Source organism: Myxocyprinus asiaticus, chromosome 27 (genome assembly GCF_019703515.2).
Source record: "Myxocyprinus asiaticus isolate MX2 ecotype Aquarium Trade chromosome 27, UBuf_Myxa_2, whole genome shotgun sequence".
NCBI lineage: Eukaryota > Metazoa > Chordata > Actinopteri > Cypriniformes > Catostomidae > Myxocyprinus > Myxocyprinus asiaticus.
Genome location: NC_059370.1, coordinates 4357895 through 4479790, shown reverse-complemented (window position 1 = coordinate 4479790; position 121896 = coordinate 4357895). Strand labels below are relative to the sequence as shown.

At 39.0% G+C, this 121896-nt stretch overlaps 2 protein-coding genes and 69 non-coding genes across 71 annotated transcripts; 70 read left to right on the top strand and 1 right to left on the bottom strand.

Annotated features, from left to right (window-relative positions):
- Nucleotides 1–9234: 9234 nt before the first annotated feature.
- LOC127417536 (zinc-binding protein A33-like) lies at nt 9235–17591 on the top strand. Its single transcript, XM_051657532.1, has 6 exons — nt 9235–9636; nt 10949–11044; nt 11254–11484; nt 15432–15454; nt 15537–15658; nt 16700–17591. Exons 1-6 carry the CDS (start codon nt 9235–9237, stop codon nt 17233–17235), a joined length of 1410 nt encoding a protein of 469 aa, XP_051513492.1. The 3' UTR covers nt 17236–17591.
- Nucleotides 17592–22492: 4901 nt separating this feature from the next.
- LOC127418436 (U4 spliceosomal RNA) lies at nt 22493–22633 on the top strand. Its single transcript, XR_007893447.1, has one exon. It is a non-coding gene; the product is annotated as a U4 spliceosomal RNA (small nuclear RNA).
- A 278-nt stretch (nt 22634–22911) lies between these two features.
- On the top strand, nt 22912–23046 carry LOC127418481 (U4 spliceosomal RNA). The gene has a single exon (XR_007893491.1). It is a non-coding gene; the product is annotated as a U4 spliceosomal RNA (small nuclear RNA).
- Nucleotides 23047–23482: 436 nt separating this feature from the next.
- LOC127418435 (U4 spliceosomal RNA) lies at nt 23483–23623 on the top strand. The gene has a single exon (XR_007893446.1). It is a non-coding gene; the product is annotated as a U4 spliceosomal RNA (small nuclear RNA).
- Nucleotides 23624–23900: 277 nt separating this feature from the next.
- Nucleotides 23901–24035, top strand: LOC127418480 (U4 spliceosomal RNA). The gene has a single exon (XR_007893490.1). It is a non-coding gene; the product is annotated as a U4 spliceosomal RNA (small nuclear RNA).
- Nucleotides 24036–24471: 436 nt separating this feature from the next.
- Nucleotides 24472–24612, top strand: LOC127418434 (U4 spliceosomal RNA). Its single transcript, XR_007893445.1, has one exon. It is a non-coding gene; the product is annotated as a U4 spliceosomal RNA (small nuclear RNA).
- Nucleotides 24613–24890: 278 nt separating this feature from the next.
- Nucleotides 24891–25025, top strand: LOC127418479 (U4 spliceosomal RNA). The gene has a single exon (XR_007893489.1). It is a non-coding gene; the product is annotated as a U4 spliceosomal RNA (small nuclear RNA).
- A 1227-nt stretch (nt 25026–26252) lies between these two features.
- Nucleotides 26253–26393, top strand: LOC127418437 (U4 spliceosomal RNA). Its single transcript, XR_007893448.1, has one exon. It is a non-coding gene; the product is annotated as a U4 spliceosomal RNA (small nuclear RNA).
- An 848-nt stretch (nt 26394–27241) lies between these two features.
- On the top strand, nt 27242–27382 carry LOC127418445 (U4 spliceosomal RNA). Its single transcript, XR_007893456.1, has one exon. It is a non-coding gene; the product is annotated as a U4 spliceosomal RNA (small nuclear RNA).
- Nucleotides 27383–27659: 277 nt separating this feature from the next.
- Nucleotides 27660–27794, top strand: LOC127418478 (U4 spliceosomal RNA). Its single transcript, XR_007893488.1, has one exon. It is a non-coding gene; the product is annotated as a U4 spliceosomal RNA (small nuclear RNA).
- Nucleotides 27795–28230: 436 nt separating this feature from the next.
- On the top strand, nt 28231–28371 carry LOC127418433 (U4 spliceosomal RNA). The gene has a single exon (XR_007893444.1). It is a non-coding gene; the product is annotated as a U4 spliceosomal RNA (small nuclear RNA).
- Nucleotides 28372–29219: 848 nt separating this feature from the next.
- On the top strand, nt 29220–29360 carry LOC127418432 (U4 spliceosomal RNA). Its single transcript, XR_007893443.1, has one exon. It is a non-coding gene; the product is annotated as a U4 spliceosomal RNA (small nuclear RNA).
- A 278-nt stretch (nt 29361–29638) lies between these two features.
- LOC127418477 (U4 spliceosomal RNA) lies at nt 29639–29773 on the top strand. Its single transcript, XR_007893487.1, has one exon. It is a non-coding gene; the product is annotated as a U4 spliceosomal RNA (small nuclear RNA).
- A 436-nt stretch (nt 29774–30209) lies between these two features.
- On the top strand, nt 30210–30350 carry LOC127418431 (U4 spliceosomal RNA). Its single transcript, XR_007893442.1, has one exon. It is a non-coding gene; the product is annotated as a U4 spliceosomal RNA (small nuclear RNA).
- A 277-nt stretch (nt 30351–30627) lies between these two features.
- On the top strand, nt 30628–30762 carry LOC127418483 (U4 spliceosomal RNA). The gene has a single exon (XR_007893493.1). It is a non-coding gene; the product is annotated as a U4 spliceosomal RNA (small nuclear RNA).
- Nucleotides 30763–31198: 436 nt separating this feature from the next.
- LOC127418430 (U4 spliceosomal RNA) lies at nt 31199–31339 on the top strand. Its single transcript, XR_007893441.1, has one exon. It is a non-coding gene; the product is annotated as a U4 spliceosomal RNA (small nuclear RNA).
- Nucleotides 31340–31616: 277 nt separating this feature from the next.
- Nucleotides 31617–31751, top strand: LOC127418476 (U4 spliceosomal RNA). Its single transcript, XR_007893486.1, has one exon. It is a non-coding gene; the product is annotated as a U4 spliceosomal RNA (small nuclear RNA).
- A 436-nt stretch (nt 31752–32187) lies between these two features.
- Nucleotides 32188–32328, top strand: LOC127418446 (U4 spliceosomal RNA). The gene has a single exon (XR_007893457.1). It is a non-coding gene; the product is annotated as a U4 spliceosomal RNA (small nuclear RNA).
- A 277-nt stretch (nt 32329–32605) lies between these two features.
- Nucleotides 32606–32740, top strand: LOC127418475 (U4 spliceosomal RNA). The gene has a single exon (XR_007893485.1). It is a non-coding gene; the product is annotated as a U4 spliceosomal RNA (small nuclear RNA).
- A 436-nt stretch (nt 32741–33176) lies between these two features.
- On the top strand, nt 33177–33317 carry LOC127418418 (U4 spliceosomal RNA). The gene has a single exon (XR_007893429.1). It is a non-coding gene; the product is annotated as a U4 spliceosomal RNA (small nuclear RNA).
- An 848-nt stretch (nt 33318–34165) lies between these two features.
- On the top strand, nt 34166–34306 carry LOC127418429 (U4 spliceosomal RNA). Its single transcript, XR_007893440.1, has one exon. It is a non-coding gene; the product is annotated as a U4 spliceosomal RNA (small nuclear RNA).
- A 277-nt stretch (nt 34307–34583) lies between these two features.
- LOC127418474 (U4 spliceosomal RNA) lies at nt 34584–34718 on the top strand. The gene has a single exon (XR_007893484.1). It is a non-coding gene; the product is annotated as a U4 spliceosomal RNA (small nuclear RNA).
- Nucleotides 34719–35154: 436 nt separating this feature from the next.
- Nucleotides 35155–35295, top strand: LOC127418451 (U4 spliceosomal RNA). The gene has a single exon (XR_007893461.1). It is a non-coding gene; the product is annotated as a U4 spliceosomal RNA (small nuclear RNA).
- A 277-nt stretch (nt 35296–35572) lies between these two features.
- Nucleotides 35573–35707, top strand: LOC127418473 (U4 spliceosomal RNA). Its single transcript, XR_007893483.1, has one exon. It is a non-coding gene; the product is annotated as a U4 spliceosomal RNA (small nuclear RNA).
- A 436-nt stretch (nt 35708–36143) lies between these two features.
- Nucleotides 36144–36284, top strand: LOC127418440 (U4 spliceosomal RNA). The gene has a single exon (XR_007893451.1). It is a non-coding gene; the product is annotated as a U4 spliceosomal RNA (small nuclear RNA).
- Nucleotides 36285–36561: 277 nt separating this feature from the next.
- Nucleotides 36562–36696, top strand: LOC127418472 (U4 spliceosomal RNA). The gene has a single exon (XR_007893482.1). It is a non-coding gene; the product is annotated as a U4 spliceosomal RNA (small nuclear RNA).
- A 436-nt stretch (nt 36697–37132) lies between these two features.
- LOC127418417 (U4 spliceosomal RNA) lies at nt 37133–37273 on the top strand. The gene has a single exon (XR_007893428.1). It is a non-coding gene; the product is annotated as a U4 spliceosomal RNA (small nuclear RNA).
- An 846-nt stretch (nt 37274–38119) lies between these two features.
- LOC127418416 (U4 spliceosomal RNA) lies at nt 38120–38260 on the top strand. The gene has a single exon (XR_007893427.1). It is a non-coding gene; the product is annotated as a U4 spliceosomal RNA (small nuclear RNA).
- A 277-nt stretch (nt 38261–38537) lies between these two features.
- LOC127418482 (U4 spliceosomal RNA) lies at nt 38538–38672 on the top strand. The gene has a single exon (XR_007893492.1). It is a non-coding gene; the product is annotated as a U4 spliceosomal RNA (small nuclear RNA).
- Nucleotides 38673–39108: 436 nt separating this feature from the next.
- Nucleotides 39109–39249, top strand: LOC127418428 (U4 spliceosomal RNA). The gene has a single exon (XR_007893439.1). It is a non-coding gene; the product is annotated as a U4 spliceosomal RNA (small nuclear RNA).
- Nucleotides 39250–39526: 277 nt separating this feature from the next.
- Nucleotides 39527–39661, top strand: LOC127418471 (U4 spliceosomal RNA). The gene has a single exon (XR_007893481.1). It is a non-coding gene; the product is annotated as a U4 spliceosomal RNA (small nuclear RNA).
- Nucleotides 39662–40097: 436 nt separating this feature from the next.
- On the top strand, nt 40098–40238 carry LOC127418427 (U4 spliceosomal RNA). Its single transcript, XR_007893438.1, has one exon. It is a non-coding gene; the product is annotated as a U4 spliceosomal RNA (small nuclear RNA).
- A 277-nt stretch (nt 40239–40515) lies between these two features.
- LOC127418470 (U4 spliceosomal RNA) lies at nt 40516–40650 on the top strand. The gene has a single exon (XR_007893480.1). It is a non-coding gene; the product is annotated as a U4 spliceosomal RNA (small nuclear RNA).
- Nucleotides 40651–41086: 436 nt separating this feature from the next.
- On the top strand, nt 41087–41227 carry LOC127418426 (U4 spliceosomal RNA). The gene has a single exon (XR_007893437.1). It is a non-coding gene; the product is annotated as a U4 spliceosomal RNA (small nuclear RNA).
- A 277-nt stretch (nt 41228–41504) lies between these two features.
- LOC127418469 (U4 spliceosomal RNA) lies at nt 41505–41639 on the top strand. The gene has a single exon (XR_007893479.1). It is a non-coding gene; the product is annotated as a U4 spliceosomal RNA (small nuclear RNA).
- A 436-nt stretch (nt 41640–42075) lies between these two features.
- LOC127418425 (U4 spliceosomal RNA) lies at nt 42076–42216 on the top strand. The gene has a single exon (XR_007893436.1). It is a non-coding gene; the product is annotated as a U4 spliceosomal RNA (small nuclear RNA).
- An 848-nt stretch (nt 42217–43064) lies between these two features.
- LOC127418424 (U4 spliceosomal RNA) lies at nt 43065–43205 on the top strand. Its single transcript, XR_007893435.1, has one exon. It is a non-coding gene; the product is annotated as a U4 spliceosomal RNA (small nuclear RNA).
- Nucleotides 43206–43482: 277 nt separating this feature from the next.
- Nucleotides 43483–43617, top strand: LOC127418468 (U4 spliceosomal RNA). Its single transcript, XR_007893478.1, has one exon. It is a non-coding gene; the product is annotated as a U4 spliceosomal RNA (small nuclear RNA).
- A 436-nt stretch (nt 43618–44053) lies between these two features.
- On the top strand, nt 44054–44194 carry LOC127418423 (U4 spliceosomal RNA). Its single transcript, XR_007893434.1, has one exon. It is a non-coding gene; the product is annotated as a U4 spliceosomal RNA (small nuclear RNA).
- Nucleotides 44195–44470: 276 nt separating this feature from the next.
- LOC127418467 (U4 spliceosomal RNA) lies at nt 44471–44605 on the top strand. Its single transcript, XR_007893477.1, has one exon. It is a non-coding gene; the product is annotated as a U4 spliceosomal RNA (small nuclear RNA).
- A 436-nt stretch (nt 44606–45041) lies between these two features.
- Nucleotides 45042–45182, top strand: LOC127418422 (U4 spliceosomal RNA). Its single transcript, XR_007893433.1, has one exon. It is a non-coding gene; the product is annotated as a U4 spliceosomal RNA (small nuclear RNA).
- Nucleotides 45183–45459: 277 nt separating this feature from the next.
- LOC127418466 (U4 spliceosomal RNA) lies at nt 45460–45594 on the top strand. Its single transcript, XR_007893476.1, has one exon. It is a non-coding gene; the product is annotated as a U4 spliceosomal RNA (small nuclear RNA).
- A 436-nt stretch (nt 45595–46030) lies between these two features.
- LOC127418421 (U4 spliceosomal RNA) lies at nt 46031–46171 on the top strand. Its single transcript, XR_007893432.1, has one exon. It is a non-coding gene; the product is annotated as a U4 spliceosomal RNA (small nuclear RNA).
- Nucleotides 46172–46448: 277 nt separating this feature from the next.
- On the top strand, nt 46449–46583 carry LOC127418465 (U4 spliceosomal RNA). The gene has a single exon (XR_007893475.1). It is a non-coding gene; the product is annotated as a U4 spliceosomal RNA (small nuclear RNA).
- A 436-nt stretch (nt 46584–47019) lies between these two features.
- Nucleotides 47020–47160, top strand: LOC127418443 (U4 spliceosomal RNA). Its single transcript, XR_007893454.1, has one exon. It is a non-coding gene; the product is annotated as a U4 spliceosomal RNA (small nuclear RNA).
- An 848-nt stretch (nt 47161–48008) lies between these two features.
- Nucleotides 48009–48149, top strand: LOC127418415 (U4 spliceosomal RNA). Its single transcript, XR_007893426.1, has one exon. It is a non-coding gene; the product is annotated as a U4 spliceosomal RNA (small nuclear RNA).
- A 277-nt stretch (nt 48150–48426) lies between these two features.
- On the top strand, nt 48427–48561 carry LOC127418455 (U4 spliceosomal RNA). The gene has a single exon (XR_007893465.1). It is a non-coding gene; the product is annotated as a U4 spliceosomal RNA (small nuclear RNA).
- Nucleotides 48562–48997: 436 nt separating this feature from the next.
- Nucleotides 48998–49138, top strand: LOC127418420 (U4 spliceosomal RNA). The gene has a single exon (XR_007893431.1). It is a non-coding gene; the product is annotated as a U4 spliceosomal RNA (small nuclear RNA).
- Nucleotides 49139–49414: 276 nt separating this feature from the next.
- On the top strand, nt 49415–49549 carry LOC127418464 (U4 spliceosomal RNA). The gene has a single exon (XR_007893474.1). It is a non-coding gene; the product is annotated as a U4 spliceosomal RNA (small nuclear RNA).
- A 436-nt stretch (nt 49550–49985) lies between these two features.
- On the top strand, nt 49986–50126 carry LOC127418442 (U4 spliceosomal RNA). The gene has a single exon (XR_007893453.1). It is a non-coding gene; the product is annotated as a U4 spliceosomal RNA (small nuclear RNA).
- A 277-nt stretch (nt 50127–50403) lies between these two features.
- On the top strand, nt 50404–50538 carry LOC127418463 (U4 spliceosomal RNA). Its single transcript, XR_007893473.1, has one exon. It is a non-coding gene; the product is annotated as a U4 spliceosomal RNA (small nuclear RNA).
- A 436-nt stretch (nt 50539–50974) lies between these two features.
- On the top strand, nt 50975–51115 carry LOC127418419 (U4 spliceosomal RNA). Its single transcript, XR_007893430.1, has one exon. It is a non-coding gene; the product is annotated as a U4 spliceosomal RNA (small nuclear RNA).
- Nucleotides 51116–51392: 277 nt separating this feature from the next.
- Nucleotides 51393–51527, top strand: LOC127418462 (U4 spliceosomal RNA). The gene has a single exon (XR_007893472.1). It is a non-coding gene; the product is annotated as a U4 spliceosomal RNA (small nuclear RNA).
- Nucleotides 51528–51963: 436 nt separating this feature from the next.
- On the top strand, nt 51964–52104 carry LOC127418441 (U4 spliceosomal RNA). Its single transcript, XR_007893452.1, has one exon. It is a non-coding gene; the product is annotated as a U4 spliceosomal RNA (small nuclear RNA).
- Nucleotides 52105–52951: 847 nt separating this feature from the next.
- On the top strand, nt 52952–53092 carry LOC127418414 (U4 spliceosomal RNA). The gene has a single exon (XR_007893425.1). It is a non-coding gene; the product is annotated as a U4 spliceosomal RNA (small nuclear RNA).
- A 277-nt stretch (nt 53093–53369) lies between these two features.
- Nucleotides 53370–53504, top strand: LOC127418454 (U4 spliceosomal RNA). Its single transcript, XR_007893464.1, has one exon. It is a non-coding gene; the product is annotated as a U4 spliceosomal RNA (small nuclear RNA).
- Nucleotides 53505–53940: 436 nt separating this feature from the next.
- LOC127418444 (U4 spliceosomal RNA) lies at nt 53941–54081 on the top strand. Its single transcript, XR_007893455.1, has one exon. It is a non-coding gene; the product is annotated as a U4 spliceosomal RNA (small nuclear RNA).
- Nucleotides 54082–54358: 277 nt separating this feature from the next.
- On the top strand, nt 54359–54493 carry LOC127418461 (U4 spliceosomal RNA). The gene has a single exon (XR_007893471.1). It is a non-coding gene; the product is annotated as a U4 spliceosomal RNA (small nuclear RNA).
- A 436-nt stretch (nt 54494–54929) lies between these two features.
- Nucleotides 54930–55070, top strand: LOC127418448 (U4 spliceosomal RNA). The gene has a single exon (XR_007893458.1). It is a non-coding gene; the product is annotated as a U4 spliceosomal RNA (small nuclear RNA).
- Nucleotides 55071–55347: 277 nt separating this feature from the next.
- LOC127418460 (U4 spliceosomal RNA) lies at nt 55348–55482 on the top strand. Its single transcript, XR_007893470.1, has one exon. It is a non-coding gene; the product is annotated as a U4 spliceosomal RNA (small nuclear RNA).
- Nucleotides 55483–55918: 436 nt separating this feature from the next.
- Nucleotides 55919–56059, top strand: LOC127418439 (U4 spliceosomal RNA). Its single transcript, XR_007893450.1, has one exon. It is a non-coding gene; the product is annotated as a U4 spliceosomal RNA (small nuclear RNA).
- A 277-nt stretch (nt 56060–56336) lies between these two features.
- LOC127418459 (U4 spliceosomal RNA) lies at nt 56337–56471 on the top strand. Its single transcript, XR_007893469.1, has one exon. It is a non-coding gene; the product is annotated as a U4 spliceosomal RNA (small nuclear RNA).
- A 436-nt stretch (nt 56472–56907) lies between these two features.
- Nucleotides 56908–57048, top strand: LOC127418449 (U4 spliceosomal RNA). Its single transcript, XR_007893459.1, has one exon. It is a non-coding gene; the product is annotated as a U4 spliceosomal RNA (small nuclear RNA).
- A 277-nt stretch (nt 57049–57325) lies between these two features.
- On the top strand, nt 57326–57460 carry LOC127418458 (U4 spliceosomal RNA). The gene has a single exon (XR_007893468.1). It is a non-coding gene; the product is annotated as a U4 spliceosomal RNA (small nuclear RNA).
- A 436-nt stretch (nt 57461–57896) lies between these two features.
- Nucleotides 57897–58037, top strand: LOC127418450 (U4 spliceosomal RNA). Its single transcript, XR_007893460.1, has one exon. It is a non-coding gene; the product is annotated as a U4 spliceosomal RNA (small nuclear RNA).
- Nucleotides 58038–58884: 847 nt separating this feature from the next.
- LOC127418453 (U4 spliceosomal RNA) lies at nt 58885–59026 on the top strand. Its single transcript, XR_007893463.1, has one exon. It is a non-coding gene; the product is annotated as a U4 spliceosomal RNA (small nuclear RNA).
- Nucleotides 59027–59303: 277 nt separating this feature from the next.
- LOC127418457 (U4 spliceosomal RNA) lies at nt 59304–59438 on the top strand. The gene has a single exon (XR_007893467.1). It is a non-coding gene; the product is annotated as a U4 spliceosomal RNA (small nuclear RNA).
- Nucleotides 59439–59873: 435 nt separating this feature from the next.
- Nucleotides 59874–60014, top strand: LOC127418452 (U4 spliceosomal RNA). The gene has a single exon (XR_007893462.1). It is a non-coding gene; the product is annotated as a U4 spliceosomal RNA (small nuclear RNA).
- Nucleotides 60015–60291: 277 nt separating this feature from the next.
- On the top strand, nt 60292–60426 carry LOC127418456 (U4 spliceosomal RNA). The gene has a single exon (XR_007893466.1). It is a non-coding gene; the product is annotated as a U4 spliceosomal RNA (small nuclear RNA).
- Nucleotides 60427–60862: 436 nt separating this feature from the next.
- On the top strand, nt 60863–61003 carry LOC127418438 (U4 spliceosomal RNA). The gene has a single exon (XR_007893449.1). It is a non-coding gene; the product is annotated as a U4 spliceosomal RNA (small nuclear RNA).
- A 44470-nt stretch (nt 61004–105473) lies between these two features.
- im:7150988 (Golgi-associated plant pathogenesis-related protein 1) lies at nt 105474–106625 on the bottom strand (the record flags this gene model as incomplete). Its single annotated transcript, XM_051657531.1, has 3 exons — nt 105474–105631; nt 105775–105852; nt 106412–106625. Coding segments are annotated over 3 exons (450 nt in total), but the record flags the coding sequence as incomplete, so codon positions are not given.
- Between the last annotated feature and the right edge of the window lie 15271 nt (nt 106626–121896).

Below are 121896 nucleotides of genomic sequence, written 5' to 3'. Positions count from 1 at the left end.
TCTGTTGATTTTTGATAATTGATAATTTTCTTTGATGACTGTTGAATTTGAATGATCAATAAGCTAGTGTTAATTTTAATTAATGTTTCATCAATGTTAAACATGAATGATTATCTTTGATAATTGTTGATTTAAAGGATTAAAAAAAGCTAACATTGATTCTCATCAATGTTCTATTGATTTTAATAATTAATAATTATCTTTGATAATTATTAATTATTGCTAATAACCAAACCCGCTCCTAAACATAGCACACTACATTTACTGGAGCCCCATATGAGGTTTTAATGAGTTAGATTCAATTAATTAATTTAAATATTAATAACTAAAGAAATAATTATTAATTATTTCTGATAGTAACACTGATCTAAACAACAAGTAAAGCCCTACAGTACATTAGAACTTATCATACTTGTCAAATAACTGGGAAGCCGAATAAAAAAATTAAGCCTGTCAGCCGTTTGAACACTTGATTATTGACTGTGTAGGTCCACTGCCTAGATCAAAGTCTGGCAGTACTTATTTGCTGACCGTTATGTGTACTTCAACACGGTACCCTGCAGTGTATCCACTTTGTACTATTATAGCAAAGTCCATAGTGAAGGCTTTAACCCAATTTACTTCCATTTTTGGCATTCCCAAGATCATATAGAGTGATCAGGGATCTAACTTTTCTTCTTACTTGTTTTCACAGGTGTTACGGCAGTTTTGGGTTAAACACAAAGCGAGCACCTATCATCCCCAAAGCCAAGGTGCTTTGTAACGTTTTCACCAGACACTTAAGTTTTTATCGCATGCTTACTGTACGGAGATGGATGGTGATTGGGAAGAGAGAATGCCTTGGCTGATGTTGGCAGCCCTAGAATCTGGTCAAGAGAGTAGAGGTTTTAGTCTGCATGATCTAGTGTTTGGACACACTGTTCGAGGACCGTTAGCAGTGTTGCGAGATAACTGGACTGAAACTGAGCCTCCTCAAAATTTTATAAATTACGTGAATGACTTTAGACTTTTTGAAGTGGGATTTTCAGACTTTATGAAGTGGGTAAGTTAGCAAAAGAAAAGCTGCTCACCTCTCAGTCAAAAATGAAGTCTCTTTTTGATCAGCGAGCTGAACAATGTCAGTTTTTCCCTGGCGATCTGGTTTTGGCACTTTTTCCAATAGACAGTTCCCCTTTTCAAGCCCAGTATTCTGACCCTTTTACTGTAGTGCAGCAGATTTCTGATCTGAATTATTTGATTGCTACTCCTAAGTGGAGAAAGTTAACTCAATTATGTCATATTAATCTGTTAAAGCCTTACTATTGCCATTCTTCTCAAATCAAATCAAATCAAATCACTTTTATTGTCACACAGCCATATACACAAGTGCAATGGTGTGTGAAATTCTTGGGTGCAGTTCCAATCAACATAGCAATCGTGACAGTGATGAGACATATACCAATTTACAATAACATCAAATTAACACAACACAATTTAAAGTCTAATATACACATAATTACACACAACACAGTATACAAATAATAACATACACTGTACAGTTTACAATACACACAATATAGATACACATTATTCAATAATAAAAAAAAAAGAAGTATATATAGTATATATAGAATGTACAGTAGGTTGTATTGTACTGTATTGACATTCAGACTGTCGGTTGATAGTAAGTTGTTAAGAGAGAATATAATATAATAATAATATAATTTATGACAGTCCGGTGTGAAATATAAGAGTAAGAGTAATAAAGTGCAGTGCTGATGTATTTTGATCGTGGGAGATCAAGAGCTCAAAAGTCTGATTGTTGGGGGTAAGAAGCTATCATGGAGTCGGCTGGTGCGGGTCCTGATGCTGCGATACCGCCTGCCTGATGGTAGCAGTGAGAACAGCACATGGCTCGGGTGGCTGGAGTCTCTGATGATCCTCCAAGCTTTTTTCACACACCGCCTGGTATATATGTCCTGGAGGGAGGGAAGCTCACCTCCGATGATGTGTCTGGCAGTTCGCACCACCCTTTACAGTGCTTTGCGGTTGTGGGCGGTGCTATTGCCATACCAGACGGAGATGCAGCCAGTCAGGATGCTCTCTACAGTGCAGGTGTAGAACCGTGTGAGGATGTGGCGGTTCATTCCAAACTTCCTCAGCCGTCTCAGGAAGAAGAGGCGCTGATGAGCCTTCTTCACAACGACTTCAGTGTGGATGGACCATGTGAGTTCCTCAGTGATGTGGACACCCAGGAACTTGAAGCTGCTGACTCTCTCAACAGGTGCTCCATTGATGGTGATGGGACTGTGTTCTCTGTCTTTTCTTCTGAAGTCTACCACAAGCTCCTTTGTCTTACTGACGTTGAGGGAGAGGTTGTGCTCCTGACATCAGTGTGTCAGAGTGTGCACCTCCTCTCTGTAGGCTGTTTGATCATTGTCAGTGATCAGACCTACCACCGTCGTGTCATCAGCAAACTTAATGATGGAATTGGAGCTATGTGTTGCCACACAGTCATGTGTGTACAAGGAATACAAGAGTGGGCTGAGAACACAGCCCTGTGGGGCTCCAGTGTTGAGGGTCAGTGATGAGGAGACGTTGCTGCCTATTCTAACCACCTGGCGTCCGCTTGACATGAAGTCCACGATCCAGCTGCACAGCGAGCTGTTTAAGCCCAGAGCCCGGAGTTTCTCATCAAGCTTGGAGGGCACTATGGTGTTGAATGCTGAGCTGTAGTCTACAAACAACATTCTCACATAAGTGTTCTTTTTTTCCAGGTGGGAATGAGCAGTGTGTATTGTAGATGCAATGGCATCATCAGTGGAGCGGTTGTTGCGGTAAGCAAACTGCAATGTGTCTAGAGAGAGAGGCAGCACAGAGCAGATGTAATCTCTGATTAGTCTCTCAAAGCATTTGCTGATGATGGGGGTCAGAGCAACAGGACGCCAGTCATTTAAGCAAGTGATTTTTGATTGCTTTGGAACAGGCACAGTGGTGGATGTTTTAAAGCATGTGGGGACTACAGACAAAGAAAGGGAAAGGTTGAAAATGTCCGTAAAAACACCAGCCAGCTGGTTCGCGCTCGCTCTGATGACGCGGCCCGGATTGCCGTCTGGGCCCGCGGCTTTGCGGATATTCACCCGTCGGTAGGATCGGGTTACATCCGCTACAGAGACGGAGAGTGAACTAACCTCTGTAGCTTCAGCCGCGAGAGCTCTCTCCGCGAGGGCGGTGTTATTTCCCTCAAAACGAGCATAAAAATTATTTAGCTCATCTGGGAGAGAGGCAGCGGTGTTCATGGCGGAGTTTTTATTCCCTTTAAAGTCCGTGATGATGTTAATTCCCTGCCACATGCTTCTAGAGTTGGTGGTGTTAAACTGTCCTTCAATCTTGTTCCTGTACTGGCATTTTGCTGTTCGGAGGGCATAACTGGCTTGTTTATGCTCCTCCGCGTTCCCGGAATTGAAAGTGGAGGTCCGCACATTAAGTGCTGCGCGAACATCGCTATATATCCAAGGCTTCTGGTTCGGGTAGATCCATATTGTTCTAGTCGGAACGACGTCCTACACGCACTTTCTGATGAAACACATTACGCTATCAGCGTAAAGCTCGATGTCGTCATCAGAGGCGGACCGGAACATCTCCCAGTCTGTGTGATCAAAACAGTCCTGTAGCATAGAGTCTGCTTTGTCCGACCAGCACTGGATTGTTCTGAGGGTGGGTGCTTCCTGTTTCAGTTTCTGCCTGTAAGCGGGCAGAAGCAGAATGGAAGAGTGGTCCGATTTACCAAATGGTGGGTGGGGGAGGAATTTGTAGCCATCCCGGAAGGGAGAGTAGCAATGGTCCAAAACCCGGTCCCCTCGTGTGTTAAAACTAATGTGCTGGTGGTATTTTGGTGCGACTGATTTGAAACTGGCTTTATTAAAGTCCCCGGTCACAATGAACGCGGCCTCAGGGTGCGCGGTTTCCTGCTCGCTTATACTCCCATACAGTTTCTTGATTGCCCGGTCTGTGTCGGCTTGTGGGGGAATGTACACAGCTGTGATAATGACTGCTGTGAATTCCCTCGGTAGCCAGAATGGTCGACACAGAAGCATGAGAAATTCCAGATCAGGAGAGCAGAAAGACTTGATAGAATGTACATTCCTCTGATCACACCAGGATTTGTTGATCATAAAACATACACCACCACCTCTGCTTTTACCTGAGAGGTTTTTCGATCTGTCCGTTCGGTGCACGGAGAACCCCACGGGTTCAATGGCTGAGTCTGGAATCTCCGCAGACATCCAAGTTTCCGTAAGGCAGATAATGCAGCAGTCCCTCGTCTCTCGTTGGAAAGAGATCCGCGCTTTCAGCTCGCAGAGTTTGTTATCCAGAGACTGAACATTTGCCAGTAGAATACTGGGTAGCGGGGGTCGATTTGCACGGCGTCTTACTCTGATGAGAACGCCAGCTCTGTTTCCCCTTTTCCTCCTGCGTTTTCGCGGCTGTGCTGCCCAGACAAAGGGCTCAGCTTGCGTGTTTGTAAACAGCGGGTCGGCATTGAGGAATTTGAAGTCCGGTTTACGGTGTGAAATTGCTGAACCAATGTCCAAAAGTGTTTGTCTGTCGTAGACAATAATGCAGACAACATTCAAGACAAAAAACATAAGAATTGTGAACAAAACACTACCATGTTGTATCGGAGCTTGCAACGCAGCAGCCATACATTAAATGTAATGTTCTTTTTGGAAAAAGTCTATTCCTCCCTATCTCTACTATACAGTATCATCCCATTCAGTAAGGGAAAAATTAGTCCTGCAAATATTGTGAATTTGCGCACAATATCCAGTGCTGGAGCCAGATATCTGTGCAGATAATCAAAGGCAAAAGAAGAACAAACTGGGTTGATGCTGTTCGTGAATAAGAGGGCTGATCGGCTGTATACACCGATCAGCCACAACATTAAAACCACCTGCCTAATATTGCCGGTTCTATCCCATTTAGCACACTAGGTGAGACCCTACAGTCCCCCCCCCCCCACCCTCCCATCTTAGATTTATGTATTAATTTTACACAAAAAAAGTACAAATTAATTTATAATTAAATACATCACAAATGGGTATAAACTGAATCTAGCAAAACATTAATAAAAACAATGTAGGGAAGAAACATGTCATGGCTTCTTAAGTAGGCATCATAAATGGGTATTACCATACTGAATATAGAAATAAACGTAATGTAAAGTGCACGAAAACCAAACCAAGTGCTCTAAGATGTAAAAAAAACAAAACAAAAAAAACAAAAAAACAAAGGAAGGAAGGAAGGAAAGAAAGAAAGAAAGAAAGAAAAAAGCAAAGGCGCACTGCCCTAAAGATCTATGCACATTGTACATTATGTTTCACAGCAGGGACATTTGTAGGCTTCCATCATTACTGGGGAGTCTGGGGCTCATCAAGTACACAATCTATTGTATCATGATGTTGTAAGCGGGTCTGGGGGCATGCTCCCCCAGGAGATTTTAGTAATTTTTTTTACATTTATTTATTTATAAAACAGCACCAAAGCATTAATTTCTGGTGATTTTAGGGGCAAAAGATGAAAAAGGATTTCTTTGTCACTAAATCCTAAACTAAAGTATGATTTAACTAAATCATCTACATCCATTTCTTGCATTGATGAAGCTGCTGGCTCTTTGTTCTATCATTGTGATAATGATGTGCTGATTTTGACTTCTTTCTCAAAATATTCTGACTTTATTCTCATTTTGACTTTATTCTCGAAATATTACTAATCTCGTAATGCTATGACTTTATTCTTGAAATTTTGACTTTTTTCTCAAAATTTTATGACTTTAATCTTGTCATTTTGACTTTATTCTCGAAAACGTAGATTTTTTTTTAAATTTTTAATTTTTATTTTTTACGTGGCACCAAAATGCCATCATTATGAAAGAGTGTGCTGAATAAACTGCTTTTGTGAGGAAACAGATCATCACTTAATGAATTGAACACGTCCGCTAATCTTCAACATGTTTACATTAAACAATCCTTTTGAACAAAATGTGTGGAGTTTACTAGGATAAAATTGCTGTTTTGTAAGAGAAGTCATGGCAATATTGTAACAGGAAGGTATTGGTTCATGGTTTTAATGAATCATTTGTATGGGATCCGCAAACAGTGACTTACTGTTGTAACACGCTAGTTGACCGTTACACTCTCTCCTATGGTAAAAACATGGGGGTTGTTATCTCTGTATAGATGATCTCTGAAACGGGCAAGGGATTGCGGGTAATATTAGCTACCGGAAATAGTAGACTATCCAGGAACTTTAGGGCACTAATTACCACACACAGTGATTTGGTACACTATAATATACTATATAATATACTATCTCAGATAGTATCTGTATCTGTATCTGTTTAGGGTGGATAGCGTGCGGACTGGCAGGCAGAGCGAATGCACATTTAAGCATCCTCTTCCTCCTTTAAACTTTGACCTTGAAACTTTTTGTATTTTAAAAATACAACTTTTTAACATTGATAACACCAATGACATGAAATCAAGAGACACTCATTCTTTTTAAATTATTTAAATTATGAATTACTTATTTTGTTTTGCCTTTTTGCACACTTGTTAGGCCTTGCAATAACGCTTGACCTGAGAAAACATAATAAAAACTGTGAATGTCATAGAAATGGGAACAATGTCTTTTTTTTTTACTATTTGAAATCTTTTTCATGACTGAAAAGTCAAGGGACAAGTACAAGTTTGTCACCATATTTTGATAATGACCCAGTTATTTCACACTAAATAACATCAAAGCTAAATGTAATATTTATTATAACGGGTTGTGACATTTGCAACCCGTTTTAAAAGTTAAAAGTTGATGATTGATTATGTTGTATAATTGTTGATAATAAATTATAAACAAAAATAGATTACACATTTTATACCAAGAAATCTAAAAATCCCATAATTTAATTGAACTAAAAATGATCTAAAAATCCCAAACAATTAAAGAAAGAAAGAAAGAAATACTATGATGCTCGCCAGAGCCTGACCTTATTGAGCTCATATGGCATATTTCCTATATGAGCTCAACAAGGTCAGGCTATGGCGAGCATCATAGTATTTCTCTTTCTCTCTTTCTTTCTTTCTGAGGACCTTCAGAGTAAAGAGAAGTCTTGGAAAATAATACAAGTATTCCAAAATATATCATCATACAAAGAGATTATGTGCCTTAAGAAGATGTGGAATAGATTCAACAGAAGTGTGGTTGAGACATGCCCAAGGCTGACATGCTTGCATAATAGAGGCCAGACTGGTTTTCATGAGAAAAACACAGTATGTTTGCTGTATGTATGACATAATTTTAAAAACATCTATGCAGGTTTCAAAACTGCTCACTGTGTGATAGACTTAACCTTCTGTCAAGATACTGCTATGCTGTAAATTTGCATATAAATACATTTGCATATACGCTCATACTATTTACCCCACCCCAACTGAACACAAACACACACACACAAACCAACACAACATGCAAATTACACTGCTGTATTATGAACTCTTGTCAAGTGGAGTAGATATATTGAAGTTTTCCACTAGGTAACCTTCACTTTTCATAGTTCACAATTTCACAGATCATAACTGTTTACCTGCAGGAAAAAGCCGAAACTGGGTCATTGGTACCAACTACTGAGTCATGCAAGTAAGTGTAGGAAAAGCCACCAAGAAAATCTTTCCATGGAATATATGCCTGTTGAGGCTTCGTTCAGGAGTGGGTTTGGTTATTAGCAATAATTGATAATTATCAAAGATAATTTGATAACTGACACCAAAGCTGGTTTAGCAATCATGGGAGAGATGGTAACTGTTAGTTTTATCACTCAGAGATGCAGTGAACGGCTCGTAATACGTCCGTCGCGGTCATTGATTCTTTAATGGATAAACTCAGTGTGTCGGTCTCACCCGCAATGGCGGAAGTGCATAAACAGCCCAACATGGTTGGACGACAACACAGCAAATCTCATTCGTGGTAACAGTAAGATACAGTAATACCCTGAGTATTATTAGCAGCAATGAGCGGACTTGGCGGTCCATAAACTGTACAAGTAATATCCTTGATACACAAACATAACACTCTATAATAATCTATCTCTGCCTAGACGTAAACCTCTTGAGTCAAGTGAGGACACGGGTAGAATATGTGTTCGTCCGTCGTTTGACTCCAACTCGGTTCCTCAAAGCTCGGGTGATGACGGGAGGCCGTTTCCTCGCTCTGTCAGCAGGCAGGTTGGTGGCAGATTCTCGGCGGGTTGGTGGAGAAATCAGCGAAGTCGACTCGGTTGAAGAAGGAAGAGAAATCTTCTTTCTTCACTTTTGCAGGATAAAGGGTGAGCAGCAGATTGCCCAGCGGTCTCCTTCGGATCCGTTAGCATGCTTGGTGGAACACGGAGAAATCTCGGCTCGTCCAGCGAGGTGGAGATTGTATGGCCAAAGTTCAGGTACGTACGTTACTTCCTTGGGCAGTGAGGCTACACCTGGGAGCAGCAGGGCTGCAGCTAGACTCGGCGAATACTGTCGCTGGCAGCAAGTCTTAGGAGGAATCTCCGGGGTTTTATACTCTCGGTGACATCATGGTTGAGGGACGCGTTCTGTCGTGCATTTCATCCAATAGGAGTTTAGAGTTTGATCCTTCAGAATTTCACACCTAGGTGTAAAGTGAGCAAGGCTTGATGGGATCTATAGTCTGTTTGGACTCCCTTTGTTTGTTATCAGGCTTCGAGTGTTCCTACAGGCCTCAGTCAGGCTTTATGACTGTGTGTAGGCCTGACTTTGTCACCTATCTGAGCACATGAGGCCCAACATGCCCATTTTTAACCTAAAAAAGCATTTTCAGCTTTTATCCTGAAACTTACCAAATAAACAAGGAAAACATTAATAATTTTTAAACATTACAAATCTTCTGTTCCTATTTCCAATGAAATCCATGGGTTGACTTATCAGGAACATAATGTATAAGGAAACAGATAAACTTGGAATTCTTGATGCTGGCCTTTTTGAGGAAAAACATAAAAAATGCTTATGCAAACACTTGCACTCACCTAAATGGATTTGTAATTCTTAGGAAACCCTATGCACTGGCATGCCTTTTTTTGTGACATCATCACCTCTCCCTCTGCCATGCTCAAAAGCGCATAAAAGCAAGTTTTTACAAGCCACTAGGGATAGAAAATAATTCTCGTAACAGTACACTGTAAACCATAAAATAATGGAGACTCAACCTTCTCACTTTGAGGAGAACCTTATCTGTCCTGTTTGCTACAATGTCTTCAGAGATCCGGTTCTCCTGCTGTGTTCCCATACCTTTTGTTTGGACTGTCTGGAGCAGTACTGGGAGCACACAGACTCACAGATATGCCCCATATGCCGGACAGAATTCTGCATGGGCAATCCTCCATACAACCTTGCCCTGAAGAACCTGTGTGAGATCTTCGTACAGGAGAGAAATAAGAAGGCATCTGCGGACGAGTTACTCTGCAGTCTCCATGGAGAGAAACTTAAGCTCTTTTGTCTGGAGGATAAGCATCTTGCATGCAAGATGTGTGTGAATGTGGATGTGCATGTCAATCACACATGCAGACCTCTAGATGAGGCAGCAGAGGGTCTCAAGGTAGATTTCTCATTATGCTGTGAAATGCAAGAATGTAATATGTTATTTTTTCAGTGTAGTTCTAAACTTTTCAAGAGAAAATAGCACATAGATTCAATACCTTCATTGTTCTTGATAATTCATAATCATAATTTACTGTAACTGTTACTATATAAACAAATATGCAATTTAAAACCTCACATACACAGAAGAAACCTGACATTTCTATCAGCAGTTATTATAGCTTATATATTACATCAGGTTATTATAGTTGAGATACAGTTAGAGGAGACTGGTGCTAGTTGTCACATTTTTTATTCATATTAATATTAATATTAAAATAATAATATAAATATAAATATATATTTCTTAGGTTTATTTTGAAAGTCAAAAAATAGTGAACATTTATATCTCACTGTAGACCTTGTTATACACGTTGCGGCAGTTTCCTGGTGAAATAAACACTAGAGGTGCTACAATAATGGCTTTTATTCCCTTTCACACTATTCATGAGTAAAACAGCAGATTATCAGTACATAAACACTTAATTTTTGCCCTGTTTCTCACACAGTGTTGTCTTATGACATCTAAACACTTTTACTATAGTGCATGACTTGTAAGGCGATACTTTTTAACTAGGGCTATCAATCGATTTAATTACATGATATGCTGAGTAATTTAAAGAATTAATTGTAATTAATCGCATATATGAATATTTACTGAGAAAATATATTTTTACTGTATATGAACACACATGTCTGTGGACATGCTTAATAGCATACATTTATTTAACTCGTTCATTTTTAAATAATGAATTGCATTGAATTAATACATTAAATCGACAGCCCTCATTTTAACGTTTGCATTACATAACTAACTACATTTACAAGCTTAGTCAAGTGCGATCAAATTGTGCTGTAGCTCAACTCATAGAGTGCTGCACTTATGATGCAAAGGACCGGGAAACGAGTCCTGAAGAGCACATGAGTCGACATGTGCTGCCCTTTTATTATGTACTTATATAGTATGTTTTCATATTTTGCTTATTTTTATCTATTTTATTTTTTGTTGTAATGATTGTACAGCACTTTGGTGCAACTGTTGTTCTTTTAAACTGTGCTATATAAACAAATTGACATCGACATTGACACGTGAGCTGAAAGTGCCATAGAAGCACAATAAAATGATGTGGTTGCCTAAGCAATGCATTTTTCATCTCACATTTATTTTTATGATACTGTCGATTAGGTTTGAGTTTAAGTTTTAACCTTAGAACTGCTGCGATATATGTATGTTTTCCAAAAACATTCTTGCTTTTCAACTTTCCTTTCAGGAGGTACTCAAAACACAACTGAAGTCTTTGATAGAGAAGCTCAAAGTCTTAAAAAATGAGAAATTCATCTGTAATCAAAGAGCAAAACACATCAAGGTAAAATAACAGTTGAAGTCAAATTCATCATGTTATGATACAGAATGTGCGTGCGTGTGTGTGTGTGTGTGTGTGTGTGTGTGTGTGTGTGTGTGTGTGTGTGTGTGTGTGTGTGTGTGTGTGTGTGTGTGTGTGTGTGTGCGTGAGTGTCTGTGCACATGTGTGTGAGTTAATCTTTTAACATGTTACAGAAACGTCATCTGTTACAGAATCAAGCCCAGCAAACAGAGGCATGTATTAAGGAGGAATTTGACCAGCTTCATCAGTTTTTACAAGATGAAAAGGTGGCCAGGTTAGCCACTCTGAGAGAGGAAGAGGAGCAGAAGAGGAAAATATTAGATGAGCAAATACTCAAAATTAACTGTGAACTCTCATCTCTCAAAGAAAGAATCAGAGCCACTGAGGAAGAGATACAGTCCAACAATATCTCATTCCTGTTGGTAAGTCTAGCTATTCATCATAATTTCTAAAAGAATGTGCATTACTTAGTGGTGTTTGTTAAGGCAATCATGAATATTGATTATTGCTATTGGGTTAGGGGATTTAAATGAACCTTATCTATCTATCTATCTATCTATCTATCTATCTATATATATATATATATATATATATATATATATATATACATACTGTATATATACTCATAAAAAAAAAGTAACAGTCAGTATCTGGTGTGGCCATCAGCTGCATTAAGCACTGCAGTGCATCTCCTCCTCATGGACTGCACCAGATTTGCCAGTTCTTGCTGTGAGATGTTACCCCACTCTTCCACCAAGACTCTTGCAAGTTCCCGGACATTTCTGGGGGGAATGGCCCTAGCCCTCACTCTCCGATCCAACAGGTCCCAGACGTGCTCAATGGGATTGAGATCCAGGCTCTTCGCTGGCCATGGCAGAACACTGACATTCCTGTCTTGCAAGAAATCATGCACAGAACGAGCAGTATGGCTGGTGGCATTTTCATGCTGGAGGGTCATATCAGGATGAGCCTGCAGGAAGGGTACCACATGAGGGATGAGGATGTCTTCCCTATAATGCACAGCGTTGAGATTGCCTGCAATGACAACAAGCTCAGTACAATGATGCTGTCACACACCGCCTCAGACCATGACGGATCCTCCACCTCCAAATCGATCCCGCTCCAGAGTACAGGCCTCGGTGTAACGCTCATTCCTTCGATGATAAACGCGAGTTCGACCATCACCCCCGGTGAGACAAAACCACGATTCGTCAGTGAAGAGCACTTTTTGCCAGTCCTGTCTGGTCCAGTGAAGGTGGGTTTGTGCCCATAGGCGACATTGTTGCCGGTGATGTTTGGTAAGGACCTGCCTTACAACAGGCCTACAAGCCCTCAGTCCAGCCCCTCTCAGCATATTGCGGACAGTCTGAATACTGATGGGGGGATTGTGTGATTGTGCGTTCCTGGTATAACTCAGGCAGTTGTTGTTGCCATCCTGTACCTGTCCCGCAGGTGTGATATTCTGATATACTGATCCTGTGCAGGTGTTTTTACACATGGTCTGCCACTGTGAGGACGATCAGCTGTCCTTCCTGTCTCCCTGTAGCGCTGTCTTAGGTGTCTTACAGTACAGACATTGCAATTTATTGCCCTGGCCACATCTGCAGACCTCATGCCTAAGGCACATTCACACAGATGAGCAGGGATCCTGGGCATTTTCTTTTGGTGTTTTTCAGAGTCAGTAGAAAGGTCTCTTTAGTGTCATAAGTTTATATAACTGTGACCTTAATTGCCTACCGTCTGTAAGCTGTTAGTGTCTTAACGACCGTTCCACAGGTGCATGTTCATTAATTGTTTATGGTTCATTGAACAAGCTTGGAAAACTTTGTTTAAACCCTTTACAATAAAGATCTGTAAAGTTATTTGGATTTTTACGAAATTATCTTTAAAATGCAGTGTCCTGAAAAAGTGACGTTTCTTTTTTTGCTGAGTTTATATATAAACTACCAGTCAAAAGTTTAGGGTCACTTGCCTGAAATGTTTCTCATGATCTTAAAAATCTGAAGGCGTATGCTTAAAAGTTTGAAATTAGTTTTGTAGACAAAAACATAATTGTGCCACCATATTAACTGATTTAATTACAAAACTAAAATTTTATAAAATAAATAAATAAAAAAAAGTTTATTAAGAGTAATTAAGAAAAGCAGCCACTAAGTGCCCAGCATATAGATGGGAACTCCTTCAATATTGTTTAAAAAGCATCCCATGGTGATACCTCAAGAAGTAAAAACTTTGAAGATGCTAAAATATAACACAGTTTTGATTTATTTTGGATTTTGTTAGTCACAACATAATTCCCATATTTCCATTTCTATTATTCCATAGTTGTGATGACTTTACTATTATGCTAAAAAGTGAAGAAGAAGAAAAAAAAAAAAAAAAAAAATATATATATATATATATATATATATATATATATATATATATACACACACACATTTATTGGAAAATAATTGATGCTGTGAGACTGTATGGAGGGGCTAAACTGAGGCCAAACTTTTATTTCCGTACTTATCTTTCCTAACACATTTATTGTAACTAACATTTTAACATGAAAAACAAAACTGTTAATAATATGCATTTATTTACATTAAAATAGTATGTAATTACTTAAAAAAAAAAAAAGTATTTAATTAAAGTTTTTAAGGTTTGGCTGTAAATGAAAAACATGACCTCACACCCTCAAATAACATAATAAAATGTTTAATAGAAAATAAAAACATACAATGTAGGGTTATTGTTTATGAAAAAAGAGGAAGAGTATTTAGATCTGCTTAAGCCTGTATCTTTGACAATATCAACCCTCATAAGAGCAGAACTATCTTTTTACACAAAATAGTGCAGCCTAAAACTGAAAAAGAGCATTATGTCTGTTTTTTTCCTTTTTCTTTATTATCCTCCCATTCAATGAGGGGACAATTAGCCTTATCTTTTCCTTACTCCTGCACACATGAATTTGAACACAGGAGCCAGATAATTGTGCTGATAATAAATAATCATAAGAAATGGTGAACAAACTGATTTGAGAATGTTCAGGATTGTGAATGCTGACACACATCTGTATACAACTAAACACTGTCAGGATTTATGCATAGGCAAGTTCAGTGACACTTTACATATTCATTTTACAAGCACTACAGAAAAGAATTTAGAATAAAATGCTAATTTCCCTGTGTATTTTCCTTGAAACTTCGGTTTTCGTCATTGAGTTATCTTTTGTGAAAAAAGGTTGTGCATATGAGCTGACATCACTTCTGTAACAGCTTTGACATTTTTTTAAAGTCTGTAGTTTTAACTGCACCCAGCAACTAAACATTTTGCATAAATACATTTGATTGCATAAGACTTGATAAAATGCGCTCACCCAAAAGTTGCTGGTTCATGTTTTGGAGAAGAGTGTAACTGAACTATGGCCAGACAAGCTCAAACATGCACGCTCCTTCGAAACCGGACCACGGATCGATTGATGACCGCCGATGCTGTTGCACGTGTTGAGTGTTGTTAAACTAACCGCTGAGTTTTGCGCAGAAAGGGCTCGGATGTTTTCCACTGCGATTTTATCAAAATCATTTTGAAGTTCAGATAAAAGTGATTGGCTGGCCTCAGTGAATCACTGACTTACATTTAATAAAGACATTACATCGTACCGGTGGTGAAATGCAAGAAAAATTGTCGGTAATCTGTAGACAACATTAGGCACTGTGTACCGCTGCATACCGCCCTACTTCAAGCACTATATATATATATATATATATATATATATATATATATATATATATATATATATATATACTACCGTTCAAAAGTTTTGAAACACTTGACTGAATTTTTTCTCATAATCTTAAATGTTTGAAATTAGTTTTGTAGACAAAAATATAATTGTGCCACCATATTAATTTATTTAATTATAAAACTAAAATTTAATTAAACGTTTTGGAAATTGAAGACTTGGACCAAATAATAAAGAAAAGCAGCCAATAAGTGTCCAGCATATAGATGGGAACTCCTTCAATACTGTTTAAAAAGCATCCCAGGGTGATACCTCAAGAAGTTGTTTGAGAAAATGTCAAGAGTACATGTCTGCAAATTCTAGACAAAGGGTGACTACTTTGAAGATGATAAAATATAACACAGTTTTGATTTATTTTGGATTTTGTTTAGTCACAACATAATTCCCATAGTTCCATTTATGTTATTCCATAGTTTTAATGACTTTACTATTATTCTAAAATGTGAAGAAAAAAAAAAAGTATATAATAAAGAATGAGTGTATGTATGTATGTATATGATTATTATTCTGATAATTCCGATTATTTTTGTTGTTATTTATAATGTCCTTTTGTTATTTCCATGAAAATCTGTTTCGAAGAACTACAAAGGCCAACTTGAAATGTAAGTGATAAGCCTTTTTTGTTCACTGTTTTGGTTGTGACCCAAAATGAAGTACAGTACTGACTCAGGGATGTTCCTACAGTACTAAGTGCACCAGTCCAGAATGTCCAGAGAAGCTTCCAGAAGTTCTGATTGATGTGGCAAAGCACCTAGGGAATCTGAAGTTCAACGTGTGGCAGAAAATGAGGGTTGTCACTCAATATAGTGAGTCACACGTGGTTGTCTTTATGTCTAGTAAACAATTTTTTGTTCAAACCAATTAATGCTTTGATCATCATTTTATTCAAAATATTATTCAGCAAATTCATTAAGTGCTATCCTTCTTCTAGACGATACATCGCTGACGTAACAAATCATTGCTATGCAACAAAAAGAACAATCTTCTATTGAGCACAACAGTGCCTGCCCACTTTTTTAGCTTGGTTCTATTTTTTCTCATTAATTTCTTCCATAGACTTTTCATAAAATATACGTAAAAGAGTTGTAAGCCATGAACCAAACCAACCAGCTCCGAGGTGAATCACAACATTACAAACTTTGATTAGATGCAAAAAAAATTACATGAAAATCATACAAAAAGACAAAGGATCTAATTAAATATAAAACAATATATTTTGATTTTAATGCAAAATACTCGGATATTTGCAAATATAAGTAACGTGACGACCTCGATTGCATCATTCATAATGCGTCATGGGAGTGGGCAGACGCTGCAGATCTCTTTTGGCACACTTTATTCACTGTGACTCTGAACGGTGAAATGTTTCTCTTTGTGATCATGGGTAGTGTAGTTCTCCAATAGGAATTCCGCTATTAAACACAATTTTGGTAAAAATTAAGTTGAAATAAGAAGGACTGATAGCTTCAATAAAAGCATCTACCATCGATTAACAACCTCTGAGCTCAAGGTAAGTCAGTCTTTAAAGATTGATAAATTACTGTTAAAAATGAATTCGCCTATGTAAATGTTTTTTATTTTATTGGATATTTACTTACGGAACCTGACAATTGGTGCTACAGCGATATGCTGCAAAGATGTTTGGCCTCATAGCTGTTACTATACTGTGTATATTAGCACAGCTGGAAAACTAATGAACACTAATTTTGAAGATTTATTCATTTTAATTGTACATTATAGATTTTTTTTTTTAATTATTATTTGTATTACCATTACAACAATTATGCCAAAAAAGAATTAAAATTGACAAATTAATTGAATTGTTTATTCTCTCTTTTCATCTATAGTTCCTGTCATCCTTGATCCAAACACTGCTCACCCATGTCTGCACCTCTCCAACAATCTGGCTGATGTGAGATTTGGTCAGTGGAGTCAACAGGCCCCAGGCTACCCAAAGAAATGTGACGGGTATACAAGTGTCCTAGGTTCTAAGGGATTCAGTGCAGGGACTCACTACTGGGACGTTGAGGTTGGGGACAACACCACCTGGGCCCTGGGAGTCATCTCAGAGTCTGTGATCAAGGCAAGAGACAATCTCCCCATTTCTGGTTTATGGCGCTTAGGTTATCACAACGGTAAATACGGACAAGGATTTTCAGGGGATGTTTTAACACCATTTGTGGTGAAAGAGAAAGTCCAGCGCATTAGAGTCTATCTGGACTTCAACAGAGGAGAATTGTCGTTTCTCAACCCTCTCAATGATACTCATCTCCATACCTTTAAACACACCTTCACTGAAAAAGTTTTTCCATACTTTTGTAATGTGTGTCCATGTCAAATGCTCAGGATCTTGCCGGTGCAAAACTCTATCACAGGAATGTAGTCTGAAGATAAAGGTGCATATTCGCATTAGCTAGCTGTGCCAAGCAAGCCCAACAGTACAGTTCCAGAAGTAAAATCCCATTAATTTTTGTCCACAGGGAAATTTATTTTGTCTAAACCTTGCAATACAGGCCTATCATGAGCTTCAAGCTGTTAACCAATAATATTCTCTAGAAGTCACAAGTCAATGTGATTTCTAGCTTTAGATGATTAGTGCATTTTGATGTTTTCTGTAGATTCTGGGTTCTGTTGTTTCACTCATAAATTATTTATGCATATAAGCATATACTTTTCCCCAATCATTGACACTTGCGGCCAAAAGTTTGAAATAATGTACAGATTTTGCTCTTATGGAGCAAGAAATTGGTACTTTTATTCACCAAAGTGGCATTCAACTGATAACAATGTATAGTCAGGACATTAATAATTTGAAACATTGCTATAACAATTTGAAAAAAAAAAAAAAGAAGAAAAAAGAAATCAGAACTTCCTAAACTACTTCTCATCAAAAAAAAAAAAAAAAAAAATCCTCCACGTGTAACAATGACAGCTTTGCAGATTCTTGGCATTCCAGCTGTCAGTTTGTCCAGATACTCAGGTGACATTTCACCCCACACTTCCTGTAGCACTTGTCGAGTCTTGTCGAGCACTTCTCACGCACTTTACAGTCTAGCTGATCCCACAAAAGCTCAATGGGGTTAAGATCCATAACACTCTTTTCCAATTATCTGTTGTCCAATGTCTGTTTCTTTGCCCACTATAACCTTTTCTTTTTGTTTTTCTGTTTCAAAAGTGGCTTTTTCATTGCAATTCTTCCCATAAGGCCTGCACCCCTGAGTCTTCTCTTTGCTGTTGTACATGAAACTGGTGTTGAGCGGGTAGAATTCAATGAAGCTGTCAGCTGAGCACATGTGAGGCGTCTATTTCTCAAACTAGAGACTCTGATGTACTTATCCTCTTGTTTAGTTGTACATCTGGGCCTTCCACATCTCTTTCTGTCCTTGTTAGATCCAGTTGTCCTTTGTCTTTGAAGACTGTAGTGTACACCTTTGTATGAAATCTTCAGTTTTTGGGCAATTTCAAGCATTGTATAGCCTTCATTTCTCAAAACAATGATTGACAAGTTTCTAGAGAAAGCTGTTTCTTTTTTTGCCATTTTTGACATAATATTGACCTTAAGACATGCCAGTCTGTTGCATACTGTGGCAACTCAAAACAAACACAAAGACAATGTTAAGCTTAATTTAACGAACCAAATAGATTTCAACTGTGTTTGATATAATGGCAAGTGATTTTCTAGTACCAAATGATCAATTTAGCATGATTACTCAAGGATAAGGTGTTGGAGTGATGGCTGCTGGAAATGGGGCCTGTCTAGATTTGATCAAATATGACTTTTTTCAAATAGTGATGGTGCTGTTTTTTACATCAGTAATGTCCTGACTATACTTTGTGATCAGTTGAATGCCACTTTGGTGAATTAAAGTACCAATTTCCTTCTGAAACAGCAAAATCTGTACATTATTCCAAACTTTTGTCCGCCAGTGTATGCATTCTCTATATCCTGTGTATTATATACACTCTCAATTCAAAATTCTTGGTATATTTCTTTTATGTTTACATTTTTGTGTATTGATACCATGGAATGTCTATTGGCAGCTGCAGTTTCCCTCATGAAAATAAAAGTATTTGATTACATTTTCTTGCATTTGTAGTCGGTGGGTTGAAATAATCACCAGAGGATACAAAAATATATTTTGGGGTTTTATTCTGACAGCTGTTAAACAGAAAAAAAAAAACAAAAACAAAAAAACAACGGTTGATTTGGCCGTATATATAAAAAAGAAATGAAATAAAAAAATAAAGTTCAAAAATAAAATACAGTAATGAAATATGGAACTAAAATAAGGCACAATTAAATACAGTAGAGGCTAATGTCAAAAGAAAATACAAACAGGGCATTAGCCTACCCACATGCCTTAACACATACTTAATACATGCTTATATCATTCACAGCATTTTATGCATTTAACACATACTTAAATCACCCAAAGCATCCCATGCATCCCCAACCAGGCTTCAAGGACATGTATCGCAGTTCAAACAATAAAATTCTCATTACACATGTTCACTTAAATGGAAAACATTTTTGGCTATCAATCATTAAATGAGAAATGATTAATACTAAATTTACTGTACATGCCCAGTCATCACATGTGCCAGTTTGGTCAAACTCCGCACATGCAATCCATATGCATCCTTCAAAAATGATCCATAACAAAACACTAAATTTTATACGACTCTTGTGAACACATATTTTATGCAATTTAACAACATTTTGTGAAGAATTTTATATTTACCCAAAAAATTATCAACAGATGAACAAAACCGGGAGCTCTCTTGCGCAATGCATGCTCTCACGTTTCTAACAGGAGATAATCAATTTATGATTAGAGTTAAATTACATGAAAATTCTCCACTTGGCCACACATAAAATGGAAGATAATTATAAAAAACGGACCTTGTTACTAAAATGAATAAAACTATTTTTAATGACATACAAATTAATACTTTACTAGAGGCAGTTCTCCAGAACTACTAAATGCATCTGGACTGTGCACCAGGACCGCCAGGAGCAAGGTTATTATAGTTTTGGGTTTTTAATTTAGTTTTAATTTTTATTTAATTTTCAATTACAAATTATTATTAAGTTAAAGAGCCCATATTATGCTAATTTACAGGTTCATAATTTTATTTTGGGGGTCTACTAGAATAGGGTTAGGGTAAGGGTTAGGGTTAATGCTTTAATGTTCAAAAAACACATAATTTTTCTCATACTGTACATTGCTGCTCCCCTTTCTTCATACTCCGGCTGAAACGCTCTTATTTAGCTACTGTCTCTTTAAAGCCTCCCTTTTCGAAAAGCCCAGTCTGCTCTGATTGGTCAGCTGGCCTAGTCTTTTGTGATTGGTCAACCGCATAGAGCATGTGTCGGAAATGTAACGGCCCTTACCATAACCGAGTTTCAGCTCCTGAGGCTTCCTGAGCAGCTCTGTAAACACTATTGTAACTATGGTAACAGTGGTGTCGGTTATTGCCGTACCAGCTCTAGCCCGAGTCTGATAATGAAAGTTTGGAAGAACAAGCTGATCGACCTGAACCACCTTCACAAGCACGACTTGAGCAGGACGTTTCACAATGGTAAGTTTTAATTTTGTAGCTTTCTTACAAGTACACTGTTGATTATTTTGAACCTAACAAAGCTTCAAGTAAAAGACATGTAGTGCATCTAAGTTAGTCATCTTTTGCTGGAATGGGTGTAGCCAAACTTTGTTCGCCAGAGTTATGAACAGAGAACAGAGGCTTACTTCCGGTTAGTGAACAAGTTAGCCATGGACTACCTTGTGATTACATAATTATATAAGACTCTTGAGGTCGACCATTTTTTTACACAGTTTTAGGTAAAAGCCGGCCCACAGCTGAATAGTAAACCCTTACCAAAACAATAACAATACATAGCAAGTTAGCCGAGCACTACCGTGGATTGCAGATGTAAAATGACCATTTGTAAAAATAAATCCATCTCCACACTTGATCACTATTCATGATAGTAAAAAAATACAAACAATCTGCATAATTCTACACAACTGTAGGAAAAGTGGACCCGCAGATGATTAGCAAAACTATTTCAACACAATAACATTAGCTAGCAGGTTAGCAGAAGTCTACAGCAGTGCACTGGGTGTACACCGTAGCTACAAAACAAAACTCCGCATTTGAACTCTCGGTAGCACAAATTCACAAATAATCAAACATACTTACAGGTTGTGATCCTGAAGCGTCAGATTGTCCCAACAAAGTGGGAATTGAACCATCTTTCAGGAGTAACCGTCTTGAAAATCCGGCATTGGCTGTGGTTGTACTGCTGAGGAATAGTGGTAAAAATACATTTTAACCACTGATTCTTCAATTCGTCTGCCTTTGGAAGTCCAAACACAGAGGTTTTACTTTCGCAGTGAAGAAAACAACATCTTCTCGACATGGCGACAACACTAACCCAACTCATCCTTGCCTCAGCTATAACTACGTTTGTTTGAGGGCAGGCTAAAATAGTCCTTAGGCTCGCATTACGCAATGTGTTACATAGTGGCATAGATACTTTATGAAAGAAATGGCTGGACTACAAAAAGCCCATTTCGTGTAGTTCTTGAGCAGTGTTGTCTGTGAGAGAGAATAACTCCCTTTTGCGTGGGCTTTGTGCTTTGTAACTTTGCAGACCTTTTACATGCACAAAGAGCTATGTTACACATTAAAGGAAATGTAAAATCCCAAAAAGCTTAATAGGGCCTCTTTAAAAATTGCAAAACAGGCCCATTCTGTCAAACTAAAATCACTTAAATGCTTATTACATCACAATTACAACTTCTGACCTTGTCAGTACAAACTTCCCAAGAGGACTTGAACACAGTTTAGCCTAAACCACAGCATAACTGAAATAGTGTACCTTAGCAACCATCCAGAACACCTTAGTAACAACATACTGTATAGAATCCAGGGGCATAGATTCAGAGGGGATGAAAGAAGGTAACCCCCCCCAATAATCAAAACAAGCGAGTACAACCCCCGCATTATTCATACCACGATCAGTGGAAACATGTAAATGCTTCCTGCTGCAACTCCACAATGTTCAAGCAAAATCTACACCCTTGATAGCATCAATGTGCTAAAAGCAAAGCTCTTTAAATAGTTTATCAAATAAAGATGTCTTGATGCCATAATGATGGAATCATTGATTATTACAGTATGATCAATTATATGAGTACAGTAATCAATTATTTTAGAAAAAAGAAAAAGAAAATCACTGAAATTCACCAAAATCATATTTTCACATTCTAAAGGTTGTAGTAACTTACCAGAGGATAGACGGACTTACTAGAGGTGAGATTATTACAGTATAATCAATTATATGAGTACAGTATTCAATTATTTTAGAAAATGTGTTTTGACTCCACCCCTTTGTTGCCAAAATACCCATAAATCACTGCCCCCAGATTTGCTAAAGCAACAATGCACCTATGTTTTAAATTAACAGGAGAATAATGGAGAGACTATCCAGTACATATCTCTGAGCTGTTTAATAGACACATAGTGCAGCCAGCAGTGCTTGAAGGTGGATTGCATGGAAGTTTAAGGCTTGATACCACCCTGCTGTTTCATGTCCAGATATGTGGAGATGAGAGGTCAAGACCTTCATTGTTATTCTTTCGCAGAGGCAATATCGTAGCCTATGAGGTTTGTCTGAGGCGTGATCATTGCTGGTTGAAAACTTTACCCAATACCCCGCTAGGATGACTTGAAATACAGTCAGCCTTGGCAATTTTTGTTAGTCTCTTTAGAGACTTCCTATCTTGTTGTGAAAGAAATGAGTGATAGTCTTGTTACGGAAAGATTGTAGACTGAGTGCTTTTTTTGGAAAAAAGAAAGTCCTGCTGGAATTGGTCCCACCTCAGAATACGCTTCCAATGTCCTTTTGTTTTTTGTTATAAAATCCTACCACTAGGGGTCTTGTTGAGATTAAGTGTTTAGACTCCACCCATTTGTTGCCAGAATATCCATAAATCTCTGCCCATAGATTTGCTTACAAAACAATACACATATTTCTTTCATTTTATAAATATTTATTTCGTAGAGGCAATATCGCAGCCCATGAGCTTTTCCGAGGCGTGATTATTGCTGCTTGAAAACGTACTCTGCCGAGATTTGTTCAAATACAGTCGGCCTTGGCCATTTCTTTTGATTATCTCTTTGGAGGCTTCCTGTCTTGTTTTGGAAAGGTTTTTGACAGAATGCTTTAAAGAAGAGAGCACAGCTGGGATTGAACCCCCTCCCAATACGTTTGCAGTGTCGTTCCATTGTTCATTATCAGATCCTAGCACTAGGGGGCTTATTGAGTTGGTCCTGTCTGCAAGCATGTTCTCTGAGATGAAGTGTTTTGACTCCACCCCTTTGTTGCCAAAATACCCATAATTCACTGCCCCCAGAATTGCTAAAGCAACAATGCACCTATGTTTTAAATTAACAGGAGAATAATGGAGAAACTATCCAGTACATATCTCTGAGCTGTTTAATAGACACATAGTGCAGCCAGCAGTGCTTGAAGGTGGATTGCATGGAAGTTTAAGGCTTGATACCACCCTGCTGTTTCATGTCCAGATATGTGGAGATGAGAGGTCAAGACCTTCATTGTTATTCTTTCGCAGAGGCAATATCGTAGCCTATGAGGTTTGTCTGAGGCGTGATCATTGCTGGTTGAAAACTTTACCCAATACCCCGCTAGGATGACTTGAAATACAGTCAGCCTTGGCAATTTTTGTTAGTCTCTTTAGAGACTTCCTATCTTGTTGTGAAAGAAATGAGTGATAGTCTTGTTACGGAAAGATTGTAGACTGAGTGCTTTTTTGGAAAAAAGATAGTCCTGCTGGAATTGGTCCCACCTCAGAATACACTTCCAATGTCCTTTTGTTTTTTGTTATAAAATCCTACCACTAGGGGTCTTGTTGAGATTAAGTGTTTAGACTCCACCCATTTGTTGCCAGAATATCCATAAATCTCTGCCCATAGATTTGCTTACAAAACAATACACATATTTCTTTCATTTTATAAATATTTATTTCGTAGAGGCAATATCGCAGCCCATGAGCTTTTCCGAGGCGTGATTATTGCTGCTTGAAAACGTACTCTGCCGAGATTTGTTCAAATACAGTCGGCCTTGGCCATTTCTTTTGATTATCTCTTTGGAGGCTTCCTGTCTTGTTTTGGAAAGGTTTTTGACAGAATGCTTTAAAGAAGAGAGCACAGCTGGGATTGAACCCCCTCCCAATACGTTTGCAGTGTCGTTCCATTGTTCATTATCAGATCCTAGCACTAGGGGGCTTATTGAGTTGGTCCTGTCTGCAAGCATGTTCTCTGAGATGAAGTGTTTTGACTCCACCCCTTTGTTGCCAAAATACCCATAATTCACTGCCCCCAGAATTGCTAAAGCAAAAATGCACCTATGTTTTAAATTAACAGGAGAATAATGGAGAAACTATCCAGTACATATCTCTGAGCTGTTTAATAGACACATAGTGCAGCCAGCAGTGCTTGAAGGTGGATTGCATGGAAGTTTAAGGCTTGATACCACCCTGCTGTTTCATGTCCAGATATGTGGAGATGAGAGGTCAAGACCTTCATTGTTATTCTTTCGCAGAGGCAATATCGTAGCCTATGAGGTTTGTCTGAGGCGTGATCATTGCTGGTTGAAAACTTTACCCAATACCCCGCTAGGATGACTTGAAATACAGTCAGCCTTGGCAATTTTTGTTAGTCTCTTTAGAGACTTCCTATCTTGTTGTGAAAGAAATGAGTGATAGTCTTGTTACGGAAAGATTGTAGACTGAGTGCTTTTTTTGGAAAAAAGAAAGTCCTGCTGGAATTGGTCCCACCTCAGAATACGCTTCCAATGTCCTTTTGTTTTTTCTTATAAAGTCCTACCACTAGGGGTCTTGTTGAGATTAAGTGTTTAGACTCCACCCATTTGTTGCCAGAATATCCATAAATCTCTGCCCATAGATTTGCTTACAAAACAATACACATATTTCTTTCATTTTATAAATATTTATTTCGTAGAGGCAATATCGCAGCCCATGAGCTTTTCCGAGGCGTGATTATTGCTGCTTGAAAACGTACTCTGCCGAGATTTGTTCAAATACAGTCGGCCTTGGCCATTTCTTTTGATTATCTCTTTGGAGGCTTCCTGTCTTGTTTTGGAAAGGTTTTTGACAGAATGCTTTAAAGAAGAGAGCACAGCTGGGATTGAACCCCCTCCCAATACGTTTGCAGTGTCGTTCCATTGTTCATTATCAGATCCTAGCACTAGGGGGCTTATTGAGTTGGTCCTGTCTGCAAGCATGTTCTCTGAGATGAAGTGTTTTGACTCCACCCCTTTGTTGCCAAAATACCCATAATTCACTGCCCCCAGAATTGCTAAAGCAACAATGCACCTATGTTTTAAATTAACAGGAGAATGATGGAGAAACTATCCAGTACATATCTCTGAGCTGTTTAATAGACACATAGTGCAGCCAGCAGTGCTTGAAGGTGGATTGCATTTGACTCCACCCCTTTGTTGCTTCCTATCTTGTTGTGAAAGAAATGAGTGATAGTCTTGTTACAGAAAGATTGTAGACTGAGTGCTTTTTTGGAAAAAAGAAAGTCCTGCTGGAATTGGTCCCACCTCAGGATACGCTTCCAATGTCCTTTTGTTTTTTGTTATAAAATCCTACCACTAGGGGTCTTGTTGAGATTAAGTGTTTAGACTCCACCCATTTGTTGCCAGAATATCCATAAATCTCTGCCCATAGATTTGCTTACAAAACAATACACATATTTCTTTCATTTTATAAATATTTATTTCGTAGAGGCAATATCGCAGCCCATGAGCTTTTCCGAGGCGTGATTATTGCTGCATGAAAACATACTCTGCCGAGATTTGTTCAAATACAGTCGGCCTTGGCCATTTCTTTTGATTATCTCTTTGGAGGCTTCCTGTCTTGTTTTGGAAAGGTTTTTGACAGAATGCTTTAAAGAAGAGAGCACAGCTGGGATTGAACCCCCTCCCAATACGTTTGCAGTGTCGTTCCATTGTTCATTATCAGATCCTAGCACTAGGGGGCTTATTGAGTTGGTCCTGTCTGCAAGCATGTTCTCTGAGATGAAGTGTTTTGACTCCACCCCTTTGTTGCCAAAATACCCATAATTCACTGCCCTCAGATTTGCTAAAGCAACAATGCACCTATGTTTTAAATTAACAGGAGAATAATGGAGAAACTATCCAGTACATATCTCTGAGCTGTTTAATAGACACATAGTGCAGCCAGAAGTGCTTGAAGGTGGATTGCATGGAAGTTTAAGGCTTGATACCACCCTGCTGTTTCATGTCCAGATATGTGGAGATGAGAGGTCAAGACCTTCATTGTTATTCTATCGCAGAGGCAATATCGTAGCCTATGAGGTTTGTCTGAGGCGTGATCATTGCTGGTTGAAAACTTTACCCAATACCCCGCTAGGATGACTTGAAATACAGTCAGCCTTGGCAATTTTTGTTAGTCTCTTTAGAGACTTCCTATCTTGTTGTGAAAGAAATGAGTGATAGTCTTGTTACGGAAAGATTGTAGACTGAGTGCTTTTTTGGAAAAAAGAAAGTCCTGCTGGAATTGGTCCCACCTCAGAATACGCTTCCAATGTCCTTTTGTTTTTTGTTATAAAATCCTACCACTAGGGGTCTTGTTGAGATTAAGTGTTTAGACTCCACCCATTTGTTGCCAGAATATCCATAAATCTCTGCCCATAGATTTGCTTACAAAACAATACACATATTTCTTTCATTTTATAAATATTTATTTCATAGAGGCAATATCGCAGCCCATGAGCTTTTCCGAGGCGTGATTATTGCTGCTTGAAAACGTACTCTGCCGAGATTTGTTCAAATACAGTCGGCCTTGGCCATTTCTTTTGATTATCTCTTTGGAGGCTTCCTGTCTTGTTTTGGAAAGGTTTTTGACAGAATGCTTTAAAGAAGAGAGCACAGCTGGGATTGAACCCCCTCCCAATACGTTTGCAGTGTCGTTCCATTGTTCATTATCAGATCCTAGCACTAGGGGGCTTATTGAGTTGGTCCTGTCTGCAAGCATGTTCTCTGAGATGAAGTGTTTTGACTCCACCCCTTTGTTGCCAAAATACCCATAATTCACTGCCCCCAGATTTGCTAAAGCAACAATGCACCTATGTTTTAAATTAACAGGAGAATAATGGAGAGACTATCCAGTACATATCTCTGAGCTGTTTAATAGACACATAGTGCAGCCAGCAGTGCTTGAAGGTGGATTGCATGGAAGTTTAAGGCTTGATACCACCCTACTGTTTCATGTCCAGATATGTGGAGATGAGAGGTCAAGACCTTCATTGTTATTCTTTCGCAGAGGCAATATCGTAGCCTATGAGGTTTGTCTGAGGCGTGATCATTGCTGGTTGAAAACTTTACCCAATACCCCGCTAGGATGACTTGAAATACAGTCAGCCTTGGCGATTTTTGTTAGTCTCTTTAGAGACTTCCTATCTTGTTGTGAAAGAAATGAGTGATAGTCTTGTTACGGAAAGATTGTAGACTGAGTGCTTTTTTGGAAAGAAGAAAGTCCTGCTGGAACTGGTCCCACCTCAGGATACGCTTCCAATGTCCTTTTGTTTTTTGTTATAAAATCCTACCACTAGGGGTCTTGTTGAGATTAAGTTTTTAGACTCCACCCATTTGTTGCCAGAATATCCATAAATCTCTGCCCATAGATTTGCTTACAAAACAATACACATGTTTCTTTCATTTTATAAATATTTATTTCGTAGAGGCAATATCGCAGCCCATGAGCTTTTCCGAGGCGTGATTATTGCTGCTTGAAAACGTACTCTGCCGAGATTTGTTCAAATACAGTCGGCCTTGGCCATTTCTTTTGATTATCTCTTTGGAGGCTTCCTGTCTTGTTTTGGAAAGGTTTTTGACAGAATGCTTTAAAGAAGAGAGCACAGCTGGGATTGAACCCCCTCCCAATACGTTTGCAGTGTCGTTCCATTGTTCATTATCAGATCCTAGCATTAGGGGGCTTATTGAGTTGGTCCTGTCTGCAAGCATGTTCTCTGAGATGAAGTGTTTTGACTCCACCCCTTTGTTGCCAAAATACCCATAATTCACTGCCCCCAGATTTGCTAAAGCAACAATGCACCTATGTTTTAAATTAACAGGAGAATAATGGAGAAACTATCCAGTACATATCTCTGAGCTGTTTAATAGACACATAGTGCAGCCAGAAGTGCTTGAAGGTGGATTGCATGGAAGTTTAAGGCTTGATACCACCCTGCTGTTTCATGTCCAGATATGTGGAGATGAGAGGTCAAGACCTTCATTGTTATTCTTTCGCAGAGGCAATATCGTAGCCTATGAGGTTTGTCTGAGGCGTGATCATTGCTGGTTGAAAACTTTACCCAATACCCCGCTAGGATGACTTGAAATACAGTCAGCCTTGGCAATTTTTGTTAGTCTCTTTAGAGACTTCCTATCTTGTTGTGAAAGAAATGAGTGATAGTCTTGTTACGGAAAGATTGTAGACTGAGTGCTTTTTTGGAAAAAAGAAAGTCCTGCTGGAATTGGTCCCACCTCAGAATACGCTTCCAATGTCCTTTTGTTTTTTGTTATAAAATCCTACCACTAGGGGTCTTGTTGAGATTAAGTGTTTAGACTCCACCCATTTGTTGCCAGAATATCCATAAATCTCTGCCCATAGATTTGCTTACAAAACAATACACATATTTCTTTCATTTTATAAATATTTATTTCGTAGAGGCAATATCGCAGCCCATGAGCTTTTCCGAGGCATGATTATTGCTGCTTGAAAACGTACTCTGCCGAGATTTGTTCAAATACAGTCGGCCTTGGCCATTTCTTTTGATTATCTCTTTGGAGGCTTCCTGTCTTGTTTTGGAAAGGTTTTTGACAGAATGCTTTAAAGAAGAGAGCACAGCTGGGATTGAACCCCCTCCCAATACGTTTGCAGTGTCGTTCCATTGTTCATTATCAGATCCTAGCACTAGGGGGCTTATTGAGTTGGTCCTGTCTGCAAGCATGTTCTCTGAGATGAAGTGTTTTGACTCCACCCCTTTGTTGCCAAAATACCCATAATTCACTGCCCCCAGAATTGCTAAAGCAACAATGCACCTATGTTTTAAATTAACAGGAGAATAATGGAGAGACTATCCAGTACATATCTCTGAGCTGTTTAATAGACACATAGTGCAGCCAGCAGTGCTTGAAGGTGGATTGCATGGAAGTTTAAGGCTTGATACCACCCTGCTGTTTCATGTCCAGATATGTGGAGATGAGAGGTCAAGACCTTCATTGTTATTCTTTCGCAGAGGCAATATCGTAGCCTATGAGGTTTGTCTGAGGCGTGATCATTGCTGGTTGAAAACTTTACCCAATACCCCGCTAGGATGACTTGAAATACAGTCAGCCTTGGCAATTTTTGTTAGTCTCTTTAGAGACTTTCTATCTTGTTGTGAAAGAAATGAGTGATAGTCTTGTTACGGAAAGATTGTAGACTGAGTGCTTTTTTTGGAAAAAAGAAAGTCCTGCTGGAATTGGTCCCACCTCAGGATACGCTTCCAATGTCCTTTTGTTTTTTGTTATAAAATCCTACCACTAGGGGTCTTGTTGAGATTAAGTGTTTAGACTCCACCCATTTGTTGCCAGAATATCCATAAATCTCTGCCCATAGATTTGCTTACAAAACAATACACATATTTCTTTCATTTTATAAATATTTATTTCGTAGAGGCAATATCGCAGCCCATGAGCTTTTCCGAGGCGTGATTATTGCTGCTTGAAAACGTACTCTGCCGAGATTTGTTCAAATACAGTCGGCCTTGGCCATTTCTTTTGATTATCTCTTTGGAGGCTTCCTGTCTTGTTTTGGAAAGGTTTTTGACAGAATGCTTTAAAGAAGAGAGCACAGCTGGGATTGAACCCCCTCCCAATACGTTTGCAGTGTCGTTCCATTGTTCATTATCAGATCCTAGCACTAGGGGGCTTATTGAGTTGGTCCTGTCTGCAAGCATGTTCTCTGAGATGAAGTGTTTTGACTCCACCCCTTTGTTGCCAAAATACCCATAATTCACTGCCCCCAGAATTGCTAAAGCAACAATGCACCTATGTTTTAAATTAACAGGAGAATAATGGAGAAACTATCCAGTACATATCTCTGAGCTGTTTAATAGACACATAGTGCAGCCAGCAGTGCTTGAAGGTGGATTGCATGGAAGTTTAAGGCTTGATACCACCCTGCTGTTTCATGTCCAGATATGTGGAGATGAGAGGTCAAGACCTTCATTGTTATTCTTTCGCAGAGGCAATATCGTAGCCTATGAGGTTTGTCTGAGGCGTGATCATTGCTGGTTGAAAACTTTACCCAATACCCCGCTAGGATGACTTGAAATACAGTCAGCCTTGGCAATTTTTGTTAGTCTCTTTAGAGACTTCCTATCTTGTTGTGAAAGAAATGAGTGATAGTCTTGTTACGGAAAGATTGTAGACTGAGTGCTTTTTTGGAGAAAAGAAAGTCCTGCTGGAATTGGTCCCACCTCAGAATACGCTTCCAATGTCCTTTTGTTTTTTGTTATAAAATCCTACCACTAGGGGTCTTGTTGAGATTAAGTGTTTAGACTCCACCCATTTGTTGCCAGAATATCCATAAATCTCTGCCCATAGATTTGCTTACAAAACAATACACATATTTCTTTCATTTTATAAATATTTATTTCGTAGAGGCAATATCGCAGCCCATGAGCTTTTCCGAGGCGTGATTATTGCTGCTTGAAAACGTACTCTGCCGAGATTTGTTCAAATACAGTCGGCCTTGGCCATTTCTTTTGATTATCTCTTTGGAGGCTTCCTGTCTTGTTTTGGAAAGGTTTTTGACAGAATGCTTTATATAAGAGAGCACAGCTGGGATTGAACCCCCTCCCAATACGTTTGCAGTGTCGTTCCATTGTTCATTATCAGATCCTAGCACTAGGGGGCTTATTGAGTTGGTCCTGTCTGCAAGCATGTTCTCTGAGATGAAGTGTTTTGACTCCACCCCTTTGTTGCCAAAATACCCATAATTCACTGCCCCCAGATTTGCTAAAGCAACAATGCACCTATGTTTTAAATTAACAGGAGAATAATGGAGAAACTATCCAGTACATATCTCTGAGCTGTTTAATAGACACATAGTGCAGCCAGCAGTGCTTGAAGGTGGATTGCATGGAAGTTTAAGGCTTGATACCACCCTGCTGTTTCATGTCCAGATATGTGGAGATGAGAGGTCAAGACCTTCATTGTTATTCTTTCGCAGAGGCAATATCGTAGCCTATGAGGTTTGTCTGAGGCGTGATCATTGCTGGTTGAAAACTTTACCCAATACCCCGCTAGGATGACTTGAAATACAGTCAGCCTTGGCAATTTTTGTTAGTCTCTTTAGAGACTTCCTATCTTGTTGTGAAAGAAATGAGTGATAGTCTTGTTACGGAAAGATTGTAGACTGAGTGCTTTTTTGGAGAAAAGAAAGTCCTGCTGGAATTGGTCCCACCTCAGAATACGCTTCCAATGTCCTTTTGTTTTTTCTTATAAAATCCTACCACTAGGGGTCTTGTTGAGATTAAGTGTTTAGACTCCACCCATTTGTTGCCAGAATATCCATAAATCTCTGCCCATAGATTTGCTTACAAAACAATACACATATTTCTTTCATTTTATAAATATTTATTTCGTAGAGGCAATATCGCAGCCCATGAGCTTTTCCGAGGCGTGATTATTGCTGCTTGAAAACGTACTCTGCCGAGATTTGTTCAAATACAGTCGGCCTTGGCCATTTCTTTTGATTATCTCTTTGGAGGCTTCCTGTCTTGTTTTGGAAAGGTTTTTGACAGAATGCTTTAAAGAAGAGAGCACAGCTGGGATTGAACCCCCTCCCAATACGTTTGCAGTGTTGTTCCATTGTTCATTATCAGATCCTAGCACTAGGGGGCTTATTGAGTTGGTCCTGTCTGCAAGCATGTTCTCTGAGATGAAGTGTTTTGACTCCACCCCTTTGTTGCCAAAATACCCATAATTCACTGCCCCCAGATTTGCTAAAGCAACAATGCACCTATGTTTTAAATTAACAGGAGAATAATGGAGAAACTATCCAGTACATATCTCTGAGCTGTTTAATAGACACATAGTGCAGCCAGCAGTGCTTGAAGGTGGATTGCATGGAAGTTTAAGGCTTGATACCACCCTGCTGTTTCATGTCCAGATATGTGGAGATGAGAGGTCAAGACCTTCATTGTTATTCTTTCGCAGAGACAATATCGTAGCCTATGAGGTTTGTCTGAGGCGTGATCATTGCTGGTTGAAAACTTTACCCAATACCCCGCTAGGATGACATGAAATACAGTCAGCCTTGGCAATTTTTGTTAGTCTCTTTAGAGACTTCCTATCTTGTTGTGAAAGAAATGAGTGATAGTCTTGTTACGGAAAGATTGTAGACTGAGTGCTTTTTTGGAAAAAAGAAAGTCCTGCTGGAATTGGTCCCACCTCAGGATACGCTTCCAATGTCCTTTTGTTTTTTGTTATAAAATCCTACCACTAGGGGTCTTGTTGAGATTGAGTGTTTAGACTCCACCCATTTGTTGCCAGAATATCCATAAATCTCTGCCCATAGATTTGCTTACAAAACAATACACATATTTCTTTCATTTTATAAATATTTATTTCGTAGAGGCAATATCGCAGCCCATGAGCTTTTCCGAGGCGTGATTATTGCTGCTTGAAAACGTACTCTGCCGAGATTTGTTCAAATACAGTCGGCCTTGGCCATTTCTTTTGATTATCTCTTTGGAGGCTTCCTGTCTTGTTTTGGAAAGGTTTTTGACAGAATGCTTTAAAGAAGAGAGCACAGCTGGGATTGAACCCCCTCCCAATACGTTTGCAGTGTCGTTCCATTGTTCATTATCAGATCCTAGCACTAGGGGGCTTATTGAGTTGGTCCTGTCTGCAAGCATGTTCTCTGAGATGAAGTGTTTTGACTCCACCCCTTTGTTGCCAAAATACCCATAATTCACTGCCCCCAGATTTGCTAAAGCAACAATGCACCTATGTTTTAAATTAACAGGAGAATAATGGAGAAACTATCCAGTACATATCTCTGAGCTGTTTAATAGACACATAGTGCAGCCAGAAGTGCTTGAAGGTGGATTGCATGGAAGTTTAAGGCTTGATACCACCCTGCTGTTTCATGTCCAGATATGTGGAGATGAGAGGTCAAGACCTTCATTGTTATTCTTTCGCAGAGGCAATATCGTAGCCTGTGAGGTTTGTCTGAGGCGTGATCATTGCTGGTTGAAAACTTTACCCAATACCCCGCTAGGATGACTTGAAATACAGTCAGCCTTGGCAATTTTTGTTAGTCTCTTTAGAGACTTCCTATCTTGTTGTGAAAGAAATGAGTGATAGTCTTGTTATGGACAGATTGTGGACTGAGTGCTTTTTTGGAAAAAAGAAAGTCCTGCTGGAATTGGTCCCACCTCAGGATACGCTTCCAATGTCCTTTTGTTTTTTCTTATAAAATCCTACCACTAGGGGTCTTGTTGAGATTAAATGTTTAGACTCCACCCATTTGTTGCCAGAATATCCATAAATCTCTGCCCATAGATTTGCTTACAAAACAATACACATATTTCTTTCATTTTATAAATATTTATTTCGTAGAGGCAATATCGCAGCCCATGAGCTTTTCCGAGGCATGATTATTGCTGCTTGAAAACGTACTCTGCCGAGATTTGTTCAAATACAGTCGGCCTTGGCCATTTCTTTTGATTATCTCTTTGGAGGCTTCCTGTCTTGTTTTGGAAAGGTTTTTGACAGAATGCTTTATATAAGAGAGCACAGCTGGGATTGAACCCCCTCCCAATACGTTTGCAGTGTCGTTCCATTGTTCATTATCAGATCCTAGCACTAGGGGGCTTATTGAGTTGGTCCTGTCTGCAAGCATGTTCTCTGAGATGAAGTGTTTTGACTCCACCCCTTTGTTGCCAAAATACCCATAATTCACTGCCCCCAGATTTGCTAAAGCAACAATGCACCTATGTTTTAAATTAACAGGAGAATAATGGAGAAACTATCCAGTACATATCTCTGAGCTGTTTAATAGACACATAGTGCAGCCAGCAGTGCTTGAAGGTGGATTGCATGGAAGTTTAAGGCTTGATACCACCCTGCTGTTTCATGTCCAGATATGTGGAGATGAGAGGTCAAGACCTTCATTGTTATTCTTTCGCAGAGGCAATATCGTAGCCTATGAGGTTTGTCTGAGGCGTGATCATTGCTGGTTGAAAACTTTACCCAATACCCCGCTAGGATGACTTGAAATACAGTCAGCCTTGGCAATTTTTGTTAGTCTCTTTAGAGACTTCCTATCTTGTTGTGAAAGAAATGAGTGATAGTCTTGTTACGGAAAGATTGTAGACTGAGTGCTTTTTTGGAGAAAAGAAAGTCCTGCTGGAATTGGTCCCACCTCAGAATACGTTTCCAATGTCCTTTTGTTTTTTCTTATAAAATCCTACCACTAGGGGTCTTGTTGAGATTAAGTGTTTAGACTCCACCCATTTGTTGCCAGAATTTCCATAAATCTCTGCCCATAGATTTGCTTACAAAACAATACACATATTTCTTTCATTTTATAAATATTTATTTCGTAGAGGCAATATCGCAGCCCATGAGCTTTTCCGAGGCGTGATTATTGCTGCTTGAAAACGTACTCTGCCGAGATTTGTTCAAATACAGTCGGCCTTGGCCATTTCTTTTGATTATCTCTTTGGAGGCTTCCTGTCTTGTTTTGGAAAGGTTTTTGACAGAATGCTTTAAAGAAGAGAGCACAGCTGGGATTGAACCCCCTCCCAATACGTTTGCAGTGTCGTTCCATTGTTCATTATCAGATCCTAGCACTAGGGGGCTTATTGAGTTGGTCCTGTCTGCAAGCATGTTCTCTGAGATGAAGTGTTTTGACTCCACCCCTTTGTTGCCAAAATACCCATAATTCACTGCCCCCAGATTTGCTAAAGCAACAATGCACCTATGTTTTAAATTAACAGGAGAATAATGGAGAAACTATCCAGTACATATCTCTGAGCTGTTTAATAGACACATAGTGCAGCCAGCAGTGCTTGAAGGTGGATTGCATGGAAGTTTAAGGCTTGATACCACCCTGCTGTTTCATGTCCAGATATGTGGAGATGAGAGGTCAAGACCTTCATTGTTATTCTTTCGCAGAGACAATATCGTAGCCTATGAGGTTTGTCTGAGGCGTGATCATTGCTGGTTGAAAACTTTACCCAATACCCCGGTAGGATGACTTGAAATACAGTCAGCCTTGGCAATTTTTGTTAGTCTCTTTAGAGACTTCCTATCTTGTTGTGAAAGAAATGAGTGATAGTCTTGTTACGGAAAGATTGTAGACTGAGTGCTTTTTTGGAAAAAAGAAAGTCCTGCTGGAATTGGTCCCACCTCAGGATACGCTTCCAATGTCCTTTTGTTTTTTGTTATAAAATCCTACCACTAGGGGTCTTGTTGAGATTGAGTGTTTAGACTCCACCCATTTGTTGCCAGAATATCCATAAATCTCTGCCCATAGATTTGCTTACAAAACAATACACATATTTCTTTCATTTTATAAATATTTATTTCGTAGAGGCAATATCGCAGCCCATGAGCTTTTCCGAGGCGTGATTATTGCTGCTTGAAAACGTACTCTGCCGAGATTTGTTCAAATACAGTCGGCCTTGGCCATTTCTTTTGATTATCTCTTTGGAGGCTTCCTGTCTTGTTTTGGAAAGGTTTTTGACAGAATGCTTTAAATAAGAGAGCACAGCTGGGATTGAACCCCCTCCCAATACGTTTGCAGTGTCGTTCCATTGTTCATTATCAGATCCTAGCACTAGGGGGCTTATTGAGTTGGTCCTGTCTGCAAGCATGTTCTCTGAGATGAAGTGTTTTGACTCCACCCCTTTGTTGCCAAAATACCCATAATTCACTGCCCCCAGATTTGCTAAAGCAACAATGCACCTATGTTTTAAATTAACAGGAGAATAATGGAGAAACTATCCAGTACATATCTCTGAGCTGTTTAATAGACACATAGTGCAGCCAGCAGTGCTTGAAGGTGGATTGCATGGAAGTTTAAGGCTTGATACCACCCTGCTGTTTCATGTCCAGATATGTGGAGATGAGAGGTCAAGACCTTCATTGTTATTCTTTCGCAGAGGCAATATCGTAGCCTATGAGGTTTGTCTGAGGCGTGATCATTGCTGGTTGAAAACTTTACCCAATACCCTGCTAGGATGACTTGAAATACAGTCAGCCTTGGCAATTTTTGTTAGTCTCTTTAGAGACTTCCTATCTTGTTGTGAAAGAAATGAGTGATAGTCTTGTTACGGAAAGATTGTAGACTGAGTGCTTTTTTGGAAAAAAGAAAGTCCTGCTGGAATTGGTCCCACCTCAGGATACGCTTCCAATGTCCTTTTGTTTTTTGTTATAAAATCCTACCACTAGGGGTCTTGTTGAGATTGAGTGTTTAGACTCCACCCATTTGTTGCCAGAATATCCATAAATCTCTGCCCATAGATTTGCTTACAAAACAATACACATATTTCTTTCATTTTATAAATATTTATTTCGTAGAGGCAATATCGCAGCCCATGAGCTTTTCCGAGGCGTGATTATTGCTGCTTGAAAACGTACTCTGCCGAGATTTGTTCAAATACAGTCGGCCTTGGCCATTTCTTTTGATTATCTCTTTGGAGGCTTCCTGTCTTGTTTTGGAAAGGTTTTTGACAGAATGCTTTAAAGAAGAGAGCACAGCTGGGATTGAACCCCCTCCCAATACGTTTGCAGTGTCGTTCCATTGTTCATTATCAGATCCTAGCACTAGGGGGCTTATTGAGTTGGTCCTGTCTGCAAGCATGTTCTCTGAGATGAAGTGTTTTGACTCCACCCCTTTGTTGCCAAAATACCCATAATTCACTGCCCCCAGATTTGCTAAAGCAACAATGCACCTATGTTTTAAATTAACAGGAGAATAAAGGAGAAACTATCCAGTACATATCTCTGAGCTGTTTAATAGACACATAGTGCAGCCAGAAGTGCTTGAAGGTGGATTGCATGGAAGTTTAAGGCTTGATACCACCCTGCTGTTTCATGTCCAGATATGTGGAGATGAGAGGTCAAGACCTTCATTGTTATTCTTTCGCAGAGGCAATATCGTAGCCTGTGAGGTTTGTCTGAGGCGTGATCATTGCTGGTTGAAAACTTTACCCAATACCCCGCTAGGATGACTTGAAATACAGTCAGCCTTGGCAATTTTTGTTAGTCTCTTTAGAGACTTCCTATCTTGTTGTGAAAGAAATGAGTGATAGTCTTGTTATGGAAAGATTGTGGACTGAGTGCTTTTTTGGAAAAAAGAAAGTCCTGCTGGAATTGGTCCCACCTCAGGATACGCTTCCAATGTCCTTTTGTTTTTTCTTATAAAATCCTACCACTAGGGGTCTTGTTGAGATTAAATGTTTAGACTCCACCCATTTGTTGCCAGAATATCCATAAATCTCTGCCCATAGATTTGCTTACAAAACAATACACATTTCTTTCATTTTATAAATATTTATTTCGTAGAGGCAATATCGCAGCCCATGAGCTTTTCCGAGGCATGATTATTGCTGCTTGAAAACGTACTCTGCCGAGATTTGTTCAAATACAGTCGGCCTTGGCCATTTCTTTTGATTATCTCTTTGGAGGCTTCCTGTCTTGTTTTGGAAAGGTTTTTGACAGAATGCTTTAAAGAAGAGAGCACAGCTGGGATTGAACCCCCTCCCAATACGTTTGCAGTGTCGTTCCATTGTTCATTATCAGATCCTAGCACTAGGGGGCTTATTGAGTTGGTCCTGTCTGCAAGCATGTTCTCTGAGATGAAGTGTTTTGACTCCACCCCTTTGTTGCCAAAATACCCATAATTCACTGCCCCCAGATTTGCTAAAGCAACAATGAACCTATGTTTTAAATTAACAGGAGAATAAAGGAGAAACTATCCAGTACATATCTCTGAGCTGTTTAATAGACACATAGTGCAGCCAGAAGTGCTTGAAGGTGGATTGCATGGAAGTTTAAGGCTTGATACCACCCTGCTGTTTCATGTCCAGATATGTGGAGATGAGAGGTCAAGACCTTCATTGTTATTCTTTCGCAGAGGCAATATCGTAGCCTGTGAGGTTTGTCTGAGGCGTGATCATTGCTGGTTGAAAACTTTACCCAATACCCCGCTAGGATGACTTGAAATACAGTCAGCCTTGGCAATTTTTGTTAGTCTCTTTAGAGACTTCCTATCTTGTTGTGAAAGAAATGAGTGATAGTCTTGTTATGGACAGATTGTGGACTGAGTGCTTTTTTGGAAAAAAGAAAGTCCTGCTGGAATTGGTCCCACCTCAGAATACGTTTCCAATGTCCTTTTGTTTTTTCTTATAAAATCCTACCACTAGGGGTCTTGTTGAGATTAAGTGTTTAGACTCCACCCATTTGTTGCCAGAATTTCCATAAATCTCTGCCCATAGATTTGCTTACAAAACAATACACATATTTCTTTCATTTTATAAATATTTATTTCGTAGAGGCAATATCGCAGCCCATGAGCTTTTCCGAGGCGTGATTATTGCTGCTTGAAAACGTACTCTGCCGAGATTTGTTCAAATACAGTCGGCCTTGGCCATTTCTTTTGATTATCTCTTTGGAGGCTTCCTGTCTTGTTTTGGAAAGGTTTTTGACAGAATGCTTTATATAAGAGAGCACAGCTGGGATTGAACCCCCTCCCAATACGTTTGCAGTGTCGTTCCATTGTTCATTATCAGATCCTAGCACTAGGGGGCTTATTGAGTTGGTCCTGTCTGCAAGCATGTTCTCTGAGATGAAGTGTTTTGACTCCACCCCTTTGTTGCCAAAATACCCATAATTCACTGCCCCCAGATTTGCTAAAGCAACAATGCACCTATGTTTTAAATTAACAGGAGAATAATGGAGAAACTATCCAGTACATATCTCTGAGCTGTTTAATAGACACATAGTGCAGCCAGCAGTGCTTGAAGGTGGATTGCATGGAAGTTTAAGGCTTGATACCACCCTGCTGTTTCATGTCCAGATATGTGGAGATGAGAGGTCAAGACCTTCATTGTTATTCTTTCGCAGAGGCAATATCGTAGCCTATGAGGTTTGTCTGAGGCGTGATCATTGCTGGTTGAAAACTTTACCCAATACCCCGCTAGGATGACTTGAAATACAGTCAGCCTTGGCAATTTTTGTTAGTCTCTTTAGAGACTTCCTATCTTGTTGTGAAAGAAATGAGTGATAGTCTTGTTACGGAAAGGTTGTAGACTGAGTGCTTTTTTGGAAAAAAGAAAGTCCTGCTGGAATTGGTCCCACCTCAGGATACGCTTCCAATGTCCTTTTGTTTTTTCTTATAAAATCCTACCACTAGGGGTCTTGTTGAGATTAAGTGTTTAGACTCCACCCATTTGTTGCCAGAATTTCCATAAATCTCTGCCCATAGATTTGCTTACAAAACAATACACATATTTCTTTCATTTTATAAATATTTATTTCGTAGAGGCAATATCGCAGCCCATGAGCTTTTCCGAGGCGTGATTATTGCTGCTTGAAAACGTACTCTGCCGAGATTTGTTCAAATACAGTCGGCCTTGGCCATTTCTTTTGATTATCTCTTTGGAGGCTTCCTGTCTTGTTTTGGAAAGGTTTTTGACAGAATGCTTTAAAGAAGAGAGCACAGCTGGGATTGAACCCCCTCCCAATACGTTTGCAGTGTCGTTCCATTGTTCATTATCAGATCCTAGCACTAGGGGGCTTATTGAGTTGGTCCTGTCTGCAAGCATGTTCTCTGAGATGAAGTGTTTTGACTCCACCCCTTTGTTGCCAAAATACCCATAATTCACTGCCCCCAGATTTGCTAAAGCAACAATGCACCTATGTTTTAAATTAACAGGAGAATAATGGAGAAACTATCCAGTACATATCTCTGAGCTGTTTAATAGACACATAGTGCAGCCAGCAGTGCTTGAAGGTGGATTGCATGGAAGTTTAAGGCTTGATACCACCCTGCTGTTTCATGTCCAGATATGTGGAGATGAGAGGTCAAGATCTTCATTGTTATTCTTTCGCAGAGGCAATATCGTAGCCTATGAGGTTTGTCTGAGGCGTGATCATTGCTGGTTGAAAACTTTACCCAATACCCCGCTAGGATGACTTGAAATACAGTCAGCCTTGGCAATTTTTGTTAGTCTCTTTAGAGACTTCCTATCTTGTTGTGAAAGAAATGAGTGATAGTCTTGTTACGGAAAGATTGTAGACTGAGTGCTTTTTTGGAGAAAAGAAAGTCCTGCTGGAATTGGTCCCACCTCAGAATACGTTTCCAATGTCCTTTTGTTTTTTCTTATAAAATCCTACCACTAGGGGTCTTGTTGAGATTAAGTGTTTAGACTCCACCCATTTGTTGCCAGAATTTCCATAAATCTCTGCCCATAGATTTGCTTACAAAACAATACACATATTTCTTTCATTTTATAAATATTTATTTCGTAGAGGCAATATCGCAGCCCATGAGCTTTTCCGAGGCGTGATTATTGCTGCTTGAAAACGTACTCTGCCGAGATTTGTTCAAATACAGTCGGCCTTGGCCATTTCTTTTGATTATCTCTTTGGAGGCTTCCTGTCTTGTTTTGGAAAGGTTTTTGACAGAATGCTTTAAAGAAGAGAGCACAGCTGGGATTGAACCCCCTCCCAATACGTTTGCAGTGTCGTTCCATTGTTCATTATCAGATCCTAGCACTAGGGGGCTTATTGAGTTGGTCCTGTCTGCAAGCATGTTCTCTGAGATGAAGTGTTTTGACTCCACCCCTTTGTTGCCAAAATACCCATAATTCACTGCCCCCAGATTTGCTAAAGCAACAATGCACCTATGTTTTAAATTAACAGGAGAATAATGGAGAAACTATCCAGTACATATCTCTGAGCTGTTTAATAGACACATAGTGCAGCCAGCAGTGCTTGAAGGTGGATTGCATGGAAGTTTAAGGCTTGATACCACCCTGCTGTTTCATGTCCAGATATGTGGAGATGAGAGGTCAAGACCTTCATTGTTATTCTTTCGCAGAGGCAATATCGTAGCCTATGAGGTTTGTCTGAGGCGTGATCATTGCTGGTTGAAAACTTTACCCAATACCCCGCTAGGATGACTTGAAATACAGTCAGCCTTGGCAATTTTTGTTAGTCTCTTTAGAGACTTCCTATCTTGTTGTGAAAGAAATGAGTGATAGTCTTGTTACGGAAAGATTGTAGACTGAGTGCTTTTTTGGAAAAAAGAAAGTCCTGCTGGAATTGGTCCCACCTCAGGATACGCTTCCAATGTCCTTTTGTTTTTTGTTATAAAATCCTACCACTAGGGGTCTTGTTGAGATTGAGTGTTTAGACTCCACCCATTTGTTGCCAGAATATCCATAAATCTCTGCCCATAGATTTGCTTACAAAACAATACACATATTTCTTTCATTTTATAAATATTTATTTCGTAGAGGCAATATCGCAGCCCATGAGCTTTTCCGAGGCGTGATTATTGCTGCTTGAAAACGTACTCTGCCGAGATTTGTTCAAATACAGTCGGCCTTGGCCATTTCTTTTGATTATCTCTTTGGAGGCTTCCTGTCTTGTTTTGGAAAGGTTTTTGACAGAATGCTTTAAATAAGAGAGCACAGCTGGGATTGAACCCCCTCCCAATACGTTTGCAGTGTCGTTCCATTGTTCATTATCAGATCCTAGCACTAGGGGGCTTATTGAGTTGGTCCTGTCTGCAAGCATGTTCTCTGAGATGAAGTGTTTTGACTCCACCCCTTTGTTGCCAAAATACCCATAATTCACTGCCCCCAGATTTGCTAAAGCAACAATGCACCTATGTTTTAAATTAACAGGAGAATAATGGAGAAACTATCCAGTACATATCTCTGAGCTGTTTAATAGACACATAGTGCAGCCAGCAGTGCTTGAAGGTGGATTGCATGGAAGTTTAAGGCTTGATACCACCCTGCTGTTTCATGTCCAGATATGTGGAGATGAGAGGTCAAGACCTTCATTGTTATTCTTTCGCAGAGGCAATATCGTAGCCTATGAGGTTTGTCTGAGGCGTGATCATTGCTGGTTGAAAACTTTACCCAATACCCCGCTAGGATGACTTGAAATACAGTCAGCCTTGGCAATTTTTGTTAGTCTCTTTAGAGACTTCCTATCTTGTTGTGAAAGAAATGAGTGATAGTCTTGTTACGGAAAGATTGTAGACTGAGTGCTTTTTTGGAAAAAAGAAAGTCCTGCTGGAATTGGTCCCACCTCAGGATACGCTTCCAATGTCCTTTTGTTTTTTGTTATAAAATCCTACCACTAGGGGTCTTGTTGAGATTGAGTGTTTAGACTCCACCCATTTGTTGCCAGAATATCCATAAATCTCTGCCCATAGATTTGCTTACAAAACAATACACATATTTCTTTCATTTTATAAATATTTATTTCGTAGAGGCAATATCGCAGCCCATGAGCTTTTCCGAGGCATGATTATTGCTGCTTGAAAACGTACTCTGCCGAGATTTGTTCAAATACAGTCGGCCTTGGCCATTTCTTTTGATTATCTCTTTGGAGGCTTCCTGTCTTGTTTTGGAAAGGTTTTTGACAGAATGCTTTAAAGAAGAGAGCACAGCTGGGATTGAACCCCCTCCCAATACGTTTGCAGTGTCGTTCCATTGTTCATTATCAGATCCTAGCACTAGGGGGCTTATTGAGTTGGTCCTGTCTGCAAGCATGTTCTCTGAGATGAAGTGTTTTGACTCCACCCCTTTGTTGCCAAAATACCCATAATTCACTGCCCCCAGATTTGCTAAAGCAACAATGCACCTATGTTTTAAATTAACAGGAGAATAATGGAGAAACTATCCAGTACATATCTCTGAGCTGTTTAATAGACACATAGTGCAGCCAGCAGTGCTTGAAGGTGGATTGCATGGAAGTTTAAGGCTTGATACCACCCTGCTGTTTCATGTCCAGATATGTGGAGATGAGAGGTCAAGATCTTCATTGTTATTCTTTCGCAGAGGCAATATCGTAGCCTATGAGGTTTGTCTGAGGCGTGATCATTGCTGGTTGAAAACTTTACCCAATACCCCGCTAGGATGACTTGAAATACAGTCAGCCTTGGCAATTTTTGTTAGTCTCTTTAGAGACTTCCTATCTTGTTGTGAAAGAAATGAGTGATAGTCTTGTTACGGAAAGATTGTAGACTGAGTGCTTTTTTGGAGAAAAGAAAGTCCTGCTGGAATTGGTCCCACCTCAGAATACGTTTCCAATGTCCTTTTGTTTTTTCTTATAAAATCCTACCACTAGGGGTCTTGTTGAGATTAAGTGTTTAGACTCCACCCATTTGTTGCCAGAATTTCCATAAATCTCTGCCCATAGATTTGCTTACAAAACAATACACATATTTCTTTCATTTTATAAATATTTATTTCGTAGAGGCAATATCGCAGCCCATGAGCTTTTCCGAGGCGTGATTATTGCTGCTTGAAAACGTACTCTGCCGAGATTTGTTCAAATACAGTCGGCCTTGGCCATTTCTTTTGATTATCTCTTTGGAGGCTTCCTGTCTTGTTTTGGAAAGGTTTTTGACAGAATGCTTTAAAGAAGAGAGCACAGCTGGGATTGAACCCCCTCCCAATACGTTTGCAGTGTCGTTCCATTGTTCATTATCAGATCCTAGCACTAGGGGGCTTATTGAGTTGGTCCTGTCTGCAAGCATGTTCTCTGAGATGAAGTGTTTTGACTCCACCCCTTTGTTGCCAAAATACCCATAATTCACTGCCCCCAGATTTGCTAAAGCAACAATGCACCTATGTTTTAAATTAACAGGAGAATAATGGAGAAACTATCCAGTACATATCTCTGAGCTGTTTAATAGACACATAGTGCAGCCAGCAGTGCTTGAAGGTGGATTGCATGGAAGTTTAAGGCTTGATACCACCCTGCTGTTTCATGTCCAGATATGTGGAGATGAGAGGTCAAGACCTTCATTGTTATTCTTTCGCAGAGGCAATATCGTAGCCTATGAGGTTTGTCTGAGGCGTGATCATTGCTGGTTGAAAACTTTACCCAATACCCCGCTAGGATGACTTGAAATACAGTCAGCCTTGGCAATTTTTGTTAGTCTCTTTAGAGACTTCCTATCTTGTTGTGAAAGAAATGAGTGATAGTCTTGTTACGGAAAGATTGTAGACTGAGTGCTTTTTGGAGAAAAGAAAGTCCTGCTGGAATTGGTCCCACCTCAGAATACGTTTCCAATGTCCTTTTGTTTTTTCTTATAAAATCCTACCACTAGGGGTCTTGTTGAGATTAAGTGTTTAGACTCCACCCATTTGTTGCCAGAATTTCCATAAATCTCTGCCCATAGATTTGCTTACAAAACAATACACATATTTCTTTCATTTTATAAATATTTATTTCGTAGAGGCAATATCGCAGCCCATGAGCTTTTCCGAGGCGTGATTATTGCTGCTTGAAAACGTACTCTGCCGAGATTTGTTCAAATACAGTCGGCCTTGGCCATTTCTTTTGATTATCTCTTTGGAGGCTTCCTGTCTTGTTTTGGAAAGGTTTTTGACAGAATGCTTTAAAGAAGAGAGCACAGCTGGGATTGAACCCCCTCCCAATACGTTTGCAGTGTCGTTCCATTGTTCATTATCAGATCCTAGCACTAGGGGGCTTATTGAGTTGGTCCTGTCTGCAAGCATGTTCTCTGAGATGAAGTGTTTTGACTCCACCCCTTTGTTGCCAAAATACCCATAATTCACTGCCCCCAGATTTGCTAAAGCAACAATGCACCTATGTTTTAAATTAACAGGAGAATAATGGAGAAACTATCCAGTACATATCTCTGAGCTGTTTAATAGACACATAGTGCAGCCAGCAGTGCTTGAAGGTGGATTGCATGGAAGTTTAAGGCTTGATACCACCCTGCTGTTTCATGTCCAGATATGTGGAGATGAGAGGTCAAGACCTTCATTGTTATTCTTTCGCAGAGGCAATATCGTAGCCTATGAGGTTTGTCTGAGGCGTGATCATTGCTGGTTGAAAACTTTACCCAATACCCCGCTAGGATGACTTGAAATACAGTCAGCCTTGGCAATTTTTGTTAGTCTCTTTAGAGACTTCCTATCTTGTTGTGAAAGAAATGAGTGATAGTCTTGTTACGGAAAGATTGTAGACTGAGTGCTTTTTTGGAAAAAAGAAAGTCCTGCTGGAATTGGTCCCACCTCAGGATACGCTTCCAATGTCCTTTTGTTTTTTGTTATAAAATCCTACCACTAGGGGTCTTGTTGAGATTGAGTGTTTAGACTCCACCCATTTGTTGCCAGAATATCCATAAATCTCTGCCCATAGATTTGCTTACAAAACAATACACATATTTCTTTCATTTTATAAATATTTATTTCGTAGAGGCAATATCGCAGCCCATGAGCTTTTCCGAGGCGTGATTATTGCTGCTTGAAAACGTACTCTGCCGAGATTTGTTCAAATACAGTCGGCCTTGGCCATTTCTTTTGATTATCTCTTTGGAGGCTTCCTGTCTTGTTTTGGAAAGGTTTTTGACAGAATGCTTTAAATAAGAGAGCACAGCTGGGATTGAACCCCCTCCCAATACGTTTGCAGTGTCGTTCCATTGTTCATTATCAGATCCTAGCACTAGGGGGCTTATTGAGTTGGTCCTGTCTGCAAGCATGTTCTCTGAGATGAAGTGTTTTGACTCCACCCCTTTGTTGCCAAAATACCCATAATTCACTGCCCCCAGATTTGCTAAAGCAACAATGCACCTATGTTTTAAATTAACAGGAGAATAATGGAGAAACTATCCAGTACATATCTCTGAGCTGTTTAATAGACACATAGTGCAGCCAGCAGTGCTTGAAGGTGGATTGCATGGAAGTTTAAGGCTTGATACCACCCTGCTGTTTCATGTCCAGATATGTGGAGATGAGAGGTCAAGACCTTCATTGTTATTCTTTCGCAGAGGCAATATCGTAGCCTATGAGGTTTGTCTGAGGCGTGATCATTGCTGGTTGAAAACTTTACCCAATACCCCGCTAGGATGACTTGAAATACAGTCAGCCTTGGCAATTTTTGTTAGTCTCTTTAGAGACTTCCTATCTTGTTGTGAAAGAAATGAGTGATAGTCTTGTTACGGAAAGATTGTAGACTGAGTGCTTTTTTGGAAAAAAGAAAGTCCTGCTGGAATTGGTCCCACCTCAGGATACGCTTCCAATGTCCTTTTGTTTTTTGTTATAAAATCCTACCACTAGGGGTCTTGTTGAGATTGAGTGTTTAGACTCCACCCATTTGTTGCCAGAATATCCATAAATCTCTGCCCATAGATTTGCTTACAAAACAATACACATATTTCTTTCATTTTATAAATATTTATTTCGTAGAGGCAATATCGCAGCCCATGAGCTTTTCCGAGGCGTGATTATTGCTGCTTGAAAACGTACTCTGCCGAGATTTGTTCAAATACAGTCGGCCTTGGCCATTTCTTTTGATTATCTCTTTGGAGGCTTCCTGTCTTGTTTTGGAAAGGTTTTTGACAGAATGCTTTAAATAAGAGAGCACAGCTGGGATTGAACCCCCTCCCAATACGTTTGCAGTGTCGTTCCATTGTTCATTATCAGATCCTAGCACTAGGGGGCTTATTGAGTTGGTCCTGTCTGCAAGCATGTTCTCTGAGATGAAGTGTTTTGACTCCACCCCTTTGTTGCCAAAATACCCATAATTCACTGCCCCCAGATTTGCTAAAGCAACAATGCACCTATGTTTTAAATTAACAGGAGAATAATGGAGAAACTATCCAGTACATATCTCTGAGCTGTTTAATAGACACATAGTGCAGCCAGCAGTGCTTGAAGGTGGATTGCATGGAAGTTTAAGGCTTGATACCACCCTGCTGTTTCATGTCCAGATATGTGGAGATGAGAGGTCAAGACCTTCATTGTTATTCTTTCGCAGAGGCAATATTGTAGCCTATGAGGTTTGTCTGAGGCGTGATCATTGCTGGTTGAAAACTTTACCCAATACCCCGCTAGGATGACTTGAAATACAGTCAGCCTTGGCAATTTTTGTTAGTCTCTTTAGAGACTTCCTATCTTGTTGTGAAAGAAATGAGTGATAGTCTTGTTACGGAAAGATTGTAGACTGAGTGCTTTTTTGGAAAAAAGAAAGTCCTGCTGGAATTGGTCCCACCTCAGGATACGCTTCCAATGTCCTTTTGTTTTTTGTTATAAAATCCTACCACTAGGGGTCTTGTTGAGATTGAGTGTTTAGACTCCACCCATTTGTTGCCAGAATATCCATAAATCTCTGCCCATAGATTTGCTTACAAAACAATACACATATTTCTTTCATTTTATAAATATTTATTTCGTAGAGGCAATATCGCAGCCCATGAGCTTTTCCGAGGCATGATTATTGCTGCTTGAAAACGTACTCTGCCGAGATTTGTTCAAATACAGTCGGCCTTGGCCATTTCTTTTGATTATCTCTTTGGAGGCTTCCTGTCTTGTTTTGGAAAGGTTTTTGACAGAATGCTTTATATAAGAGAGCACAGCTGGGATTGAACCCCCTCCCAATACGTTTGCAGTGTCGTTCCATTGTTCATTATCAGATCCTAGCACTAGGGGGCTTATTGAGTTGGTCCTGTCTGCAAGCATGTTCTCTGAGATGAAGTGTTTTGACTCCACCCCTTTGTTGCCAAAATACCCATAATTCACTGCCCCCAGATTTGCTAAAGCAACAATGCACCTATGTTTTAAATTAACAGGAGAATAATGGAGAAACTATCCAGTACATATCTCTGAGCTGTTTAATAGACACATAGTGCAGCCAGCAGTGCTTGAAGGTGGATTGCATGGAAGTTTAAGGCTTGATACCACCCTGCTGTTTCATGTCCAGATATGTGGAGATGAGAGGTCAAGACCTTCATTGTTATTCTTTCGCAGAGGCAATATCGTAGCCTATGAGGTTTGTCTGAGGCGTGATCATTGCTGGTTGAAAACTTTACCCAATACCCCGCTAGGATGACTTGAAATACAGTCATCCTTGGCAATTTTTGTTAGTCTCTTTAGAGACTTCCTATCTTGTTGTGAAAGAAATGAGTGATAGTCTTGTTACGGAAAGATTGTAGACTGAGTGCTTTTTTGGAGAAAAGAAAGTCCTGCTGGAATTGGTCCCACCTCAGAATACGTTTCCAATGTCCTTTTGTTTTTTCTTATAAAATCCTACCACTAGGGGTCTTGTTGAGATTAAGTGTTTAGACTCCACCCATTTGTTGCCAGAATTTCCATAAATCTCTGCCCATAGATTTGCTTACAAAACAATACACATATTTCTTTCATTTTATAAATATTTATTTCGTAGAGGCAATATCGCAGCCCATGAGCTTTTCCGAGGCGTGATTATTGCTGCTTGAAAACATACTCTGCCGAGATTTGTTCAAATACAGTCGGCCTTGGCCATTTCTTTTGATTATCTCTTTGGAGGCTTCCTGTCTTGTTTTGGAAAGGTTTTTGACAGAATGCTTTAAAGAAGAGAGCACAGCTGGGATTGAACCCCCTCCCAATACGTTTGCAGTGTCGTTCCATTGTTCATTATCAGATCCTAGCACTAGGGGGCTTATTGAGTTGGTCCTGTCTGCAAGCATGTTCTCTGAGATGAAGTGTTTTGACTCCACCCCTTTGTTGCCAAAATACCCATAATTCACTGCCCCCAGATTTGCTAAAGCAACAATGCACCTATGTTTTAAATTAACAGGAGAATAATGGAGAAACTATCCAGTACATATCTCTGAGCTGTTTAATAGACACATAGTGCAGCCAGCAGTGCTTGAAGGTGGATTGCATGGAAGTTTAAGGCTTGATACCACCCTGCTGTTTCATGTCCAGATATGTGGAGATGAGAGGTCAAGACCTTCATTGTTATTCTTTCGCAGAGGCAATATCGTAGCCTATGAGGTTTGTCTGAGGCGTGATCATTGCTGGTTGAAAACTTTACCCAATACCCCGCTAGGATGACTTGAAATACAGTCAGCCTTGGCAATTTTTGTTAGTCTCTTTAGAGACTTCCTATCTTGTTGTGAAAGAAATGAGTGATAGTCTTGTTACGGAAAGATTGTAGACTGAGTGCTTTTTTGGAAAAAGAAAGTCCTGCTGGAATTGGTCCCACCTCAGGATACGCTTCCAATGTCCTTTTGTTTTTTGTTATAAAATCCTACCACTAGGGGTCTTGTTGAGATTGAGTGTTTAGACTCCACCCATTTGTTGCCAGAATATCCATAAATCTCTGCCCATAGATTTGCTTACAAAACAATACACATATTTCTTTCATTTTATAAATATTTATTTCGTAGAGGCAATATCGCAGCCCATGAGCTTTTCCGAGGCGTGATTATTGCTGCTTGAAAACGTACTCTGCCGAGATTTGTTCAAATACAGTCGGCCTTGGCCATTTCTTTTGATTATCTCTTTGGAGGCTTCCTGTCTTGTTTTGGAAAGGTTTTTGACAGAATGCTTTAAATAAGAGAGCACAGCTGGGATTGAACCCCCTCCCAATACGTTTGCAGTGTCGTTCCATTGTTCATTATCAGATCCTAGCACTAGGGGGCTTATTGAGTTGGTCCTGTCTGCAAGCATGTTCTCTGAGATGAAGTGTTTTGACTCCACCCCTTTGTTGCCAAAATACCCATAATTCACTGCCCCCAGATTTGCTAAAGCAACAATGCACCTATGTTTTAAATTAACAGGAGAATAATGGAGAAACTATCCAGTACATATCTCTGAGCTGTTTAATAGACACATAGTGCAGCCAGCAGTGCTTGAAGGTGGATTGCATGGAAGTTTAAGGCTTGATACCACCCTGCTGTTTCATGTCCAGATATGTGGAGATGAGAGGTCAAGACCTTCATTGTTATTCTTTCGCAGAGGCAATATTGTAGCCTATGAGGTTTGTCTGAGGCGTGATCATTGCTGGTTGAAAACTTTACCCAATACCCCGCTAGGATGACTTGAAATACAGTCAGCCTTGGCAATTTTTGTTAGTCTCTTTAGAGACTTCCTATCTTGTTGTGAAAGAAATGAGTGATAGTCTTGTTACGGAAAGATTGTAGACTGAGTGCTTTTTTGGAAAAAAGAAAGTCCTGCTGGAATTGGTCCCACCTCAGGATACGCTTCCAATGTCCTTTTGTTTTTTGTTATAAAATCCTACCACTAGGGGTCTTGTTGAGATTGAGTGTTTAGACTCCACCCATTTGTTGCCAGAATATCCATAAATCTCTGCCCATAGATTTGCTTACAAAACAATACACATATTTCTTTCATTTTATAAATATTTATTTCGTAGAGGCAATATCGCAGCCCATGAGCTTTTCCGAGGCGTGATTATTGCTGCTTGAAAACGTACTCTGCCGAGATTTGTTCAAATACAGTCGGCCTTGGCCATTTCTTTTGATTATCTCTTTGGAGGCTTCCTGTCTTGTTTTGGAAAGGTTTTTGACAGAATGCTTTAAAGAAGAGAGCACAGCTGGGATTGAACCCCCTCCCAATACGTTTGCAGTGTCGTTCCATTGTTCATTATCAGATCCTAGCACTAGGGGGCTTATTGAGTTGGTCCTGTCTGCAAGCATGTTCTCTGAGATGAAGTGTTTTGACTCCACCCCTTTGTTGCCAAAATACCCATAATTCACTGCCCCCAGATTTGCTAAAGCAACAATGCACCTATGTTTTAAATTAACAGGAGAATAATGGAGAAACTATCCAGTACATATCTCTGAGCTGTTTAATAGACACATAGTGCAGCCAGCAGTGCTTGAAGGTGGATTGCATGGAAGTTTAAGGCTTGATACCACCCTGCTGTTTCATGTCCAGATATGTGGAGATGAGAGGTCAAGACCTTCATTGTTATTCTTTCGCAGAGGCAATATCGTAGCCTATGAGGTTTGTCTGAGGCGTGATCATTGCTGGTTGAAAACTTTACCCAATACCCCGCTAGGATGACTTGAAATACAGTCAGCCTTGGCAATTTTTGTTAGTCTCTTTAGAGACTTCCTATCTTGTTGTGAAAGAAATGAGTGATAGTCTTGTTACGGAAAGATTGTAGACTGAGTGCTTTTTTGGAAAAAAGAAAGTCCTGCTGGAATTGGTCCCACCTCAGGATACGCTTCCAATGTCCTTTTGTTTTTTGTTATAAAATCCTACCACTAGGGGTCTTGTTGAGATTGAGTGTTTAGACTCCACCCATTTGTTGCCAGAATATCCATAAATCTCTGCCCATAGATTTGCTTACAAAACAATACACATATTTCTTTCATTTTATAAATATTTATTTCGTAGAGGCAATATCGCAGCCCATGAGCTTTTCCGAGGCGTGATTATTGCTGCTTGAAAACGTACTCTGCCGAGATTTGTTCAAATACAGTCGGCCTTGGCCATTTCTTTTGATTATCTCTTTGGAGGCTTCCTGTCTTGTTTTGGAAAGGTTTTTGACAGAATGCTTTAAATAAGAGAGCACAGCTGGGATTGAACCCCCTCCCAATACGTTTGCAGTGTCGTTCCATTGTTCATTATCAGATCCTAGCACTAGGGGGCTTATTGAGTTGGTCCTGTCTGCAAGCATGTTCTCTGAGATGAAGTGTTTTGACTCCACCCCTTTGTTGCCAAAATACCCATAATTCACTGCCCCCAGATTTGCTAAAGCAACAATGCACCTATGTTTTAAATTAACAGGAGAATAATGGAGAAACTATCCAGTACATATCTCTGAGCTGTTTAATAGACACATAGTGCAGCCAGCAGTGCTTGAAGGTGGATTGCATGGAAGTTTAAGGCTTGATACCACCCTGCTGTTTCATGTCCAGATATGTGGAGATGAGAGGTCAAGACCTTCATTGTTATTCTTTCGCAGAGGCAATATTGTAGCCTATGAGGTTTGTCTGAGGCGTGATCATTGCTGGTTGAAAACTTTACCCAATACCCCGCTAGGATGACTTGAAATACAGTCAGCCTTGGCAATTTTTGTTAGTCTCTTTAGAGACTTCCTATCTTGTTGTGAAAGAAATGAGTGATAGTCTTGTTACGGAAAGATTGTAGACTGAGTGCTTTTTGGAAAAAAGAAAGTCCTGCTGGAATTGGTCCCACCTCAGGATACGCTTCCAATGTCCTTTTGTTTTTTGTTATAAAATCCTACCACTAGGGGTCTTGTTGAGATTGAGTGTTTAGACTCCACCCATTTGTTGCCAGAATATCCATAAATCTCTGCCCATAGATTTGCTTACAAAACAATACACATATTTCTTTCATTTTATAAATATTTATTTCGTAGAGGCAATATCGCAGCCCATGAGCTTTTCCGAGGCATGATTATTGCTGCTTGAAAACGTACTCTGCCGAGATTTGTTCAAATACAGTCGGCCTTGGCCATTTCTTTTGATTATCTCTTTGGAGGCTTCCTGTCTTGTTTTGGAAAGGTTTTTGACAGAATGCTTTATATAAGAGAGCACAGCTGGGATTGAACCCCCTCCCAATACGTTTGCAGTGTCGTTCCATTGTTCATTATCAGATCCTAGCACTAGGGGGCTTATTGAGTTGGTCCTGTCTGCAAGCATGTTCTCTGAGATGAAGTGTTTTGACTCCACCCCTTTGTTGCCAAAATACCCATAATTCACTGCCCCCAGATTTGCTAAAGCAACAATGCACCTATGTTTTAAATTAACAGGAGAATAATGGAGAAACTATCCAGTACATATCTCTGAGCTGTTTAATAGACACATAGTGCAGCCAGCAGTGCTTGAAGGTGGATTGCATGGAAGTTTAAGGCTTGATACCACCCTGCTGTTTCATGTCCAGATATGTGGAGATGAGAGGTCAAGACCTTCATTGTTATTCTTTCGCAGAGGCAATATCGTAGCCTATGAGGTTTGTCTGAGGCGTGATCATTGCTGGTTGAAAACTTTACCCAATACCCCGCTAGGATGACTTGAAATACAGTCATCCTTGGCAATTTTTGTTAGTCTCTTTAGAGACTTCCTATCTTGTTGTGAAAGAAATGAGTGATAGTCTTGTTACGGAAAGATTGTAGACTGAGTGCTTTTTTGGAGAAAAGAAAGTCCTGCTGGAATTGGTCCCACCTCAGAATACGTTTCCAATGTCCTTTTGTTTTTTCTTATAAAATCCTACCACTAGGGGTCTTGTTGAGATTAAGTGTTTAGACTCCACCCATTTGTTGCCAGAATTTCCATAAATCTCTGCCCATAGATTTGCTTACAAAACAATACACATATTTCTTTCATTTTATAAATATTTATTTCGTAGAGGCAATATCGCAGCCCATGAGCTTTTCCGAGGCGTGATTATTGCTGCTTGAAAACATACTCTGCCGAGATTTGTTCAAATACAGTCGGCCTTGGCCATTTCTTTTGATTATCTCTTTGGAGGCTTCCTGTCTTGTTTTGGAAAGGTTTTTGACAGAATGCTTTAAAGAAGAGAGCACAGCTGGGATTGAACCCCCTCCCAATACGTTTGCAGTGTCGTTCCATTGTTCATTATCAGATCCTAGCACTAGGGGGCTTATTGAGTTGGTCCTGTCTGCAAGCATGTTCTCTGAGATGAAGTGTTTTGACTCCACCCCTTTGTTGCCAAAATACCCATAATTCACTGCCCCCAGATTTGCTAAAGCAACAATGCACCTATGTTTTAAATTAACAGGAGAATAATGGAGAAACTATCCAGTACATATCTCTGAGCTGTTTAATAGACACATAGTGCAGCCAGCAGTGCTTGAAGGTGGATTGCATGGAAGTTTAAGGCTTGATACCACCCTGCTGTTTCATGTCCAGATATGTGGAGATGAGAGGTCAAGACCTTCATTGTTATTCTTTCGCAGAGACAATATCGTAGCCTGTGAGGTTTGTCTGAGGCGTGATCATTGCTGGTTGAAAACTTTACCCAATACCCCGCTAGGATGACTTGAAATACAGTCAGCCTTGGCAATTTTTGTTAGTCTCTTTAGAGACTTCCTATCTTGTTGTGAAAGAAATGAGTGATAGTCTTGTTACGGAAAGATTGTAGACTGAGTGCTTTTTTGGAAAAAAGAAAGTCCTGCTGGAATTGGTCCCACCTCAGGATACGCTTCCAATGTCCTTTTGTTTTTTGTTATAAAATCCTACCACTAGGGGTCTTGTTGAGATTGAGTGTTTAGACTCCAGCCATTTGTTGAAAGAATATCCATAAATCTCTGCCCATAGATTTGCTTACAAAACAATACACATATTTCTTTCATTTTATAAATATTTATTTCGTAGAGGCAATATCGCAGCCCATGAGCTTTTCCGAGGCGTGATTATTGCTGCTTGAAAACGTACTCTGCCGAGATTTGTTCAAATACAGTCGGCCTTGGCCATTTCTTTTGATTATCTCTTTGGAGGCTTCCTGTCTTGTTTTGGAAAGGTTTTTGACAGAATGCTTTAAATAAGAGAGCACAGCTGGGATTGAACCCCCTCCCAATACGTTTGCAGTGTCGTTCCATTGTTCATTATCAGATCCTAGCACTAGGGGGCTTATTGAGTTGGTCCTGTCTGCAAGCATGTTCTCTGAGATGAAGTGTTTTGACTCCACCCCTTTGTTGCCAAAATACCCATAATTCACTGCCCCCAGATTTGCTAAAGCAACAATGCACCTATGTTTTAAATTAACAGGAGAATAATGGAGAAACTATCCAGTACATATCTCTGAGCTGTTTAATAGACACATAGTGCAGCCAGCAGTGCTTGAAGGTGGATTGCATGGAAGTTTAAGGCTTGATACCACCCTGCTGTTTCATGTCCAGATATGTGGAGATGAGAGGTCAAGACCTTCATTGTTATTCTTTCGCAGAGGCAATATCGTAGCCTATGAGGTTTGTCTGAGGCGTGATCATTGCTGGTTGAAAACTTTACCCAATACCCCGCTAGGATGACTTGAAATACAGTCAGCCTTGGCAGTTCTTGTTAGTCTCTTTAGAGACTTCCTATCTTGTTGGGAAAGAAATGAGTGATAGTCTTGTTACGGAAAGATTGTAGACTGAGTGCTTTTTTGGAAAAAAGAAAGTCCTGCTGGAATTGGTCCCACCTCAGAATACGCTTCCAATGTCCTTTTGTTTTTTCTTATAAAATCCTACCACTAGGGGTCTTGTTGAGATTAAGTGTTTAGACTCCACCCATTTGTTGCCAGAATATCCATAAATCTCTGCCCATAGATTTGCTTACAAAACAATACACATATTTCTTTCATTTTATAAATATTTATTTCGTAGAGGCAATATCGCAGCCCATGAGCTTTTCCGAGGCGTGATTATTGCTGCTTGAAAACGTACTCTGCCGAGATTTGTTCAAATACAGTCGGCCTTGGCCATTTCTTTTGATTATCTCTTTGGAGGCTTCCTGTCTTGTTTTGGAAAGGTTTTTGACAGAATGCTTTAAAGAAGAGAGCACAGCTGGGATTGAACCCCCTCCCAATACGTTTGCAGTGTCGTTCCATTGTTCATTATCAGATCCTAGCACTAGGGGGCTTATTGAGTTGGTCCTGTCTGCAAGCATGTTCTCTGAGATGAAGTGTTTTGACTCCACCCCTTTGTTGCCAAAATACCCATAATTCACTGCCCCCAGATTTGCTAAAGCAACAATGCACCTTTGTTTTAAATTAACAGGAGAATAATGGAGAAACTATCCAGTACATATCTCTGAGCTGTTTAATAGACACATAGTGCAGCCAGCAGTGCTTGAAGGTGGATTGCATGGAAGTTTAAGGCTTGATACCAACCTGCTGTTTCATGTCCAGATATGTGGAGATGAGAGGTCAAGACCTTCATTGTTATTCTTTCGCAGAGGCAATATCGTAGCCTATGAGGTTTGTCTGAGGCGTGATCATTGCTGGTTGAAAACTTTACCCAATACCCTGCTAGGATGACTTGAAATACAGTCAGCCTTGGCAATTTTTGTTAGTCTCTTTAGAGACTTCCTATCTTGTTGTGAAAGAAATGAGTGATAGTCTTGTTACGGAAAGATTGTAGACTGAGTGCTTTTTTGGAGAAAAGAAAGTCCTGCTGGAATTGGTCCCACCTCAGAATACGTTTCCAATGTCCTTTTGTTTTTTCTTATAAAATCCTACCACTAGGGGTCTTGTTGAGATTAAGTGTTTAGACTCCACCCATTTGTTGCCAGAATTTCCATAAATCTCTGCCCATAGATTTGCTTACAAAACAATACACATATTTCTTTCTTTATATAAATATTTATTTCGTAGAGGCAATATCGCAGCCCATGAGCTTTTCCGAGGCGTGATTATTGCTGCTTGAAAACGTACTCTGCCGAGATTTGTTCAAATACAGTCGGCCTTGGCCATTTCTTTTGATTATCTCTTTGGAGGCTTCCTGTCTTGTTTTGGAAAGGTTTTTGACAGAATGCTTTAAAGAAGAGAGCACAGCTGGGATTGAACCCCCTCCCAATACGTTTGCAGTGTCGTTCCATTGTTCATTATCAGATCCTAGCACTAGGGGGCTTATTGAGTTGGTCCTGTCTGCAAGCATGTTCTCTGAGATGAAGTGTTTTGACTCCACCCCTTTGTTGCCAAAATACCCATAATTCACTGCCCCCAGAATTGCTAAAGCAACAATGCACCTATGTTTTAAATTAACAGGAGAATAATGGAGAAACTATCCAGTACATATCTCTGAGCTGTTTAATAGACACATAGTGCAGCCAGCAGTGCTTGAAGGTGGATTGCATGGAAGTTTAAGGCTTGATACCACCCTGCTTTTTCATGTCCAGATATGTGGAGATGAGAGGTCAAGCCCTTCATTGTTATTCTTTCGCAGAGGCGACATCGTAACCTATGAGGTTTGTCTGAGGCGTGATCATTGCTGGTTGAAAACTTTACCCAATACCCCGCTAGGATGACTTGAAATACAGTCAGCCTTGGCAATTTTTGTTAGTCTCTTTAGAGACTTCCTATCTTGTTGTGAAAGAAATGAGTGATAGTCTTGTTACGGAAAGATTGTAGACTGAGTGCTTTTTTGGAAAAAAGAAAGTCCTGCTGGAATTGGTCCCACCTCAGGATACGCTTCCAATGTCCTTTTATTTTTTGTTATAAAATCCTACCACTAGGGGTCTTGTTGAGATTAAGTGTTTAGACTCCACCCATTTGTTGCCAGAATATCCATAAATCTCTGCCCATAGATTTGCTTACAAAACAATACACATATTTCTTTCATTTTATAAATATTTATTTCGTAGAGGCAATATCGCAGCCCATGAGCTTTTCCGAGGCGTGATTATTGCTGCTTGAAAACGTACTCTGCCGAGATTTGTTCAAATACAGTCGGCCTTGGCCATTTCTTTTGATTATCTCTTTGGAGGCTTCCTGTCTTGTTTTGGAAAGGTTTTTGACAGAATGCTTTAAAGAAGAGAGCACAGCTGGGATTGAACCCCCTCCCAATACGTTTGCAGTGTCGTTCCATTGTTCATTATCAGATCCTAGCACTAGGGGGCTTATTGAGTTGGTCCTGTCTGCAAGCATGTTCTCTGAGATGAAGTGTTTTGACTCCACCCCTTTGTTGCCAAAATACCCATAATTCACTGCCCCCAGATTTGCTAAAGCAACAATGCACCTATGTTTTAAATTAACAGGAGAATAATGGAGAAACTATCCAGTACATATCTCTGAGCTGTTTAATAGACACATAGTGCAGCCAGCAGTGCTTGAAGGTGGATTGCATGGAAGTTTAAGGCTTGATACCACCCTGCTTTTTCATGTCCAGATATGTGGAGATGAGAGGTCAAGCCCTTCATTGTTATTCTTTCGCAGAGGCGACATCGTAACCCATGAGGTTTGTCTGAGGCGTGATCATTGCTGGTTGAAAACTTTACCCAATACCCCGCTAGGATGACTTGAAATACAGTCAGCCTTGGCAATTTTTGTTAGTCTCTTTAGAGACTTCCTATCTTGTTGTGAAAGAAATGAGTGATAGTCTTGTTACGGAAAGATTGTAGACTGAGTGCTTTTTTGGAAAAAAGAAAGTCCTGCTGGAATTGGTCCCACCTCAGAATACGCTTCCAATGTCCTTTTGTTTTTTGTTATAAAATCCTACCACTAGGGGTCTTGTTGAGATTAAGTGTTTAGACACCACCCATTTGTTGCCAGAATATCCATAAATCTCTGCCCATAGATTTGCTTACAAAACAATACACATATTTCTTTCATTTTATAAATATTTATTTCGTAGAGGCAATATCGCAGCCCATGAGCTTTTCCGAGGTGTGATTATTGCTGCTTGAAAACGTACTCTGCCGAGATTTGTTCAAATACAGTCGGCCTTGGCCATTTCTTTTGATTATCTCTTTGGAGGCTTCCTGTCTTGTTTTGGAAAGGTTTTTGACAGAATGCTTTAAAGAAGAGAGCACAGCTGGGATTGAACCCCCTCCCAATACGTTTGCAGTGTCGTTCCATTGTTCATTATCAGATCCTAGCACTAGGGGGCTTATTGAGTTGGCCTGTCTGCAAGCATGTTCTCTGAGATGAAGTGTTTTGACTCCACCCCTTTGTTGCCAAAATACCCATAATTCACTGCCCCCAGATTTGCTAAAGCAACAATGCACCTATGTTTTAAATTAACAGGAGAATAATGGAGAAACTATCCAGTACATATCTCTGAGCTGTTTAATAGACACATAGTGCAGCCAGCAGTGCTTGAAGGTGGATTGCATGGAAGTTTAAGGCTTGATACCACCCTGCTGTTTCATGTCCAGATATGTGGAGATGAGAGGTCAAGACCTTCATTGTTATTTTTTCGCAGAGGCAATATTGTAGCCTATGAGGTTTGTTTGAGAGCGTGATCATTGCTGGTTGAAAACTTTACCCAATACCCCGCTAGGATGACTTGAAATACAGTCAGCCTTGGCAATTTTTGTTAGTCTGTTTAGAGACTTCCTATCTTGTTGTGAAAGAAATGAGTGGTAGTCTTGTTACGGAAAGATTGTAGACTGAGTGCTTTTTTGGAAAAAAGAAAGTCCTGCTGGAATTGGTCCCACCTCAGGATACGCTTCCAATGTCCTTTTGTTTTTTGTTATAAAATCCTACCACTAGGGGTCTTGTTGAGATTAAATGTTTAGACTCCACCCATTTGTTGCCAGAATATCCATAAATCTCTGCCCATAGATTTGATTACAAAACAATACACATATTTCTTTCATTTTATAAATATTTATTTCGTAGAGGCAATATCGCAGCCCATGAGCTTTTCCGAGGCGTGATTATTGCTGCTTGAAAACGTACTCTGCCGAGATTTGTTCAAATACAGTCGGCCTTGGCCATTTCTTTTGATTATCTCTTTGGAGGCTTCCTGTCTTGTTTTGGAAAGGTTTTTGACAGAATGCTTTAAAGAAGAGAGCACAGCTGGGATTGAACCCCCTCCCAATACGTTTGCAGTGTCGTTCCATTGTTCATTATCAGATCCTAGCACTAGGGGGCTTATTGAGTTGGTCCTGTCTGCAAGCATGTTCTCTGAGATGAAGTGTTTTGACTCCACCCCTTTGTTGCCAAAATACCCATAATTCACTGCCCCCAGATTTGCTAAAGCAACAATGCACCTATGTTTTAAATTAACAGGAGAATAATGGAGAAACTATCCAGTACATATCTCTGAGCTGTTAATAGACACATAGTGCAGCCAGCAGTGCTTGAAGGTGGATTGCATGGAAGTTTAAGGCTTGATACCACCCTGCTTTTTCATGTCCAGATATGTGGAGATGAGAGGTCAAGCCCTTCATTGTTATTCTTTCGCAGAAGCGACATCGTAACCTATGAGGTTTGTCTGAGGCGTGATCATTGCTGGTTGAAAACTTTACCCAATACCCCGCTAGGATGACTTGAAATACAGTCAGCCTTGGCAATTTTTGTTAGTCTCTTTAGAGACTTCTTATCTTGTTGTGAAAGAAATGAGTGATAGTCTTGTTACGGAAAGATTGTAGACTGAGTGCTTTTTTGGAGAAAAGAAAGTCCTGCTGGAATTGGTCCCACCTCAGAATACGTTTCCAATGTCCTTTTGTTTTTTCTTATAAAATCCTACCACTAGGGGTCTTGTTGAGATTAAGTGTTTAGACACCACCCATTTGTTGCCAGAATATCCATAAATCTCTGCCCATAGATTTGCTTACAAAACAATACACATATTTCTTTCATTTTATAAATATTTATTTCGTAGAGGCAATATCGCAGCCCATGAGCTTTTCCGAGGCGTGATTATTGCTGCTTGAAAACGTACTCTGCCGAGATTTGTTCAAATACAGTCGGCCTTGGCCATTTCTTTTGATTATCTCTTTGGAGGCTTCCTGTCTTGTTTTGGAAAGGTTTTTGACAGAATGCTTTAAAGAAGAGAGCACAGCTGGGATTGAACCCCCTCCCAATACGTTTGCAGTGTCGTTCCATTGTTCATTATCAGATCCTAGCACTAGGGGGCTTATTGAGTTGGTCCTGTCTGCAAGCATGTTCTCTGAGATGAAGTGTTTTGACTCCACCCCTTTGTTGCCAAAATACCCATAATTCACTGCCCCCAGATTTGCTAAAGCAACAATGCACCTATGTTTTAAATTAACAGGAGAATAATGGAGAAACTATCCAGTACATATCTCTGAGCTGTTTAATAGACATATAGTGCAGCCAGAAGTGCTTGAAGGTGGATTGCATGGAAGTTTAAGGCTTGATACCACCCTGCTGTTTCATGTCCAGATATGTGGAGATGAGAGGTCAAGACCTTCATTGTTATTCTTTCGCAGAGGCAATATCGTAGCCTATGAGGTTTGTCTGAGGCGTGATCATTGCTGGTTGAAAACTTTACCCAATACCCTGCTAGGATGACTTGAAATACAGTCAGCCTTGGCAATTTTTGTTAGTCTCTTTAGAGACTTCCTATCTTGTTGTGAAAGAAATGAGTGATAGTCTTGTTACGGAAAGATTGTAGACTGAGTGCTTTTTTGGAAAAAAGAAAGTCCTGCTGGAATTGGTCCCACCTCAGAATACGCTTCCAATGTCCTTTTTTTTTTTGTTATAAAATCCTATATATGTATACGATCATGCCATGCTACTGATCTGCTGGTGGCCAGTGGAGTAGTTAAAGACACCAACAGAGTGTGCTCTTCATATCATAATAAGAAGGGAGAAGCAAAATAATGAATAGATGGATATACATGGCCAATACGCTAACTGGTTCTGGTTTTTTAGCATGGCAGGATGATTTAAATCACTGACATTAGTGAATTTATAAGGTACTAACGAAGGTGACTGAGGACTGCGAGTTGTGCTATGACCTAAATAAGCTGGTAATTAGCAGCAGAATACACAGTTTAGCTCTCCTTCACATTAAGCACATGCGAAGAAAGAGAGGTGAAATTCAGGTTGTAAAATTTGGCGAAAGTGCTAGGGGAAGCTCCACCTGCAGCTAGGCAGATGTTTTCAAGGTAAACACCATCAGACAATGTCCATTAAGAGGCCATGCCTCTAGTGGAGTGAGCTTTAACCCCAATAGGGCACTTATGACTTGCGAGTCATATGCAATCGCAATGGTTTCCACTAGCCAATGTGACAATCTTTGTTTGGAGACAGCTAAACCTTTGAGTGCTTTAACTCAAGCACTAAGTACCAAACTGGCACAGTGATGGGGCGAGATGGTCTCAACCACCTTGTGCCATGCTATAATTTCACAATCAAAGGATGTCTGCCTATTGATAGACCACCCAGTGGGATACTTTGAGCATAGACTGGGTAAGCCCTGCGTCCAAACATTCTTGCAGAAAGTGAATTGGAAAAGAGATCTTTGTTGTGAAAATGTTTGTACCCCGAGCAATTGCATCAGGGCTTGTAGCTTTTATTGGTTTTTGACACACACTTGGCATGAAGCCAACAACATTTGAAACATGAACACAATTTTTTTGTCAAACCCAGGAAGCATCTGAGAAAACGAGATGATCCGGGTCCTCTTGGCGGCCAGAACAAATTCATCCGTGTGCTCTGGTCCCCGCTTCATGCCAGCAACATCAGGAACGCTGCTCCAGATTAGCAGGAGGCCTCCTTCCAGTACAAGGGCACCATGGGACCACAGTCTTGTGCTTGGGCTAGGGGTGTTAGGATCTCAGTGGGGACTCCATCTCCATTTTCCTCAGTGGCGGTGCAGCAGGTACTCTGATTTTGCAAGGGCTTTTTCCCAAGGAAGAGCATGAGTGAGTTGAACTGGACTCATCCTTCAGAAAGAGGGAGAGACAAGAGTGCAGCATTTTGAGTCTCATGCACTCGCAGTGAACATAGTCTGACCTACCGTGCGCCGCTTCTGCGTGAGCTTGACCCATACAGATGACACAGCACTTGTGCCCAATTCAAAGATATTATCCATTGAGTCCCACGGGGCGCAGAATAATCTGTTCACTGATGGATGGATATGAGTTGTAGTTATTTTTATCCATCATTTGCTGCTTTTGCATTATTTCTGCATTGTAAAGTACCTGTTTTGTCACTGAGCTCTTTCTCTCTCCCTCTCGCGCACGCACAGAGACACACACACACACACACACACACACACACTTGCACACACATACACTGAGAGCCACATTTATTTCTGTCATGAAGTTGCTGACACCATCCTACCTGTGTCAGGTCTGTCGGTGTCCAAAATAGAATGTGCTAAAATTACCTCAGGAATTATTAAAAAACATCCATTTTAAACGTGCAACTATATCTAATACAGTAAAAGGCTATATCTGCATTTTTATGATGAATTACTGACCTACAGATTTCTTCTCTGCAGAACCATCACGTATGTTCATGGTTTTTATTGGGATATTTTTTTGTCTCACCTCAAGCAAACTACTCCAGAGTTTGTTTGCAATCGGACCAAGGCCACCTGGATGACCGATTGTTTTGGTGCAGATCCGAGTGCGATTGTTCATATATGCCTAAATAAACCTAAGGAAGAAAACACACCAGGTTCTAAAACAAATGGTCCAAACAAGCCAGGTGTGTGCAGTGCCGGTCCTTCCTATACGCAATATACACGTTGCATAGGGCCTCTGATCCGACAGGGGGCCCCCACACTGTCCAAGACATTATAAGCAGCCAGTACAGGTATTTGTTGTCATGCAAACAGGAGAGCTCCCTGAGACAAACCTAACCATAACAGTTAAAAAAAAAAAAAAAAAAAAAAAAAAAAAAAAAAAAAAAAAAAAAAAGAAAAAAGAATAATATTACATGCAAATATTCATGTAATGTCAACTGTAGAGGAGGAGGAGGGGGTTGTTTTTATTAAATAATTGTTATAATGAATTATTTCGGTTCCATTTCGGACATGCGCCAGATAAAATGAGATTCATAACATAGTAGATAGGCATGGCTATGTTTACTACATGTCAAGAGATGGAAAAAAAGGGAGAAAGCACAGCAGGTAAGTGAAACAATCAAGTATGAAGCATTATCATTAGAAAGCTCATACTCCAGTTCTCCAGCCAGGGGCAGCGCCACGGCGAGGCCACGAGGTTGAGCTGGAAGACTTTGGGAGGATCTCGCACTGGCGCAAACCCCACGAACCCCTCTGTCTGCTGACGCAGCATCCTCTCCCCTGCAGTACGCCCATGGGGATCTCCGGCCCTCCGTCATAGCGCATGGTCTCATTACATTTGGTGGATCTGATGATGGGGACAATGCCATGTTCGTCGCAGCATCTATGGCGAGTGGTCAGGCCCGACGGAGGATGCTGCTGCTCCTCCCTCCGGTAAGGGTGAAGAGCTCGTTGATACTGAGCTGCTTTGCATCCTCTCACGGGTGGTTGAGGAACTCGGCTTAGAGTGGTCCCCTCCAGTCAAGCTAGAAAGATCTCATCTGGGTGAACGGTTCCTACAGTCCGGCCGCTGTCAAAAGACTGTGTCCCAAAAAGTAGCGCCATTCTTCCCGGAGGCTTCTTCACAAAGACATGGCACACGCCCTTCTCTGCACGTGCTCAGGTCGGAGGGGCTGCTTCTTTCATGTTGTTCGATTGGACAACATGACTGTAGTAGCTTACATAAATCGCCAGGGCAGAATCCAATTGCTGTTAATGTTGAGCCTGACACGGCACCTCCTCCTTTTGAACAAGCACCATTTCCTTTCCTTATGTGCACAAATGTCTCAGGCCGCCTAAACTGCGGCGTGGATCTGATGTCCCACCAGGGAGCTATACCCAGGGAATGGAGGCTTCATTCTCAGATGGTCCTGAGGATTTGGGACATATTTGGCAAAGCAGAAGTGGACAACCCACTGTCCCCTCTGGTACTCCATGTCCCGAGCCTCACCAGGCGTGGATGCTATGCCTCACAAATGGCCAATAAAACACAAGTATGCATTTCCTTCAGTACGCCTCCTCAATTCTGTCATTTGCAAAATTCAAGAAGACACTGAAGCAGTTCTACTGGTTGCACCGAAATGGCTGAATCAGTCATGGTTTCCTGAGATGGTTGAGCTACTGGCCGCCCCCCCTTGAGAAATACAGATGAGAAGGGATCTCCTCTCTCAAGCACAGGGCATGATCTGACCTCCCCAGCCAGAGCTCTGGAACCTGCACTTTGGCCCCTGATCGGAGCCCACCAAACATGCCAGGATTAGCTCAATTGGTAATGAACATCATCCTGCAGGCTAGAGCACTGTCCACAAGATGCCACTATGTGCTAAAATGGTATATGTTTGCAAACTGGTGCTCTCCACATGGCACAGAGCCAGTAAATTGCTCCATAGCTGAGATCCTCACGTTCCTCCAAAAACAAATGGATGCAGGTCTCACCCCGTCGAAGCTTAAAGGTGTCATGCATTGAGAAATCAAATTTTCCTTGATCTTTTGACATATAAAAGGTCATAGTACTATAAAAACATTTGTAAGTTACAGAACTCAAAACGTATTCATTAGTTCATCTTTATTGAAACCAATATTGCTAAACGACTCATTTTCTACTCCCTCGTCTCTATTACGTAATAGAGATGAATACATCAGCACAAGTCTGCCTCTGCATAAACAGGTCAATGCCCACTTCTTCATCATCACCTCTTTGGCCCGCCCACAGGTTCGCGGTTAGAGTGGTGATAAGAGTCAGCACGGCAGGGAGAAATACAGGGATTATTGGAGCAACAAGAGGGTCGAGATGCCTGCAAAGTTTACAAAACGTTGTGCAGTGCCAGGTTGTGGAAAAACAGACAAAAATTGTAATTGTCAAATAGTCGTTTGATGTCACTTAACGTAACATGAGATCACATTAAACTCTAATGATGCGTGAGCAGCACTGCAGTCCGCGCCTGACTGTGGAGAGGAAGAATTACACAGCTCACAGTCCAGATGCACTTTAAACTTTCCACACAGCTTCAGGTGATGTAGATCACAAAGTATGAGAGAATTATAATGCAAAAATACTAAATAAGTAAATACAGAAGCACTCTCATTGTGGAGTAAGTGGAGCTGGAGCAAAACTTGCGTGTCGAGTGCCTTTAAAGGAAACACCCCGGCGGAACATCAGTTATAACTTTTTATTAAAGTTCAAATAATACGGAAGCAGATCATGTAAATAACTACACACTCCAAAACTGGAATTTCTCTGTGCGGTCAGCACCTCTTCTATGAGTTGTGTGAAGTGTCCTGATCTAAGGGGGAGAGATTGAAACTGCACCCAGTTGATGCACACTCTGTCGTGGGGATGCTCGTCCCTCAAGTGCGCATGCTTAATGCAGCTAGATTATAACATGATGGCTTGCGACTTATTGAATCATAATATATGTCACTGTGCATTTCGTATCAAAAAAACAATTTGGCAATAAGCAGCTTTATTAATAAGAAAGAGTTTGTTTTTTTGTGAGTTAAAGATGGACTGAAGTGAACAGAAAGGTGAGAGAGGTAGTCTTCACCCCATTATACACTGCAACAAAATATGTTTTGGATTTTGTTTTGGCTTGTTTTCCAATATAAATATCTAAAACTCCTTTAAAACAACATAAATTTTCTTTAGCAGCTATACTGCTGAAGAAAAAATTGTTGTCTGAGAATGTTGAATATAATATTAAAAATACAAATATTTTAAAATATCTAAACATCCTTTAAAAAAGATGCATTCACCTGAGAAGCAGCATATAAGATATTTAGGCTTGTTTTTAGAGAATAGATCTTGAATATAAGTATATTTTGTCTTTACTGCACTCGCAGAAGTATAACCAAGTGAAAATATACACTTATATACAAAATACACTTACTTTTAAGATACATTCTCTTAAAGCAAGTCTAAATATCTTATATGTTGCTTCTCAAGTAAATGTATTTTATTTTAAGGATTTTTAGACAATTTTAAATGAAAAACAAGACAAAAAAACGTGATAACAATAGAACAACAATTCCACATGCATACAGGCGGGGGTGTTGACACTTATTTCATATGCAAAGATGTTACCCAATTATAGCAGTGGGCATTGAAGTCTTAATGAGGACACAAACTGAAAACTGAGCTTTTTAATCAGAGGGCAAAAACAGGATAGAAAATTATTTCTAAATTATGACTATTTTTGATGAAAAAATCTTACTAACATTATAAGTGTACCTCAGTGAATGTTATAAAAAGAAAAAAAAAATGCAATGCATGACACCTTTAAGGTCTATGTAGCAACTATCTCTGCATACCATACCCCGGAAGCTGGCTCCTCTATAGGCAGATATGATCTAATTATAAAATTCCTCAAGGGAGCGAGGTGCGTAAACCCCCCTCGCCCTGCTACAGTCCCAACCTGGGACCTGAACCTGGTGCTGAAGGCGCTCATGAGCCCCCTGTTCGAGCCTTTGGAATCTGAGTTATTTGTGCTCTCTCTTAAGACCGCACTCCTGCTGGTTCCAGCCTCGGTTAAACATGTGGATGATATGCAAGTGCTGTCGGTAGGCAGCTCATGGCTGGAGTTCGGGCCAGGTCTTTCAAAGGCCACTCTCAAACCCAGAAAAGGCTACATGCCTAAGGTTTTATCCACGCCCTTCAGGGCCCAGGTCGTCTGCCTACAGGCTTTCTTTCACCTCACCATTTAATTCGGACGAGGAGCAGACGCTACACTTGTTATGCCTGGTGCAGGCATTACATATTTATGTGGATCGTACCCATCAGTTCAGACTGTCAGATCAGCTCTTTGTTTGCTTTGGAGGATGCACAAAATGCATGTCTGTCTCCAAACAAAGACTCTCTCATTGGATTGTTGATGCGATCGCCCTCGCCTATGAGTCACAGGCTGCACGATGCCCCATCGGGGTGAAAGTGTATTCAAGCAGAAGCATGGCCTCTTTATGGGCATGGGTAAACTCTGTGTCCTTGCAGGACATATGTTTAGCAGCAGGTTGCTCTTCGCAAAGCACATTTGCCAGGTTTTATATCCTAGATGTGGCCTCTCTCTCTTCACAAGTCCATTACTATATACACTTTGAGGCATGTTTTCACCATCCTATGCAGCCTGTGACATCCTACACATATCCTTCCTGGAGTGTCTATGCCTTGGACAAGGCCCCTCTGTGGGGTGAGACATCACGTCAGTAGTGTGGCGGTATTGGACACTGTTCACATAGCGTCAGTGATGCAATGTTGAGAGATCATAATCGAAAGGAAACGTCTCGGTTGTGCATGTAACCTCAGTTCCCTGAGATGAAGGGAAAGAGACATTGCGGAAGCTGGCCGCACTAATGACACAGAGCTTCGAGGTGCGAGCATTGCGCTCCTTGTCCCTCTGAGGAAATGGTGGTTTCGCACCCGCTTATATAGGCCAACTACGTGCCTAAAGGGGCAGGGCTGAAACACCATTGCCAATTTTAGAATTGCTGTTATTGTACAAAGGGCTTCATCTTGGTCGTTGAGAAAGGAATTTCCCATAGTGTCAGCAACGCAAAGTCTCGTTCCCTTCATCTCAGGGAACTGAGATTACATGCATAACCGAGACAATTTCCTTTCCCTCTTTTCTATGCCGTTTGAGTGCACTGCAATTACAGCTGTAACAATTAAATTGTTAGGACTTTATATTAGTGTGTAAGTACATAGGCAAGTAAGAAATTAGTTATACAAAGTAATAACATGTTGTTACTGTAATAGGCTGTTTTTCTACAGCTCCTAACACATTGTGAGTGTTGTCAGTGCTACTACTTAAATGAATATAAGGGCCTAATAAGCATGACGTAGCCAAGTAAAAGTAAAAAATGTTATGCACCAAGTCCAAATGTTCAGGAGAATATTTCAAAAACCAAAGATGGGAAGGATTCATTATTATTATTATTATTATGGGTAGGATGTGTTTGCGAAAGCATTAGATGTGGTGTGACATTATCAGGTCACATGACCAGGAAGTTATAATGATTTGAAAATGTAAAAAATTCATAAAAAATACACAAAATCATATATCCAAAATCCAAGTCGTGTAAGATGTGTGTCAGGTGTTTATGAATATATTAAATGTAAATATATAACAGGTGGTGTGACATCATCAGGTCACATAACCAGGAATTTATATAGATTTGAATATTTCAAAAATTCATAAAATATACACAAAATCATATTTCCAAAATCCAAGTCATGTAAGATGTGTGTCAGGTGTTTGTGAATATATTACAGGTGTGACATCATCAGGTACCAGGAAGTTTTCTATATATATATATATATATATATATATATATATATATATTTGAAAAGTTTATATATATATATATATATATATATATATATATATATATATATATATATATATATATATATATATATATATATATATATATATATATATATATATATATATATATGCTATAACAACACCTGTTTCTATTCTCCTGTTCAATAACAATATTGTATTCTAACATTTTCTTCTAGCTCATAGAAACAGCTGCACACGCAGATGCTGACCTTAATAAAGACAATATTCATCGCTGTCAAACGAAGGATGCACTTGCAGGTTTTGATTCAAAATATCTCCGTCACCATATGAATGGGTAGAGCCATAAACTGACACCTACATGTCGCAAAATCGTCTGTGACTTCTCTTAAAAAACAGCCATTTATTATCGTAGTAAACTCAACACACTGTTCACTCCAATAGGATTGCTGAGAATAAAACATGTTGAAGATTAGTGGACAGGTGGCCAGTTCATTAAGTTATGCACCATTTCCTCACAAAAGCAGTTTATTATTCTTTTTTTGGGGGGGGGGGGGTTTCCCTTTTTCTCCCAATTTGGAATGCCCAATTCCCAATGCGCTCTAAGTCCTTGTGGTTGCATAGTGATTCACTTCAGTCTGGGTGGCAGAGGACGAATCCCAGTTGCCTCTGCGTCTGAGACAGTCAACCCGTGCATCTTATCACGTGGCTTGTTGAGCACGTTGCCACAGAGACATAGCGTGTGTGGAGGCTTCACGCCATCCACTGTGGCAACCACGCTCAATTCACCACATGCCCCACTGAGAACAAACCACATTATAGCAACCACGAGGAGGTTACCCCATGTGACTCTACCCTCCCTAGCAACTGGGCCAATTTGGTTGCTTAGGAGACCTGGCTGGAGTCACTCAGCACACCCTGGGATTCAAACTAGTGAACTAGCGAACTCCAGGGGTGGTAGCCAGCGTAGTTTACCACTGAGCTACCCAGGCACCCACAGTTTATTATTCTTGTCTCTGGTCTTCTCGCCAGTGAACCGCCATAAGAATGTCTATAGGACCGCTCCGTTATGCTTTTTTGCTAACTTTGCTCATCTTGGTAGAAGGACTCTGATTGTCACACAACAGGGTCCGGGGTTGCTAGATTACGGGGGCGACTCCACCATTACTGAGAGAGAGTTGTTGTGAGACATGCAGTTGGAGTAAGTGTGCTTAATAAAGTTTCTACAGTTAAGTTTACCTCCTCATCTGCTCTGTGTATCATGACATATTCCACTTGATTGTTTTCTATTCTATTTATTTCATTTTGGTTTTTACGGAGTGAAAAATGCTCCAAACGATTCAGTGTGTGAGCTGTCTCAATGATTCGGACCATTTTGCTAAACCGTTTGACGTATTCTTTGAAGGAATCGACTCAAATGAGTAATTCATTCATAAATCGGGCATCACTAGTTCTGATTCTAAACAAGCGACAGAAATACGGGACACATGACATGATTGCTAAAATATTGTCAGGGAAAATGTTTCTTCACTCAGTCTTCATACAGAGGATAAACTGCTGGGTGCTGTTACAAATATTTGCCGGGAGTGCTACGGGGGTGCTATGGACTTTCTTGGGGAGGCTGATGCACAACGCTAGCCCCTCCCTAGTGCCGCCTCTGTCTCCAGCTATTAGACCACTGTTTTAAGACAGAAATGCCACAACGAATGTAATTTATTAATTTGTCTGTACACATCAAAGCATACAAAATCAAAATGCAATATACGGTATATGATTTGCAATAAACAATAATATATATAGTAATAATCACATACCTGTTCAATCATGCAAGTTCTGCTGAATAGGCCATGTCATGTCAATGCTTCAAAAAACAATATCCATTAGAACTTTTAGTCCAAATTGTGCTCATTTAGAGAAATATGCTCATATGTTTGCTTCAGATTTCTTTCATATATATATATATATATATATATATATATATATATATATATATATATATATATATTTTTGTGATAGTAAAAGCATTCAACTGTGATAATGTTTCAGAATGCAAGATGGCGCTAGAGTGTTATTTTTGGCAAGCATTTAGCTGTCATTTCAAATTTTATTTAATTTATTTCATTGTTCATTTGTCTTACTCCCATTTTAACACTTTTGTTATCTGTCTTTTAGTCTTCAATCATTTACTCTTGTTCATTGTTTTGTTGTTTCATTGTTTGGAAAGTTTTGACATGACTAGTCTGTAAACATAGCTGATACAATTATTTTGCACTGTTACTATGTTAGGCCATTTTTAAACGAGGTATGAAATTGTTTTTTTTTTTTGTTTTTTTTTTTTTTTTTTTGCCTTCAGGGACAGTTCTCAAGTTAGACCAGTAAGACCAGCAGCACCAGCGAGATGTCGGTAATGTACAGCTAGTTAAAGCAGGCACAAGTGCAGACCCCAGTAATGTAGAGCCAGCAAGTGCCATGCCTGACACTTCAGAATGGCTTTATGTTCCTTTTCACTTTATTTATTGCAAATTGGCAATTTATATAACGTTGACTTATTGTCAGTATAAAAAAAATAATAAATAGCTACTAATGTTCCTTAGAATTAGCACAATGTATGTTGTTAGTTTACTACGAAACTGCTCTGTGAAACGGGTGGGGGGATCATTTTGGGGATTACGGACAAACTGACGGGGGTGGGACACAAAGTATTGCTTAAGGCCCACAAAAGGCTAGGACCAGCACTGGGTGTGTGATTCATGGAGTAACATACCTTGTGAAAGTGAGTGACTATTTATCCCCTCGAAGCTTGCTGTAGAACACAAAGCCTATGTCCATTTGCAGCTTTCAGTAAGTGAAGAAATTACTTCAGAAACTATTTACGATAAAAAAAAAAAACAGGTGGTGGAGAGGGAAATTTAACCACCAGTCATTGCGAACCATTAGAGTACTGAGGTAGTTTGGCTAAAATAAAATAAACAAATAGAATCTGAGACGCTGTCTTTTAAATTAAGCTTAATTTACCTCAGCTTTCTATGCGGATGTGTGTGAGTGCAAAGCCTACGAAATGCGACCATTACATCCATTATCATGACAATTGGCCTTATAACTGTTTAGACGACATATAAAATAAAATAACCAAATAACATGTATTTTTAATATTAAACAGCAACAGTCAATTACGAGTTACAAGTCTGGAGAAATACAGTATTTAAGTATATTTAAATGTATAACAATACATTTTTATAAGAATGCACATGGATTTATTTTATATATATATATATATGGATGTATAGTTATTTATTGTGCATATATTGTATACACGCGCATGTGTCATACTTGAACACTGTAATTTGCGTGACTCAAGTGTTGTCTGTGTTTGATGACTTTGCAGGGTATTCCAAATGAACGAATTTTGTCAACTGAAGTGAACTTCAACAGATATTCCGTGCTCAGTGAGTAGGGAGCAGTGAACACTGCGTAGGGACCCTGCAGATTGGAACGCACCTCTACTGTGCTGTTGTTGTTGTTGTCAGGGGTGGCATCACTACTCCAACTGTGGTGGGGCAAATGCTACGATCACATGGAGCATGCAGAATTAAATTTAGATGATCATCATCACATATTCTGTATACAGATGCATATATACAGTATATGAATGCATAAAAATAACTACACTGTGTCTTAATAAAACAGAAACTATGTTCATTATATTTAGTAGGATTCATCTAGTCATATAGTGTTTCCTTATTTTGTAGGGGGTTTGTTCATTGTTGATGGGTTTTCGAGTGGGGGGATCGCCAAACTGGATTGCGCATCCTTAAAGCCCAGGGCCCCTGGGCACTGGCCTGGTCGGCAATCCATCACTGATATATAGGTGTGTATACAGCTTTTACACTGCCATTTCATGTTATTGATCTATGAAGAAGAAGAAGAAGAAGAAGAAAGCCTTTATAATTGTCACACATTATACATTTTCATGTATACAGTGAAATTTCTTTGTTTTCACATATCCCAGCTAAGCTGGGATCAGAGTGCAGGGTCAGCCATGATATGGTGCCCCTGGAGCAGACAGGGTCAAGGGCCTTGCTCAAGGGCCCAACAGTGGCATCTTGGCAGTGTTGGGGCTTGAACCCCCAACCCTCTGATCAGTAACCCAGAGCCTACTGAGCCACCACTGCCCCCTAATGAGGGAATGTATTTAGCTGTGCTGATGAATTATGGAGAAAATATTAAATTTGAGTATATAATGGGATTATTAGAAGAAATGTATTGGAATATTTTACAAATTACAACATATTGCAAAGCTATATTAGGCTACTCTCTTGAATAAAAAAAAAAAGAGGAACAATTCGTTCAAGTTATGTAATTTTATTCGTAGTCTACTTCTGGAAAATATATCCCAAAATGCGGGGCTACACTTTTCCTAACCAAAAGAAAATATGATCCTTCTTTCTCTTTAAATATTACGCTGGCTGTTGCGTATATGGATTGATGAATGTTTTTCTTAAGTGTTTATTTGAGGATGTGAAGTGCATGGTGTCTTTGACCAATTACTTTAGACACAGAAACATCAATAGTTAAAGTGCTCACAGACAGCACAGATTCACTGGCTTTTTACCAGCATGTCAGGTCGCAGTGGGCCGCCTTTACGCGAATTATTTTTCAGGGCATTTTATAGAAGATAAAAACACTGTAATCTTTATTGGCAAGCATGTTCACGGAAAAAGTCCGAAAACAAATCGAAAAAAATACAGATATGCTCGTTTTGGACGGGATTAAAAACAATGAGAAGCTCTGGTAATTATTACATTGCCCCACATAAAACAAATCCCATCCATATAGTCAGGGCCGCAACTAAATATATGTTGAGGGGTATGCAACATCAGTGTTCCCACCCACCCCACCAAATACACACACACACATACACACAGTAGCGGTTCTAGCTTGTTTGGCACCCTGGGCGAAACCCGCTTAAACACACCTCCAAATTCTAAATGAGAACACCCCAAAGATGTTGACCGGGTTGGGGTGTGCCACCACCTCGTGCCTCCCCCCCCACCCCCCAAGATGCCGCTCTGGGCGACTGCCCAAGTTGCCCATGCCTAAATCCACCAATGCACACACACACACACACACACACACACACACACACACACACACACACACACACACACACAAATAAAAAGCCAAAAACCCATAGGCAAATTTCATGGCCTTTTTGGAGCCTTTTAAATAGTCATGCGAAGGTGACAACATTTTTTACACCTAGAATTAATAACTCTATATTATTTATATTAATATAAACTCTAACTTTATATTAATAACCATTAATATAAAAATAAATAAAAATAAACGAAAATTAATAAAACATATTTTTTTAAAAATCAAGAATTCAATAAAAACTTTTAACAATTATAACAATGTGATGCCAGTTAATTCAAACTTTTATATTAAGAATTTAATTTAGAATTGTTATACAAACAGTCATGTACATACCAATGAAACCATTTAGTAATTAAAAAAACAACAACTAATTATTAATTCAATTTTATCTGCATCGTTGTTTTCCATCTAAACAGAAAAAGAAAGAAAATAAAGAAGAGGCATGACTGATTCTGCAGCAAGCCTGTCCATCACACATTTCTTTGCCCAATTTTTTGGATTTAGTCAATAATTGATCCACGTGTTGTTTAATTATTCCTGAGGTATTTACTCATACCACATCCAATGGTTCCTCACGTCGTGTTTGACAGCGAGACAACAACAGGCGAAGGTTGAAAAGCGCAGCAACATTAGTTATGGTTAGTAAGAGGAGCCCAAGTATAGGCTGGAAATAGCAAAGGGTCATTAACAACTTTTTTAACAAGCTTTTCTCTCTAAATGTAAAGCAACTGATCGCCTATTCCCAAACATATGGCAACTTTTTGCATAACTACTGGGAAATTAACTGATATTTATATTAGCTGGCAATCTGCACATCTCGGCAACATTAAATGTCGCTTTACCTCAAGTCTTTCTTCAAGATTTTCAGTGATAACGTGATAAATTAAGCCTACCAATCTCTGTTTATCCACTTGGGCATTGTTTTCTTCATTTTAATGCACTGTTTTTCATTTTACATCTTCCTTTTTCTGTTCTGCGCCCCATACTCTGACCATTTTTGTAATGTGACAGTCAGATCAACATCGGTAGACAGAGGATTAGCGTTAGCTATGAAGGTACCTCTTGATAAAAAAATAATAATAAATAAATAAAATAATCCGTATTTGAACCCATTTAAAATGCTAGGAAAATGTAAGTTAAATCAAATTAAATAAAATAAAAGTTAAATAAAATACATCCTTTCATTATTGTTTAAAATTGTGCTTTTGGTTATTTGTAAGGTATTTTAGGAGATTTAAAAAGTATGATTTTGGCACCCCCCTAGTGTAGCGCCCCTGTGCTTGCATATGTTGCATACCCCATTTTTGCGCCCCTGCATAGTAGTTTATGACATCACATGGCTCGTTGATAAGGGCTGCGATTTTACTGACAGTATATCAGAGGATGTACATTAGGAAGGGGACGCATTTTATTTATTTTTATTACTATTATCATCTCTCCCTCCTCGGTTTTTGGCTTCAAACATGAGTAAACTTTTCTTATGGGCTGACAGATAGCAGCAGAGGTGGGTGATGAGGGGAAAGTTTAGCACAACAGGCACCCACACAGACCCCCCCCCAGTCAACAAATTTGGGGGCGTGTTGAAGCAGGTTTCGCCCAGGGCGCCATACAAGCTAGAACCGCTACTGCCGTTGGCTGCAGAACACGACTCGTAAAATTGGGACTGTCCCAGTTTTATCAGGACATCTGGTCACCCTAGATGGCATGAGGGTGAGTAAATGATGAGAAAATTTTCATTTTTGGGAGAACTATCCCATTAATGTGAAATTTAGCACAATTTTCTTAACACCTTAGTTCTTTAAACAAGTTAGGCCATGTGTCCACCAAAGCGTTTTTGCCAGCTGAAAATGCCAGGCACTCTTCTGAAAACGACCAGTTGGGAGTGAGAGGCGCAGCGTTTTTTCAGCTGAGATGCTTTGGTTGCTATGATACGGAATATCCACTGAAGTAATGTGTTGCAAGTACCTAATTTCACAGATAGTTTGTGTTATCAACAAGTAGGCTACTGAATGTAAAAATGTCGGCACAAGGAAGAGTACTTGCTCTGGATGAAAGGAAGGCTGAAGCACGTAACTACAAGCATTTGTTCCTACAAGCATTATTTTTCATAATCATATTGTGGTAGTCCGGGAATTTCATCTGGTACAGACATGATTACTCAGAGACCAGCAAACTTCTCCATTGTTGTTCAGTCATTGAACAAACAGGATGTGACGGTTGGTCGTTGTGGTATTTATCCCGCCCTTCCTCCACTGTGATTGGACGGCTTGGGAAAAAGTGACAGCAACTAAGTTTCCATCCAAGGATTTTTTGCTTAAAAAGTTTTAGCGCATCAAAATTAAGCTGATGGAAACGCAAATTATCGGGAATAATAGGGTTAAAAAAAAGTGTTACTATGAATGCAAACTTTAATACAGTAAAAAAGACACTCTATTAGCATAACATAAATATATATAAATAAATAAAAATTTCCAACATTCTTTTGAATGTCCTTGTACTAAAATAAAATAATTGATGCCATGAGTGTACCTTCATTTACACAGTCACCACTGATGAGTTTTGTATGCTGAGTCTTCATGTCTGTGTGTATCATTGGCAACATATAAATTATCTTTAAGAGACAGTTTCTGGTCATCTTATCACAGTACTGAATTTACCCTTATTACAATTTTTTCCGTAGTACTTCTGACATTCATAGGATTTTACTTTTAAAGATGATACTTCAGATGAGATCTCACTTAAATATACCAGATAACATCTAGGGGGATCTTCTCTAATACAGTGTTTTGTATTTAACAGCACTACACTGACCTGCATATAATCAAGTTTCAGGTATCTAACCAAAGAGAACAATAATCACCAAATTAAACAACAAAATGACATCAGCAACACTAAATAGAGACTAACCTCAATTAATTCTCAGTAAATAACTTTTGCAGACATATAAAACAAACATCCTCACTCAACATATTGAAAGATTGTTGTCTAATAACATTTTATTTGCAGTTGATGTACATCTAATGTGTGGCTGTAAGACAGATTTAATTGTTGTGGTGTGTGCTGGTTTGTTCTCTTGTTTTCTTGTTGTTTCTCTTTCCTTCAGTAGATTCTGCTTGTTAACATCAGGTGTCATCACTAATGATCAATCATCACTCAGAGAGTGTATCTACTTTATTTAATTATCTGCTGTAGATTCAACACTGCTTCAGTGTTAGTTTTTAACACCAGTGAGTGAGAACCATATAAACACCAGGAGTGTACATTTAACACTGGGGATTTTGCTGTGTGGGTATGTAAGTACTTTGAATTGGATTAAACTGAAAAATAAGCTGTAATCAAAAATGATTGATGATCACTTGTGTGTGACGTTATTTTTTAAAATTATTATCTGTATAATTTTGTTTCAATATCTGAAGTACCTTATTTTGTTGTGGATGTCCCAATGTGGATACTAAATTTGCACTTTTCAGAGAGCTCAATAACATATTCAAATTATATTTTGGTTGCATTTGAGGGCAAAAACAAAAAATTTAATTGATTGTGTAAATGGGAGTGGTGGTGGCGTAGTGGGCTAAAGCACATAACTGGTAATCACAAGGTTGCTGGTTCAATCCCCACAGCCACCACCATTGTGTCCTTGAGCAAGGCACTTAACTCCAGGTTGCTCCAGTGGGATTGTCCCTGTAATAAGGGCACTGTAAGTTGCTTTGGATAAAAGTGTCTGTCAAATGCATAAATGTAAATGGATAAATGTAAATAGGCACATAATATCAGAATATCGATCACAGGGCTCTGAAATTGTATTGTGGCAGACTGTGATGTATCTGCAAATATCAGATTGCAGGCCAAGAGAATCAATATAAGATCATACCATGATGAAAGTCTGATTTACACCCCTAATATTTAGTGCATATAAAACTCAGAACAGCAGATGAATATCTTTGAATTTGCAGGAAAACAACTTCAATAACCAACATACAGTTGTGCTCAAAAGTTTGCATACCCTTGGAGAATTGGTAATATATGTACCATTTTAAAAGAAAACATGAGTGAGCAGTCAAAACACATTTCTTTTATTTCTTATGGGATTCATATTCAACTGTAGGTTATAACAGAATGGCACAATCATAAAACAAAACATGGCAACAAAGAAAAAAATGAAATGACCCCTGTTCAAAAGTCTGCATACCCTTAGTTCTTAATACTGTGTATTGCCCCCTTTAGCATCAATGACAGCGTGCAGTCCTTTGTAATAGTTGTCTATGAGGCCCCAAATTCTTGCAGGTGATATAGCTGCCCATTCGTCTTGGCAAAATGCCTCCAGGTCATGCAAAGTCTTTGGTCATCTTGCATGAGTCGCACGTTTGAGATCTCCCCAGAGTGGCTCGATGATATTAAGGTCAGGAGACTGTGATGGCCATTCCAGAACCTTCACCTTTTTCTGCTGTAACCACTGGAGGGTCAACTTGGCCTTGTGCTTAGGGTCACTGTCATGCTGGAAAGTCCAAGAGCGTCCCATGCACAGCTTTCGTGCAGAAGAATGCAAATTGTCTGGCAGTATTTTCTGATAACATGCTGCATTCATTTTGCCATAAATTTTCACAAGATTCCCCGTGCCTTTAGAGCTCACACCCTCCCAAAACAACAGTGAGCCACCACCATGCTTCACAGTGGGGATGGTATTCTTTTCACTATAGGCCTTGTTGACCCCTCTCCAAACATATGCTGTGACCATAAAGCTTTATTTTGGTCTCGTCACTCCAAATTACAGTGTGCCAGAAGCTGTGAGGCATGTCAAGGTGTTGTCGGGCACATTGTAACTGGGCTTTTTTGTGGCATTTGCGCAATAAAGGCTTCTTTCTGGCAACTCGACCATGCAGCTCATTTTTGTTCAAGTATCATCGTATTGTGCCCTGTTGCTCCAGCGGCCTTGGTTGTTGTTGCTCTTCTTCTCCACTTTGTGTTGCGTTTGACTTCTGGGTTAAATACACATTGTGCCAGAGTTTATTTTATTTACTGAAATAACAACATCGGCAGCTCTACCCTTACAAAAATTGAGAGTTCACTGCAAATTTGCTTCAAACTTGCCGCAAATTCGCCAAAGATAATTTTCACATGCAAATGAGCTTTGCAGAAAACTTGCGGCAAATTGTCCATTGTTGCCAAAGGTTTGCTGGGGGTTCACCACTATCGGTGAAGAGCTGCGAACTTCTGGCAAACATTTGCGGTGAATCGTAAGCTCATTTGCATGTGAAAATAACAAGCGGCTAGTTTAGATTTTTTGTAAGGGCTATCATAGGAGAGAGTGTAATGGTCAACTAATGTTACAACAGTAAGTCACCGTTTGTGGATACTAGGTGCCTGAAGCTGAATACCTTATTCGAAAAGGCACGAATAATGACTTCAAAATGAATAACGGATTCATCCAAATAATATAAAAAATATTCTATGATTGATTATCCAAGATGCACAAGAATTAAGTGAGATTTTAAATAAACATATTCAAAATTACAAAGAATTTATGATTAAATTGTAAACCTTATGAATGGAAATGTGCACGGTGTGATTTCAAATCGGATGGGCGTGGTCTCGACTCCGTTTGCGGTCTCTGTAAATTGTGTGTGTCTGGAGCTTGTCAAGTGCAACATTAACTAAGATATGACATCATGTACACTTTCCACTTCTTGAAATGTCTGTTAATGTATCACACGATTCACACGTGATTCTCATGTATTTATTTATAGCCTAAACCTGAGCGCGATATAAAATTCCTGATCTGAAGTGAGGATTTCACGTCAGAGCCCGTCTATCCGTCTCTTAAAGTTGACCACATTTATATCTACATCAGTGAAGGTAATTATCTGGTTAAGACTTTATTCCAAAATAAAGTCTTAACTGCTCAATAGAGTAGCCTATTCATCTATTTGGAATATTCCTCTTTTTTCAGCTTCTTCTTTAAAACTGTGCTAAATTTGAGAATGTTAAGTGTTCTTGAACTCTGGAAAGACGCTATATAAATGTTACGTTATTATTATTATTATTATTATTAGCCTATTATTATTATTATTATGATTATTATTATTATTATTATTATGATTATTATTATGTAACTAAATAATGGTGTCCTATAAAAAATCTTGATAGATTTACAGGACTTTCACCTGTTTGTAGGCTATATTGATTTTGTTTTCATTTGTTTTATTGTTTGAATTTGTATTTATTATTCACTGAAAAATGTGAGCTTGACATTTCACATTTTGCTTGACACCTCCTGCCTCCAGAATAATATTGTTATACCTACACAGAAAAACTAAAATACTGTTTCATGCAGATATTAATATCAGAAATGCCAGGAGAAATCACAGTTAACAACATATTCCACAGTTAATGTAGCCTAGAAATTCAGCTTAATAATAAAAAATAATAATCTTTTTTAAATAATAATTGTATAATGATAATAATAATAATTTTAATTAGGCTATTTTTATGAAAAGGCATATACAAGGCATATTTTATTAATAGAAACTATAAATGTAAGAGTAACATGGACATTTCATTTAGTTTTTACGTACTTCCAGTTTAAGCCCCACCCACACCCGGTTCGATCCGAATACAGAGACAGATAATTTTGTCATATGAACAGATAAAGATACAAATACAGATAATGGCTTGCTGCACACTCCAAGTGGATACCATACAAATGAATGGGGAGAACCTTAAACTGACACCTTGCGTCGCAAAATTGTCTGTGTCTTCTCTTATAAAACAACAATTTTATCATTGTAAACTCCATACATAGTTCATTCCAAAAGGATTGTTTAGTGTAAAAAATGTTGATGATTAGGCAGTTAATTCAGTACGAGGATGAATCCAGCTCCTTTTTCGACGACTTCTTTTTCACGAAAATGTTCTGTCCCCTTTAAGAGACACTCAAAGGCACTGCTACATGGACAATACAAAGCTGTTTTATGGCGGATATTTTAATGAACTATTCATGCACGCCAGGGGTGCTCATTCGATCTCATTAACAGGTCAAACAGTAAAGCGAGTAGAGAGAGAAACTACTGAAATAACGAAATTCTTAAAGATCACTTTTTTATTTCCTCATTTCGGCTCCCACGCAGGTGGATTTCCAAAAAGAAGGATGGCAGGAGAAGACTCATTCATATTTATGAGAAATGCTCTACCTGATTGGTTACGGATACAATTAGGGGTAGGACTTTAGTTTCTCCGACCAATATCCAATCATCCAATCAGGTATTGCTTTCCTTGTGAATATAAATGACTCTTCAAAATACATTTTAAAATGCCTGTCTTGGCGAGGTACTGACAGAAAAAAAAGCGGATTTGAATCAAAATATCAGATCTGTGCATTAGGACTTGCAGTGTAGTTGCAGCCTGATAGACCTGCCACTGTATATGTCATTAATATTAGCACAATAACAAGGAAACCATTAATTTGTCTTGGCTGGATAACTTTAGTAGCTTTAAAATAAAATATTAATGTATTATAGTGAAGACCTGTAGTCCACGAGATTGTAAGAATGTTTACTTGAATACTTGATACTGCTGTTAGACATTTTATGCACTGTATTCTTAATTTGTTTCTGTGTTCTTATTTTATTACTGACTGTTTCCTTGTCTTAAATAATTACTTGAACTTGCAACAATGTTTACCCAAATTAGTTAGTATTTGTTTTTGCATCGAGAATAATACAAATTGCACTGGTATTGGTTCCGACTACTGAAATGTTGTTATTGTGACAACACAGCATGCAATGTATATTTAAATTGTGCTTGGTAGATCTTACTGTAAAAGCATTATGAAAAAGTAGATCTCATGCCATAAAAGTTTTCACACCCCTAATGTATGCCAATATAAGTACTTCATCCGATGTCCATGGTTTAATTTGATATTAATCAAATGCCGCTTGTTGCATTATACAACCCAATGAAGCATGTGTTTTTAGTATAATGTCTATATCATGCTTACACTCATGTCTCATGTCTATGAGAGAGTCAGTGGAATAGTGGCATTAGACAAATGTAGCAATTTTGATTTGATTATTTATATCACATGCTAATATGAAATGAAGCCTAGCATCATCTTAACTTGTTTTATGATGGAAACACACCCTATAACTTTATTTATTTTATAATTATTCACGAATATACTATATTCTATGATGACAATACTAATTAAAAGACAAACAAAATGATGTGTGGTGCTTTTTTTTCTTTTGTTTTTCCTTTTTTGGAGAATTGTTTTAAAATATAAGCCAATATTTGTGTAATATACCTTGTTCTCAAGAATCTCAAATCTTCACCACATAGCAGAAATAATTAGACAAATGATCTGATGTTTGATGCAATCTTATTTTTCCTGATAGAAATATGAGCATATAATTGTATAATTTCAAGTATCCTTAAGAAAAATTGTAGGATTTCGAGGCAGAAGAGAACTAAGAGAAATTGAACAATTCTACACAGAATGACTTAAATACAGAATCTACACTGACTTTCTCCTGAGCTATAAGGAAATTGGACTGGTGCCTGAGTTTCTCGCATCTGGGAAATCTCAACTGCCTTAAGAACAGAGGCGAATCGGGGAAAAGCACAACAAAACACCCCTCTTCTCTTTGTTGTTAATCAGATAAACCCCCAAACTAACTCATCACATGACTGGCCATTTGCTGAGAAACCCTGGGAAACCATGGAAACCCATTGTTCTTCAATATAACCAACTCTCTACGCTTAAAATTATTATACTAATCATGAGGCATGCAGGGGCGGCTTATGACTAGCAAGGGCCCCTGGGCATGTACATATGGGTGAAACTTGGCAAAGAGTTCAGGCAGTTCTGGCTCGTGCTGCTATATTTTCTAACTCATCTGAATGATGGGGTGTGTTCCATTCAGAAGTGATAATCCCTATTCCGTACTTCCTATAAAGACTTTACCCTCCATTGTAAGAGCTTCGAAGGGCTGAAAGGTGCATTCTATCAGGGACCAGATTACATTCTTTGAAAACATCAAATGACCTACTCAATCACAAGTTTCGAAGGTCTACTTACAACTCCCTAAACTGTAAACCAAATCCTGGATAACATCAAACAAACACATCTGAAATAACAATAGAATCGTTTGGTACTTAAGGAGAGATGGCAGAGGAGCTCGGGTAGTCTGTAGTCAGATATCCCACGCAACTGCTGTGTGTAGTTTTCTCTACCAGGAATCTGTAGTCAGATCTCCCACACTGTCGCTGTGTGTTATTTTTATTGCCAGGTATGTTCCTCTGACTTATATCTTATTTTTAGTAATGTTTGTTTATTTTGATCATCTGTGAAATTGGGTTTGATTGAATTCTTGTAACAATGTTTTATATCCTACCTGGCAAATAAATTGTTATTATTTGATTTATTCTGAATTCTTCCAAAATCATTTGTGACTGGTAAATTGTGTTAAGATACTGTTTGTTACAGCATGTATAAGACCAGGATAAGACCATTACTGAAGCTTAATGATAGGAGAATCCATGTAAGAATTCAGTCACTGCTTATCGTCCGTCATAACAAGTTGTGTGTACGTGTCTAAGCGATGGTATCATCTGATTATGAGAGAAACCAAATCAGATGATATTTAGATTACCCTGCAACCTCTGACTATGAACTGAACTGGCTATATTGTGACGTGAGATCCACGTAATTGAAATAACGGCCGGCGTGAGACTCTAAGCGACATTCAAGTATTGATTGAATGGACAAATGTAAATGAAGATGATTCGGAGTAATCAATAACTTCATAAAAATTAATAACGGAGTCAGTTGATAAAGTGCAAATTAATAAGTGTTTTTGGTTCAGCGCTCAGAAAAGACAGAACAACGCAGAAACCTTCAGGGGTCATTCTATTGGAATCCAACATTGAACCAATAGTTTTGGTTTATACCCCTTTTTTACACCCCTTAGAGCAGATTATAATAACAGAATTTTTAAATGATCAAAGAGTCTGTTTTTGAATGTTCATGATTTCAAACTTCAGCAGTCAAAACTTGCACACAAGCCCTTTCATCTGCTTTAAGATGTTCTCAAACTTTACGTTTCTAGGTCAGTATTTTTGTACCACACAAAATAAAATATAAATATCTTCTTTTTCCCAACCACCTAAGCCCAGATTTTTTGTAATATTGGGGAGAAATGCAGTTATAGCAATGAATAGTATAATAAATGTTTTTGTTCTACATCACTTTTCATTCAAAGCATAAAGCTTAACCCTATAAAACCTAATGTATGAAATTATAGTCAGAAAATTCAAATTTAAAATTTTTAAAGAATGGCTCAAAAATGTAATTTTTTATTAGAAACAGGAAGGCAAAAGGGTCCTACAAGCAGGCTGGGGGCCCTCATAGTCACAGGACCCTATTGAGGGGGCCTTGTATAAGCTGACAGCTGTGGGGCTGAAATCTGGTGATTTCTTTAATATAATTTGTGTAACCTGATCTCAAATCACAGCGTACTAAATTAAGTTCTCAGGGTTTGTTCAAGACAAGATCTATAGACTCCATAATGTTTTTCTGTTACAGATCATTTTTCATTCATCTTCTATCAAAACTCACTTACCAACCCGTGTTTATGTTTGTTTTTCTATGTTAGTTTAGTTGTATGTGTAGATTAGTTAATAAAGCCTTGTTTGCATTCAAAGAGAAGTTGACTGTGTATTTGATTAAATCATATTGGTCCCTTGAAATCTGTCAACCCTAAACTACATGCTCATAAACAGTATTTCAATCTATCTGTGATATTATTTTCAATGGAAAGTAGTATTACTGTAAGAATTAATCTTACATTCTGTTCAACTCATCGCTGGCCGAAGACTTTGATAGGACGTTGTAGCAAATTAGCTTAAAAGGGAATTATTTATAATTAATTATAACTGGTTATAATTAATAATAAATATTTAGATTAGATCTTAGAATTAACTGTAGCAGAATCGATATTACAATTACTTGATCTGTCCGTCCAGCGAGCAGACAATATCATTATTTATCAACTCTTGGAAGATTACTTTCCTGGCCAAGGAACAATAGCCTTCCTACTTATACAGTGCTAGCAGTAGTTTAGCATGTAGCAAGGAGCAACATTCAGTGACTTTGAATCGTGAGCGTAACACAGAGACAACCAATTGTGAATATAAGGGATTTAATAAATGAAACTATAACTAACATACAAACAAACTAAGCAAACATACATATATAGAATGAAGGAAAGTAAGGAAAGGAGAGAGAAGAGCACAGAATGGCAATATTTCACATCAATTAACCACAACCTAAATGAGAATCATCAGAGGCACAATTCACCTTAAAAGGGGTTCAAACTTAAACGCGCATCTAATCAGTTGTAAATGGTTACTTGCATTGGTTTGTTGCTGAATAAGAGTCTTGATGCGGTAGACGAGGTTCTCGATGATTTCTTTAGGAGTGAGTTGAAGAAGTCCACAGGAAATCCACAAAGTTACTTGAAGGTAAACACTGCCAGAAGGTTAAACTCAAGAGAGAGTTTTGGAGTGTGTTGGTCTCAAGAAGAAGAAGTTTTGAGCCATGATTAGTCTGCGCTCTGGAGTTTTGATAGTTCATTGCCGCACCCATTTTGTGGGTGGAGTGGCCAATCAGAGGCATGCATTTTGAGCGGGAGAAACATCCTTTGTCTCCGTTTATGGCCCATTCGCATTTTATTGCTGATCTGGACCACTAGTGCAGCTTTTAATTCAAAACATAGTAAGAAGTGTTCGATGCATTTCACGATCACATGGTGTACATTATTGTGTGAGAAATAAAGGGAAGATCATTTTGATACCAAGAAGGTAACCTCCAGACGATATTAAAGCAGAGATACACTCATACACTTGAATATAGGCATTTAACGTCTAACTAATACAAGTAAAGGGTTTTAACTAAGTTAATATAATAGAGGAATATACATACAACACATGCATATAGCAGATACATTTATAACTGCTTACTATGGCCTACATAGAGAAAATGTCTTTAGGTGTGTGTGTGACGTGTATTGGAATTACTGGAGACAGACAACTGCTCTGGTGCCTGGCATGGGGGTCACCCATTATGGTGTGAGAAATAAAGAGAAGATCATTTTGATACCAAGAAGGTAACCTCCAGACAATATTAAAGCAGAGATACACTCATACACTTGAATATATGCGTTTAACGTCTAACTAATACAAGTAAAGGGTTTTAACTAAGTTAATATAATAGGGGAATATACATACAACACATGCACATAGCAGATACATTTATAACTGCTTACTATGGCCTAAAATAGAGAAAATGTCTTTAGGTGTGTGTGTGACGTGTATTGGAATTACTGGAGACAGACAACTGCTCTGGTGCCTGGCACGGGGGGGGGCCCTTTCTGTGGAATGTGTTTGAAGCTTGATGGAGACACTTCAGAGGAGACCTGTTTTAGCATCCTTTTGATATTTGATAGTGATAAAGACCATCTGCAATTTAGCACCCATATAAATGTAAACGTGGAGGCCAGGTCAGTAATTTATATGCAAATGTCAAAAGGCTAAAAGGTTTTTTTTCAAACAAAGTTTTTTTCAAACAAAGTGTAATTAGCCATCACTGATCTTACACAGACGTTACAACGTAAACATTTTAATATTCCCCAAATCAATCGCTAATTCCCTTATTGAGTTAAATTCCTTGCATATAAATTATTAGCAGATACAACAAGCCTGCTGTATTACATATTGAATGGTGGAGAATTTTAATCAGATTAAAATTCTAATCTGCTCAGGTGTCATTTATACTGCATATATTTCCCAACATTATTTTGGTGGTCGAACGCGGCCAAGATTCTTAAACTAATCATTTGCATATAAAATTCTACAATAACATGTCATCATGTCATATCAATGCTGCTGTCATGTCATTGCTGCTGCTAGAATTTTGACTGGTGTATATAAACGTGATCATATTACTCTGATTTTAGTTTCTCTTCATTGGCTGCCAATCCACTACAGAATTTATTTTAAAATATTACTATGGAGGTGAGGGCATGGTCGAGCGCCCATCTGGGGAGAGAGAAAGTGGTAAGGACATCCACCTGAGATGAAATGTTACTAATTACTGTTTCTATGTGCACAGTGAGATTCGTGGGAGATAAAAGACAGCCCAGTTCACAGAAGGGAGAGAGAGAGAGTTGCACGGAGCAGTGTGTTCCAGAGTGTGATTTGTGTTGCTGAAAAGCATTAATTTGAGTGTGCCCACTGAAAAGTGGAACATATATATCTACTGTGAAGCCTCGGCTTCCCCAGTCCTTAGAGGAATTCCTGCTGGGGATTTTCCTCTGGAGCAGATGTGAGACGATACTCTTAAGCACGCATTTGACCAAGTGAAAGTAATTGATGGTCAACGCCTTCAGCCATGCATTGCACTCACATATCCGTATTTCTCAATTATAAACGATCAGTTGTATTGAGTGACACAGGATGCTCAGACAAAAGAAGATACAACCCAGTTGTTAGTACCAAGGAGCCGTTGGGAAATTTTTTTCCGGGCGGCTCATCATAGTCCGATGGCAGGTTACTTGGGACAGAGGAAAACACTAAACCGATTCAGACATCCACAAATGGACGTCTTGGTCAAACGATTTAATAAAAACCTTAAACAAATATGATTCATAAGTTAGTGCATGGAATTGGGATAGGTGGCTCAAACCCCTGTTATTTGCAGTGCGAGAGGTCCTACAAGCCTCCACAGGGTTTTCCCCATTTTAATTATTATATGGGCGTAAGCCCCGTGGCGTGTTAGACTTCATGAATGAAAATTGGGTGGAGGAACCTTCACAAAGCAAAAATGAAATTCAATACATTCTTGACCTGATAGCAAAGCTCCACACACTGGGGTGTATAACAGGGGAGCTTGGCCACAGGAGTTTGCACAGGGAGATAAAGTACTTGTGTTACTGCCCACATCGAGCTCGAAATTACTCGCGAAGTGGCAAGGGCCCTTTGAGGTCACATGGTGAGTTGGGGAAGTCTACTATGAGGTAGTGCGTACAGATGGGGGCGGGGCTCGTCAAATTTACCACCTCAACCTCCTAAAACCATTGAGAGAGGCGGTCCCTGTATCCTTGGCGACGGTGGTTTCGGAGAGGGAGGAGCTCATTCCGGAGGTGAGCCTAAAAGCCAATCAGTTCACTCCGGTCCAGTGTGGAGGCCACCTCTCGCTGTCACAACATATGGAGTTTGCCTGAATGCAAAAACGTTTCTCGCCTCTCCCCAGCTGCACTAACCTCATAGAACACCACGTCGAGACAGCCCCCAATGTAGTGGTATGTAGCCGGCCCTACCGCTTATCCGAACAAAAGAAATGGGTAGTACGGGAAGAATTAAAGGCCATGCTCGATATGGGGGTAATAGAAGAATCCCACAATGATTGGGCCAGCCCGGTAGTTCTGGTACCTAAGAGCGATGGCTCAGTCCGGTTCTGTGTCGATTATAGAAAAGTCAATGCGGTGTCAAAATTTGACACGTATCCAATGCCTCGTATTGACAAACTGCTCGATCGGTATGGCATGGCTCGCTTTTACTCGACACTGGACTTAACAAAGGGATATTGCCAGATTCCATTAATGCCGATATCCCATGAGAAAATGGCCTTCTTCACACCATTTGGATTACACCAATTTGTGACACTTCCGTTCGGTCTGTTTGAGGCCCCGGCTATGTTTCAGCATCTTATGGACCGAGTCCTCAGACCACACGCTCCGTATGCCACTGCTTATTTGGATGATATCATTATTTACAGTAAAGATGAGCAGGACAGCAAACACGAAGAAGTGTGCAATTGGACGGTGGAGGTATGGTATCTGTGGTTCCAATTGGGGCATGGGCAGGTGCGACCCCAAATTGATAAAACCACAGTGATTGTGACCTGCCCAAGTCCTAAGACCAAAAAGGAGGTGAGACAGTTCTTGGGGCTGGCTGACTATTATCGAAGGTTTGTCCCTAATTATTCGGACGTCACCAGCACGCTGACTGATCTCACTAAAAAGGGAGCTCCAGACCCGGTCCAGTGGACGGAGCCGTGCCAACAGGCTTTCACACAGGTAAAAGCTGCACTTTGTGGCTGACCACTTCTGCGTTCCCCTGATTTCTCTTTCCCTTTTGTTTTACAGATGGACGCATTGGACAGGGGGCTGGGTGCTGGTGGTGGAGGGGGAGGAGCGCCCGGTTCTGTACATTAGTCAAAAGCTTTCTATGAGAGAGACAAAGTACAGCACCATAGAGAAGGAGTGTTTGGCCATCAAGTGGGTGGTCCTCACTCTCCGCTACTATTTGTTGGGACGAGCATTCACCCTCTGTTCGGATCATGCCCCGCTCTAATGGCTCCACCGCATGAAGGATGCCAATGCCTGGATCACCCGTTGGTATCTGGCACTCCAGCCATTCAATTTCGAGGTGGTCCACAGACAGGGGGCAAAGATGGCTGTCGCGGACTTCCTCTCCAGAAAAGGGGGTAGGCTGTCTGGATGGTTCCCCCGGCCTGAGTCGGGCGGTGGGGGTATGTGGATTTGAGGGCATGGTCGAGCGCCTGTCTGGGGAGAGAGAGTGGTATGGATGTCCACCTGAGATGAATTGTTACTAATTACTGTTTCTATGTGCACAGTGAGATTCGGGGGAGATAAAAGATGGCCCAGTCCATAGAGGGGAGAGAGAGAGAGAGTTGCACGGAGCAGTGTGTTCCAGAGTGTGATTTGTGTTGCTGAAAAGCATTAATTTGAGTGTGCCCACTGAAAAGTGGAACATATATATTTACTGTGAAGCTGTGGGAAATAAAGCCTTTTTGAGTTGGATCTCGCCATCTCCCACTTCCTCCCTTGTTACGAAAACTAAGAACTTTGTTACAATTACTTTTTGCTTTCAAATCTTTAAACATTGGCGCCCTCTTATCGCTCTGTCTGACTTATTGTGTATACACAATCCTGTTAGATCTCTAAGGTCATAAGATCATAGTTTACTATTTACTGTACTGTTTACTGTTTCCAGGTCTAGATTGAAGCTGAGGGGTGACCGTGCTTTTGTGGAAGCTGCTCCAAAGCCTACCTGTGTTCACTGGGTTTGATTCTACAGTACATGAATTTAAAAGTCCAATTTAAAGACTTAACTCCTTTACCTTGCTTATAATCAACCTTACAGTTGTACTGTGTTAAAATGTCTTATTGTTATTTTAATTTCTTATTATCAAATTCTCTTTGTATTATTTTTGTATATGTGGTTGTACAGCACATTGATCAACTATCGTTGTTTTTAACTGTGCTTTATAAATAAATTTGACATTGACATTGACAAATATTTTTATGTTTTAAATATGAGCCCCAGAGCTTTGCTATACAGAGATATCATGAAATACATTTGCACTATTTTCAAAGCCAATTATCAGAATCAGAATCAGCTTTATTGCCAAGTATGCTAACACATACAAGGAATTTGTCTTGGAGACAGGAGCTTCCAGTGTACAGCAATACAAAAACAATACAAAAACAGCAGCAAGATATAGATAATAATAAAAAATAAAAAATAAAACTAATTATACACATACGTACAGACACACATATACATACATACACATACACATGGGTAGTGTAAATCTAATACAATCTGTTATGTACAGTACAAATACAAATCTGTTATGTACAGTGCAAATGTTTTTTTCAGAGGAATGAAATGGCAGAAGAGATTGGATAAATATAAGAAAGACTAAACTGTGTATTGCACATAGTTATTGCTCAATGGGGCAATTTAACTGTTCATGAGATGGATAGCCTGAGGGAAAAAACTGTTCCTGTGCCTGACGGTTCTGGTGCTCAGAGCTCTGAAGCGTCGGCCAGAAGGCAACAGTTCAAAAAGGTAGTGGGCAGGGTGAGTGGGTCCAGAGTGATTTTTCCAGCCTTTTCCCTCACTCTGGAAGTGTATAGTTCTTGAAGGGGGGGGGGGGGGCAGGGGGCAACCAATAATCCTCTCAGCAGTCTGAACTGTCCTTTGTAGTCTTCTGATTTCGTAGCTGAACCAAACCAGACAGTTATTGAAGTGCAGAGGACAGACTCAATGAATGCTGAGTAAAACTGTATCAGCAGCGCCTGCGGCAGGTTGAATTTCCTCAGCTGGCGAAAGAAGTACAACCTCTGCTGGGCCTTTTTCACAGTGGAGTCAATGTGGGTCTCCCATTTCAGGTCCTGTGAGATGGCAGTGCCCAGGAACCTGAATGACTCCACTGCTGCCACAGTGCTGTTTAGAATGGTGAGGGGGGTCAGCGTTGGGGTGTTTCTCCTAAAGTCCACAATGATCTCCACTGTTTTGAGCGTGCTCAGCTCAAGGATGTTTTGACTGCACCAGACAGCCAGCTGTTCAACCTCCCTTCTGTATGCAGACTCATCGTCATTTTGATTGAGGCTGATGACAGTGGTGTCATCTGCAAACTTCAGGAGCTTGACAGAGGGGTCCTTGGTGATGAAGTCATTGGTGTAGAGGGAGAAGAGTAATGGGGAGAGTACACATCCCTGGGGGGCACCAGTGCTGATTGTACAGGTGCCAGAAGTGAGTTTCCCCTGTCTCACAAGCTGCTGCCTGTCCGTCAGAAAGCTGGTAATCCACTGACAGATAGACATGGGATCAGAGAGTTGGTGTAATTTATTGTGGAGTATAGCTGGGATGATGGTGTTGAAAGCTGAACTGAAGTACACAAAAAGGATCCTTGCATATGTCCCTGGTCTGTCCAGATGTTGCAGGATATGATGCAATCCTATGTTGACTGCATCATCCACAGACCTGTTTGCTCGATAAGCAAATTGAAGGAGATGTAGAAAGGGTCCAGTGATGTTTTTCAGGTGGGCCAACACCAGTCTCTCAAATTATTTCATGACCACAGACGTCAGGGCGACAAGTCTGTAGTCATTAAGTCCTGTGATTTTTGGTTTCTTTGGGACAGGAATAATGATGGAGCGTTTGAAGCAGCATGGGACTTCACACTGCTCCAGTGATATATTGAAGATCTGTGTGAAGATGGGGGCCAGCTGGTTAGCACAGGATCGAAGACACGCTGGTGAGACGCCATCTGGGCCTGAAACCTTCCTTGTCTTTTGTTTCCAAAAGACGCGGCTCACATCATCTTCACAGATCTTAAGTGCAGGATGAGAAGCAGGAGGGGGGAGGAGGGGGGTTGCAGGAGGTGTTGGTGTTTGTGTGAAGTGAAGGTCAGAGTGGGTGTGGGGGTGTGAGATTGGGCCTTTCTAATCTGCAGTAGAACACATTCAGGTTGTCAGCCAGTTGTTGGTTCCCTACAGGATTGGGGGTAGGAGTCCTGTAATTTGTGAGTTGCTTCATGCCACTCCACACTTATGCAGGGTCGTTAGCTGAAAACTTGTTTTTCAGCTTCTCAGAGTATCTTCTTTTAGCCACTCTGATTTCCCTGTTCAGTGTGTTCCTGGCCTGATTGTACAAGACTTTATCCCCACCCCTGTAAGCATCCTCTTTGGCCTGACGAAGCTGCCTGAGCTCTGCTGTAAACCACAGTTTGTCATTGTTGAACTTTAAATAAGTCCTAATAGGAATGCACATATCCTCACAGAAACTGATATATGATGTAACAGTATCTGTGAGCTCGTCCATGTCTGTGACTGCAGCCTCAAAAACACTCCAATCCGTGCAATCGAAGCAGGCTTGTAGTTCCCGCTCTGCTTCATTGGTCCATCTCTTTGCAGTCCTTTCTACTGGCTTGGTTGATTTTAATTTCTGCCTGTAGGTTGGAAGAAAATGAACCAGACAGTGATCAGAGAGTCCCAAAGCTGCTCTAGGGACAGAGCAATATGCATCCTTTATTGTGTAACAATGATCCAGTATGTTCCTCTCTCTGGTGGGGCATTTGATGTGCAGTTTGTATTTGGGCAGTTCACGTGTGAGATTTGCTTTGTTAAAATCCCCAAGAATAATAATAACTGAGTCTGGGTATTGTTGTTCCATGTCTGTGATTTGATCAGCCATGTCTGTGATTTGGACATTCCAAATGGATCAGTTTCTATCAATCTATCAAGAGGTATAGATTTAATAAGATTCTAACCACATATAACATTTCATCATCTTAAACCATGTCATTATTGAAATATGGGCTTTAAAACTTTGCTATACAGACATGTTATTTTTGTACTTTTTCTCTCATTTCAATGCCAATAACTTGGACATTTCAAATATTCTCCTTAAAGGGATAAATTTGATACTATTTTAAGCATAGATGGCAGATTACTATACTAACCATACAGTATATATAGTTTTGTGATCATGGTATAAGGGCATGGTAAACTGATAGCATTTTTTAAATAAAAAGAATTAAAAAACCCATTCCAGTGTAGGGCTTTACTGGTTGTTTAGATCAGTGTTACTATCAGAAATAATTAATAATTATTTCTTTAGTTATTAATTAATATTTAAATTAATTAATTGAATCTAACTCATTAAAACCTCATATGGGGCTCCAGTAAATGTAGTGTGCTACATTTAGGAGCAAGTTTGGTTATTAGCAATAATTAATAATTATCAAAGATAATTATTAATTATTAAAATCAATAGAACATTGATGAGAATCAACATTAGCTTTTTTAATCCTTTAAATCAACAATTATCAAAGATAATCGTTAATTGTTAACATCGATGAAACATTAATTAAAATTAACACTAGCTTATTGATCATTCAAATTCAACAATCATCAAAGATAATTATCAATTACCAAAAATCAATAGAATATTAATAAGGATTAACATTTACGGGGCACCACCCTGGAATTAGGGACTAATAACCAGATAGTAAAACAGTCTCAATATTAGATTGTTTTCTTAGGAAAATCGACATCCGAAGAATATCGATTTTCGGGAAAAAAAACAATGAATGAAGGCTTGAATCTGAGCACTGACATCCCGTCAGCATGACACAGGCGTATGCAAAACAAACCAAAACACTTCTCTTTGCAATATAAACAAAGTTTATTTATGCAGTAATATCAATTAATAATTAATTTAATTAATTTAGAGTTTTTTAGAGAATAAACTTCCGACTTACAACTACAAACTAAACAGTGATATGATTAGATATGGAAATAAAAATAATCCTATAACACATAAGGTGTGTGTGTGTGTACAAGAGAGAGAGAAAGAATTAAGTGACGGCCCTAAAGCCGATTTCGCGATCGTGGGAGAGAAAGCAGCTGTTAGTTTATCGCTCAGAGACGCGGTGGACGGCTCGTAAAAGTCCCACGTTCTTTGACTCTTTAATGGATAACTCAGTTTGCCAGTTTCACCCGCGATGGCGAAAATGCACAACAGTCCAATTTGGTTGGACCACAATACAGCAAAACAAATTTGTGATAATTAATACCCTGAGTATTAATAATGAGCAGACATGGCGGTCCGTAAACTGTACAAGCAAAAACCTAACACAAGAATAACACACTATAATATTCTATCTCTGCCCAGACGTAAACCTCTTACTTGAATCGCATGAGGACAGAATGTGTGTTCATCCATCCTTTAATTCCGACCTGGTTCCTTGAGGCTCGGTTGATGACGGGAGGCCATTTCCTCAGCAGCCAGTTCGCTACACCTAACACCCAAAGCTACTCTCTTCCAACATCACATCCTCTGTTTTCCTCTTTCCCTCTTCTCTCTGAGATTGAGGTCTCCAAAGTGCTTCTTTCTAACCATCCTACCACCTCTCCACTTGACCCTATCCCCTCACATATTATGCAAGCTGCCACTCCATCGATCTTACCCGCACACACACACACGCATCTCTCACAAATGGAAACTTTCCCAATACATTCAAGCAGGCTTGAATAACCCCAGTGCTTAAAAAACCAACACATAACCCTACAATAGTTGACAACTACAGACCGGTCTCTCTCCTACACTTCCTGTCTAAAACTCTTGAGAGGGTTGTATTTAACCAGTTGTCTGCTTTTCTCTCACAGAACAACCTACTCAACAGACATAAATCTGGCTTCAAAAAAGGACACTCAACAGAGACTGCTCTCTTGTCAGTAGCTTAAACCCTGCAAATGGCATGACTTGTCTGCTGCCTTCGACACAGTGAACCACAAGATCCTCCTGTCCACCCTCTGACCTGGGCATCACAGGAACTGCGCTTGGATGGTTTGAGTCATATCTCACTGGCAGATCGTTCAAGGTCTCCTGGAGAGGAGAGGTGTCCAAGACACACCAGCTGACCACAAGGGTTCCTCAAGGATCAGTGCTTTGACCCCTCCTTGATGTAAACAACATCAATCAGACCGGTTATTAAGCCACATGGCTTTTCCTACCACTGCTATGCAGATGATACCCTGATGACCCTACTGTCTCAGCTCGTATCTCTGCCTGCCTCTCAGACATTTCGGCCTGGATGAAGGAACGACACCTTCAGCTCAACCTTGTTTAATGGAAAATGATTAAGACTTTGTATTCTATTGTTTCTCTTATGGGTACTTTGTGTTCTCTTTGTCTATTCTCTCTCCTGCATACCATATAATGTATGGATGCTCTGTACTCTGCTTGGTGATAAAGTGTGTGTGTACGTGTGTCCTTTAGTTGACCTCTCCTTATTCTGCTCAGCAACAGCAATGGTAGAGTAAGACACAAGATGCTCATGCACCCAAGCATGGACGAAGCATGGACACTGAGTAGTCAGTGCAGAGAGGAACCAGTCTGCTCCTGGTACAAGGCATCACAGAAACCATGCCTGGCAGAGTATAAGGCAAAAGAACACAAAGAGCTCTTTGCTCTCAGCCTGTGGAAATCTTTGATTTCAGTATGGTGATGAGACTATTTGCAAGTATTATTAAAGATCCAGAAAGACATTTTCTGCCTCTGAGTCTCTTATTTTACAGAATTTCTACAACAACCTTGGCAGGATCGTCGGCTGATCCAGCAACGCACTCAGCACCTAAGGACAAAAAATGTGCACAGTTGGGTTAGAGTTCCTGTAGCCTGAACCTCCCCTACAAAAGAGGGTGAGATGCGGGAACCTGAGGGCGGGGTTGGATCAACGCACAATCCACGGAGTAGAAGGATAAAGAACCAGCAAACAGACTCAAGCAGCAATTCTCTTTCTGGAAAGAAAATTCCACCATGATTCTCAGTAGATGATGATTTTTATAATTGTTATTTAATTGTAGAAAGACCAGGGTCAGAATAGCCGGTCTGGGACCATGACAGAAATTCTTTTATACCAATGCACACGGGTCCTGAGGGAAACTTGATAACTATCTTGAAAGGACTTAGAGATCTAAGGGACAAGCACGTGAGGAATACGGATACTGCCAGACAGCAGGGTTGGCTATCATGGTTATTTTCAGCAGATTAGAAAGCTGGCATAGTTAGGATAGGAGCAATACTGATGACCGTCATAAGTTTACTTATGGCAGTGTCATGTTGCGTAATACCATTACTACAGGGAATGATTAAGAGACTAACTAGTGCCAGGTACAATATGTACAATATATGAGAATTCCTAGGGTAAATGATGACTATGACCACTACAATCCAAAGAAGCAACCTGATCTTTTCCCAGTTCCAGGCTGGGTACCACCTTATCAAGATTATGATGATAATTGAAACATGTCTCTAAAGAATTTTGAGGTTTAATAGCTTGCTCGATATCTTTAGCAAAAAAACAAACAAAAAAAAAACAGCGTCTAGCGATATGGGTCTCAAAGAATTAGTAGATAGAGTTTTAGATATTCATATAATGATTGATGAATAATTCTAATTGTGCACTTTGAAATTTTGATTGAAATTTACCTTGAATCGATGAATCATTTTCAAGGAGGGAATTTGTAATGGAAAATTATTAAGACTTTGTATTCTATTATTTCTCTTCTGGTTATTTTGTGTTCTCTCTGTCTGTTCTCTCTCCTGCATACCATATAATGTGTGGACACTCTGTACTCTGCTTGGTGATAAAGTGTATGTCCTTTAGTTGACCTCTCCTTATTCTGCCCAGCAACAGCGTTAGTAGAGTAATACATGAGATGTTCATGCGACCGAGGCATGGACACTGAGTGGTCAGTGCAGAGAGGAGCCAGTCTGCTCCTGGTACATAATGTATAATGTAAGGTTTAATGGAATAATGTTTCAAGGTTTCATCCTCCAGATTTGCAGCATGTGTTGGCTTGAAATGCTTTATACTTTTACTGTCTGGCAGAAGTTTAAAAATAAGTTTTATTTTAATTTGTTAAAGCATTGCCAGCCGATGTACAAGCAGTTCTGTTATTCATAGATTATATACAACACATTTTATACAATTTTATAATTATTTAATTATATAATCTGTTCTATTCACCAATTACTTCATGTCAAACACACCATTTATTTCCATAAAGTGTCTCACACAGAAATATCACATATTTTTAATATTAAACAATTCAGCAGTGACTTGTGTAGAGCAGTCTTGAAGAGGATGGTCTGCTGGCCTGCTAACAGACATTGTTTAGGGTTGGAACCTCCACACCCTCCGCACTGAGGGAAATATTACTCATTAAATGTCAAGTCATTTTTATTTGTATAGCTCTTTTCACAATACACAGTATCAAAACAGCTTTGCTGAAAACCATGCCTTACATTTACATTAATTCATTTTATCCAAACTGACTTACAAATTAGGTCTTAAAGTGCCCAGTGAACATCTTAATAGAAAATCATGTCTTAATGTTTTTAAAATTTGAGAGGTTGGACTCTGTCAGAACAGCATTACAAACCTTCAAGCTGTTGAAGACCTACAACCAAGCTTGGGGAGTAACGGAATACTTGTAACGGCGTTACGTAGTAATGTGTAACTGTAATCCTTTACAGTTACATAAAAACTCAACATATTCAGATTACAGTTACATTTGGTGAAAACTGGGAATTGAAAAAAGTTGAAACTCTAAAATTGTTCCCATTTTAGCATTCATATTATATTGAAAACTGTAATTGGGACAGCAATTATTTTTTTCTTTGTTGAAAAAAAAAAATCCAAATTGTACACATGAATACCAAATGAACTGAAAATATTAAGTTCTTAGAGGAAAGTGCAATGGATAATTTATCTGATTTTGATACTTATTATAAATGTATCATTAAGAAGTTCAAAAGTATGAGTGAGGGAGAAATACTGGCAAATGTAACATTTGAAAACTCATAGAAAGTAGGAATAAGTAAATCAAGACACACTAAAAAAAGGTTTACATATATTTTTATCTATTCTTTAAAACAAGATTACATTTTTTTTTTTTTTTTTGGTCATTAAAATCCTCCTTAAACATAAACATAGAATCACCCATAAACGTTAGCTGGTGATGTTTTACTGTGGATCATGAGCAAGCAGAGGACAGGTACTGGAGGCATTAATAATAATGATGATGATGATGATAAAGAAGATAGCCAGTGATCTACCTATTGCAGTCGGAAGTTAATAAATGGTCAGTGCCAAATGGTCTACATGCTAACTGCAATACATGGCAGAATTCAACTTTGTAGTGTCTTTGAGTCTGAGGCATATCCTGTAATATTTTGTTTAATGTTAACCAAGACATAATTCAGTGCATCTGTTTAACTGTATTTGCTTGATGAGAAAATAAACTTATTCTGTAACAGATTTCCTCATTTGGTTAAAAATGTCTTTTTTTTAGTTTTTTTTTTTTCTTATACTGTATATAATAATAGCTACATCACTCATAACATTATTCAGATATGGTCTGTTTGAATTCAGAAGGCATGATTGAAAGTCTTTGAGAAAATATTGCTTTTCTCTTGACTTTATTCATGTATGCGAACTTGAGGAAATTAAAAAGTAACTAAAAGTCATCTTAATACACTACTTTCTTATTGAGGTAACTGGATTATGTCACTGAATAAATTTTTACTAAGTAATCTGTATTTGTAACGGATTACATTTAAAAAGTAATCCTCCCAACCCTGCCTACAACTTCATCAGACTCACATGGTCAACACATCTATAATAACAATAATAGTCTATATTTTTCTTTATTTAATAGATCTGCAGTAATAAATGTTTATTAAATACATAACTTATTGAAACTGTATTAAGAAAATAGCTGGTGTGTGGTGAGCGTAATGGCGCACTATGGCTGCCGTCGCATCATCCAGGTGTATGCTGCACACTGGTGGTGGTAGAGGAGAGTCCCCTTGTACTATGTGGAGCGCTTTGAATGCCTAGAAAAGCTACTTAAACAGGCAGGAGCACACATTCAACATGGCCTTTACAATAAGTAAAACAGGGTAGGCTATATGCAAGTTTAAAATGCTCAAAACATGTTGTCCACATATACTGTATATCACATTAAAATTGGTTTATGTACCATTTCATAAATAAATACAAATTAGAGATCAACCGATACTGGATTTTGCTGATACGCCAATGTGTTGAAAGAAAGGAAATTAATCTGCCATTAGTTTTTAAAATGGTAGCCTATATTAAATGTTCTTAGTCTTTCCTTCCTGTGATGTGGAGGGCCAAACAGAGGCTACAAGAGTCCAAACTGAATTAAATTCCAGATGTAGTTTATGGTGCAAACAAAATACCAATAAAAAATATTTTATTCATAGCGTAGAACTTTTAACTTTAAGGATGAAATACACCGGGGACTCTTATTTTGAAATGTATGCACTTCACTGCTTCCAGCTGCTCATTCAAACAGATAAGGGAAATAAAATGTGCTCTCCTACAATAATTGATAATGTATTACAATATAAACATTTAAAAGTAAACATTGTCATATTTCATCAACACTATATCATCATCATCAGCAGTTGTTCTTTAGTGATAGTTTGTCATACATTTTCGTTATGGCTTAATGATTGCAAACTGCTCTGCAACAGCTGGAAACACTCACGAGCACCCGCGTGTTTGGAAAAAATACAACAGAGCCACGTTTTCACTCTGAAGGATGCAGCGCATACATTTATTTAATTAAATCGTATTCTTTTTAATTTTGATAATCACATTAGGTCATATCACGATTCCTGTCTTTCCGCCCCCAAATTTAAGACCTGTTTAAATGATAATTAAGACTTTTGTTGTATAATCTAAGAAATGTAAGACTTTTTATGACCTTAAATTTTGAAAAACTGAATTTGACATTTTAAGACTTTTTAAGGATCCACAGCAACCCTAATACCGCTGTCTACAAAGGACGCATCCTACCTGGCACCAGCCTTCGAAACGAGACAAAGCTTCTAAATGCGCCTTGAGGAGGCGAGGACAGAGGACAAAGGAAGCTTCCCGAGAAAGTTTGAGAGAGGAAGGACAGGAGCACCCTATGCTGAAGACTTTGGTCGAAGCACCTGACACACCTATAAATCCTCCTCCCCCTTCACATCTTATGCACAGTTTTAATTTGTTTTAACATTATGGTTTAATTAAACCTTATTTGTCACATACTTTAATAGTGAATCTTGAATTATTAGGTTTTATTATGAAAATATAAATTAATCATGTTTCAACTGTTGGGCCTCATGTATTCAGATAGAAGACAAAGGCAGGCATAACAGTCTTAAAAGCCTGACTGAGGCCTCCGTCATAAATCTTACTGATAAAAACCGCGCCAAAATCAAACAAAACAGACTACAAATCCCATGAAGTCTTGCTCACTAAAGGATCGAACTCTCAACTCCTATTGGATGAGGCACACGTCAGAACGCCCTCAACAATGACGTCATCAGGAGTAGAAATACCTCTGAGATGCTTCCGGGATTTGCTTCCAGCAACTTTGCTCGCCGTATATAGACGCAGCTCATCGCTGCTCTCAGGTGTAGCCTTGTGGCACAAGGCAGTAACGTCCGACTTGAAACTGTGGCCATACAATCTCCATCTCGCTGGACGAGTTGAGATTACTCTGTGTTCCACCGAACACTCTAACGGATCCGAAGGAGACCGCTGAGCAATCCGCATCTTCATCCGTTTGCCTGCAGAAGTGAAGAGATAAAAGATTTCTCTTCCATCTTCAATCAAGTCGATGTCGCTGATTTCTCCGCCAGCTCGCCGAGAATCAGCAGCCGTACCACCCGCCGACAGAGCGAGGAAACGGCTTCCCGTCATCACCCGAGCCTCGAGGAACCGAATCGGAGTTAAAGGATGGATGAACACACATTCTACGTCCTCATACGATTCAAATAAGAGGTTTACGTCTGGGCAGAGATAGAATATTATAGTGTGTTATTCATGTGTATCAAGGTTATTGCTTGTACAGTTTACGGACCGCCGAGTCCGCTCATTGCTGCTAATAATACTCAAGGTATTACTGTAATGTACTGTTATCACGAATGAGATCTGCTGTGTTGTAGTCCAACCACATTGGACTGTTGTGTATTTCCACCATCGAGGGTGAGACCGGCAAACTGAGTTTATCCATTAAAGAACCAAAGACCGCGGGGTGGTTTAAAAGCCGTCTACCGCGTCTCTGAGTGATAAACTAACAGCTGCTTTTTCTCCCACGATCGCGAAACCGGCTTTGGTGCCACCACTTTACTCTCTCTCTCTCTCGTACTAACCACACACGCGACCCCTCACGAACATTCTTGCACACACTTTTGGCTAGTAGATAACTTTGTGATAAAGCTCAGCTTTGTCCCTAAGTTATCGTACAAGCGGAGACACACGGTAAACGGGCAGACGCCATTAGCTGGCTTCTCTTTTGCGGCCATATTCTCTGGCCGGACATCTCGCGTGACGTACTCTCCACGAGAGTCACGTCTGCCATTTTGTGCGTTACTCCTTTCACACACACACGCACACACACACACACACACACGTTCACACACACCTTTCTCCCATGTGTTATAGGATTATTTTGGTTACCATATCTAATCATATCACTGTTTAGTTTGTAGTTGTAAGTCGGAAGTTTATTGACTGCATTGTCTTAATTATTAATTGATATTACTGCATAAATAAACTTTGTTTATATTTCAAAGAGAAGTGTTTTGGTTTGTTTGCATACACCTGTGTCAAATGCTGACAGAGGATGTCAGTGCTCGGATTCAAGCCTTCATTGTTTCTTTTCGAAGTTCGATATTCTTCGGATGCCGATTTTCCTAAGAGAACAATCTAATATTGAAACTGTTATACTATCTTAGTCCCTGATTCCAGGGTGGTGCCCCGGCGATATTAATCCTTATTAATATTCTATTTATTTTTGATAATTGATAATTATCTTTGATGATTGTTGAATTTGAAGGATCAATCAGCTAGTGTTAATTTTAATCAATGTTTCATCGATGTTAACAATTAATGATTATCTTTGATAATTGTTGATTTAAAGGATTAAAAAAGCTAACATTGATTCTCATCAATGTTCTATTGATTTTAATAATTAATAATTATTTTGATAATTATTAATTATTGCTAATAACCAAACCCAATCCTGAACGTAGCGCACTACATTTACTAGAGCCCTGTATGAGGTTTTAATGAGTTTGATTCTATTATTTAATTTAAATATTAATTAATAACTAAAGAAATAATTATTAATTATTTCTGATAGTAACACTGATCTAAACAACCAGTAGAACCTACGCAACAACATAACAGCAAGTGCTCCAATGTAATGCAGCTGTGCAGAGACGGCACTTTGAAGTGACACGTGAGTGAGCAGGACAATCTATTTTACAAATCTGTCTTGCTTTGATTGTTTCCTTGTTTCCTTTCCTTTGTTTCCTAAGAGGGAGAAGCTAGGAAGCAAGGAAAGGAAACAAGGATGCACAATTTCAGAAATGAGAAGCACACACTGCAGCATATTCGGACCAGTTTATTTCTCCATTCTGCTTGCTCCTCATATTAAAAATTTGGCTGCAATCTGTTTACATCACAGACAAGTGGTCTGCCAACAGAAAACCGTCTTGACCTGCTGAAAGACAAACGTGATGAAAGGAATGATAATAGCGCAGTACAGTGCATGTCAAGTAAATCAAATCACTTAATAAAAAACTCCCAGTGCCTAAAAGGCTATACATCCACTGCTGTACATTTGCGATTTTAGTTGGTTTATTGGAGTATGCTCTTTCGGGATTTAAACTTGAACCTTCTCTCACTTACTGGCGACATTGACAATAGCAACAAGCAGTCATGTGATAACAGTACTAAAGTTTTGTATTATATTGGCGGTCCATCACATGAGGCAAGGAGTCTCCTCAAAAATGTATTCAAACTGAACGTAACATCTAAAGTGATAAAATGAACATTTGTTTTGATAAATTCAACTTGTAATGTGCATAACTTGAATACATACATATAGTATAATGTGTAGATATGCATTTAAATTATTTTTCTTTTATACACGGTAGCCAAGGTGAGTTTTAATCACTGCATGAATGCCAGAGGAGGCTGACAGCTCAAGACAAGGCTCCGCTCAATAGTTGGAGTTTGGAAAGATTAAAATACATCTTTAATTATCAAAACTATTTTAAGATTTCAGGAAGATCTAATAAAACCTGCTATCTTTCATTGGTTTGATCAAACAATACTGCACCAATACTTTACATGTCAGCCTCCCTGGAAAATTCCCTTTCGGATCACCACTAGTGTAATTCTCTCTATCTCTGTTTCTTAAACGATCTTGTGCTTGATATTGTTCCATTTTCTAACAGGGTAAAACAAGTGTAAATAATATTTGAATATACAGGTTTGGGGAGTAACGGAATACATGTAATGGGACTACGTATTTAAAATACAAAATATAAGTAACTGTATTCCACTACAGTTACAATTTAAATCATTGGTATTTAGAATACAGTTACATTCAAAAAGTATTTTGATTACTGAAGAGATTACTTTGCATTTTATTGTCATTTGCTTCATTTAATGTTTAGTCCTTTCAGATGGAAAACATTTATACATATAAATGATGCGATCCAAAGTGCATTTGAACAGCGGTGAAACACTTTCTTATGATGTGTTACATTCATACGAGCAGACAGAGAAGTAAGTTTGAAGTAAGTTTGGAGCAGAAGAAATAGAAATAAACCTTGTGTAAATTGTCAGCTTTACGCTAAGCTAAAATGCTATTTCTAGCCATTTTACATGCACATGTTATCAGGCACGATCATATTTTTTTATCAAGAAAATTCACGTTGGTTTTTTCTAGTAAGACATTTGATATTAGGGTAAAAGTCATATTCGTGATGATAATTTTTGTATTGTTTTCCTGTAAAAATATCAAAAAATCCTTAAAACAAGATCAGTTTGATTTATCTTGCTTTAGAAACAACACTGCATAAGATATTTAACGTGTATTTTGTCTTACTGTACTGGCAGAGTTTTTATAGTCAAAACAAGTGAAAAAATCTACCAGTGCTGAAGAAGTAATCCAAAGTATTTAGAATATGTTACTGACCTTGAGTAATCTAACGGAATATGTTACAAATTACATTTTACAGCATGTATTCTGTAATCTGTAGTGGAATACATTTCAAAAATAACCCTCACAACCCTGTGAATATTTGGTAAATTTACAGTACAGTTATGGTAAAGTGAATGTGTGCCCCCATAGAAATTTCAAATGCCCCCTTATGTAATTCATCCTGGCGCCGACACTGACTGGCATTATGCCAGTTCTCATCAAGATGCCATAGTCAACAAAGGTTCCTCGTTTATTTCATTTAGATCGTAATGCAGTGCATTTTCAGATAGGAAGAAATGCAAGATTTCATAAAGTTAAACAAATTTCTGCAGCTGTGCTTTATTTCATGTTACCACTTGCATGTTACCAGTGTTACTATGGTAATGGATGGCTATTTGCATTTAAATATAAAACGTGTTTTTGAGAAGCTCATAATATTTCGGTGATTTGAGCCTGCAACTTGTCTTTAGTTTTCAAATAGGTTTCACTTTGCTGTCCTGCATTATGTTTTATTGTGTACTCCATCAGGGATGTAGTGGCATTTTATGTGTGTGCATGTGTGTGAAGAGTTAGGTCTAAATTTGATGGAAGCACCTTCGAGGAGGGGCAGCAAAAAAGTGTCTTGCCTAGAGTGACAAAATATCTAGGGATGGGTCTGTGTACAGCAATAATCAAGCGAAAGGAAGTGTAATCAAGCTTCTTATTTGGATCTTTATGCCAACTGTGTAACAGGATTTTGGAATATTACACAATTAAAAGTACTGTAGATCAGTGTCATGATTTTTCCAGTAATTTACAACATTTTAACATGCAAAAGAAATGTTTTAAAGAAATACATTTAATTTCTGTTATGAGCCAGTAAACATACAGATTAATGATATGAATCATGTTGTATTGTTTAAGAAACATTGAAAGTGAAAATTGTCAAAGATTTGTGAATTCTTGAAATTCTTAAATTTTTATTCATAATGTTCAAATATTATCTTGAGTATTAAAATTAGAAACACATGCATATGATTGCAATGTATTGTATCTTTCACATTTACATTTTGAGAAATGTAAAACAATAAGAAAGAAAGCAAACATTATTTCTTTGTTTTAATTATTCAGCTGCAGGTAGGACATTTTTCTCATAGTAACCAGCATTGGTTATATTTCCAGCAGGGCTGTATTGACCAACAACAAAAACAGTGTTTCCATCAGTAGCCATTCCTACTCCGACCTCTGTTGTAGATTTCCACACAACTTGGGTGAAGTGCCCTGCCAGTGATATATGCAATTATACAGAGATTAGAATACATGTCAAATAGTAAGGCATTTCAATATGTCACTATATATATATATATATATTTATTTCATCAACTTTGAAATCAACAATCTGAACAATTTTAAATGAAAATGACCTGTATTGGATTGAAATCCTGGTTTTTCAAAGTTGTAATCCTTGATCTCACTGTACCAGCATTCTACAGCCTCTTTCCCTAAAACACAGTAAAGATTCTCAAAAAAATGCAGCAAATGCAAAATAACTGCACTCAGGTGTTCACAATGTGCAATGTGCAATTACATCTTTGCATAACTGGAAAATAAAATTCAAATTCTAATTAGACAGCCAAAGAGATCTGCTTAAAAGAGAAACTGAAACAAGGCTGAATTTGTTCTGACATAAAATAGCTATAAAACAAAAAACTAATAAGTAAATAAAAAGTACATTTTAAAAGTATCAACTTCTGATTGCATTACATTTATATTTCTTTAAATTAATTGATGTATTTCTACACCTACTGTAAAACTCATACAAACTAAAATTGAGAGAGTCATTATCATGTGTTTTTAATATTGTCAATGATCAATGTCATGTTCACTGTCACTATAAAGCCTAGCTTATCTTCACTGTTGTCATATGGAGAAGCTAGCTGTACACTCTTCTTGCCCTTTCCATAAAACATTGCCTTGTTCATGTTAATCTGGAAAAAAAGAAATAAAATGGTGATTATGCTAATCTTGAATAAAACTTGCAGACAAAGCAGCAGATTTTACCTGTGAGCTGCTTGGTGGCAGAGCTAAAGGAATAATACACATTTTCCCCATTCTTTGTGTCACTGTGCTTAAGGGTTTTGATGCTCAGCAGGTGATCTGCCCACTCTTGAGCAGAGCTACACAGCTCGTCACTTATCGTCAGGTCTGAGGCTTGATGCCTTCTCCTGTACTGGTTGTGGGTCTCTAGGAACTCCTGCTTATAGCTGTCATCTGTTAAGAGAACAAATACCAAATACCAGAATCAATATATATATATATATATATATATATATATAATAAAAATAATAATTTGAAACATTAATTTGTCACATTGCAGGACCATTTACAGTAAAATTAAGTAGTGAAAGCAAAAAGGTGATTAAAAATAGAGATAAGTTTAAAGGTAATTTGACCAATTACAGCACCTACACATTGTAATTTATATGCTTTTTCTCATACATTCATTTAGATTTTAACCTAAAATCTTAATGTTGATTGAAAAGAGTTCATACATCAAATACCCAATACTCATAAATTATTCAAAAATACATATAAAGACAGTTGACCCACCTGCCATGTCTGCTCAAGTTAGCTGTAAAGAACAACAGCAAATAACATGTTAACATGTTAAAATTATGTTAATGTTATTTAAACATAAGCATATCCAAAAAATGTATACAAAATGGGGGGATAATCCCAGTATAATATTTGACTCATCATTTTTCATTTGATCATTATAATACCTTCTCTTCTCTCCGAGCTGTAGGGATGTGTCCACTCACACTGCTTTCTGTTGACTCAAACCTGTGCAGTGTGCACGCAGTGATGTGTATTTATATATATATATGTATATATACTTCTCATTCCAACTTCTCCTCCTCCAAGGCCACAGCCTGACATTCCTCAACTCCATCTCTCTCATTTTAACCTGAGGGTAAAACTGGCCACACCAATTAAAGGGCAGTTTTTTTTTTTGTTTTGTTTTTGTAATCAGGTGAATGATCCTGTAAATTGTTCCAGTTAAGTCTGTTGGTTTGATTCTCTGGAAGCCTCATAACAAACATATCAAGGTTTATTTGTATCAGATTACTCAGTGTGTGTGTTGAGGTGGTGGCTACCTTGTAATTGCCAATGCTGATGAAAGGCAACGTGTTGGTTTTCAGGAAATTGTGACGGAATTTGGCATGGATGTTTACTTGTATAGCATATTTCATACATACAACAAACATAGTAGAAAATATAGATTAAACAGACAAATTGATCAAAAAAGTAAAAAAAAAAAAAAAAAAAGAGAACATTTGAAATAAAAATAGGAAAATAATTTTTAAAACTGCAGCATGGAGTAAAATGCAGTGCAGTATTTAACCAATAAAGGTAGAGTAAAGCAGATTTTTAAGTCCAGAGTTTTCAGTATTGACTAGATATCTTCAAAATATGTCGTTAAATGTGTAAAAATGACTTTAACAATGAATAGCTGATGCCAACTATGTATTAATATAGACATTTTCTCTAACCACATAAACAAAAATGCAACATTTATTTAATATTTTTTCTGTATCTTTCATGATGGGGATGTCATTTTTGGCCTGTCCCCTCACCTGTGTTTCCAACTTTTCCTTATTAGCAAATATATACATTTTGGACATAAATCCTTGCATTTTGTCTTTATTTTACCTAGCATATTTATCTTTCTCTGTTTGTTTTTAGATTTTAATTGTCAATACATTATTAACACCACTTGAATTTGTGTCCGCAGGTTATGCGTCAACTCTAACATTAAAAAATAATAAAATACAAAGAGGAGACTCTTGAGTGTCCTAGAAGAGTTCACTTCTTGAAAGAATTATGTCATTATGACAAGGTGTTTTGATTTATGGAATAGTTCATTACTTTAAAAAGGAAAAATATGATAGGGGCTGATCTTAAAATGTTAACCTTGTTTCCAAGATTTTGTAATGATACTGTATATATATATATATATATATATATATATATATATATAGTATTACTGTATATTGGATTACAATGATATTTCAGAAAATTCCAAAGCTACCTATAGATTCATCAGAGGATTTAAGAGGTAGTTCACCCAAAAATGAAAATTCTCTCATCATTTTCTCATCCTCATGCCATCCCAGATGTGTATGACTTTCTTTCTTCTGCTGAACACAAATGAAGATTTTAGATGAATATCTCAGCTTTGTAGGTCCATACAGTGCAAGTGAATGGTGACCAGAATTTTGAATCTCCAACAATCACATAAAGCCAGCATAAAAGCCACCTTTGGCCAGCCCCAACCAGTAGGTGGCGATATGCACAAATAATTTGAATCGGCAAATAAATAAATAAAAAAGGACTTAAATATTGATCTGTTTCTCACCCACACCTATCACATCACATCTGAAGATATGGATTAAACCACTGGAATCTTATGGATTACTGTTATGCTTCCTTTATGTGCTAGTTGGAGATTCAGTGTTTTTGCCATCATTGACTTGCATTGTATGGACCTACAGAGCTGAGATATAACATCATAATTTGTGTTCTGCAGAAGAAAGAAAGTCATCTGGGATGGCATGAGAGTGAGTAAATGATGAGAGAATTTTTATTTTTGGGTGAACTAACCCTTTAAAGCTTGAGTTTTATCTGCCTACTGGGGGAGTCGGATGAACATATTGCAGTAAACTGAAGGGAAAATAAGGGATTAATTTAAAGTAAATATATAGTAAATATAATAATTTTGACACATCATTGGGGTCAATGTGACTCCCTAAAAGTAGATACAGTAAAGTCAATCCCAATAGAACATCAGGATTAAATCTTAGATTTCTTAAAATGTTTAAACTGAAAAAATAAAAAATAAAAAAATAAAATAAAATGCAAAGCACACCTCACATTGAAATCTATGACCAAATAAATAAATAAATGTCACTGGTGTCTGTAAGTTACAGTAAGTGGTGAGCGATATTAATTACAGAAATGTGTGTACAAAAAGAAGAAAAAGAAATGTGTCTATTCTATTCTGTTCTGTTCTGTTCTATTCTATTCTATTCTGCAAGCACTATAATTACATCACAATTGCCGAATGAATCATGTGTTACTACAATGGAAGGAAGCTGAAGGTCTTTCTAAGGTGAAGGAAATCCCAAATCAGGCAACCAAGCAGCAATGTTTTCCATAAGAATCTAATAGATTTCTGTTTTTTTTTGTTTTTGTTTTTTTTTATTGCCAATTTTTGTGTTGCTAATAAGAGTGCAAAATCAAAACATGTATATTATGTGAAGCTACTGTAACCACTTTTGGACACACTGACATTTGAAATGTTGACTACACCTCTAACATTTGAAATAGACACATTTGTAATGTTTTCATTCACTGAAATCTCATATGCTTTAGTCAAAATTTAGGTGACTAAAGTGCTATGTATTGACAGATGGCACTTGACATTCAGTATTGCATAAAATTACTCAAAATCCACAATGCAAATCCCCCAAAAGAACATGCACATGAGTTTTTTGTAACATTTCAACTATAATAAGGTAAAATCACACAGAAATTTAACAAGCTAATTTATTACTATTACTGAACTATAGAATTTCAATGTATGATGTACTCACAAAATGAATAAAACAATTGCTGATAACATGAACCATAACATTACTTTTGTCTAGGGTAATATATACAGTATATAATATAGCATATTATTATTAATATTATTATTATTATTATTATTTGCTTGGATGCTCCAAAATATGTCTATATATTGCTCAAATATATCACTCCATAATCATAGTAGAGTAAAATGGCTCCATGGGGTAAAAGGCTCCTTTGATTTGATTTTACTCCCAAAACACCAAACAGCATCAAAAATTACCACAGGACTTTCCTAAAAACCTGTTTCATTCTAGAATGCAAAATGTTCCTGTTTCATGAGATCATTAATGTCTAAAGGTTGATTTTGAGGTAATTTGATCCAATATTTAATCATTTTTAAAGTGTTGCTAATTTATGTAACTAATGAATATCCTGGAAATTATCAAATTTATTTTGAGACAAAATAGTAATTTATCATTTTCAGTTTTGTTAAAAGTGACTATATATATATATATATGTGTGTGTGTGTGTGTGTGTGTGTGTGTGTGTGTGTGTGTTTGTATGTGCAGGTTTATGTGTTTTTTTTTAGGTTACAAACTGGTAATTACAAGGGTATTATGCTATAAATGTGGTTTATAAGGACATTCCTAGTGTCCCCATAATTTAAATCACTTAAAAACATACTGAACTATGTTTTATTGAAAATGTAAAAGTGCAGAAAGTTTTTTGTGAGGGTTAGGTTTAGGGGTAGGGGATAGAATCTATAGTTCATACAGCATAAAAATCATTGTCTATGGAGAGTCCTCATAATGATAGCCACACCAACATGTGTGTGTGTGTGTGTGTGTGTGTGTGTGTGTGTGTGTGTGTGTGTGTGTAATAACTGCCCAATAAGTGAAAGGATAGTATTTGGGGTAAAAAAGCCCCCCTGTTGGTGGGGCTAAAGGCCCCTATTAAACACATTGTTTTTCTTAAGTGGGGGAATAGATTTGCTATGAAAAATGTTCAAAGTGGGTCATGTTGACTGATCCAATCACAGTGGAGATTAATTTGTTTGTAGAATACTTGAGATGTAATGAAATGTCAAATGTGATTGAAATGAACAAGAAATCACGCACCCTTTTCTAAAGTGGTTATTTCGAATAAGAATTATCTTAATTTGTTACTCAAAAAAGTATCTTACTGTCTTAAAAGTATTTGCATAAGTTGACAAGTTGTGTCAACTTGTCAACCTCTGGCCCCAAAGGAATGGCATATTGTCATAAAATGCTCTTAACCTGGTAAATGGACACCAGTTTTCCTAACACAAAAATCTGCAGGATGAGAATTTCCAAGAACAGATGTGTTTTATCTCCGGCACAACAGTCAGTAAAACAGTTTGTTAAGATTGTTGCTGAAAATACTGTGTTGTTTCCTGTGTGGGGGGCTTTCAGATACCATCTGCTGATAAAAAGGCTTTGTCCAAAGCCTTCGGTTATCTAGACACAACAAAAAATTCTTTAGGACTTCTGCACTGTAATCAGAGAGCATTCTGTTCTGTTCATGACTTGTTGCAAAAAAAAAAAATAAAATAAAACATTACAGGGTTCTGCATCTGTAGCAAATGTCAAGCTGCAGTGCTGTACTTATAATATAAAAGGATTGTCCACCTCATTACCCATGTAAAATATGCCAGACAAGTCTGACATGTAGATAAGGAACATTTTATCAGATTTTGTTGCCAAAAATCACAAGAGACATTTTCTTTTATTTAGACAAAATCTACCTTAAAGTCTTGTTTGAAAGTCAAGAATGCCTCAAAGTCTATGAAAAATTCCATGTAGAAATTGCCACCTAATGACTCTCTTAAATCTTTCAAGGTCCTGTTTTACACGGCATGCGAGAAGCAGACGTGTGAAACACGAGCTCTGCGTACTTTGCTAGTTTTTTAATTATTTTCATGTTATAATCCGGTGAGATTCGATACACCCAGTTACATACTTGCTCTTTGAGGTAAACATGGCAAAGAAGTCAAAATCCTCAGACTCTGGAGACATTAAAAGCCACTTACGTGTTCAAGCTAAGGCCTCTGACAGGACTGCGAGACAGGGACTCGATTTGGACGGCACGTCGGTAGAGAAAACTGTCCAACATGTTGATGATGCTGACGAAGGTTGTTGCTGACTTGGAGGATCTCGCTGTAATCGATCGACGTATTACGAATTGGAAACAAAATTCTCTGAGTTGTTTACAAGAGTGACAGAAGTTGAAAAACGAATCGATTATCTTGAGTCAGCGGAAAGGGAATTATCCGCTAATCCGCCCGCGTCCAAAACAGATTTGGAATTAATTTCGGAAAAACTGGAATATTTTGAAAATATGAGCTGAAGGAATAACATATGAATTGTTGGAATTCCTGAGCCTGAAGAGGGCAGAGATATGGTGAAATTCCTGGATGAGCACTTCCCGAGTCTGCCGACATAACAGGCCACAAGCTGGAAATCAAGCGAGTTCACAGAGTCCCTGCTCAGAGATCTGCTAAGGGAGACAGGCCCCGATCGATTTTGGCCAAATTTCTGAGATCATCCGATAAAGATCTCGTGTTGCGCCAGCCGAGGAGCAAAGGGAAGCTTTCAAGGAATAACCATAATATTTTCTTGTTCCCGGACTTTCAAAAATCAAATCAAAATCAAATCACTTTATTGTCACACAGACATATACACAAGTGCAATGGTGTGTGAAATTCTTGGGTGCAGTTCTGATCAACATAGCAGTCGTGACAGTGATGAGACATATACCAATTTACAATAACATCAAATTAACACAACACAATTTAAACATCTGATATACACATAATTACACTCAACAGTATACAAATAATAACATACACTGTACAGTATACAATACGCTGTTTTTTTTTTTGTTTTTTTTTTTGTTTTTTACTATATAGATACACATTATTCAATAAAACTTAAAAATTAAAATATATAAAAAAATAAATAAAAAAAGTATATATATATATATATATATATATATATATATATATATATATATATATATATAGAATGTACAGTATTGTACTGTATTGACATTCAGGCTGTCGGTTGATAGTCAGTTGTTAAGAGAGAACATAATATAATAATAATAATATAATTTATGACAGTCCGGTGTGAGATATAAGAGTAAGGGTAATAAAGTGCAGTGCTGATGTATATTGATCATGAGAGATCAAGAGTTCAGAGGTCTGATTGCTTGGGGGAAGAAGCTATCATGGAGTCGGCTGGTGCGGGTCCTGATGCTGCGATACCGCCTACCTGATGGTAGCAGTGAGAACAGCCCATGGCTCGGGTGGCTGGAGTCTCTGATGATCCTCCGAGCTTTTTTCACACACCGCCTTGTGTATATTTCCTGGAGGGAGGGAAGCTCACCTCCGATGATGTGTTTGGCAGTTCGCACCACCCTTTGCAGTGCTTTGCGGTTGTGGGCGGTGCTATTGCCGTACCAGGCGGAGATACAGCCAGTCAGGATGCTCTCCACAGTGCAGGTGTAGAACCGTGTGAGGATGTGGCGGTTCATTCCAAACTTCCTCAGCCGTCTCAGGAAGAAGAGGCGCTGATGAGCCTTCTTCACAACGACTTCAGTGTGGACGGACCATGTGAGTTCCTCAGTGATGTGGACACCCAGGAACTTGAAGCTGCTGACTCTCTCCACTGGTGCTCCATTGATGGTGATGGGACTGTGTTCTCTGTCTTTTCTTCTGAAGTCCACCACAAGCTCCTTTGTCTTACTGACGTTGAGGGAGAGGTTGTGCTCCTGACACCAGTGTGTCAGAGTGTGCACCTCCTCTCTGTAGGCTGTTTCATCATTGTCAGTGATCAGACCTACCACCGTCGTGTCATCAGCAAACTTAATGATGGAATTGGAGCTATGTGTTGCCACACAGTCATGTGTGTACAAGGAATACAGTAGTGGGCTGAGAACACAGCCCTGTGGGGCTCCAGTGTTGAGGATCAGTGATGAGGAGATGTTGCTGCCTATTCTAACCACCTGGCGTCTGCTTGACAGGAAGTCCAGGATCCAGCTGCACAGCGAGCTGTTTAAGCCCAGAGCCTGGAGTTTCTCATCAAGCTTGGAGGGCACTATGGTGTTGAATGCTGAGCTGTAGTCTACAAACAACATTCTCACATAAGTGTTCTTTTTTTCCAGGTGGGAGAGAGCAGTGTGTATTGTAGATGCAATGACATCATCAGTGGAGCGGTTGTTGCGGTAAGCAAACTGCAGCGGGTCAAGATTGAGTGGCAAGACAGAGCAGATGTAATCTCTGATTAGTCTCTCAAAACATTTGCTGATGATGGGGGTCAGAGCAACAGGACGCCAGTCATTTAAACAAGTTATTTTTGATTGTTTTGGAACAGGCACAATGGTGGATGTTTTAAAGCATGTGGGGACTACAGACAAAGAGAGGGAAAGGTTGAAAATGTCCGTAAAAACACCAGCCAGCTGGTTCGCACACGCTCTGATGACGCGGCCCGGAATGCCGTCTGCGAATTTGACAAGAGAGAAACGCGATCGGTTCAAGGAATGTAAGAAACTCTTACATCAGAAAAAGATCTCATTTGCTCTGATGTTTCCGGCCAAACTGAGAATAGAAACGAAGAATGGTTGCAAAGTATTTACATGTCCAAAACAGGCACTCTCCTTTATAAATACATTGGAGTAAGCCATTTGATGTTTCTTATATTGGTGGACTGACTCGTTGTTCAGTGACTTTATTATCTGAGGAAGCTGGGTGCCATTTTTGTTTCATTTTGCGCTGGCTCCGCCTAGCGGCTGGAGTTTGTTTTGTGGCATGACTCCAAGAAACTTTTGCATTGACGGAAGATCTTTTTTACACTGAAGTTTCCGGCCGGATCGAGAATGGACACTTTGGATGACTGCAAAATATCTACATGCTCACATAAAGGACATCTTTTATAAAGTTGATGGGCTGAGTAAGTTATGGTGTATTTTTCTTTTTTTTCTTACTTTTTTTTTGCGGCCTCCGAGTTAGTTTGGCTCTTGATCATCCGAGGAACCGGGATGCCGGTTTTGTTTTTCGTGCTGGCTCCGCCTAGCGGCTGGAGCTTGTTCTGTTGAATATCACTCCTTTGGAACAGCTGTGGATAAATCTGTTTGTTTATTTGTGCTTATTCCTCCTGCTGGCTGGAGTCTGTTTTGTTGAGTATTGAGGAGGATGATTTTCCAGGGGTGGAGGCGGGAGGTATGGCGCATAAGCTTCTGCTTTATGCAGATGATATTTTATTATTCGTCTCCGACCCCACTAGATCTATGCCTGCCCTACACAGAATTATTAATTCCTTTTCCAAGTTCTCAGGATACAAAGTCAATTGGTCTAAATCTGAAGCTTGGCTCTGACAGCATACTGCCCAGTAACGGCTTTCCAGCCGGGCACCTTTCAGTGGCCCAAACAGGGCATTAAGTATTTGGGTATTTCCCAGCAAATTTGTCTGATTTAGTTAGAGTTAATTTTGACCCTTTAATAAAAAAGTTTTCGAGCGATGTGGACAGATGGGCTTCATCACATTTATCGATGATTGGGAAGATTAATGTTATTAAAATGAATTGAATTCCAAAATTCAACTACTTGCTACAGTCTCTCCCTGTAGATGTCCCCCTCTCTTATTTTAAGCAGTTTGATAGCATAGCGAAGTCCTTCATCTGGAATGGTAAACGTCCCAGACTACATTCCAACAAATTACATAGGCCGATTGACAAAGGTGGGTTAGGCTTGCCCAAGATTTTGTTTTATTATTATGCGTTCGGTCTCAGGCATTTGGCTCATTGGTCGCTTCCATCTGAAAGAGCCCCTCCCTGGTTTTCTATTGAACAGGAAGTCCTTGCCCATATTTCACCATTGCAAAGTCTTTCTATTAAACTAACCAGAGAAGTTAAGTCACACCCCGTTATTTCACATTTGCACATGATTTGGACAAGAGTGGCCAGAGTATTTAATTTGGACGTTTATTTAAATGTTGCCTCAAACACATGGCTGAACCCAAAATTATGTATCAATAAGTCCCCTTTCTGTTGGTCAGAGTGGATTGTGAGAGGGGTTGTTACACTTGGCGACCTGTATGAGAGTGGAGTGTTGAGATCTTTTGAGAATCTGGGTCATTTTGGGATTCCCAGATCTCAGTTTTATAGGTATTTACAGCTGCGCCACATGCTCTGTACTATTTTTGGGAGTAGCACACACCCCCCTAAAGCGGCAGATGCTTTGGGAGAGGTGATTAGTGCTTTTGGAAAAGGCCATGAGGCATCAGTGTATTACTCCCTGCTGGTTCGGAGTCTGAGGGATGGAGCTTCTATCAAGATAGATTTAGCTTCTATCAAGAGATTGTGGGAAAAAGATTTGAATTTGGTATTGGAGGAAGAAGTGTGGACTAAGATTCTAAAAAATGTCAAGTCTGCATCTAGAGATGCAAGGGTTCACCTTATGCAATTCAAGATTCTACATAGATTTTACTGAACCCCCTCTAGATTATATAGGCTTGGTCTTAAAGACACACCAAACTGCTGGCATTGTCAATCAGAAGTTGGAGACACAACTCATGCCTTTTGGGGGTGTGTTAAGATTCAAGATTTTTGGATGAAGGTGCAGAGCTATTTGTTTGATGTTTTGGGCACTCAAGTTTTTCTTTGCCCCAGACTTTGTATTTTGGGTGACAGAGCTGTCATAAATTTGGAGGACAAATGTATAAAAAATTGGGTTTTAACAAGTGTTATGATTGGCAGTCAAGTCATTTTAAGGGGTTGGAAGTCCGACGGAGTGTCATCATTTCTAGAGTGGTGTACAGAGTTGGGGAGGGTGGCAGCATTTGAAGAAGGGGTATCTAGAGGATTGGGTCATTTGGACTTGTTTATGGGAAAATGGGGCAAATATTTTGCATTTTTGGAGGGTTCTCGGGGGGGGGGGGGTTTATTAATTTTTTTATTTTGTAATATTTGTTTTTGTGTGTCTATAATTATGTGGGACCACTGGGATGTTGTTTTGGGTAGGATGGGGGGGTTAAGTATTGATTCTGTTTGTATATGTTCTTGCTTGTATGTGTTAATATAGGAATCAGTAAAACATTTTAATAGAAAGGTCCTGTTTTACTAGTTAATGGGGGCGACTTGTAAAGCTCCTTGTGTGACTAGAACTGTTTTCATTCACCAGCTCTTATTTAACCAGGCAGTTAACTAGGAAGCACTGTGGGTTTAAAATGCATTAGCTTTCATCTTTTGTTTACACCAGTACCTAAACATCCAGCCTTACATTCAAATCAGAGTCTTGTATTTAAATTAAATAGAAATGGTTCTTACATAATACAATTCATAAAGTGCATTCTTGTAATGGAAATGTCACTGCAGTGACTTTTATCCTGCACCAGCAAAACATTGCTTGTGACATTTTCGCCTCAAAAACGTTTTTATATTTTCAAATGTTTGGACAATGCAAAACCTAAAAATCAATCAACAGTAGTTTTATTATACGTATGCTTAAGTCAGTTGTACAATATAACATGATTGTTACATTGATATTTTGATCCGCTAAGTCTACCGCTAACCACTGCACAACAATTGAACAGATCACAATGTATAGTCAGGACATTAATAATGTGAAAAATTACTATTACAGTTTGAAAAAAATGTTTAGAACTTCTTAAACTACTTCAAAGAGTTATTTTCAAAAAACTCCTCCAAGTGCAGCAGTGACAGCTTTGCAGATTCTTGGCATTCCAGCTGTCAGTTTGTCCAGATTTTCAGGTGACATTTCACCCCACACTTCCTGTAGCACTTGCCATAGATGTGACTGTCTTGTTTGATTACTCAAGGATAAGGTGTTGGAGTGATGGCTGCTGGAAATGGGGCCTGTCTAGATTTGATCAAAAATGACTTTTTTCAAATGGTGATGGTGCTGTTTTTTTACATCAGTAATATCCTGACTATAGTTTGTGATCAGTTGAACACTTTTTTTCTTTTTTCTTTCTTTCTTTTTTGTTTTTTTTTCCAAAATCATCTCTGTGAACTATCAGCTGTCATCAAAAATGGATTAGGACATTGGGGTAGCTGAAGAAGTAACTTTAAATCCTAACAAATATTCTTACTAACACTTTTAAAGGGATAGTTCACCCAAAAATTTTAATTCTCTCATCATTTACTCACCCTCATTCCATCCCAGATGTGAATAATTTTCTTTCTTCTGCAGAACACAAATTAAGATTTTTAGAAGAATATTTCAGCTCTGTTGGTCCATACAATGCAGGTGAATGGTGGCCAGAACTTTGAATCACAAAAAAGAACATAAAGGCAGCATAAAAGTAATCCATACGACTCCAGTGGTTAAATCCATGTCTTCTGAAGTGATCCAGTCAGTTTTGGGGGAGAACAGACCAAAATGTAACTCCTTTTTCACCATAAATCTTGACATCAGCAGTTTCCTTAGTGATCATGATTTCAAGCTCGATTACACTTCCTAGCACCATCTGGCGCTCTGCACATGCATGAAGTGCAAGGAAGTGTAATCAAGATTACAGAGCTGAAATATTCTACTAAAAACCTTAATGTGTGTTCTGCAGTAGGAACAAAGTCATACACATCTGGTATGTCTTTGGTATGACCAGCCACCCGATCATCAGAGACTCCAGCCACCCGAGCCATGGGCTTCTGTCACTGCTACTATCAGGCAGGCGGTATCGCAGCATCATGACCCACACCAGCTGACTTCATGACAGCTTCTTCCCCCAAGCAATCAGACTTTTGAACTCTTGATTGCTCACGATACATATCAGCACCACACTTTATTAGCCTCAGACTGGACTCACATTTTATACTTCTCTTAATAACACACTGGCAACTGATTATCAACCGACAGCTGAATGTCAACATATATTGTATATTATAAGGTGTATATTGTATATTGTGTTGTGTAACAATATGTGTAAACTGTGTTATGTGTAAATCAGATGTTTATTGTAATTGTCATACTGCTGTGTTGCTTGGAACTGCACCCAAGACTTTCACCCACTGTTGCACTTGTGTATATGGTTGAGTGACAATAAAGGGATTTTTATTTATAGCATGATGTGGGGTAAATGATGAGAGAATCTTCCTTTTTGGGTGAACTTTTCCTTTAAGTGAACTTTACTTAATGTGCAACAATTTGTTGAACTTAAGTAAATCTAGTATTTTTACTATTTGCATACTATGCATTCATTACTCAGAAAACCCAGCAAACAGGAGTTTTTAAGGTGGAGTGATCTCAATAATTGCCAATGATTTCCCCCACTTAAAAAGTCTCTTTAGTTGCCTTCTCATAAGTCAACTTTAATGTTTATTAATCAATCCAACAGAAACTGTTGAGAGAACATTAGATTTCATTTTGATGTTGTCACTAGGTGATTAATGTTCCCTTTTGTTAGCCATTTTGACTATCATTGACAATAGCATAATTATCTCCTGGTCAGTGCAATTACGTAAAATCACATTTAATTCCACTTAGTCAATTAAAGAGTAAAATATGGTGAATGGAAAAAAAAGTTGCCAAGTTACCCTGAATATTGATTTTGATCTGACTTGTAAGTTATATAATTAACCAGTCCACATTTGATGTGGATTACTAATACCTGCATCATAGGTGATACTGAAAATACATTACTTCTGTGGTAAAATTAGCTCATATCATTTCCAAATGAAGTGATAACATTTTGCAAGTGATTGTGTTAGTATTTAGAAAGACACGCACAGACATCAACATTCACATGCAAAACACAACAATAACAATCAACTAACTAATTAATTTTAGATAATAAGATATACTCTGAACATTACGAAATAGATAATTAATATTAACAACCCATCAACAATAGTCAATAATAATAATAATAATAATAATAATAATAATAATAATAATAATCGGCCAATAAAAAATAAAATAGTAAAACAAAACAACTACATAATTTATTAATGCCGCATTGCTCTTTGGGTGTCAATAGTAAATGTTGCTAAGAATAAGTAATTAGTACTCTGAATTATTAAGATGAATAAGTAAGGAAATTTTTTGGTCTCTAAGACTTCTGTTTAAATTGATATAATTTTAGTGAAATTTAAATGAAACAAGGCTATGTGTTTGCACAATTTTTAAAGTACTTTTGGAGAATAACTGTATCTTTAAGACTGCCAGGAGAAAATGAGGGTCCATTGTCTCTGTTGCTTATGAAGTGTGTCAAAAATCATTTAGTCATGTTTAGAACTTTTAGGGAGAGAAAAAACAAAACAAAAACACAGGAGAAAACTGGAAAAATGGGCAAACTGGGACAAAAAGACAAAATCACATTGGCAAAATGCCATAGTGTGTGTAGAGCAATAATCTGACATTCTATTATTCAGTATAACAACACAGCATCTGATAGCTTATGAGGGGTCTGGACTTGTCCAGAAACACTTCCAGGGCCATGACCACCATAGACAAATGGACAAAAAGAGACCATAGACGAATATTCCAATATTTGTCGGACAATATTCAGGTCTTTGTTTGATTCGCAACAGATGACAGCTTTAAGCAGGAGTTCCTGGAGACCCACAACCAGTACAGGAGAAGGCATCAAGCCTCAGACCTGACGATAAGTGATGAGCTGTGTAGCTCTGCTCAAGAGTGGGCAGAGCATCAACAGCCTTTAGCACAGTGACACGAAGAATGGGGAATTACGCCTTTCAGCTCTGACTCAGTGCAAATCACAGGTAAAATCTGCTGCTATTCCATTGAACTTATTCACAAAATTGCCACATTTGTGGCACATTTGCATTATACAGTGTATGTCATTGAAGAGACTGCAAGTCTATCTTCTGTGTGCATTATGTGATTTTGATGAAAATTCAGTGGTATATTTGGTAATGAGGGCTGATCACATTAATGTGGCTATTATGGGTCACGGTCATAGCGCAACCAACTGGCAGCAGGAAGTATTTGGCATGCTTAAAATTTCATGAAATTTTCCACACACATCAGAGTCGTCAGCCATTAGAACTGGGCAAAATCTTACACATCGACGTGTGGGGGGACTCTGTAGCACCCCGTTTAAAATGGGCATGTAACAGGGTCTCTGTAGCACCCCCATTTTCACCTAGAGTTATCAGACTTGGTACATATATTGTTCTCATCAAGCCGAACAACTTTCATACTTACAGTCATTAGCTCACCCAACAGGAAGTCGGCCATTTTGGATTTTATGAAAATCACAGGCTCTGAACTTTTAAATACTCCTCCTAGGGGATTCATGTTTTTTTTTTTGTGGATTTTTTCTCCCCAATTTGGAATGCCCAATTCCCAATGAGTCCTAATGGTGGCGTAGTGACTCGCCTCAATCTGGGTGGTGGAGGACGAATCTTAGTTGCCTCCGCATCTAAGACCATCAATCCGCACATCTTATCACATGGCTTGTTGAGCGTTACCATAGAGACATAGTGCGTGTGGAGGCTTCACGCTATTCTCCGCTGCATCCACGCACAACTCACCACGTTCCACACTGAGAGCGAGAAACACATTATAGCGACCACAAAGAGGTTAACCCAACATGACTCTACCCACCCTGGCAACCAGGCCAACTGGTTTCTTAGGAAGCCCGACTGGAGTCACTCAGCACACCCTTATTTGGGTGTTTTGAGGCACTTGGCTTACTTAAATTTCATGAAATTTTGCACACACATCAGAATTGTCGGCCATTAGGACTGGGCTTCATTCTATATATGGAATATACATAAGCAATCCTGGTTACTATGAGGAAAATGTTCTACATGCAGCTGAATAATTATTGTTTTATTTCTTTAAAGCATTTACATTTCTCAAAATCTAAACACCAAAGATACATTGTGATCAAATCTGTTCTTTTATG

Bases quoted from the DNA above. Each gene is read 5' to 3' on its own strand.
- LOC127417536 (XM_051657532.1), top strand. From the start codon at position 9,235: ATGGAGACTCAACCTTCTCACTTTGAGGAGAACCTTATCTGTCCTGTT. The intron at 9,637-10,948 runs GTAGATTTCTCA...CTTTCCTTTCAG, and splicing joins AGGCAGCAGAGGGTCTCAAG to GAGGTACTCAAAACACAACT. The intron at 11,045-11,253 runs GTAAAATAACAG...CATCTGTTACAG, and splicing joins AAAGAGCAAAACACATCAAG to AATCAAGCCCAGCAAACAGA.